This window comes from Hippoglossus stenolepis, chromosome 21, assembly GCF_022539355.2.
Source record: "Hippoglossus stenolepis isolate QCI-W04-F060 chromosome 21, HSTE1.2, whole genome shotgun sequence".
NCBI lineage: Eukaryota > Metazoa > Chordata > Actinopteri > Pleuronectiformes > Pleuronectidae > Hippoglossus > Hippoglossus stenolepis.
In genome coordinates this window covers 17,035,495-17,166,720 of record NC_061503.1, presented here as the reverse complement: position 1 = coordinate 17,166,720, position 131,226 = coordinate 17,035,495, and the positions used below count along the sequence as shown (strand labels likewise).

At 44.1% G+C, this 131,226-nt stretch overlaps 6 protein-coding genes and 1 long non-coding RNA gene across 11 annotated transcripts; 2 read left to right on the top strand and 5 right to left on the bottom strand.

Annotated features, from left to right (window-relative positions):
• Positions 1-28,134: 28,134 nt before the first annotated feature.
• si:dkey-21e13.3 (uncharacterized protein LOC100150043 homolog) lies at positions 28,135-33,023 on the bottom strand. The gene is made up of 5 exons (XM_035146581.2): positions 32,217-33,023; positions 30,449-30,556; positions 29,640-29,762; positions 29,422-29,547; positions 28,135-29,025 (listed from the first exon to the last, which is right to left on the bottom strand). The coding sequence occupies exons 1-5, from the start codon at positions 32,314-32,316 to the stop codon at positions 28,553-28,555; spliced, it is 930 nt and encodes a 309-aa protein (XP_035002472.1). The 5' UTR covers positions 32,317-33,023; the 3' UTR covers positions 28,135-28,552.
• Positions 33,024-33,322: 299 nt separating this feature from the next.
• Positions 33,323-37,274, bottom strand: si:ch73-127m5.2 (uncharacterized protein LOC561202 homolog). 2 transcript variants are annotated; one of them, XM_035146579.2, is made up of 5 exons: positions 37,134-37,274; positions 35,714-36,364; positions 35,433-35,633; positions 35,222-35,351; positions 33,323-35,133 (listed from the first exon to the last, which is right to left on the bottom strand). In XM_035146579.2, the coding sequence occupies exons 2-5, from the start codon at positions 36,105-36,107 to the stop codon at positions 34,662-34,664; spliced, it is 1,197 nt and encodes a 398-aa protein (XP_035002470.2). In that variant the 5' UTR covers positions 36,108-36,364; positions 37,134-37,274; the 3' UTR covers positions 33,323-34,661. The 2 variants fall into 2 exon arrangements, with proteins under 2 accessions (XP_035002470.2, XP_035002471.2); XM_035146580.2 differs by having other exon boundaries at positions 37,166-37,274.
• A 797-nt stretch (positions 37,275-38,071) lies between these two features.
• Positions 38,072-64,911, bottom strand: kif19 (kinesin family member 19). The gene is given in 21 exon segments (XM_035144878.2): positions 38,072-39,132; positions 39,221-39,389; positions 39,477-39,768; positions 39,770-39,863; positions 40,006-40,129; positions 40,579-40,684; positions 40,800-40,963; positions 41,298-41,422; positions 41,572-41,842; positions 41,934-42,132; positions 42,476-42,647; positions 42,735-42,891; positions 43,012-43,134; positions 43,232-43,378; positions 44,560-44,754; positions 44,866-44,991; positions 47,204-47,340; positions 47,751-47,838; positions 47,931-48,041; positions 62,658-62,738; positions 64,631-64,911. Coding segments are annotated over 21 exon segments (3,030 nt in total). The 5' UTR covers positions 64,670-64,911; the 3' UTR covers positions 38,072-39,022.
• Positions 64,912-67,263: 2,352 nt separating this feature from the next.
• LOC118100447 (collagen alpha-1(I) chain) lies at positions 67,264-69,065 on the top strand. The gene is made up of 2 exons (XM_035145582.2): positions 67,264-67,492; positions 68,469-69,065. Exons 1-2 carry the CDS (start codon positions 67,411-67,413, stop codon positions 68,663-68,665), a joined length of 279 nt encoding a protein of 92 aa, XP_035001473.2. The 5' UTR covers positions 67,264-67,410; the 3' UTR covers positions 68,666-69,065.
• Positions 69,066-69,481: 416 nt separating this feature from the next.
• Positions 69,482-117,750, bottom strand: ttyh2 (tweety family member 2). Of its 3 annotated transcripts, XM_035145579.2 has the most exons (15): positions 117,313-117,750; positions 104,984-105,156; positions 96,461-96,572; positions 89,068-89,288; positions 86,719-86,814; positions 79,586-79,658; positions 76,607-76,676; positions 76,471-76,526; positions 75,002-75,094; positions 74,782-74,874; positions 74,242-74,384; positions 73,327-73,512; positions 73,168-73,246; positions 72,131-72,157; positions 69,482-70,977 (listed from the first exon to the last, which is right to left on the bottom strand). In XM_035145579.2, the coding sequence occupies exons 1-15, from the start codon at positions 117,433-117,435 to the stop codon at positions 70,897-70,899; spliced, it is 1,626 nt and encodes a 541-aa protein (XP_035001470.2). In that variant the 5' UTR covers positions 117,436-117,750; the 3' UTR covers positions 69,482-70,896. The 3 variants fall into 3 exon arrangements, with proteins under 3 accessions (XP_035001470.2, XP_035001471.2, XP_035001472.2); XM_035145580.2 differs by lacking the exon at positions 72,131-72,157; XM_035145581.2 differs by lacking the exons at positions 72,131-72,157; positions 73,168-73,246.
• A 1,656-nt stretch (positions 117,751-119,406) lies between these two features.
• Positions 119,407-122,275, bottom strand: rpl38 (ribosomal protein L38). 2 transcript variants are annotated; one of them, XM_035145583.2, is made up of 5 exons: positions 122,206-122,275; positions 121,982-121,999; positions 121,334-121,394; positions 120,616-120,738; positions 119,407-119,476 (listed from the first exon to the last, which is right to left on the bottom strand). In XM_035145583.2, the coding sequence occupies exons 2-5, from the start codon at positions 121,982-121,984 to the stop codon at positions 119,451-119,453; spliced, it is 213 nt and encodes a 70-aa protein (XP_035001474.1). In that variant the 5' UTR covers positions 121,985-121,999; positions 122,206-122,275; the 3' UTR covers positions 119,407-119,450. The 2 variants fall into 2 exon arrangements, with proteins under 2 accessions (XP_035001474.1, XP_035001475.1); XM_035145584.2 differs by having other exon boundaries at positions 122,210-122,266.
• A 3,041-nt stretch (positions 122,276-125,316) lies between these two features.
• Positions 125,317-127,051, top strand: LOC118100450. Its single transcript, XR_004694442.2, has 2 exons — positions 125,317-126,069; positions 126,618-127,051. It is a non-coding gene; the product is annotated as an uncharacterized LOC118100450 (long non-coding RNA).
• The last annotated feature ends 4,175 nt before the right edge of the window (positions 127,052-131,226 follow it).

Sequence of the window (131,226 nt, the reverse complement as noted above, 5' to 3'; positions counted from 1 at the left end):
TTCAGGAAGCCGCAGGCCGAGCCCTCGATTCAGGAGGAAATCTAATAAGCAGAACAAAACAGATAGAGCATGTTCCTCGAAAAAATTGTATTTCCCTTCCACTTCCAAAAACAGCTAAGTTTTGCTGTAAGTCGTCACTTCTGGGTGTTTAGTTGAAAATCCTGATCGTCCTGGGCACCTGATGAATATATGTCCAAATATTCACCCTCTTTTATCTCAGTTTTTGGTCTCCACCACCTCTTGATTGCAATGTCTGCCTCTTAAGCTGCTAATTGCTCCACTAATGTTCTCCAGCTCTGTGCTATAACTGTGTCTGTACCACGTCTGTATAAATATGTGGCATTAATATAGTCCAGGCAGTGATTATGTTTCTTTTAAGGAAACAAATTAGAAGCCTTCAGTGTAATTTCTCGGAGACTGGCTGGAGGAATGTGCTTCTACGTCCTGCTCCTCATGTGGCGTTTTTTCCTCAGCGTCCTTTTGATCAGCCTGATTTTTCATCCCTTCCAAACTGTCACCGATCTCTATTAGAGCAGAGACTGCAATCCTGAGGGCGCACCAGTTTCTCAATGAGTTTTTTCGGGGGAGCAATTTCGGTGTGGCACACGCAGGTCTGGCTTGTGTGTACACAGCCTATACATCATCCGTCTGAGAAACACACAGGAGCAGCGAGGTTCTCCGCGCTAACCTCCGCCTCGTCGGAGAAATAAACCAGCTCCTCGGAAAACATCTTGATTTCTGCGTGAAGGGAAAATCTGCAGGTGATTAGCAGGTGTCACGCTGTCGACGTCCTGTGAACGACACTATGAAGCTCACGCCGGCGTCTCTCCTTCCAAGGTGACAGCTCCTGGCGTGTTTTTGGCAACGGTGACTTCAGCAAATTAACAAAACCCCACGATGAGCATCGCCAAGGAAGCAGGCCGCACACGTCATATCATCACAGAGCGTGAACAGACATCCTCCCGTCTGCCAACGAGACACATTGACACACACACACACACACACACACACACACACACACACACACACACACACACACACACACACTGCAGGCTACAGAAACCAAAACCATAGCCCTCTAATTAACCAGCCCCACCCTTCTGACCCAGTAGCCAAGAGCAGCCTTATTATCAGCCAGATCTCCGAGTCTTTTCCCGCTCCGGTAAAATGAGGTGCCGCCCTCTGCTACCCTGCAGGAGCGCTGCCAAAGGAGACGTGAAGACGGTTAGTTAGGATGTCAGTAATGAAGACTTCTCCCTTTCTCAGTCGGAGATGGTGAGAGCAGAGTTTGCAGTCTGGTCTTTTCCTTCTTCGCTCAAACGCTCGTCTTTCACCAACACTTTTATTTCTCTTCCTGCGTTCGTGTGCTTTCTTTCATTCTCTCTTTCTTTTTCAATCTGTTGATGATTGATTATAAGAGTTTGTTTGTGCAAGACCAACTTAAATTCGTTGTGTCCTCTCCAGCATGAAATAATGACTTTCCTCTCAAGGTTGGAAATATGAAAGAGGAATGACATTATTACTCGGGATACAACTTGTCTTTCTTTTTATCCTTGATACATCCTCAGGGCTCTCGGTTCGAATCCCTGCCCTTTCTTTGTGGAGTTTGCCTGTTCTCCGTGTCTCCAGGTACTCCGGCTTCCTCAGTCCAAAGACATGCACACGGGTGAGGATAATTGGCTGAGTCTGTTCCTGTCAAGCGTCTTTCCTGCCTCTCGCCCAATCTCAGCTGCGATTGAATCTAAAAATAAGTTTAATCCGTCTCCTTTAACACCTACATCTTGAATTTTGATTCCATATAGACCATAACTGCCCAGTTCACTTCCATCATCCAACCTCTACTTATCACTTTTACTCTCGTCTTTTTACTTTCTTTTGGAAACTTGCACCTGCTTCATATTACATGTGAGGAATGGATAATATTAACTTTTAAAATTGTTGGTATGTGTATATTTACTGTGTGAATTCAGCATCACGGGACGACCAATGGGTGCAGGAGAGGTCTTATCTTAATCTATATCTTATAAAAAGACTATATATTTGTTGGAAAATAAATCGTTGACTTCACTTAACACCTTTTTGTACGAGTGGACACGAGGATGATAAAGCTGCTTGCAGACCAGATCACGTAACGTAGATTAAAGTGAGTACTGTCGGGTCAGAGATAGAAAAAGAAGAGGAGGAAGAAAGAAAAGAAAAACAACACATGACGTGTCCTGACTTTAGCAAAGTCCATTTCAGTTTGTAGCCCTGAGGAAATCAATGAGGAAGCAGCAACTATTAGAAATTTGGAACAATGATTCCGACCCAGTGGCTACAGGGACACAGCAACCTTCACCAGACGCTCACACACACACACACACACACTGAGACACACACACACACACAGACACACACACATCCTCATTCATCTGTAATCGTGATAGAAATAATTTTTTAGACATCAGCCGGTGCGTAGCAGGGGAAATCTGTGTGATTGTTTTGCAGGTGAAATGAGACGATGAACCACTCAGGGTTTGGTCTCCAGTGTCTCAGGACGCTGACACACAAACCTACTGTCGATGCAAATGTCTGGAAAAATATTTCTGTCCCTCGGTTTGACATCGAATTTCCTGTTTCATAAATGCATTCGACATTGTTAAAAAAATCTTTTTGTGTTTCAACAAAGGAGTCGAAGTCCGGAGCAGGAGCGTTTCAGAGGGGGAAGGACAATTTGTCTGTGGATAGAACCGGTGCAGGGACTTGTGACCTTCCACTTATATTCCCACCCTGATGCTTTGACACATTTATTTGTCACATAAACACTGAAAGCGTCAAGAAGAAAAGATGGACGTCACTTTTAACCCAGTTTCAGCCATTTCTAATGCCTGAATATCACATGGGACGATCATGGAGGTGAGTTTCATAAGATAAGATGAAGCTGTCTTGGTTTTGTGTTGATGGCTCCCACAGAAAATGAGACCAGAAGCAGTTACAACACTTGAATAATAAAATTACCGTACATATAAATTAGTAAAACAATGCAGACACTTTTCATTTTAGGTGTTTTTCCGACTGATTTCCATTTTCTAAAACCGAAAAAAATATTTTCTTCACATACTGATCGATGCAAGCAGATAGTATTGGGGATAAGAGGCGATGAGTTTGTGGAAGGTCATGTCTAACAGAAGGATGTGTGTGTGTGTGTGTGTGTGTGTGTGTGTGTGTGTGTGTGAGAGAGAGAGAGAGAGCAGAGCTGATCAATGTGGACAAGTTTGCACTCTAGACGATAAAATGGTTACACCTTATCTGAGTCAGCACAAAGCACCTCTAACAACACTGATAATACTCCTGGGTGTGTGTGTGTGTGTGTGTGTGTGTGTGTGTGTGTGTGTGTGTGTGTGTGTGTGTGTGTGTGACTGGGGAGATAGTATCCGTGCTTCTTTTCAGGACAAGACCAATTTCACCCAAGTGAGTTTCAGACTCTGATCTCTCTCTCTCTCTCTCTCTCTCTCTCTCTCGTCTCTCTCTCTCTGTCTCACAAACACAATCATCCTCCTGATAAACCAGGTCAGTCCAGGGTCACAGTACGTTCAACCTCTAATCCAGGGAAATCTGAAAATCTGAACTGCTCTATAAACGAGACAAAAGATGGACGACATGGCACCTCCCAAAAGTGAAGCCAAATCCTCTCCATTGCCCCCTGGTGGCTGGTTGCAGTATCGGACATACTCTCTACTCGTTAAACTTCAATCACACATGCATGACACCATATACTCTTATTCTCTTTCAGGCCCACGTCTCTCTATCTTCGCCTGCACTCGCTGGTTTCGTTCCCACTCTCGATAAAAGTGTTCCCATAAATTTTTGAGAGGAGAGAACATTGCTCTTTCTGATCACTCACCCTGACTCATCAGGCGCCGAGCTGAGGACGTGGAGCGTATTGTACCTGTCGGAGAGATCAGCATCAGGCCGAGATCAAACCAGACGGATTCAGAGGTACAGAAAGAAGACAGAGGAGAGGAGAAGAAGGGAGGACAGGAAGAAAAGACAGAGATAAAAGAGGAGTGGAAAGAAGAAGAGGAGCAAAAGAGACAAGATGAAGGGAAAGGCTAATACAGAAGATGAGGGGGCACGATAGGAAAGGAAGGGAAGGGAAAGGAAGCAGAGGAAGGAAAATACAGAAAGGAAACAGGGAAAGGAAAGGTGATAAAAGGGAAGGAAAGGGAAAGGGAGGAAATAGAGAAAGGACACAGGGAAAGGAAAGCAAAGAAAGGGAAGGAAATGAGAGGAAATGAAAGGTGATGAGAGGAAAGGAAATGAAAGCAAATGAAAGCAGAGGAAAGATAAGGACAGGAATGGAAAGCAAAGGTGAGGAAAGGAAAGAAAAATGAGTAGGAGCAGGTTGAGACAGATGTTCACACTCGGTCAGTTCTGCAGCACTGACAGGTGAACGTTCACATGTCCCAGTGGAGAGCGGCTCCCTTACTCTGAATTCTTATATCTGTGTGTGTGTGTCTGCACGTAGATGTGCAGGGACTCTTCCTGCTCTGTCCAATCAGACACGCTTCATCACTTTCTTTGTGCGTTTTTCTGAATCTGTTCATGCCTGAATTAGCACGGCCACTGATCCACGTGCAGAAAGAAAACGCCAGCTCGGCCACTGGGAGCCGAGCCAGGACTTTTTCTTTAACCTGTCCGCCGTCGCCTGGCACACGTTGCCCACTCACCTGAGACAACAACACGGCGATAAGAGCGAGCGGAGAACAGTGGGAGACAAAAGGCGGGAGTGACAATGAAAAAGCTTTCAGAGGAGGTCGTAAGGGTCAAACAAGAGGACGAGAGAAAACAAGCAGAAGAAAAGAATCAGATACTTAAAATCCGACCAGACACATGTAGAAATCCAGTTTAAAACAGGACGTATGAGACTCTGCTGCTGCTCTCCTCTTGTTAAACAACACCGACTCTGCTGCTGTCGATTAATATCCAGCGTGCGGCCGCTCCTCATCAACCCGGAGTCGGGCTGTTGTTGTTTGTTTGCTGATTTATTCATGCTGATTTCATTTCTGACGACAGAGCCATGTGCCTCGCTGTGTTTAAATAAAGCCTGATGCATTGGTCTATTACAAAAACACTCACACACGCAGTGAGGGAGTAATTGCGGCGCCGCGTTTAATACTCTTTAATTCACCGCAATCACATTATGAACCTCGGGTTTGTCTGTGTCTGTGGAAGAAGCAGCTTCCTCTTTCACTTTCTTTAATTCTCCCGGGGGGGAAAAAGTCCACAGAGTGAAGAAATCTCTCCGTTAAATCTCTGTCTACAGCTGCTGAAACCTAAATTCTTAAAGGTACCGACAAAGCAGCAACAAAAATGGCTCAAATAGTTCATATCTTTCCATAGAAATGATGGTTTATTGATAGTCTAGAATTATATCAGCACTAGTATTGACCCCACTGCCATAAAACAAGTCAGGGCCTAAGAATATCTGCATTAAAAATAAAAATACACAATCATAACTGCAAAAAAAGACACTGATCCATTTGGTTTATGATCTAAATCTATAAAACTGAATAATCATTCCTCACTGATAAAGTTTAATTCTGTCGCAACAGGTGAACGTTAAAAATCTGCTTTACTTCTTATTTTTCCAAGTGGAATCGCGCTCACAGAAGAAACGCATTGATAGAATTTGTTAACGCGTGATTCTGTACGACCACAGCAGGGAGCGTGCTTCTCCGAGGGCGTACGGAACGGGAGGAGAAGGCGTAATGAATATCTCTGTGCGGCTTGTGGACTTGTCAGTGTGACTCCCAAACCTACTTAAATGGCTTCACGCTCTACATCCCTCCTCATCTCCGGTGCCCTGCAACCTCTCGAACAAAAAAAAAAAATGGGTCCATGCAACTGCCAGAAAATGAAAGTCAAAGTAAACCTGCCCATTGGAGGTTTTTTACATTGATATATCTGGACACGTCTCTCTCTCTCTCTCTGTGTGTGTGTGTGTGTGTGTGTGTGTGTGTGTGTGTGTGTGTGTGTGTGTGTGTGTGTGTGTGTGTGGTTTTGCTGGGGACAGCATGTCTAACTGGGTTTGTCCCCATTTGAATTCCACTGTAGATTCATTGAGCATAATGTAAAGTGGGTTCTGGTTGAGGTTAGTATGCCGGGGTAGTAATTGGGGTTAAGGTTAACCATCCAGGAAGAGAAGTTAATATATATATCTATACACATATATCGATATAGTTATATATTTTCGTGTGTGTGTGTCTGTGTGTGTGTGTGTAAGATCTCCTGGACTAGGGGTGATTTTGGTGGCCCTGCCATAAATCATACTATAACGTCTAAAACACTATTTTAAATGTAATTTAACTTTAGTCGAAAGGGGACTCGCGTTCAGGAGCAGCTGCAGAAGTGTGGATTTTTCATAACCTGTCTCTGTAAACAGTATTTTTTAATTTTCTTCTCGTATAAACATATAGTTTCATTAACAATGAGGATAAACGTAGAAATTCCAACATCCAAAGACTGAAAGGCTTAAAAATACTACACCTCGGATTTTTTCTAACAATTTGCCCAAGGTGTTAGAAAATTGGCCGTAAATTACAAAGAAGACTTGGAACTACAGATTTAGATCATAAACTCTTTGGGAAAATGTTCACTGACGTCATAAATCAAGTGAGAAGTAGAGTCATTTTCTCAAAGACTTCTATACAAGCTAACCCGAGGAGTTGGCCCCTGCTGGTCATTCAAGAGAATGCAGCTTTCAGACATTGGCTTCACTTTGCGGACCTGGAGTCTACATCCATTTTTATGTGTGGCACATGAAGAGTATATGGATTACACTTATATATACTCATTCGAAATAACTGTTTAAAAAAGCATATATATTCACTTATTCTGGGATAGTTTTTCTGCGCTGTGCTCACATTAACTGATCATTTATATGATGTCACACATTTTGATCTATTATTTTTGATTACCCCCAAGATCTCTTTAACGTTTTCTCTGACAAGGCCGTGAAAGTCAACAGATCTACTTTCTATAAATGGAGATAAACACATTTGCGTAATTGTCTCTAAAAATAATAAACCGTTTGAAGCTGTTTGACCTCGACACCTTCTGCTTTAAAAGAGAGCCGCCTCCTCCGCTGACTGATTGACATGAAAACACTTTCCAAATCCTTTTACCTGTGTGTGTGTGTGTGTGTGTGTGTGTGTGTGTGTGTGTGTGTGTGTGTGTGTGTGTGTGGCCCCTGAAGAGCCACATGTCAGGGCCAATCAGATTTAACAGTATCACTTGAATCGTGATCATTCAAGTCGACTTTCATTCATCTGTCTTCTAGTCCAGTGTTTTACAAGATTCAGAAGAAGAGATGCTAAATGTTTTATTGGCGATGGTCCTTCTTCTTGTTAAAGTTCCCTTCCTGTGGGCAGACCCAGACTAATAGTTCTCATCCTCCTCTGTCCTGCAGTGTACAGTGGTCTATTACATCTCTCTCTCTTTTCATTCTTTCATTTTTCTCTTTCCCTCTCCCCCCCTCCTGGGGCTCAAATGAAAAGAGCATTAATGGGAATGTGACTCGTCCATTTCTCTCTCTGTCCTCTGTTCGCCGTCGTTCCCTCACTTCGCTGCGAGGGAGAGCGAGGAGCTGGAGGAGCTGGAGGTTAACAAGGAGAAAGAGGAGGAAGTGCCTGGCCGTGTGTCGCTGAATCAACTTTCTGTGAACGCACACGTGGACGTGTACACTCACTGGAGAAATGGATTGCCCCTGCTCTGTACATCACACTCCGGGAGGAGCCTGGTGGGAAAACAGAAGATTTTTGAATTAGTGGAGCTTCTGGTTTATTTTAGAAACACAGGGAGGCTATTGATATTCTATTAAATATTGTGTCTCAGTGCAAATAATGTTCAAAACATAAAAATCCACTTTAAATGACTTCAAATATCCTGTTTCTGAAAGTTATAATTCAATTTGGGGAAAGTAACTTCGTCAGTTGTCCCCAGTGTTCGTTGGATGGGGAGTCGCACCTGCTGAACTGCCCAGAGTTGTGGTAACAGATGTAGCGGCAGCGGCAGCCAAGGATCACCAGCATTTGGCTGCGAGCAAGTTGATTTTCCACCCAGATCGTGAACATGGCGACACTTTGCTCTGTGAAAGTTCCATCCCTGTTTAATGACAGATCGGCCAGACGTGACTTCTTCACAGGAGTCTGAGTTTTATTAGTTGTTGACTAGAATTTGAATTTAACAAACCTAGGAGTCTATTGTAGACTGGATTGATCTTCTTGATTTCTTTGATTGGACTGTAAATTTGGGGCAATTTGTGCATTGCTGCACGGTCCCTATACAATTATGTTGTCTATGAATTGTGTGGAGAATGTGAGAGGTCGGGAGGGAAAGTGTGTACGTGCGTGTTATGTGTGTTTAATAGAGTTTCTATCGAGTATATGTGCCCTGGTAGTATATAGAGGAGGTGACAGACCAGTGCAGAGAATTGCCCTTGGCTGTTTTAATGAATTTAAGTTTTCATTACAGACGGAGAGTCGAGGGAACAGTTTCATGAATTTAAAGCAACATTGTGCAACTTTTTGACCTTAAATTAGCAGCTTCAGAATGAGTTTATGTGAATGTGGGGAAAGTTTCCTCCTTCGTTCCCTGAGCGTCTGTTCTGTGTAACTCTGGTGAGTGGGTTCGATCTCCTGTGAGAAGAACTGACTGAGAGTCACAGCTTCAAGTGTCAGAATCAGGTCCAGAGTTTATCTCCAGTGTTCAGCAGGAAACGAATCCATGGGAAGCAACGAACAAAAAAGGTGAAAGAAAAGTCCCCACAACAGCATCAGTGAACCCTTTTGTTTATTTTCCCGACATAAATCTTATTCGTTCACTACGTGTTTTTTTCACGCCCTCCTGCAGCGGCCCCGGGCCCCTCCAGGGCCCTCTCAGGGCCCCCCAGTTGGAGAGCCGCTGCCTTTGTCTGATTTATTTTTAGCAGAGTAATTTGTCGACATCCTCATTCCAATTTAATGCCCACAATTGATTCCATGTTTTTTCCCTTCTCCCCACCAGGTGTTGAGCTCTCTGGCGTTCGACACTCACTTTGAACCTTGTTTCCCAAAACCCATTGCAATTTGACGACTCCAAATCTATTCATAATGAAGCTTAAAACCCACAAAACAATCTACATCTTTAAAATCCCCACAACTGTTCTGCAGCGTGTTTGCCTGGCTGCTGGACTATTATCAAAATAATCATATTTTTACCTTCTTAAAACACATTTAACACATACAGTTTTGAAATGATGCATCAGAAAACACAGCCGTGCTTTCCTGACTCAAGAAGAACTCACACTCGATAGAAACTTGTGCCTTTGCAAAGTAAAAATAAGTTTAAAAAGCGGTTTAGTCTCGAGCAAACAGAGGCTGAGGCATTTGAGTGGAGAGGAAAGCAGGAGGAGTAAACCCAGGGTGTTGTTCAAAGCTCCACGGAGGGTCAGACACATTTGTAATGTGTGGATGAGCTGCCACGGAGCAGCACTGCAGGGACAGTGGCTGTGTTTGCAGGAACAGGAGTTAAGTGAGATCACAGGGCGAGCAGAGGCCTGGCAGGAGGATGTGAGAGAGGCTGAGGAGCAGGGGGGGGAGATAAGAAGCTGAGCGGCGATGAGGAGGAATACTTTTTTTTTTTATTCTAACCTCGATTGGGGAAAGGAAAGGAAGCGTTTTTTTTGTTTGTAAAATAATTTGAAATGTGTATTTACACTTTTAAGTTTGGTCCATGTCCCATCCGCTAACATGGAGGAGGCTGTTAAATAGTCCTTGTTCTTCCTCAGTCGACCTCGGTGAGAGTGTGAAAGTCCGTAAATCGCTGCCCCGACATTAACCTGCTTCATTCCCCCGCGCTCTGAAACACAAACTGACTGAGCCCAAAGTGACCCTCCACAGTCCTGAGGCACAACTGGAGGACACACACACACACACACACACACAGTCATACACAGTACACTTCCCCACAGTGGCGTCATGCAGGGCGAAGCTGTGTCAGTTCTGTTCGGCTGCTGTGAACAGAGAACAGGTGCAGCAGCTACAGACGAGCAGCGTCTCTCCCCCGACAGCGTCTCTCCCTCCACCTCAGACTCTCTCTCCTCCCCTGCTACGGTTTATATTCCCTAAACAACTGTCACGTTAAAGTCAACCAGTTAACAACAAAACACACAACGTCTGTCATGATCAGTTCTCAGTCAAACCAGTTTAGTAACGTGATGTTTGTATGAACTAGAAAGTCTCTCAGTAGAGTGAAGATCTTCGTCAAGGCCCAACAGTCCTTTAAATTCTATCAAACTGCAATTCATAGATATTCCTAAATATGTTATATATACTATTTCATGAAGATCTGTTGATTATTCTCTGGGAGTTGTTAGAGGAAGTGACAAATCTGGATCCGCACCCAAATCTTCTCTGACGCATCCTTTTCCTTAAGTTTTGAGTAAATCGGAAACAAAACAAACATACGAACCAACCGACAAACAAACGGACGGGGGTGAAAACATAACCCCTTTGACAGCGGTAGATATAGAGTGAATAATTAACTCAGTAGAATATTTTTACTTTGAACAGATGCAAATATAAAGAAAATAAGAAAGAAGGGCCAACTTGAAAAGATTTACTTGCTCTAATGTCCTGCACCTCTGTCAGGATCTCTTGGTTTGAGCTCCTCCTGTCTCTTCAAGGCCCTGCCCTGATAACTGTCGCCCTCCGCTCTCGCTTCACCTGGCGTTTGTTAGGGGGCGTGTCAGAGCAAATGGTGAGCGTTGTGACATAACGATGTAACACGTGTTATCAGGTAATAAACTGGTCGTACGTGAGGTCAAGTTAAAAGCTTGTTAACACGTGTGTGTGTGTGTGGTTGAACACAGGGGTGTGTCAGCGCTGGTGAGTGTTTACGTGCTGGCAGTTAAAAACAGGTCATCGAGGTAATACCTCACGGTTTTATCGATGTCGTCTTGTCCTCTGGGACGAGCGGCCTCGATGGGGAATGTCTCAAACTGTGGTTTTCTTCGGCTGCAAAGCTTTGTCCCGTCCCGCACACGAAATACACTGACAATCATTTTCACCGTACTTGTGCATGTGTCTATCCGGCCGCGTGCTGTGTGTGAGTGACTGTTTTGTTCTGTCGCCAGGGGAAGTCGGATGAGGTATCTGATCTTGAAGTTGACATTAATCAGTTTATAGGGTCACGTATGAAAGGACGAAGAGGAGAGGCGGGGAGATTTATTTGATTCCAGTCTGTCTGTCATTGCTCCGGTGGGACAGGCGGGTCAGTGTGTGTCCATTATGACCCCATTGTTTTTGGGTCACTCTCAGTGGCGGGACGCAAACAGAAAGTGAGACCAGAGGACGAAGGCACAGGGAGAGAGTGAAACGAGGAGAAGGTGAAAGGAAAGATAGAATAATGATGACTCAACGTCGGTCTGTCTGTGGGTCAGTGACGATCAGCTGACGTTTCTTCTTGTGCCACCAGCAAGTCAAACAGAGATGTTCACAATGGTGAACCATGCTGATCAATTAACTGTTTAATGACACTGTCAGGTAACATTTTGAATCCGTGCAATTAATTTGGCTCGAAAGCAAATAAAGCAAAACTAGTGAATCCACATTAAAATGCACTCGATCCATATTTTTTTTGTATCTATGCAGATCCAGGATTTTTCTTAACTTTCTTCCACATCGGGACATTTTCGTTGATCCCTCAGAATAACTCATGGATCCTAATGGAAAACATTCGGCACATTTAAGTAAATATTGTGTGTAAGGAGACCGTCGGGCCTTAGTGGAGGTGAACACTGTTCCAGTTTGTATGTGATACCAGAGCTGTCAGTCTTCTGCTGAGGGACGGTCTCTGAGTTTATATTAACTGCCACAACCCCCAGTTCTCCCCCTCCTCCTGACCTGATACCTGACCTCCCACCTGCAGCTCACCACAGGGCTGATGATTGACTGTGTGAGGCCTCTGAGAGGATGTGGCGGGGTGTGGGAGCCTGTGTGTGTGTGTGTGTGTGTGTGTGTGTGTGTGTGTGTGTGGGGGTATAGTTTTACTCAACAATTAAATTTTGCATAAATTTGCTGTTTAATCTCTAGGCAGCAACAGTTTTTTAAATCAGGCCTGAAAAGTTTTAACATCAAGTTGCAGCGACCTGAAATCTTATTGTGTTTTGTTTTTCTGTGGTAATTCAATGTTAATCCTTGTTGTTGTATTCACGGCAGCGCTGACAATAAATATTCAAAGCTGAATTATTAAATTTCAAGAAGAAAAACACGTTAAAACACAGTCACGATCATAGAAAATACCGAAAACAACCTGTGAGGGAGAGTCACAGAGTCTTTAAGACACTTTCACAATAATTTGTTTGGTCCGGACCTGCAGACTTTTGAGGTGTGAAACTGGTCTGGAACCTTTCACAACTCAAAAGCCGGCAGGTCCGGACCAAACAAGTTTGCTGACGAACATATTGAAGTCAAATTAAATGTTGCTGCTTGTTTTCAGGACGAGTAAACAGTCGACTCTAACTTTGTGAGCTGCCCCTGGCAAATCAGTTCACACTGCTTTAGGCAAAGGATCTAAACGCTTCTTCCACCACTGTTACATTAATTCAGCATGTTGTGCACCTCTCGGTGGAGTGAGACGACTCTCACACTCTCCTGCTGTTTGTTGTTTTTGCAGATTTCTTCACGGGAATTTTGTGCTGCAAACTGGATCTGAGCCTAAATATTGATGGAGACGATACCCACCAGTGTTCTTCATATGGCTTCTACACCACCCGAGGGCATAATGCTGCTTCATGATACTCTTTGTACATGAATATTATAAACCCGACATATGCTTAAGACTGCACACGGGGATCGGGTCTAACTTTGCCATTAATTATGGGCTGTTTTTAGGGATTTGCACCTGCCTCAGATGAGCTCTGCAGTTTTGTTTAATATCTTTAAAAATAAAAAATGTTCACCCTCATGTCATCTGGCACAATTAACTCCAGCAAATAAACTCCTGCAGTTATTCTAAAGTTCAGCTTTTCTTTCATTAGCTACTAAAAAAGTGATTCACACAGATATATTATGATTTTCATGAATCAACTGAACTGAATGTAAACCGGAGAAATAAATGATTCTAACAAACTTTAAAACTTTTTTCTCTTTTTATTGCACTGCATAAATACACAAGCATTAATATTAAGAAATGTGTTTATGCAGAATCTATGACACAAAGAACCTGCTGCGCCAGATACAAGATAATATTCAGAGTATTAATGTGAATTATCAAAACCGCTCCAACTTGTTGCATTGGCAATATTTTAATGTGGCTTTGATTTTGATTTAAAAAATGTGGCTGAGAACTAAATCAAGATCCCAAACTCTGGAGTGAAGGGATAAATGTTTGAGCCTGTGTTGATATAATGAGCAGGCAGCGGGTATGAATCATTTCCGTCATCGCAGGTATTACAGATCTGCGCCCGGGGCCGAGCGCCGTGATTGATAACTCGGCTGATTACGCTTTGCCATCGGGAGCAGGAGGAAGAGCGGGACGCGCGAGGAAGAGAGGAAGAGGATGTAATGACTCTGATGATAATTACTGAAAAACTGATAACGGAATATTTAATGAATTCGCTGATATCTTCGTCCCAGACATAACAAGACGTAGTTTAATCCCCCGTAAGAAATATTTGGCGTATAAATTAAATCTAGAGGTAACAGCTTCTCTGATGTTCATAGTTGTTAAAACACCAAACGTATATTTAAAGGTAATTATTCCAATCAGAAGGAGCCATTTCCTTGGACTCAAAGGGGACGATGAAGAGGGTCTGATCAGAGGTTCTTAGTAAGTAATTAGGAACAAACATTTTAAAAGGTTAAGAAAGTTAAAGTTAATGCATTTAAAAATGCATCTGCAAGCGAGGAGGTGATTTAAACACTTGCTTCCTGTCGTGAGGCAAATCCCAGCGTGGAGTTCAACTGAATTTGCTTTCGTACCCTAAAACTGAGCAATGGGGTGTAAAGAAAGAACAAACCAATTATAAATCTGCAGAGTCTGGATCATAACATTGACGGGATGAAGACTAGAAGCATTCAAAACGTTGTGAAAAGAGTCACATGTAAATAAAAACATACTCTATAATTGTCTGCCCCGCCTGTCCGCCCCTTTAGCAGCTTGATAGGCCTCGCGCTCCCAGATCAGACCTGACAGCGCTCGGTGGCCAACTCGCGACGTCACAGCGGCTCAGTGAAGTAAACGAAGTCTGTGAAAACGCCCCCATGGTGCTACCGGCTGAACCGGCCTCCGAGAAGCAGCGTGTTTCGTCTGTCATGTGCACGTCGGCCCCTGCGGCTGCTGTCAGCTGTCATCAGTGAACCAAGCTCGTGGAGAAACAGCTACTGTCGGTAAAGCTAAACGTGCACAGGGCAGGTTAGAGTCTGTGTGTGTGTGTGTGTGTGTACATATCCTTACAAATGTGTGTGTATCCCTGTATTTTTTGTGTTCTTTATGTGTATTTGTGTATCCATTTTAACAATGGGAGTATTAACGGGCGTGCACCTGCGTGTGTTTGTTGTTACTGCGTGTTTGTGTGTGTGTGTCGCCGTGTGAATGACTCTTTGCTTCCTGATGAGAAAGTCTGTCAGTCACCCTCCAACAGTGACAGGCTGATAATCACCTCCCAATTAGCCAGACACACACACACACACACACACACACACACACACACACACACACACACACACACACTGAGAACACACTCACTTTTTTTAGAAGGATTATTCCCCACTCTGATGTCACCCACCTGTTTGACCTTTGACCCCCCCGTCTCTTCTTAATTAGTTCTCCAGGGGTCAAAGCAGCGTGCACCCTGCAGAGGTGGAGGAGACGGAGGAGACAGCGTAAGCCTGCAGGTATAATATAACACTAATGGGTTTGCAAAACACCCACTGCAGTCCACCTCTCCAGCGCCATGAATCAATGGAGATACCGTGCGAGGGAGTGGGGGGGGATAAACGCAGTAAGCGATGGATCAGAGAGCGGATTCAAAGCACAAATAAAATACACCTCGGAGTGAGAAATAGATTTCAGTGAATATATTTGATTGGAAACAGAAAGGGGAGGTTCGACGATGGAGACGGATTATTCACAGCTCTCAGAGGAGGGAGGAGACGAGACTCCGGGGTGGAGCTGAGGAGCAGAGGGGGGGGGGGGATAAGGAGAAGTGGAGCAAAGGAGAGTGATGTGAAGTAGTACAAGTACCTCTTTACTGTACTCAAGTAGGTTTTATTTTGCTTTTACTCCAGAGATTTTAACACAAATACATTTTCAAAACAGGCTTTTTACTTTTGTTTTAATGCCTTTGAGGGGAATTCTCTTTTTGTTCCTTCCTTCCTAACATCAACATGACATGAGTCACAGTTTGCTTTGCACACTTTCACTACTTGCGTAAACAAGCTTGAATGGGTACTTTTACTTTTTAAACACAAGTACTTCTGCTTGAGTAGAGAATGTGCTTCTGCCACCTCTGCTGGACGAACAGAGAGACGGATAACTGAGGGAATAAAAGACTTCGTGGAGGGAGGTGGAGAGTTGAGGTGAGCTGTGTTTGTGGCAGACTGTGCCAGCGTCGCTCCAACCAGTCTCCCTGTTCTGGCCGGCAGATGGGTCCTGTCGTGGTGCCGCCTGAAGGATGGTGTGCCACGCCGACACACACACACACACACACACAATGGTCTCTTGCAATTCCACTTCCTCCCTTGCCAGCATGGCCGCAGCACTGACAGATTGAGAGCAAACAGGCAGGCAGGCAATAAGCTGGGACACCTGAGAGCACCCGAAGGACCCCCGCTCTCACTGGCAGGCAGAGGAGACTGCTGGCCACGCTGCGAAACATCAATTAGGGGCTCAGGGAAAAAAAAGGCTCTATTAAAAGACCAATTAAAGAACCATTACAGGATAATGAGGACGTGTTACCTGTTAGCTCTGAAGCAACAAACAGTGAATCAGCAATGTCGTCTTATCAGAGAGGTCACATGGCCAGATGAAGGTCGTGCTGACGGTGCACAGGACGTGACACGACAGAGGGTCGTAGCTCGTCGTGAAGTCCGTTAACAGACTGGAAATAAAGATGGACGATGCCAGAGTCGGTGGAGGTCCCGCCCATACGCTCGTCAACCAATTACGAGTGAGTATCAGCTGTCAATCATGATGTTTCACCCTGTTTTACATCGTCAAATAAGTAATTAAAACTAAACTTAGCAGATACACAAGCACTTCAACATACATTAAGCTAATAGGAACTAATACTTCATATCTACGGCCACATTACGTTGCTCAACTACACACTGGTGGTAGTTACAGAGGCTATAAAAAGCCCACACACAGAAAAACGTATTTGAAGTGTACTTGACTTTTTTAGTTTGCTCCATGTCCTATCTGCTAACACGGAGGAGGCACGGTTCATGACCTATACTGCGGCCAGCCACCAGGGGGCGATCGAGACGCTTTGGCTTCACTTTTGGAAGCTGAAATGTCGTCCATCTTTATGTTCAATCATTTTTTTTGCCAGGTTATAACGACAAACCCATGAGGCACAATTAAAGATGATTGTTTAAATGAAGCGTTTCCAAACGAGTCGTTCGGACATAAAACAAACGACATCACGGGGATGAAGAGGAGCAGGTTCCCGCGGAGCGGTGATGAAGTGAGCTGTCGCCGAGGTCGTTAAACATGGTGGACTTTACAAGGGCAACGCTCGTAGACTCAAGACTGAGATCGTCGCCTAATCACTTAACTATGTGGTTATTTTTATGTGACCTCTCCAGACACACTTCTGAATCTGTGTGTGTGTGTGTGGCGTGTGTGTGTGTGTGTTCAAATGACAGACAAAGACAAGTGTTGTCCTTCTGCGTGATATCTCAGCCTCCATCAGGGACAATCAATACAATCCCTCAGAATTACTGTCACAACATAATGAAACACCCTGCCATACACAGAACACACACACACACACACACACACACACACACACACACACACACACACACACACACACACACACACACACACACACACACACACACACACACAAACTTTCTATGCACCTCACTCCTCCCTGACATTTATTCTGTTTATTAAAAACATTTTGTCGAGCTGTGTGTTGTGTGTTGATTGATACAACACAGCGACTCCACGATGATGAATTAGACTAAACAGACGAAGAGTCTGGTTTCGTACAAACTGATTCTAATGTTTGTAGCAGTGACGCCGCAAACACGGTAACACAACGACTTTAATGAATACAACTAACTTTTAAATAAAGACAATTATTTAGAACAGTGTCAGCAGCAATAACCAAGATTCTAAATCCCAACGTTTCTTTTCAAATGTGACTGCAAAGAAAATAACCAAACCTGTGATATGTGAGAGCGTGAACCTACATTGAATCCTAATGACACTGGATGTTATTATTTATTTGGCTGTGAATACGAACATCACACAGAGTTTGAATCAGGGTCCACATGTTAATCATCTTAAGTGAAGTATGACGTCCTGAAGGTGAGTGTAATTTATCGAGGCTGGTTGACCTTATCAGAAAAAATTGTACCGGAACATTTTTCTACGGCTCTTCCATTAAATGTAATCATTCCTTTTGTAAAAATGATTTCATCCAATTTGTGATTCATGACGTAATGTCGCTGTGTTTACCAGATCTCACAAATTCCTCTGGTGTGTTCAGAATCATAACTGTTTAAATATTATTTTCAGAACTTGAGAAATGAGACTCAAGTTGTCTTATTGAGCTGGATTAATACTTTTAAAGAGAGAGGATACCTGAAGTACAGTGTATTCATCTGCATCGGTGTTTATTTCAACTGTGCATCAGCCAGTGTAGAAGATGGATGATCAATTACAACTGCTGCTGCTACGACATGCTCCCCTGTCCTTTAATGATTGGTCATATAATATAATATGATTGAACAGATGATTGTGCAGAAACTATTGATGTTTTCTTCCATTGAGTATCTTTCTCTTTCTCTCCTCCTCCTCCTCCTTTTTCTCTCTCTCCACTTGAGCGAGGATCCGTTCTCGTTACATGGCGGCAGATTGACTTTGGCTGGTAAATAGATGTCACGCACTGCATCCTTAGGGTCACATTTGTCTTCATAGATACCACGTTGAGACCCGGAGATAGAGATAGAGAGAGAGGGGGGTAAACAGAGTAACACGGATATGGTCAATATGAATAGATAAAGGGGACGACAGGATGGAGAGAGAGAGTGAAGGACACAGGAACAAACAGACGCAGACGTAGGACACAGACGGACGAGAGAAAATTGAGGTTTGGCTGCGTGTGCGTTGTGGGCATCTGGGATGGGAGGACGAAACGGAGGATAGGTGCGAGTCGATTGAAGTATCGTGTCGGCCCTGTGAGGACAGACAGCCATCTTTTCTGGTCTCGTCAACCGGGGAAACGCCGTCCCACCCTCCCTCCTGTGGTCGTAATCACACGAGACCGCGGTGAGACAGCTGGTCTCAATGTCAGCGGGACGGCTGGTCTGGGATCTGTGGAGGGACACAGCAAAGGAGACAGATGCTGATAACTAATGGCTGTTATTATAGATGCACCCGCCACACAGGTCATATGTATCCTGTACATCCTGTTTCCTTTTGGTCATAACCTTAATAACCCAATACAACCCTGAGGCAGTTATAGCACCCCCTACTCGTATTTAATTTGTCCATCACTATGCATGAAAATCGACTGTACTACTACCCACACCCATTCATCATCCTTCCCCCATCCCTCTTGCCGATACCGACATCCCTTCATCCTGTCTTCCCTCCTTCCCTCATCCCGACCCACATCGCTTCATCCTCTCCTCCCTCTTCCTGTCATCCCTCCCCTCATTCATTCATTCATTCGTCCTCCTTCCCTTTTACCCAGATCCCTTCATCCTCTCCTCCCTCGTTCCCTCCTCCATGGATTCTTTCATCCTTCACCCAACGTCCGTTCATTTTCTCATCACACTCTGTTGTGGCCTGGTCCTTGTGTAGTGCTCAGCTTCATTTGAGCTTCATCGTCTAACCTGGAAATAAACAGACGTCATAAGCTCTCAGTAGCGTACACACACAAACACAGTCTATAACAAACACACACAGTCTATGACACACACACACACACACACACAAACATTGTCATCTGTGGATACACAGACAGAGCAAGGTCACCCGGCGTCGCTGAATGTTTGGTCTGGAACCTGCAGCCGGCGCCAGTTCAAACAACGCATCAAACCAAACAGCTGTCGTCGGGATTCAGTGGGTTTGTAGTTATTTTTGTTCACACGCTCACTTGTTGTCAGACGAGATGCTTTTATTGGCTGCGTACAAACTGGTGCACTGACCAGTTTTTTTTGTTTTGTTGTTGCTGTTGTTTACTCGGAAGATGCTTGAAAACTGTGTCGGATGAAAGACGGAGAGAAGGAGAGTGGGAGGAGCAGCTGTGGGACGAGTGAGGATAAAAGAAACAGCGTGAAGGGTCGAGTCAGCAGAAATAAATTCAGATTCACAGACACATGTCCTGATTATTTTTTTTCATTTTCATTTTGAGTGTATTTATATTCTGTCCTTTTATATATATACACTAGACATGTACATATATCAACCTACAGGAGGACTGGGAAAGAGAAATGTGGAAAAGGCCAAAACAGAAAAGGAGGATAAACATAGACATATGGTGTGTACATACAAACACACATTTAAACATGAACACACACACACACACACACACACACACACACACACACACACACACACACACACACACACACACACACACACACACACACACATGAACAAGCCAATCCCATCCCTGTAGCTGACCATCAATCATCACTGACACATTATTAACCATGATAGCTCTGGTGGGTGTATCTATATCGAGAATGTGCCTCTGTTTGTTCACACACACACACACACACACACACACACACACACACACACACACACACACACACACACACACACACGAACACGCTTACACACACATGCTAATATGAGCATGCGTGCACACCTCCCCTCCCACTGTCGTGTTTTTCAAAGTGTCATGCGGCGATCCATCACGCTTTGAGGGGAAATACATTTATAACCCCACGTCTCCATGAGACTGCCTCGGTCCAAATGGAAGTCGCCTCCGAGCGACGCACTGCTGGCACCACTGAGGACGTTGTTTGGCGAGCGCCACCGAGCCGATGATCCCGAAATGTGAGTCTCGTGACCCACAGACAGAGGAAGCTGATGCACAGGTTGTCTACAGATTAATCAGAAATAGAGATTAAAAGTTGTATCTGCCCTTTTTGGATCTGTTGCTGGTTAAATAAACCTCGTTTTAGCTCATTTTTTTATTTCACCGTCCCTGGGTTTCGTCTCTTTGGATCACTATTTCCCACTTCAACACAAACTTGCGTATTCCAAACTGTTATCACAGAGCTCGACCTTTTCTGCCACGTCTGCACCAAACTTTCATCTCTGATCCTAAACCCTCAATGTCAGAAAAAGCCAGTCAGCGCTACAGACAAATTTCAGTCAGTTCTCATCTCGTCGTGTCTCGTTTGTCGTGACTTTTTTAAGACTCATTCATTTGCTTTTTGTATTTATTAACTTGTATTGTATTAATTGTTTTGTGTTTTGTCTTGTAGATCGGGAAAAACGAAAGCTGCTCTGACAATCACCTGCTCTCTAACCCTTTCTACCTGAAAACCATTTTGTTGTTGCCAGCGGGTCTAAACATCCGTCTTCCCTGAAGTAATTTATGTTTTTAGAAATGTTTACATCAAATGTCTTTGCTTTGGCTGTGAATCTGGCCACTGTAGTTAAAGCACCAGAGCATGTTACACCTTATTAAAGCAGAAATACACGAGGAAACTTCAAGGTCGGACCTCATCCTATTAAAATTCACCCCTGATAGCAATGCTAATGACCACATAAGAAGGGAGGCTCCTTAATCAGGAGGAATATTCTCCTCATGCTCCCCCGGTTCCAGGAGACGAGGGGCCTCTCTTCATTTGCGGCGTGACAGCTGTGTTGCAGGGGGTGTCCCTGCCGGCTGGAGATGACGGCTGCAGAGAGGCAGTGGAGTGACTGACGACTTGGAGATAGTCCGTCTGTCAGACAGAGTGATGGCTGCGAGACGCTCGCTGACAGATCAGGCGAGACGAGGGGAAATAAAAAAAGAAGAGGAGGAGGAGGAGGACGAGGAGGGAATCCTGGCAGCTCTGTCTCGCAGTCTGGGGGGAGGCTGGGACGATGCTGGAGTGGCGGCTCTGATCAGGAGGCACCTGTACTTGTTGATGGTGTTTTAAAGACGGAGGTGTGCTCCATTAAGCTCCATTAGGCTTGCATCAATGTGGTGTTGTTCGGTGATATCAAAGATCGTCTGCAGCCGCTGGTAAAAGCTTTTTTCACCATAATGTATGAATGAATTAAGACTCGAGAAGGTTTCTGAAGAGTCGCACTCAATCACTCACACTCTCCCTGGGTGATGTACAAGATATATTGATGTATGATTATTGGCTTGAACACAGACAATGTTTTGTGTCATTTGTTGCCATGACTTTTATAAGGAAATTAGTCATTAGCTGCATTAGTGGTTGACATTTGTGGTTTACAACTATTTAATAACTGCTGTAAATTGTTCCCCCACAGGAAGAGCTGTAATAACTCTGGTAATCCAGACTTCAATGCTGTTTAGAAAGTGTTAGCATGTCTATAAACTAAACTTTAAGCCAATATTGAAAAATAAAACTTAAACAAATAATCATAGATCCCAAACCACGCCTCCTCCATGTTAGTGAACGGGGCATAGACCAAACTGCACGTTAGATGCACGATGTTCTACGTCACTTTAGTTAGTTCTTATAACTCTGATGTATGTTTCTCTGAGTTTGGTTTTAATTACTTATTTAATCACTAGGAAACAGAGTGAAACGTCATGATTGACTGCACCTTCATCCAGGAGCTTAGTTTTTGTACGATGGGAGTAAGTAGAAATTTGTTGTCCATCTTTATGAACAGTCTGTTGACTAAATACAATGTATGTTTGCACGCCTCATCGGTCAGACCTGTGTATAACTGCATAATAACTGAGTTTTTACATGTATTTACATTCATTTCCTCCACGTATGATCTGTTCTGTTCACCCGAAGCTAATTGTCCAGTTTGCTTCCAGACTAAATTTGAACCTTGAACCTGCAGAAAAGTTAAATATCAGAATATTCTTCACGGTCGGAAAACGGCAGCGTCCGCCTGTGAGCTTCTCCAGGGGTCACACGTGGTTCTCACTCTCAGGTTCTGACTCCTCGGGGCCAAACAGATCCAGAACGAGGAGCAGCAATGAAACACACATTAGCATAAGCCTTTCCCTCTCACTGCCTCTGCTCTCACTCGCTCTGTCTGCCCTTCACACATCCAGTGACACGTCCTATTTCCACCACACTGAGACTAATTGGCCCTCCTCAGAACCAGCGCCTCTCTCTCTCCTGCTCGGGCTCCAGGCGGCTCAGGCGTGAGTTTGCGCAGCATTTTGTATTTGACACTGTTTAACGTCGGCGATCGTTCAGTTTGAATAGAAGCCAGAGTTTGTTTTGTGCGTGTATCGTAGCTTGAGCTCTAAACTCGTGGTGCCGGGGAAGCCTTGACATTTGTAAAACAGACAAACAGTGCTGCAGCTCGTGTGTGTGCGTCTCACTTCTAATATTTGTATTTTTCTGTTTGAGCTGTTTGTGCACACACACGTCTGTGGAAAGTATATTTTAATGGCTCCTTTGTTTCTGCACCAGTGTCGCAAACAGGAGGAAGTTATCCGTCAGAGGAGCTGAAGCGATGGCCACACTTACTCGCACTGTCATCATTATTCAGCAGGATGACAGCCGCTCATACTGTACTGCACCCCCCACAGGCTGAGGGGAAACGGGGAGCTGAGACTTTTACTGGAACAGGCACAGAAAGCAGGAGGAGAAAAAAAAACAAAAACGAAACGAGACACAAAGTTGTAAACGGAGAGAAAAGAGGAGACGAGGCTTAAAGGAAAGTTCAAGCATCATTTTGATGTTTTTTTGTCAAAGTCAGCTCTATTTTCACTCCTGTCTGTCGCTCTGCTGCTGCTGCTGTTTCTTTTTTTCTGTTTGTTCAGTGTGTGACTCATCTGTCTTTCGGTCTGGATCTGTGACTGTCTCTTTGCTTGTTGTACTCTCACTATCTTTACCACACACACAGACACACACACTCTCCTGTCAACTTATCATTGATTAAGAGGACGTCCCAGTTATAATCACCCTCTTAAAACCGTTGAATAACTGTCTAACCACTGGTTTGAACTGGGATGTTACTCGGTAGAGCTCTTTAGAACTTTTATCATCAAGATTAATTAATTTTTCTCTGAGAAATCAAGGAAAATGTTGAAAAAACGCCCGATCTCACGATGTTGAAGAACATGAAGAGCAAATCTCTGGATTGTGGAAATCAATCCTGTAGTTTTTGTGTTAAAAACAAACAAGCCAAAAAAGGGACAGGGGTGAAAACATAACCTCCTGGACAGAGATAATGCACACACATAAACATGCACATTTGCAATAGATGGGATATAGAGATGTACGACATGACAACATCACAACAGGAAGCCAGAGCGTCTCGATTGCTGAATAGTTCCTAATCGCTGCCTCCTCCATGTTGACGGATGGGACATGGACCCAACTAAAAAGTGGGGCATTTATTTTGGCCAATAATCATTATTCAGGATAGAAAATTCAAAATCTCTCCAGTATGTGATCAAACATGAAGGATTCTGATTGGTCCTCTGACCGTCTGTGCCCCGCTGTCCCCTCCCCTAATTGGCTTCCCGGTGTTTCCTCCCACAGCGATAATCTCCAATCAACCATCTGCCGTCGTCCTCCGTCCCTCCGCCGTGTTATCACTTTCCCCTGCTGGTGATGTCAGGCTGCAATATTCCCTCAAAAGACTGCAAACAAAACGCTGTGCATGAAAATAATGTCCACTATTAGTCATGCACTCTCCTTTTAGAAACCGTCTATGAGCCACAACCTCTATGAAGTTGTGCCTGCGTCTGTGTGTGTGTGTGGATAGGACCTCCTGTGATGGACGTAATAGGCCGGGACAGATGGCCTCCCATCCCACTAACCCACACACACACACACACACACACACACACACACACACACACACACACACACACACACACACACACACAGGAACGTGCCTGAAGCTCGGCCTCTGTGTTTGGTCGTAGTTGTTGTCTCCTGTTCCAGTTCCAGCCTTATTCTGTCGCTCAGAGCAGCGGGAGCGAGCTACATCTGTGCCTGTGATGTCGCGACAGAAATAGAAGTGAAGGCGCCGGCGTTTGAACCAAGCGTTCAGCTCTCTGACATCTGCGGGTAAAAATAAGCTGCCTGACACGTGGTGAACTTTCTGGTGTTGAGTTTAACATCTGCAGCGCGATACAGGTCGGTGCCGTGACCACGAGCGTGTTGGCGTTCGGATGAAATCTCAATTCACTGTTCCAACTGTTACACAAACATCGCAGTTTGTTTTCTTGCTCAAAATGACATCTTCTGATTTAAATGTTGGCATCTGAGTGACTCCATGTGTTGGAATGAAAGGACAAATTGACAGTAAAACACTTAAAAATAGAAAATGTCTCTGGTGATTATGCTCCATCGATGTGCAGCGACCTTATTGAGACATAGGCTCATATACGAGGGAGATGAGACAGGAACCCCCCCGGGTGTCTAGACACTGGTGCGGGTGGAGTAAAGGCAGCAGGTGGTTGATTGTGGAGGGTAATGGTGGTGATGCATTTGTAGGTCAGGAATAGAACATGACTGATGTGGAGTTTTTGGGGCTGGATGTTAAAATACAAAACAGGCAATGATTCCTAACATGTCATCAAACCCTTGTGAGACAAATATAATTCCCATTTCCAAACAGGCAGGATTAGAACGGCCACTGCACTGGTGATTAAACGACACAAACCACAAATATATAGAACTTGAATTTTCATGTATAGTTTAAACATCAGTCAACATTTTCTTTCTGCATTGTTTTATTCTTTTAAATAAGATTTCAGCACATATCAGTAAACTTTAAGGCCGATACGTGCAAGTCTGTTATCTGCCCTTTTTTATTGGACAACCCATGGACAGAATCGGGCTCTAGTGCAATGATATCAAATGTCAGGATAAAATATGTTTTTCATTTATATAGTTACAGTTCATAATGAAGTAAAAACTGTATCTGCTTCTTTAATCCATTCACCAGATTTCCTCCTTGATAAAATAAAGCACTCGTCGTTTGAGGCTAATTGAATGAAATGAGCTGCGTTTATATATCGGCCTCGTGTTCCCCGGCACTCGCAGACGACATGTAAAACCTATTCCTCTTGACGTTTCTTGCTCAATGGACCCGTGAGACCGAACTGCTGGAGACGCATTTCCAGGCATCAGGTCTCTTCTCCGAGGTCCAACGGCACTCGGCACAATGGAGAGGAGCTGTCTGAAGGAACTCACTTGCACTTGACAGAAGCATTGATTGGTTAAAACTAATCCAGGGCCTCTGCTGATCAGGGTTGTCATCGGCCTGTCACGAGGTTTGCGGAGGGAGAGGATCAGGGTGTGTGTGTGTGTGTGTGTGTGTGTGTGTGTGTGTGTGTGTGTGTGTGTGTGTGTGTGTGTGTGTTATCTGCTCGACAATCAAACTGCCTTTATTCCAAAGACAAGAACCAAACCCAGAGGATTCAAAGTGATTGCATCCACTGTCCGGAGGGAAAACACACACTCCTGCGTGTTGTGTGTCTGTGTGTGTGTGTGTGCAGATGTTGACGTGTGACTTTTCAGGAATATCTGTGTCACTTTGTGGTTTGTTTGTGTGTCCTTATCAAACCAGAAAGCTTGTGTGTGTGCGTGTGTGTGTGTGTGTGAGTCAACATGGTGGGTGACTGTTGTCTACCACTGAAAAATGCTACAGGCTCAGAATAACTGAGGCCACAGTGAAGAAATGACGAAAGCAGCAATTAGAATCTGAGCACCGTGAAATCGTAATGCAATTACACGCACTTGTTTCTGCAGGAAACAACAAGAGGATTAAAGTCTAAATGACTCATTTGCAAAGACAAGCAATAAAACAGTCCTCAGCCGTGTTATCTGAGTTTCAGGGCATATAATGCAAAGTTCGTCATGCATTATTAATGAGTCGGATATTAAAAGTAATATAAGTCCTCTCCCTGCATCGGGGAAGGGTGCGATTGATTTAACTCTTCACGCGTCTGCAGCATCACGTGTTCCCGCAAAGACTAAGACAACGAAAAATAACAGTTTATTTACTTGATTGTGGTGTAAGATAATGTTTATATCCTCTTACATTTGCAGCTCCAACATGTTCAATATGAAATATATTAAAAAAAAACAACATTATGAAATACATGATTCTGTGAAATGAATGTAGAAGAAAATTATTATATAAGTAGAGGTTTTCATCTGTATTTGTTTGTTTGTTTGGATGTTTTTCCACATTCACATTGATTTCTCAGAGAATGATTCATGGATCTTCATGAAAACAATTATTTAGGTTTAGAGGACTGAAATTTATGAGTGTGTGAAATATGGTGCAGATCAAAATAAAAACCAGGGCCTAGTGAACCAGATTTCCCCCAGAGGACAGTCAAGTCAGTCAGAATACGATCTCTTCTCTACCTGTAAATAATTCTAACGTCTCATCTCTGTCACATCAAATATTTAAGTGTCTCCCTGAGTAATAAAGTTTGGATTGATTAGAGGACGTGCCCCCACGTTTGGACGCCCCGGAGCCGGATGGAACCAATAAGAGAGATAATTAAAGGAAGAGGGATGCACTGGTGTCTTTGTGTTGGCATTTTCTATTTAACAGATTTACAATCAAAGGGCAGGCGTTCAATTTAACTCAGACACGACCACAAACAGCTTTCATATCAGCGGGGGGAAAGCAAACCAATTAAATCCATGTAAATATCAGAGATTTTCCACCGCTCGTCGTTATTAGACTCAGTCCATGTGTTCGGGCACGTGCAAAGTCACAAACTTCCGTTTCTTTCATTTGGACACCGTGCAATGGTTTCCACAAAGCACATACACGCCATCTAGTGGTCGCCTGTCAAGCTGCTTCCAAACTCTGAATCTGAAAGTCAGTGAGTGAGAGAAGAGTCAGTTTAGGATGAATGTGCATGTTTGTTAGTGGACGACTTGAAAGGACACATCAAAGACTCCCTCAAACTCTAAAACCACACTGTTACATTTAGGTGGAGCGAGTTTAAGCCCCGGAGCCATTAGCCTGTGTCCTCGCTGGGTTTTTTTCCGTCTGTCTGCGTTCTCACAACTTCCATAGTAACGTTTTCCCCTGGAGTCCAAAACCCATTTGAATCAAATTACAGAGCGAAGTGCGGCACACGAGCAGCCGAGCGTTTAGCAGGAGCAGGGGTTTCTGGGAGGGATCGTTTGTGGGGCTCGCAGCTCGCCGCCATTTCAGGCTCCTGTCAACGCAGCGCCTGTGGGAGGTTGGAGCGCTGGTTGAGGTTAAGAGTGGGTGACCCGACGCACTTTCACAAAGTTTCACACAACTAGTACTCAAACAAATTAGGTTACAGAGCACAGACACGGTGCTGTGATGTGATGTGTGATAGAGGAAGAGCTGCAGATAGACAAGTAACACCACATACTCGTGTGCACAAAATACGGAAAAATAGATTTAGAAAAATGTTGAAAAAATGTTGTGAATGAAAGAGAAACATAAACAACGTTACCTGATAAATGATATGTAAATGACAACTGTTCTATATACTCTGGTAGGTCGTGGTTCAAGTACTAGATATCATCCAGTACATGTTACTTGTGTGCAAACAATATTAAAAAAGTTGTGCCCCTGATACCGGACAATATAACATTGATCTAAAAGTTGATCTGCTGTTCAGACACACACACATTAAATGTTTTAATTTTTTTATTTAAAGTTGGATTCAAATAATCAAAAATGTTCAAATCGAATGAGCTATAATAAAAAAAAATCATAAAGAGCAAATAGCTGCCGAGGATATAAATTCATAATTTTTCAAACACCATTATTATGGTTTTCTTGTTTTTTTGTTTTGCTTTTTTTCCTTATGTCTGATTTAACTATTTGCACAGAAACCAAACAGAACATCATCGTCCCCTAAGAGCTCGACCAGTTAAAATGAACTGCCACCAACTGGGTTGTACTGGAAGTAGGTGCATGTTGGAAAAGCTAACTATTGTACTTACAAACTGAGCCAAGGAATAACAACAATAAGGAGGAAATACATATAAACTACGTTGTTATAAAACCAAAACAACAGGAGCACAGATAAAGAAATCCTAGTGTGCATGTGCAGGTTTATTGGCTGTAAACATTCATGGTGTGTTGGTGGATATCAAGGATCAGTGGTGAGATCAGAGAGGTTTTGTCAGTTCAGTCATCATTTCCTCCGTCAGAGAAAAGTGTGGAACATGCGAGTTTTCAGACCTTTTGTCCAAGGAACATTCCCCCCTGGGAACTTGATCATCTTGTACAGGTTTGAACAACTCTCCCAACTGGAGAGGGGGAACCAGCGAGCAGTCCGCTGGTTCCCGTGAAGGCTCCAGAAAGAGGAGGAGCAGCGCTGGAAGACCTCGATGTTGACCGCGTGTTGACCCGGCGCCCATCGAGACACTCGCACCAGGATCACAGAAGAAGCAAAGCCACACGTGTGAGGAGAGACGCCGTGGAACACCGACTCGTCCGGCCTCACGGACGCTCCCCTCTCCCAGACCATCCCGGCCTCCTCCGCCACCCCCATGCCGCTGACGCTGCACAGGGCCTGAAGGCAAACCTCCTCCAGAGGCTCCTTGTCGGGGAAACGAAGAAGGATGGCGACGAGCCGAGGCACCGCACCTTGACGCAGTAACAGCTCCTGCTGCTTCGCTGAAGGAGAAAATAATCGTTCAGAGTGTGTTAAATTAACTTGTAAATGTTTTATAAACGTTGCTATACGTGAAGTCAGTCTCAGCTGTCAATCAAAAGGTATCACGCCATTTTTATAGCGTCAAATAACCACTATCGTTGAGAAAGAAAAAACTTAACACGTACTTGTCCTATCTGCTAACATGGAGGAAGCAGGGTTTATGACCTATACTGCAGCCGACCACCAGGGGGGCAATCGCTTTGGCTTCACCTTTGGGAGCTGTCATGTCGTCCATCTTTATGTACAGTCTGTGGTTTGTTTCCAAGCCCCCTGTTGGTAGGGGCTGTAACTGCAACGTGCCTACTGCTAGCGTCGTCGTGATACGATGATATTTGTAACTGGTTTCCTTCACTTACAGCTGTCGTACGACATGCGTGAGATGGCCCTCGCGGCGTGAAGGAGCAGCTCCTGGTCTGTGCTGATCAACACCGACAGCAGAGCCGTAACCAAGCCTGCGTCGCCAAAACCTTTACGAACCACAGCTGGAGGGAAACAAAATGAAACTTACTGATTAAAACAATTTATTTAAAAGTAAGAAACTCGGTTTATGCGTGTATCTGGAGAAGTGACTTACATTCCTTGGCGAGTTCAGCCACTAGTTTTGCCGTCAGCAGAGTGAGGGGCCCTCTGGTCCTCAGAGACAGAGCCAGGATCGGCAGGATCCCGCTGACCACCACCTGCTCAGCAGCGCCTTTCTCTGGACACAAGTGGGATTACACGCAACGCGTAAGTGTACGAGAACCACGACCTGCTACGACCAACTTCATGTGACTGAAGAAGAAACTACATAAACCAAATGTTAGCAACTGTAGTTCCTGAATGTTTTGTTGCTTTAATGTTTGGAATGAACGTTTCTGGATTTAAACTTTAAGTGTTTTCCATCTTTCCTCTCGTTGATGGCTGTGACCTGTGTTTACCTCTTCTGCCTCTATCTCCCTGTTGCTCTCTCGCTGGGAGACACAAATACAGCTTAACGTCTGCCGCGGACTTACAACTGTCACACACCTGATCCCTTCACAGAAACCCCCCCACCCCCGCTCCCCTCCGCCGTGGGTTTTCTACACGTTTCATCATTCAGAAGGAGCAGCTACGATAGTGCTGCTACCACCAGGAGTGGGAGGTGCGATGTCTTAAGGTACACCGGTGTGGCATGTGGCGGCGGAGCTGTGTACGTTTTTTTTGCAATTCATACCTCATCAAATGAGCTGACTTGTTGTGACACAGAAAATAACCCTGAGAACTGCTGGTTGCAGCAGCGAGCCTGTGACAGGTTGTGATACATCTAACGTTGTCTCGCGGGTGTGCGTCCCCGCTGAGGCCTGAAGGATCCTACAGCTGATAATACATTTGTGTTAGAGTGAAAATCAGTGTAGATGAACTCACTTCCCTCCTTAATGTCGGCCAGCACCGTGTTCAGATGTGGTTTCAGTTCGTGCTCGATCAGCTCCAGACCAAGGACTCTGATGGCCCCTAATGCGTTGTTCAGGTTGTCTGAGCCGAGATGAGAGATAAAATAAACTGAGACATATTAAAGGGATCAAACCATTTACCACAAGAGAAGCCTAACAGCGTATCAACTGCCCCCTGGTGGCTGGCTACAGTATTGCTCATAACCCCCGCCTCCTGCATGTTAGTGGATGGGACATGGACCAAACTAAAAAGTCAAAGTACATGTTGATGTTTCTGATAAATTTGGTTTTACGTAGTTATTTGATGCTGTAGAAATATGGGTAAAACATCGTGATTGACAGCTGAGACTGACTCGCAAGTGGTCATGAGCATAATCTGGTATTATGCTCTTGCTCAGATATTTTGGCTTCATTTCTGGATACTGGGAGGAAGTGGAAATATGTCATCCATCTTTATTTACAGTTTATGGTATTAATGTGCACACACAAGTTGATGCTTCCACTCTGGGACAAAATTAAAAGACATTTCTTGTCTCCAGGTTTTCGTCGCTTCTGTCCAGCATCTAGTTCTTATCAAGTTTGGATGCTTTCATACACTTTCTCCATTAAAATGAAGACCTACACTACATTTTCAGTAGGACTAAATAATAACTGAGAACAGAGAATAATTAAAAGAACGTGAACTAAGATGCACTGTGTTGCTTCTTGTAGAAACATCCAGATGTGGGCTCCCTCTCTGGATTATACCTGAGCTGTTCCTGACGGGTTGTTGGTCTTTGTGGTGCAAAAGAAAACAAGATTAAAGTGCAGCCGACACGCCAGCAGCTGTGTGAGTGTGTACTTACAGCAGCGCTGCTTTGCCAACATGCTTAAGCGCTGTCAGTGACAACATGTTGATGTGCAGCAGTGCTGTGCTTACATTTCCTAATCAGGCTGATGGGAATCGTACCAGTTCTGCAGGTATTGTTTAATTAAAAGGTTAATTCTGAAATCCGTTCAATTAAATTCTGTTTAAACACCAGTGGAAATAAATCAAACATGTTCAAATTCCTGGTCACATTTTCCCTGATGCTCTGTCAACATAAAATCCTCCCGTTGCCAAACCAATTCTCTCATGAGTGGACATTGAATGAACTAACACAGAGTGACACAGAGTGAGGAGTCGTGTGACTGGTGTTTCCCCAGATGCATGAAGCATGGGGAGAAATATCTCAAAGCTTTAAGTTGGAGTCCGGACGATTTATCAGTTTGTCTTTTACAGACATTTCAGTGTCTGCATTTAAATTTCCTGATATGAAACCTTTCACTTTATAGAATAAACTATATAGAAAACAATTTACATTTATGTTTAGATTAAAAAATCATGTTAATTTTCTGAATTCAAGTTATGATAGTTTGTGGTTAAACCAGGATTTAAGTGATAATTCAAGGTCCAGTGAGGTGAACCAGAAAATGTGCAAGTTTCCAGATGATTTTTTGAATATCACAGAAATGAATTCAAAACAGCAGCTGTGTGGATGGTGGTTAAAACTATTTAAATATTAAAGAAACTAATACTTTAACACAGCAGACATTGGATAATTCCCTGCTAATTAAGGATTCATGGAAATCAGTGTGTGATGAACAAGTGACTGAGTCAAAGTCTAATTATGTGAACATGAAACAAAGTGTGTCCTGAATGAAGATGTTACGTGTCACATGATCTGATGACCATGTCACAGTCATGGCGGTGCTGAACTCACCGTTGCAGCTGACCGTGTACGGCTTCAGTCCACTGGACCTGCATGTGTCCGTCTGTGGACGAGAGCAGCTGTAGGTGAGAGGCACGTTGGAGTGTCCCATCCTGATCCACGCTGTCGTCTCTGAAAACCTTCTCAGGTCCACATCTTCACGCAAAACACATCTTCGTGCATCCTCGTTTATTCTTTCTGCTGATTTGTTCTTTGGAGATTTCTTTTCTTTTGGGGGGCATCAGCTTGAGAAAACCCACCTTCTCTGCATCTCACCTCACCCACTTTGCTTTAAGTAATATAATAAAAAATAAAATGATCTGTTTTCATTCAGCACGCCTTCCTTCCTTATTCTCCAGCTGGTTCTCAGGGTTAATACGGAGAAAATCCTCAGTAAAGCTGCTGAAGGATTTATAGCACACTCCCCCCCACCCTGTGTGTGTGTGTGTGTATGAAGTAAAGGTATTAGCACTTGGCTGACTCTGCTGAGTTCATACATAAAAAAATCTCCCACAATGCCTTTCAGCCAAAACAACACACACCGGTGGGCATCAGGTTTCTGCCCACGTGTAAACATATGATTGAAGGTTTTTGGTCTGATTGTGATTTTCTTCATGCATCTTCATCCTGATCATGAAGATGCATGAAGTTGGACTTTGTTCTCTTAAAACAACCCAGGAACAGGATTCGTTAAAAATACGTTTACGTGTTCTCACCAGAGAAAAACAAACGCTCTGATGATCTGATGCAAACTGTTTATCTATTTATCAACAGCTGCAATTTTTCTGTTTCATTGAGAAACTCTTCCTGATGTCAGATGGGATTGTTACCAGCTCTCGACACATTCATTTGATGTGATGTTCCCTGAAGTGCCCACGAGAGGGAGGTGTTACAACACAAATAGAAAACCTGTAGAGTCTTGATTAGAGAAAGAGAAAGATTGAGACCGAGCGTTAAGGATCTGTAACCTGGAAGGTTTCTCATATCAGTTTTTATTCTTAAATTGTGAAATTATACGTTTGAAATGATTCTCTCCTATTTTGTCTCAGGGATCAACAGATTCAAACCGAGCTCGATCTGTGAAATCTTTCTCTCACAATAACAGATTCACAAAGTTATGAAAATTAAATCTTCATATTTTACTCCAGTAAAAACAGACAGACATTATTTCCATCACTCTAGTACAGAACAACACTGGAAATCTAAACAATAAATAAAAGAGGGTAACAGGAGACCGGCAAAACAATAATAATAATCAAGACCAGTGGTATTATTAACTGTACTTGTGCAAGAACAATGTGTTTACATTTTACATTCCTTGGTTTGTCTGTTCGCTAAAAAAAAACCTAAGGCAGGAAAATATAATGTGACAAGATTCAGTTTATACATCGAAATACATACGAAACCTACTAAAGAAACAGAGGAGTCACTTAATGAAAGAGTTCAACATTTCAGGAAATGTGCTTAATCGCAATTTTGCCAACTGTCAGATGAGAAGATGGAGATCCACATCTGTCACATGTCACAGCAGCTGGTTAGCTTAGCTTAGCTTAGCAAAAGACGGGAAGCAGGGGCAAACAAATAGCCTAGAAACAAATAGAAACAAATCGGACTAACTAAACACTTTATATATCAAATATTGAAGAGTCAGCTTGTTACATAAAACCTGCCTGTAAAACACTAATTGCTTTTTTTATGCTTTGGTTTTTGAGATTGATTAGCAGGGTTTCCATTCAAGACACGTTGACCTAATAACGAAAGTGAAAATAATGCCAATTATTAATTAGTTTGGAAATCAAAAATCATCTGTGCAGTGCTGAGGGGCTGCTTCCAATCGAGAGTAAAACTCTGTGTCACGGCCAAGGCAACTTCTGAAGTGACGCCAGTTGTTTGAAATTTAAAGCGAACGTTATCTGCTTCCCTGTTTCCAGTCTTTCTGCTAAGTAAAGCTAACTCCCTGCTGCTGCCTCCAGCTGCATCCAGCGGACTCCAACACGTGACATTATCTGTGTCCCAGTCCAGGGACGGCATCCTTCACAGGACAGAGACAGTCTAGTCTACGGAGAATTTCAAGTCACCAGCTTGTCTCGCTCTTCCCACTGCATCGTTAGCTATTTCGAGCTCAACCACCGGCACACGATGAATCCTGGAGGAAGTTGGCCCGAGAAGGATCCACCTGTCGGATCCTTCGTTTTTTAGGAATGAAAGGACGCATTTAAAGGACGATTGGACATCTCAGTGACACTGCTGTGACGCAGCCAGTCTTCAGATGCAGCCTCTGTAGGATGCAGGCCCCTGAATTGGGACACAGTTTTTACACTGCGATGCTGAGCTCACTACAACTGTGCTCGTCTTCATGGGAGCTCAATGAACCTCAACTTGTGCCGACTGTCCCGCTGCTGTGTCTCTTTGAATGGGACTGTAATTGGTCCCTTTGACCTGTTGTGTGACCAGTGGTCAAACAGTTCCAGCTGCGTTGAGCCCAGTGGAAACCGTCTCATATCCCACAGAAACCAGTGTGAGGACGTTACCCTCCACATCGTCTGGCTTGTACTGCTCTGCTGGTGTTTCCACTGCACCGACCGCCACGGTTTCCTGTCTTGTTTTCTTCCTGGCTTTGCCTCGCCCCTTTCCTTTGGAAATGACCTTCCCTTGGTCTTTGACCCCCCCAGTCACCTTGTGAGGCGTCTCCATGTTATTTAAGTGGGTTTTACGGTGGCGCCTGCGGATACGGCGCATCGGCGGACCGGTGTCGACTGGGTCTGATGCCGCTGCACCAGACAAGATGCGGATCTGCTGTTCGATCACCATAATGATCATGTCCAGTGCGACATCCAACATCCCCAGGCCGAGGCCGTGAGTGACGTTGTCAAACGCACCACTGTTGACCGGGTCCCTGAAACATTTCCTCATATCCTCGAGGTGGTTCCTAAGAGGAAAAAAGAGCGTGTTATTAATATTTTTTATCAAGAACAGGATTGAAAGCTCAAGTTCCACTGAGAACATACAGTACGTACTTGGTTTCAATCATTTTGGACCAGTGTTGAACTGTATTGGTCTCTGGGATGAGCTGCTTCGCCATGTTACTGTAATCAATGTAGTCCTGGGAGAAATCTTTCATATCTTCACACAAAGCCCTGGTGTCGCCTGAGAAAATACACACATCAAAACACTTGTAGAATCTTGCACTGTTACTCCATGTTCTCAGATTTTAATCACACACGTTACCTTCTGTGAGTTTGGAGAACGAGGAGGATACGGAGGTAGTTGTGCTCGGAGTGAGGCCGAGAACATTAAGTGACTCAAGAAGTGTTTTCTTGCTGGCTGGGCCTCTGCTGACACGAGTGTACGCTGCCAACGAGCGCAGGGACATCTTCTCCGGGTCCTGCAGGCGCCGTTTGATTTCATTATACGAGATGAGATACTTCCCTGAAAGTAGAGAAACATGGGGAAGACGTTAGTTTGTTAAACATTCAGGAGGTAAAGTCTTCAAACAAATGGCCACTTACGAGCCTTAGATCCCTTCATGTTCGGATCCAGGAGGGAGGACACCTCTGCGAAGGGCATCTGGGTCCCAGACACTGAATTTGTGCTGGGGTTCGGTGGCGTCTCCTGATTCTGCGACACATCTTCGGTATGGACGGGGGCCGAAACCTGCATCTGAGGCGGAATGTGAGGCTGCATGTGGTGCATCTCCACGTGGTTCTGATCGAGCAGAGCCTGGCCCTGCATTTGAGGGAGGACCAGCGTGTTCTCAGATAAACCCTGGAGGTCCATGCCACCTTGTACTACGCTGCCGGCTTGTTCTGAAGGAACTTGGAAGATGCCCATTACTGGCTTCACCACCGTGAAAAGCATGTTCCCCTGGGCATCCACACCCACAACCCTGGTGGTTTGGTCCATGGCTTTGCTGACGTTTTAACCTTCGAGCTGAGAGAGGAGGCTCCAGAGGCTGTAATTATCAGATCCGGTGGCCTCAGAGGCCCATGTAGTGTTACAGCACACCTTCCTCTTTTTAAAGGGTTATGGTTAAAGCTGACCTGACGATAGAGGGAGGTAAGCTGACTGCTAACTTTCCCACATTGAAACTGTTGGGGCTTTTCACTTTCTCTGTAAAAAGATGAAATCACTCATGGCAACACCGCAGCAGAGGTTTCAGTCTGAAAGAGAAAAGTCGAGAAAAATTCATGGTTAGAGACAAAAGCTTTCAGCGATCAATAATACAAAAATTCCAAATAAAGTGCGACGATTTCATCTGTTAGTGCCAGTGTTGGGAGTTATAATAATCAGTATAGTAAAAATATTGATCATCGCCCCGTTTACGCTTAATGTGATGATGTACATGAATACGGACTGTGCGTCACTTTTTTACGCATTTCTTCTTCCCAGCAGAAACTCGTTTATCTAGCTATGTATTTTATGAACGTACTATATATTTTAAAACAACTTATTCATTCATTGTTTGTTTATTGTTATTGCTTTTTAAATCGGATGTCTTTTGTGCGATAACTTTGCCCAAAATATGTTCAGCATTTTGTACGATACTGAATTATTTCCCATGATGCCTGTGGAGAAGAAACGTCTGTGATTGGTCAAGACGACAAACTCTAAATTTAATAATAATAATTTAACCACCATATTAACTTTATGGCTTAAGTGACGTAAATATACAAACTAATAACTTTATTTAAATGACAATAAATGCTGCCTCGTCTCCACGTGTTGTTCAAAGTGTTTCATCCTCACTGAGGTTAATTAAAATCAATTAAACACTTTTCAGTTTTACAACATTTGATAATAGATGGAATCCATCATGGCCGCCGGCGGTTGAGGCTGTTGTGTCTGTGTTTCTGCAGCGGGCCTGAGACGCTGCTCGCCCCGGACACACGGCGGTTCTGGCCCGGACGGGTCCGCCTGAGAGCCGCTCACCTTGGGTGCAACTGGTGCCGGGTCCCACTCACCGGAGCCGCCGCCTGGAGCCTCCTAACAGGACACTGATCCTAGAACGGTCCGCGACGACGCCAGCGACATTTTCCCTCCGTCTCCGCTTTGGTTCCGGCGGGTTGCAAATCAGCTCTGCGTGCACTTCCGCTCCGGAGCCGTAATCCCGCCGCTCATTGGTCGATCCACGCATCAGTCACACAGCCCGCGATCGGTCATTGGACGAGAGGGGTGTCAGTCGAGTGCAGGAGGCGGTACTTCCGGCTCAGGCTTTCCCACAGACAAAAGAATACAATTTCTTCTCATTTCTGTGTTTTGAGACATTTTCACATTCAGACTTGATTAAAAATATAATAAAAAAATTTATGAAAGTGTAACAGTTCAAGAAAGTGGATATTTTAAGAACTTTTATTAGGTTGAGAAAGATTTAAAATTCTTTATAAATTCTTTCCTAATAATCCAATCATTGTTTAATAACACTAAGTGGCTCCTCAACTCTGCATCGAACGCAAAGCAATATTTACAACTTAATTTGATTGTATTTTAATGTATTTTTAAGCACCGGACATCCTGCTCTTATTGCACTAGTTTTTACTGTATTTAATTTTATTCTGTATTTATTCTGTATTTTACATCCATGCTATGTTTTTATTTGAAGGGGTTATGTGTTTTTCTTCTTTTCTTGTTATGTGTTATGCTGTGATTCCAAACAACTGAGTTGTGTGGCAATAAAGTTTTACATCTTGAATCTTAATTACATAACTATTTATAATTGAATCATTTTCAAAATTAATTTTCAAAAGCTGACATTTTACTGGGTTATCTGACTTGAACCTCTCCAACAGGTTGTCATTCACATTTTATTCTTAATAATATATCCCTGCATCGTCTGGGACCCGCTCTGAGACACAAAAAGTAAACACCAATTTCACATATTTCATTTTAATTTATTTGGGTAAAAATAAAAAAAAAAGTACAAAATAAAGCATAGAAAGTCGTCAATATGAAAACAACGTCCATGACAACAACATGAAAGAAAAGGCAATAGTTAAATAAATCATTAAAAATACAGCCAGCTAATCTGGAAAAGCATCTCGTGGTAGCGCACTTAATATCTACACAAAACAAGCAGGACACTTATCAGTCGAGTGTGGGTCATAAAGGCGAAGACCTGGGTCATGTGAGAACCCAAAGGTTGAGTTTGAATGCACGAGAAGCAAGATGAAGTGTTTTTTTTAACTCAAATATGAGTGTGTCATCAAATTTAAACAGCTTCACTACAAGAAACATTGATACTGAAACATTTCGACAGGAGGCCTCTGCTCATTAAACAGTTTTTACATTTCCATCAGTGAAATATCCCCTTTGCCTTTTTTATCTTTTGTCTAATAAACCTCGTTATTCCCTCAACACTCATTTTCATCATTACTGTGAGGTTTATCCCCATTAACATCCCTCATTAGCCAGATTTTTTTCAGTTTCTGGCCTTCGTAACGAGCACAGCACGTTACCACACAGTGTACGATCATAATGCACAGACATTAGCACAGGGTTGCGTTCGTAATGAGCCCGACAACATCCGGAAAAACGCCAATACAGCACGACAGCCAGCTACAGTGGAAACACTGGACAGAACGGAACAAGCATGTGAAGCGATCTTTGGCCCCTGTCGGTTTCAGAGCCAGTCGGCGCCATCGTTCCGAGGAGACCTGTGTGGTTAGTCTCCATCGTGCAGCCTCTTGTGCTTCACTTGGGTGCTGAGTGTTCATTTAAATGGGTCTGGAGGTTGAGTGTGGGCGCTCTGCAGTGGGAGCCCTTGCAGGAAACAGCTGGTTTGGGTGTCAGTGCTGGTGTTAAGGGGGACCGTGGTTGGAGGTTCAGTGTCTGCGGGTGCGCTGGCCCCCGGCGCCCGTGGTGGTGATGTAGAGGAGGGGCTGCCGCAGCTGGGACCCTCGCTTCAGGTTACTCATGTGGGCGGTGGACGACTCTGAAGAAACAAGAAACCGCAAAGACAAAGCTCAATAAAAAGAACAATAAACGAAATACTGTCTCCGCTGACAGTGATATGAGTTTACCTGTCTGCTGGCCGTTGTGGGGTGCCCTGACTTTGGCGAGAGGAGGGACCCCTCGGTACTGGGGGCGCAGACTGGGGGCCTGGGGCTGACCGTGGATGTGGAGGTGGGGGTCTGATGTGCTGTCCAGAGGACGAAACCTCTGAGCTGTGGTCGTCTTGGTTTGAGGAAGCTGCAGGTGCAAGGAAACAAATCATTGATGTCATTCATCGACAATGTGAGAAGAGTAATTCTCCACATACGAATGAAATTTACTCACCGCTTGACCTGTGACCTCGAAAGAGCGGGAGCGCCTCTTCTTGCGTCGAGCCTCGAAATCCACATCTCTGGGCGTCTGGTTCTTGGCGGCGACCTGGCGGTTACGCGGGCGCGTCCAGGTCACCTGCAGGCCGGGTCCCTCGCCGGTGCTGCTGGACAGGTTGTCGTCCGAGGTGGCGTGCCTGAGCTCGGGGCTGGGCTGCCTGCCGCGCCGCATTGGCAAACCCCTAGGTGGCGCCTCGCTCAGGGAGAGGCTGCTCTTCTGCTTCTTGGGGTCCAGGGGAGAGGGGGGGGGGGAGTCGCAGGGCTTCCACCTCCAGGGCTTTGGAGCGTCGACGAGCAGCTTTCACCACGATGTTCTGGACGCCCTTCAGGATCTGCTGCCGCTCTGAGGGGACACGATGGAAATTCAGGTTTACAGCTCATCAACGACTTCAGCAACAAAGAGAATCACCATAACAACCATTAACTAATGCTGAAATTATGATATTATATAGTTGAATTGCTTCAGTCATTTGTAGACATCTTACCATTTCGCGACAGGGGGATATCGGCGCCGGCCTCGCTGCTCTCGGGCGACGAGTCGAGGTGGCTGCTCACGCTGTGGCTGAGATGACTGAAGCTCAGCGAGCTCTCAGGAGCCAGAGGCTGCAGCTGCACAGGAGACGCAGGACATCACGTTAGGATCAGATATCGACTGAAAAGAATTCATTCTAGATTCTGAAGACCAGGTCCCCAGCTGGGACCAGAAATACAGGATTTCAAGAGCGAACCTTGATGACATTTGATATGGGCAATTAATATTGTACTGGGTGGTAATGGAAGATGAGGAAAGCATTGCACTTTTTCAGCTGGAAAAATGCTATATAAATAAAAATGTATTATTCTCTCTGGTTACAGGTTCAGCTCAAAACTGGTGTGAACACATGTTGGTTCTCTGGGCGGCAGCAAGTTTCCAAGAATCCTGAACAGACCCGGTTCAAGAAGCGGATTTAATTTGGTGTAAAATGGGGTTTTATGAGTCACACTCCAAAAATGGTTGTATCTCTTAGGGACTCAAATGGAACAAACCTGGGCGAACAGCCCATTAGGGACGTGCTCACCTCTCTGTTGCCCTTTCGGTTGATGTGGATGGGAGGCGGCGTCATCACAGCCGAGTTCTTCATCTGCCTGGCATGAGGGCTGCTCTTAAAAACTCTGTTATTGTCCCTGACAAGGAGGAGAAAGCAGAGAGAAGACAGCTGAGAACCTGAAGTGGACTCGTTCATCAGAAAATCTATTATGATGCTTCCTTTAACGACGTTGTATGAATTCTCTCTCTTACAGCTCAGGCTCGCGCAGAATGGGGGGCAGAGTGTGCCTCCGGATTTTGGCTTGGCCTCGTCTGTTATCGGGGAACATGTTGCGAACACTCTCCTGGTCTGAGTCCACGTCCTGCGTGTTGTCGCGACTGTGACCGGGCAGCGTGATCTTAGGTAGAGAGCCCTCCTGGAAACGAGAGCAGAGCATTTAGAAGAGTTATTCACATCACAAGGTATAAACATTTACACTATTATTTTATATCATTACCAGCATAGGCGAGCAAGCAGTGCATTGCTTTTTACCCTCTCTGTATGTGTATGTACAAAATAACTCAACAATGCACAGATGGATTTCAACCAAACTTGGTGGGAATGCTACTTGGGTGAGTATCTCAACATTATCAACTTTTGGGGCTGATCTGGAAAAGGTCAAAGGTGCTAATCATTAATATTGTTATTATGCAGCCATTACGTTACCTAACTTGATTTGTTATACTGGGGTTGCTTTGATGGTGTGTTACCTTGATGGTGTGTCTGGTGGTCACCTTGTCCAGGGCCATGGCTCTGTCCAGCTTCCTCTCCTCCAGCTCCCTCATGTAAATATCATACAGCTCCTGGAGGTGGGGGGGCACCAGCAGACTGTGGTCTGGAACACACGGGCACACGTATGATTCAGTAAATCACAAATTCATTAAATCTCAAACGAAAACTAGGCCAGAGCTGAAAATGTTTTATTTATCAAGCAATCGATCAAACAACAGATATTTAATAAAGGTTTGTCGTGGTCAGACTCACCGTCAATGAACTGTCTCTGCTGCTGAATGATATCGTCACACAGGTGTCTGTGCTGCTCGAAGCGCTGCACCACGAAGTTCTTCTGCCGGATGACGTTGTCCTTGAGCAGCGCGTGCGACTGCATCTCGGCGTTCTCGATCTCCAGCTCGTGGACCTTGCAGAGGAGGCCCAGCACCTCCCGCTGCTCCTCTGAGCTCACACGCCGCGGCAGCAGCTCCTCCAGGCGACGGGCTCGGTCCCGAAGCTCCAGGAACCTGCGCTCCATCAACGTCTGAGGGGGGAAAAAATAACAAGGAGCTAATTAGATTTCTGTATTTTGGATTTGGAAGATGATTTCTCAGAATGTTTCCGGCCAATTCTACCTTTTGCTTGTGAATCCTTTTCTGCTCTGCCATGAGTGTGACAAGATTTTCACGGGCAATCGCCACCTCCTGGGTCTCGGTGCTGTCGGGGGGAGACTCCGGGGAGTCAGAGTCCTTCTCGCTTTCATCCTTATTCACACTTTCCTTTCTCCTTTCTGCACGCCACTTCCTCCTGCGCCTGCTCCTCTCCTGCTCCCAGCTGGAAGAATAATAATGAATCTACATTTTAACAGGCAGAAATAATCACAAGTCACCTGCTTTATGATTTACAGCTCGGCCGCAATGATTTCAGTTTTTCTGCAGCTACATTTGAATGAACACAGCCTCGATAAATCCGTTTTTAAAGATTGTCTGTGGTCAGTGAATCCATTGACTTCAACGGGAAGCAGGACTGCAGTTGCTATGGTTACCAGGTGCTTAACACCCCACCCACACTCATTTAAATCTGATCAGGGGTTAAACTGTTGACCAGAGCTTGAATAAAAGATTCATGTAAAACATCAACCTTTCAATATTTAAAGAAAAACACTCAAAGCACTGACTCTGCAATGGTGAGCAGGTGTTTGGACGTGTCGATCTGGATCGACATGTTGCTGTTCTCCAGCTCCATCAGGCTCTTCCTGATCTCCATCTGCTGACGGAAGGCGTCCAGGAGCTGCTCCCTCAACTGGTCCATCTCCGCCCGACTCTGGCTGGAGTGGGCCTGGACTTCAGCTGGAAACACGACGAGAGGAGAAACCGTCATAAACAGCTTCATTTGACAGATACTCTTCATGTCCTGCAGGGGGGGGGAGTCTTTACCCTGGACGTTGCGGATATCGGCCCGGTCTGAGTTGACCTGGCGACTCGCCTGGTCTGCGATCTTCTTCTTGAGCCGCTGGATCTCGGAGCGCAGGTCTGAGATGATGTTGGTGTATTGAGCAATGTGGTACGACACATTTATCAGGTTCTTCTTAACCTGAGACACACAGAGACGAAAAACACAAAGAAAAACGCTTTAATATTTACACGGGTCTCAAATTTCACACTGAAAATGTAAATTTCTTACAGCAATACTGTTAGAAATACTTGATCTCACCCGAGTTCGAATATTTTTGGCACGGTCAGCGTACGTCAACGTGTTTCGAGACTCCTCGAACGCCACGGAGGCGGGGCTAATGTGGGCGATCATGACCGTTCGGCTGTTCCCGCCCAACGAGTCCTGTCAATCAAAGACGTCAGAAGCAGAACATTAGATGTGAACGGTAAAACACGGGATTTGGAATCTGGTCTCTTACCAACTCTCAAAAGTGTTGTACCTTTAGTAAGCGAGTCAACTTGCTGTCTCGATAGTTGACGTACTTGGTGCCATTTTTGTCGCTCAGGGCGTTGATGCAGTTGCCCAAAGCCAAGAGGGAGCGGTTGATGTGAGCGCCCTCTTTCAACCGCTGACCCCTGTTCTGAGTCTGAAGAGCACACAGACAGAGAGAGAGAGAGAGAGAGAGAGAGAGAGAGAGAGAGAGAGAGAGAGAGAGAGAGAGAGAGAGAGAGAGAGAGAAGTAAGTCATGAATGTGTGATGCTTCAGTGAAATACTTATATATTAGATATATATTACAGATTATATATGCTGCTGCCACTAGATGTCGCACAAGCACTAGGATCTTGGATCTTTGACTCACAAATATCAGTGAAAGCGACACAACCAGATGCACAACTAATAGATTTCTTCTGAGAACAGGAAGCAAACCAAATAAACAACCAGCTAGCTGCCATGCAAACTGTTGGATCTTTAAACACCTCAAACTGTTACTAGAGTAGCTGTCGTGTTGCTGCTCTCGCCCAGCAGGTGGCGCTACCCCCCCTCCTTTGGCCCATCAATGCTCGGCTGAACTAAATCAACATAAGCTTTACGACCCTGCCTGAGCTCCAGTCCTGATGAGGCAGAGAAGATGTCCCCCCGTGCCCTCGAGTGACAAACAGCTCGGTGCTGTGCTCAGTTCCTAATGGAGCTCATAATACGTGTCATCCATCAATAGTCTCCATGGTGAAGAAGTGGCTCTCACTGGTTTGCATGTTAATCTAACGGCGGCGTTGTTCACATGGACGACGAGTTATTCCTCTGACTGACAAAAGCAGAAAAGAAACACCAACAGTCAACTGAACAAATTCTTTTCAACATGACCATTTAAAAAGCGGTAAAAGTCATAAATTAGACATGAGAGAATGAGCTGATAGAGAGTTGCACCTTTCTGCCCTGCAGAGATTATCCACAAGCTTCTCAACAGACTGAGCAAATTATTTATTTGGCAATAATGAAACTGCTCATCAGCTTCAATACTCCCCTTTTTCTGAATGTTAGTTTTTATTGTTTAACCCTGAATAAGTGTCTGAAGTCTTATTATTATGTTTTCTTCTCTTGGTTGAAAATGAATTAAATGTTTTATTACAACAATCAAATTGTTTTGAAAAAGGCTCTGAACAGAAACTTGAGTTTGGCAGGAGAGTGTTTGACAAAAGTGAAGACACCCACACACCAAACAACTCCCCACGACCAATTAATCTCAATGTCAGCCATTTAAGAACTTCCTGACACACACAAACACAAACACACACACACACACACACACACACACACGACACACACACCTGTGCTGCTCGCTCGGAGCCGGCGAGGTCGATCATGAAGAGGCGTGCGAAGCGAACCTCCTGCAGGACGTCTCGGGAGCGGCTCTGCTGCTTGACGGCCACCTGCAGCACGGCGTGGGAGCGGGACGACGTCTGATTGGCGGCTGTGGGCTCCTGGGTGCGCTGCTTGTTCCCCTTCATCAGCAGTTCCATGATCTGACAATGACACAGGAGAGAGCTCAGTGGTGCGGCCGGTAGCCAGGGATGGAATCTGAATGTTTCTGGATTAAGGTAAATGTCGTGCGGGAGGGAGTCGGCCTGTCTCACCTCTTGGGCGTTGATGGTTGACACCTCAGTGATGCCGGCGACCTGGATCTCTCCCTTGGAGTCTTCTCTCAGGTCCAAGAAGCCTGAAGACGGGTTCAGCAGGTCCCGGATCATCTCGTTGTAGATCTGAAAAGACACAAATACAATCGTCAAAATAAATATCGGGACATACGTTTGCTCCGTTCCTTAAATTACAGACTTGAATCAACTGGAAAGATGTTGATGTGAATAGAAAAGGCTCCATTCAGAGCTCCAGGCCTCCAACACGCATCCAAACCATGTGCAACAACATCAAGTGCTATATTTTCATCCGCCTGTCATTTAGAAACCGCAGCTTTTTGGGTGGCAGGCTGTCCCCGAGCCTCCGTCAGTGCCTCACACTGTTATTGAAGGTGCAGTGTAAAAGCTCCTGGAGCCACATGAAAGCTCGCGGCAGGAAGTGACGTCCTGGAAAGTGGCCGACGGACGACAGCAGAGGATCCAGCCACAACCTCTGAAGAGACTTTAACGGACTCCGAGAGTTGAGTTTTTTGTTTCTGTTATTTTTTCCTTTGCCGGTTGAGTTTGAACAAGACTCTCAGTCTATGGTCATGCTACCTGCTCGGTGTGTGTGACCATAGTTGTGCTTGTCCCCTGCCCGTTGGTTTATTTATTTTTCCGCAAATGCTACTGAATGGATTTCCACGAACTTGGTGGAAGGATGAAACATGCGGCAAGAAAGAAAAACAACGAGATTTTGGCGCAATTCTAAAAAGTCTGAAATCTGTACTTTCTTTAAGACATTTTTAAAGTTTAGAAAGTCTGATATATACGAGTTTGTGCAATCTGGTGCAGCTTGATTGAATTTGAGGGGACGTTGGGTCTTGGTGGAGGAAGGAGATCTAATGAAAGAGACGATCTAGATTTGCCACGAGACAAAAACTCAGTGGAGACAACAAAGGGATCAAAGTTTATCGTAAGAGAAATATTAATGTCTGCATTAAATTTAATGGCAATCCATCCAACAGTTGTCAAGATATTTAACTAAGAACTACAAATGGGAATCTCATGTTGGTGTTAAAGGAAAAGTCACAGGATCAACCAGCGTCTCATCCGGTTTTGTGCTAATATGTCAAATATGAATATTATCAATAAACTGGACCAAATGTCAATAGACAGATTCTAGCTCTTTAATTACAGCTCCTAAATAAGCTGCTATATAAATAAAGAACATGATTATAACAGTTTTCTCTCTATGTGAGTCTTTGCATGTGTTTCAGAGAGCATGACCAGGGACCAGAGGAGCAGTGGATGTGTGCACATCGCTCAGCCGGGGCCGTAAAATGGACGCTTAACCTCTTTGTGGTGACAGTGGCAACGGGTTGCTCCGTGGAAACGGCAAACACGGACGTCACACCGCGGCCTCGTGTCGGGACTCATCCTGAACAGTTTAACACGGGTCAGAGAACATCCAGACGCAATGACTGGCGTCTTAATGGCAGAATTTCCACCCGCCCAGAGCGCCGCTAAAGAGCTGAGCGTCAATAACACTGTCAGTCACTTCACGTAATGATAGTGTTTGGCGCTGGAAATACAAAATGTAATTTCCGAATGTCTGATGCAATAACCCCCCCCCCCCAACAAGTGCTCATATTGTGGCGTGTTCGGGTGGAAGCTCTTTTCATATTTGCTCTCTGGTGATTATACAAGGTTATAATCACCACTGCTCCATCTTTATCCCTTTATTTCCTTTTCTCATTGCCTTCCCTGACAGCACGAACATTTCTGAATAAATGTGACTCATTTCCTCTTTTAATATTCACGCCACCGCGCATCTTTTTCCCAAAGCGGAGGTTGACAGCGTGACGGACAAATTGTTCACTTAGAATCCTACAAAAAAGTCCCTGAACGATGCAGTTAAACAAAAACAATGACGGAAACGTTTCCTGTGCTTTATGCTCCACGAGGTGAAAAGTGCAAATAGATCATGTGAGAGGAGAATTTTATATCGAATTAAATAAACTGTGAACTCATTGTACCCAGATACTAGTTTTCAACTTCAGTTCCAGTCAAGGAGAGACACAAATAACCTCATTATACAGGGACACTAAGTTAGTTACTGCTATCAGACTCAAATGATCCAATGGCTTTAGTGTCATTAAACACACAGTCTGAGCTGCTCGGTAACGAAGCGCGGAGCCGCGGCCGGCAGGCGCCATCATCAGCCCGCTGTCTTATCTATGGTTCACCATCGGGATTAAGTCTGAAGATGTGTTATCACTGTTGCATTAACTGGATCATTCCGTGTGTTTGTGAGAGAGAAGACGAGTCTGCAGACGAACTGTGGGACTGTTCTGACCTCCAGGTAGGACATGGAGACGCTGTACAGCATGTCGTCGCTCGTCTCCTCGATGGCACGGAACAGGTCGTTCAACGTTCGGACGTAGATGCCCGGCTCCTTGTCCGTCCCCAGCATGGTGTACGTCTTCCCACAACCTGGGAAAGAATATGGACCATAAAAACATGTCTTCACCTTAAAATCGAATGATTTACATTCTAAAACCCATCAGAAGAGCTGAGACAGATGGACGGACAGGAGGAAGACGTCATAGAGACACATGGAAATGGAGAAACGGTGCTAAAATATTCTCTGAGGATCTAGGGCTGGAAACACTGGCGGCAAAGCATGACTCATTTTCTAATTAGACCTGCGCGAAGATCAAAAACCACAACAGACTGAGACGTGTCCCAGTTTCCCCGTGAGCTGACGAGATGACTCAGAGAAGTATCACGACTGACTGGATGACACAACCTCCATTCAAGAGGAGTCATAGGTAATCGACCAAGGTTACACACCCACACACACACACACACACACACGCACACACACACACACGCATACAAACCTGTGGGTCCGTATGCGAACACAGTGGCGTTGTAGCCTGATATGAGGCCCTCGATCAGCCCTTTGGTTGTAGCTCTGTACACCTCCTCCTGCACAGGAAAAGAAAATACACTGAAACTCTACATCCAGATGAATTTCACTGAGTTTTTCCATTGTTTAGAATTTTTTCCTTTCAGCCGACCTGATTGGCCGAGTAGTCGAACCCCACGTCAAACATGTAAGTCTTCTCCCGGGAGCGGTTGGCACGCAGGATGTCGTCCGGGTCCTCCATGGGGTCCAGCAGAACCACCATCTGATGACGGGGGGAGGATGGAAGATGAGGAAAAGTGTTGATATTTATATGAAGCGTCCAGAAAATACATCGTGACTCTCAGCTCAACGTCTCCTTTCTCAAGGACGTCATTAACGTCACTACACTGCAACAGCTGGAGAAACCTTGAGGCTGCACCAACCGAGATCTGTTGTTCAATTTCAGTCTGGTGCGCACGGAGCATTGAAATCAGACAGGAAGGAAAAGACATGGGGGCAGGTTGTGTCTCACGTTGTATGTGATTGTTGCTGTTGGACGAAGCTAAAGCCTGAAACACCGTCATCAGTAAATCACAGATCTCTGAGAGAACACAGACACAGCACGACAGTAAGTGGCAGAAACGTCAATGATGATAATAATAATAATAATAATAATAATAATAGCCCATGTATTTCAGATGTGACCATGGGGAGTGTGTGCCAGGCTCCGTCCACTAGTGGAACAGGAGAGTCCTCGGAGGCCTCTCACCCCTGAAGCCCCGGCCCGGTTGATTACCACCTCAACCGGCGAGCCGCTCACTTTGAAGCCTCTCGATTGAAATTCAAAGAGGAGAGATTTCACTTTTAATAAAGTGACCGCAGCGGGTGAAGGTGGGCGGCTTTGGGAGGCTCGCGCGGGGAGCAATCAGCGAAACGAGGGGCGCGGGAGAGGGGGTGAGGAGCTGAAGAGGGCGAAAGAGGGAAAAAGGGGAGGGGGAGGAAAGCTACACCGCTATTTAAAGCAACACTATGCAGGTTTCACTGAGCAACAGCGCCCCCTGCAGCCACACGCGGTGTTTAATTCTGTTGGGCTCTGCTCTCGAGCGATGAAGTGGTTTTCATGTAGAATAAAAACAAAGCCGGAGCTCGGACTGTGTCGTCTCACTCACTGAAACTAAAACACAACTGAACGGTCGATATTACCCATGATCCTCTGCTTCCTGAACCCGAAGAGCTGCTGCTGTAACAAATCCACCAAACTCTCTTTAGAATTCTTCATATTTTCAAAGTTTTCTGCTGAATATTGGAGATAAAATCAGTTTTTAACTGATCCACAGGGCTGTGACTCTCGGTTCTTCTCACAGGAGATCGAACCCACTCACCAGAGTTACATAGACAAGGAGAACATGTGAGAATGAGAGTAGCATGTGCAGCAGCTGATTTCTTCCTCCCTCCTCTTCTTTCTCCTCATCCTCTTAACTTCCTGCTTCTCCTCTAACTTTTTCTTTCCAGCTGCAGTGACGTACGACTTCTGATCTTGTTTCACAGGAAGGATACTGTGAACAAGGGAGCACGTCTCTTAGTCTCCAAGGTCAGGACCTTAGGTCACTTGGTACGATGACCGTCAGACTCAATTAGACGAAATACAGACGGAGAGGTGTGCAGATAAGACGTTTGTTTGGTTGCAGGATGGTTGGACAAGCAGCACTTTCAGAGTGTTGACTAGAGTCCGACCGATTTATCAGTTGGCCGATAGAACTTGGCCAATATGAGACTTTCACAGATATATGTAAATCAATATACATCATGAAAAAACATTACATTTGAATTTATAATGTCTCTAATCTGGACTGGTGACGTTTTCATCATTTCAATCATCAGTGAATCACGTTTACTTAAAAATCTTTAAAGTATCTGCGGATCACTTTTCCGTCTGGTCACATGAACATGGAAACAACGCTCGCCCAGTGGAGACGGAGCATCACCTCCAGAAAGAACATCTCATCACAGAAAGTCTCTGTCCTCCAACACATTACAACATGACACTTGTTCTTTAAACCTGACCTCGTGTCATGTGGGTGTAACAAACGAATCGAAAACAATGCCTTTTCAAATCCAGCCACGTCGCAGTGCACCAGCGTGCATGGCGTGTGTGTTCCTTGAGAAAGCTAATGAGCGTGCAACAATGCTCTCACATAATTGCACGTATAGTGGGTATCAGATAGTGCGCGGCGTGCACCCATGCACAGTTTTGTGCCTGTGCGTTCTCTGGGGAAAATCATTAAAGACCAGGGGTGTTGATGACACTTCTGGTCCCATCTGTCATCTGTGTTTCTTGAGTAACAGTACCTGCCACGGCTCCACCCACGGACGTGCACACACAGCAGCTGCTGCTCAGGCACATTCTATACCGCTCATTTTCTTAAGTCTTCTGATAAGACTGTGAAGATGCTGGCTCTGGTGACAGCGCGCCCTGCAGCAGTATGAGACTAAAGATGTCTGGGCGTGTGCGTCGGGGTTTGGGCGCCAGTAACAGACTGCAGGTTGGCATGAGGGCGTCTTTCACAGCGCACTGTCCTCTGTGGTCAATTAAGAGGCTTCTGGGAAACAAAGAGGACGGGGTGAAGTACAGGTTAGTGACGTCCGGCGCTCAGAACAGGTTGAGGAGCATTTGGAAACACGGCAGTCTCATGGATACCAGCCAATCTCCCACATACCCTCCCTCTCCCTCTCTCACTCAGTCTCACACAGTCGCATGGAAACAATGGACTCACACACACATGAACACACACATGGACACGCACGTAGCAACTCAGACAGCAGCATCTCGTGTCCACTGCAACAAGCAGGTCTGTGCAAGCAGGGCGGCAAAACTGACCACAAGGACGGAGGCTGGCTCCCACACACCGAGCCTGTGTGCGAGATGAGAGACGGGGCGTTGGGTGCAGTCGATTTTCATTTAATAAAAATAACAAGCACTGGTTCCTCTCTTGAGCTGAGTTCAAGCACCAGCTCAAGGTCAAATGACAGAGACAACATTATAAAAGTAAAATGATTTTAAAAGATGGAGAAAATCTGAAAATGACGTATTTCAACCAATAATTTACACTGGTTCCAGCTATGTTCTGGTCTCCTGTGCTTATTATGACAGTAACTTGAACACAAGACACAAGACATCTGTAAATGTCAATAGGAGCCACAGACTAAATGTATAATTGGATATTTAAGCATCAGACGTCTCGTCGCTTGCCGGCACCATTACCTCTTTTGAAAAAATTGTTTGTCACTGCAGCCTCTGAAGGATGCAGCTCCTGAATTGGGACTTAGCTACTTCTGGTTTGGATTGGTGCTGGACAAATTACCAAACTCTGAGTGGCGTCTCAGTGCGTCATCACCTTAATCCCAATTTGCTGACATTTTCGAGACCAAACGATTGATCGAGAAAATAATCAGCAAATAAATGCGTCATGAAAATAACCGTTAGGTGCAGATGTCCTTCTGGGTATCTATTAAGATTCTGTGTTATGTCACAGTGTGACTCATCACACGCTGCCAGTGATTTCTACTGGGTGAGGCTGGATGATTTATTTCCACGTGGACAGAACAAGCAGAAGCATCGATTCCTCCTTCCAGTATCTGCTGCGAATTATAAATCCACAGCTGCACGGCAACCGCTCTGCAAACACACCTGGCACAGTTCAGAAAACACACGGGGGCTGATAAGATTAATAGAAACGGCTCCGGTGCTGCTGTTAATGAACAAAGTGGAGGACGGGCTGTGACTTTGACACTGAGAATCCATTACGGGACAAAGGCTGTGACTCTGATGTGAAGGCAAAAGGTTCAAGCATTCATCAGAGATCTATTTGTCTGCTTTGACGACGGATCTGCTCTCGTGGTCTGACCCTCTGTTGTTAAAGGCCCGAAGACACACAATCATTCCAGTCTGCAAACATTTGACAGCGGAGGAGAAAGGAGAATAGATTCCACTGTGAACATCAAAGGTGCTGGTTGAATTGATCTCATCTTTCATCTCTTTTATAAGCTTTTTTTATTCCATTTCATTGAAGAATATAAATTCACAACAACAGAAGACATGTACTCTTGATGTAGATTCAAATCTAAAGGACTGCGAAAACAAGAAGAACAGGAGATAGAAATGAAATCAAAACAGAAATAAGATTTAAAAAAAGAAAGATTGCTATAATCCTCACGTTATTCCTCTTTAGAGAGATTATTACTGTTGATATTCAGGGTAATTGTGGTTATCCTGCAATTGTGAATATGAAATGTCCCAAACAAGATGGACAATAGTCATTATTGACCGAATGTAATACAGATTACTCCAAAAGGAATTTGAATCCACGCAGATTCAACATCTATGTTACAATAATTACACTCGTTCTCTATAGTTGTTTTCAGACATGTGCTGAACTCTAGATATTCTCCTGAAGATTCCAGAGGGGCTGTACGTGAAAACGCAAATGTCAGTAGCTCCAAATCTGGAGGATGAAGACGTCAACTTGGGAAGACGAGAAGATTCCAGAGCTTTTTATTGGCAACAAATCAACAAATTCAACAAATTTCGAGAAAAACAAGTTGGTTAAATATCTATTGTGTAAACTTTCAGGCCAGTTCAATAACATATGATGAGGTGGGTGATGTCGAGGTCAGATTATCCCCCCCGGGAGTAGAAATTGGCTCCTTTGAACCAATCACCTCTTTGTGTCGGCTGCTGACTGATCCATGGCCGAAGAAGACAAGTGGGCCAGAAGCCCGAGAGAACCACATGAAGTCAAAAGACCAGCAATTTCCTGCTCGACAGCCTTTGTAAACGTGGTGTCGCTTTTAGCAGCTTTAATCAGGCTGTTCAACAATGGACATCACTTTTCATTGCAGGGCTTGACTCAATTTAAGGGGGGGTGGCTGACAAAACAAACAGCCAGAGCGTGAATTTACACACGGTGGCTATGAAGGAAAAAAAGAGGCTCCTGAAATATTAATTTCCTTACAAGGATCAGCCAAAGTCAAAACAGCAGCTTGCTTATGCGGTGACATGAAACCAATTAGCGGGATGGAGTTATCTAAACGCCATAGAGAGCGGACGGGTACGAGCGGCGCGCTGCTGCCCAGTGCCCCCCCCCCCTGGATGATGGGTTTCTCTAATCAAGAGGCCCTGCTGCCGCTCTGGTCGCTAACGCCGTTACTTGCTTGGCCGTCCTGCTGATCATCGCGCTGCCAAGTCCCACCGCAGATCCATAATTCAAAGCCTGGATGTGGTGCGGTTTCACAAGTCCTGCCTGCCCTGGTTGGTTGTCCATGACTCGCTACGCTATCACGTGCCAAGTGGCAGACGCTGCCAAGACGGCCAACGAAAGTCAGTGACATCAAAACCTTTTTATGTCCAAATAATCGCTAAAGAATCACTAGTTAAATGACAAAAGAGCGATCTCATAAATGACCTTCAGCGCACTGAGCGCCTCTCGTACTACAATGACACAGATAATCTCAGTGATGATCAGGCTTCTACCTGGAAACTGGACGATATCGAGTGTGTGTTGAGAAACATTCAGGATCTCTTGTCTGCAGCTAAATGCAGCAGCTACTAATAAGTACAAATACAGTTTAAAACCTGCAGTGAGGAGAGAGGAGAATCTAAGAGAAGAGACAACAGGAGGATGAAATGTACGGTGCCACTGAGAGGTCAACACACTGCAACAAACACACAAATACACTCATGCAATTTGACGAAACATGAGCGGCAAACACTCCCAACACAACACAATTAATTAGTCACAACACAACTAAATACTCACAACACAACCAATTACTCACGGCACAACGTTGTGAGTCTTTTCTTTTATATTTTTTCTTTTCTTTATTTGCATGTTTTCTTGAATTGTAGTGTGTTGAGCTCTCGGGGCCACGGACAATAGACACGTCCATTTTAAACAAAAACACACAGACTGGGTTTGAACCCCCATGTCCGACCACCTGTCCACACTGATGTCACGTTTTATTGCCTGCACTTGTGTCCTGTCTTTATTGCTCTGCTTTCAAAGGTCGTGAGATTACATCCTCTCTTCTCCAGCCCGTCGGGTTGACCACGCACGTACAGGGGAGACTAAAGGAAGAGCTTTTGTTTTAGTGTCATGCGTCAGATCCTCACTGTGACCCTCATTGAATCATATCGAACCTGACTCACACACAATCCTGTAGATTGTTGTATTCACACACAAAAAACATAATTTTGGTGTCGAGCAGCCGTGCTGTGGATGTTTAGTGCTCTCTCTCTCTCCCTGTGTGTACGTTTCACCAGATCCCCTTCCCTTATCTTCAGGCTGCACAATGACATCAGAATCCATCAACCATGACATCTGTGTGCTGCATCAAGAAAACCCTGCAGCGGACAAAGGATCAAGATCACCGAAAGAAAGCAATCAGGTCCAGGCAGTGACCTTTGCGGGGCCACCTTTCAAGCTGCTCTTTCAGAGACGCAACCAAAGCTTTGGAAAGTCCAGCGGGCACAATTGCGGCTGGTTATCTGATAGAAAACCTCGGAGCTGCCCTCGCCGCACAATGCTACTGTATATCCCGTTTCAGGGGCTCTTGACGATCGGAGGCGTGCGCTGGCTCGCAGTGTACCTGATACAGGGAGCTTGATGGCAAAGTCTGCTCTTGCATTTGAGGTCACGTAAGACAAACGAACGCCGGATCAGTGCAGTCAGACGAAGGTCCGACCCAGACACTTACATGTACACACACACACACACTTTGGGATTGGATTCCTGCCACCTTACGCAACAAGACGTCTTGAAACATCACGAGCTGGATGAGAGGAATTGCTTTTCTTTCTTTCCGCCACCTGTCCGTGTTTTTCCCTCGTCAATTCTGTGTCGAGGCCGCGCGGCGCAGCTGTATTGTTGGATGTCACGGGCACAGATGGTTACAAAGGATATGGAGGAACAACACAGCAATTTGTCATCCATGAGAGCGATTCACTGAACCTCCGCATATCAACAAAGTGTGAAGTGTGGGGAGGGTGCACGGTGACCTGGGGGGTCACCCGTAACATAAAGTAATCAAATATATTCAGCATCCTTATTTTATGTGCAAAACTCGTAAAATACCTTCGTTTTTTTTCTTTCTTTGTATCGATAGCTCTTAGTTCTTTTTTAGATATACTGCAAACTAACTGAAGAGGATGGAAACACAACCTCTTTACCAGTAAAGCTGCTTATCCACTCAACACAACATCAAACAACAGACACCCGAGGGTCCAATTACTGGCGTGCAGCATTCAAGTTAAAGTAGAGCCAGCCAACGCGACAGAACCCGACCCGAACCCAATTTCTGTCCGAGCTCGGCCTGACTTGTCGGGTCCCGTGGAGTCGGGCAGCCACACTCTAGTGCATGGCTGCTTATAGAAGTGACGGGGGGCTGCCTTTCTCAGGGGCCCTCTTCCAGCTTGGGGCCCCAGGCAATTACCTGCCTTGCTGGCATTCTAACTAAGAATTCTTACATTTTAGATCATTCACATTATTACACAACTCTCCTCAGGCTGATTAAGCAGATTAAAAAAGACATTTTGTGGATTGCACCCAGTGGAAAGGTCTTTTCAGCAGGAGAGAGCATGAAGCTGTGCAAGGATCCACTCCACACCGTGTCGGGTTAGCTCTACGCCCATGTTCACATGTAATGACATCAGTAATAGCAGACTGGTGCTCGACAGCTCGCTATTTCAGTCCCTTTTGCAATCCGTTGACATGACAGAGCGAGAGATGACGTCTGTGCGAAACACAAAAGCAGCCATTAGTCTTTTCAAGTAGCTTCTTTCCAAGTCGCCAGCAGCCGCTGCACACCATGAACTTTTGGAAATAAAGTGCGCTGTTCGCTTTTCCTGAAGATTAAAGACAGATCTGTTGTCCTCGAGAAAAAAGACGGAAAAAACACCTAAAGAACGGCTGGAGCGAGTTCCCGCAGCCTTTCAGACGCTACAGCGCATTACGCAGAAAGCTGAATTGTTATGTGGATGAAGAACTGTCCTGCTAAAAGGGTTGTGAGAGGTGTGCGTATTAAAGGTGTTGAAACAGGAAGAGTTCTGACAACAAAACAAACACGTCTAAAGGATTCTTGTATTGATGGGAGGTGATAATTATGGCGGGAGTGGCAGAGTGAAGGGTGGAGCCACCTACACCTGTGACCTGCACCCATTGGAAAGTAGTGGCTGTCAGTCACCACGCCCCAATGCATACGGTGCTTTATAGTCTATTTAACTCTCTTATAAATCAAGTGAGAAACCGAGTCCTTTTCTTATAACCTTTATAGAAACTATAACTAGTGGAGTCGCCCTCTGCTGGTCATCCGAGAGAACACAGGTTTCAGGGACTCCCGCTTTGGCTTCACTTTCCGGAGTCATGTCAGCAGCACTCAGGATTCTTTTTTCTTTTTAAATAATATATTCTCAGTTTTAACATTTCCAGTTGAAGCGCTCAAAAACAAAATCCACAACAAATGAAGTCCTGACACAGTCCAGTTTTTCACAGGCTCCTCAGCTCCGCTCTGGTGGATGAGGCAGTTTCCCGCTCAGGTAACATCATTGTTCCCAAAGACAGCGTCAGGCCTGAGCCTCACCACACAAACAACACCATGTTATGACAGTGGAGCGTTTCACTGAAACCCCCCCTCAGAGACTTGCTCCCTGTAGCTCCTTAAATCCCGAGACATGCAGGACATGATTTCTCTGTAAACACCCGATGGCCGGCTGCAGATGTGTCTGTCCTCAGTGACACCTCTTCTCTTCATCCTCATATTCTCCTCTTTCTGTCCACCTGTTGCTGTTTCCACGCCTCTGACCCTTTCAACAACTCCTTTATTCGTTCTTTTCCACTTTTCCGTTCAGTTTAATTCGTTAGTGTCTTCATGAGATTTCAAGGGGACACTTAATCGTGTGAACTTTGCCGTGACAATCAGTTTGTGTTACAATCGACGAATCCCTGCTCGTCTCTCTGGCTCAATAAAGGCGGCGTATTGATGCCCCTGCGGCTGACCTGCACTTCCTGCTTGTGTAAGAGGTATTAGGTGGCGGCGGAGGAAGCAGGGGAACATCGTGCTGCTGATTCTGTTACACAAAACTGAGCAGCACCAAAATGAATCCGCTGAAATGGAAACGAGGTTGTGCTTTCATAATCTAGAACGCAATGAGCCAATGAGGTTGCAGCAAAAGCCCGTTGGGTAGTTCCGTGCTTGTCATCGTCCCCTCGTGGCCCAGAGAATGACTCAGCAGCTCACACCTGCCACACGGTTCTTCATTATATAACAACCGCATTGTATAATAATCATAATAACAACAATAAGGAGCTCATTTTGATTCCTCGGGAGTGAACGTGTTTACTCGAGCACTTCAGCAGGACCAGCCGCGGGGCCCCTCCAGCGCCTCCTTCAGCGGCTGCTCGTGGTGAAGCGACACGCCCTGCGCCTCTCATCGTAATCAGGAGTGGAGGAGCAGGGGAGGGCGCCGAGAGGGATCAAACACACACTACACACACACACACACAGACACGCACCCATGAGAGGGAGTGCAAGGGATCAGTGGAGTCAGAGAGCGGCCGAGAAGGAGAAGTGGAGTAAGAGTAAAGCGAAGGAAAGCGAAGATTATCCACTTTCCGAGGTCAGAGGGTTTGTTTGAGCTGACATATTAACCCAGACAGGAGATAAAGCCGGACTAACTTCTGTGCACGACCCGAAATAAACTCTCCCGTGCTTCCAATTCATTTCTCCTCCTCTCCACCACTGATGCTACTTTAGGTCCACGTCTCCCTCCCGGCTCCGCCTCTGTGTGAAGAGGTTAAACCGTCGCTGCTAAAAAGGACACGGCTATTTGTAGTTGCTCTCCTGTCCAAACATGAAGCTATTCAAACACGCTGTGTCGTAAAAACAAGACAAAATGTGCCCTTTTTCACGTTTCCACAGATTTTTAACGAGGCTATTATGGAGATGGACTGTTCTGAAGAGAACGGTCCACAAGCAGAGGGTGAGGGAACATGAAGGCAGCATGGGAGCTGACTATTTTTATATTGAGATGCTCAAATTTGAGGGTTTCTGATGCATGTTACTACTGCATGATTTCAGAAGTAGAAACGCAGGACGCCATCAGAACACCTTGGATTTGGGCCGATACCAGATATCAATGTGATACCAGTGCTTTATTAATAACCTGTGTGGCCCACTGAGACTGGAATGACTTTCGAGGGGTTCGCAGACACTAGATTTATCGCAAACTATGACCATAGATTTCTAGCAGGCAAATAGACCAACCACAGCCAATCACAGCGGACCAGACATAGTAGTCGTGTGTGTTGTGTAACCTGAACTTGGCATAGCGAGCGTGAAATATCTCCAAACGCCTACATCTTTGTTTCAAGCCCCCGTCCGTGCTACATGTATGTCAGCTCTCCTTCTAGTGGCATATACGTGACTACCGACCCACTGCTGATGCACGACACATAAACATAGACATGGACATAGACAATCCTATTGTTGAAACCTAATCCTGCTGTCTGGCTCAGTATCAAACTGATATCAGTGCTGCATCAGTCCTCCAGTTTGGTTGAGCACTTGAACTTTGCACAAAATCTCCTCTGCCTCATTCACACTCTCCAAAATCCTGACGTCTCCTCTCACTTGTGTGTTCGCCAACGTTCGATAACATCACAGTTTAGATGCCGTTCAGAGTGAAAAGCCTTTCTCATTCACTGCGGTTTGTTTTGCAGGGGCAGGGGGGGGGGAGGGGGGGCTGACTTTGCAGAATCAGGCCGAATGTCCTTTCACTCACAGACCCATGTGGAGGTCGGAGGAAACTCTACACTGCACTTCAGGTGAGGAGCTTTGTCCGCTGCAGAGCCAGAAAAATGTGCCGATTCACGGACACAGTGTAATCAAGTCGACTTGTGCTTGGAACGGGCTGAATGCTGCTGCTTGTGTTTGAAGGACTTGATCTTTACAAAGGAACCAGGAGGAGAAGTTGTTTGCCTGCTGGCTGACATTCTCTCCCTCTGTGATCAGAATGAAACCACCTGCACCTCAGGTTTTTCTTTCTATCAGGTAAACATATGAATGAAGGCCGGGCTGGAAAAACCTCTCATCTGTGAAAAAGTGCTTTTACGGCCTGTGTTCTCTGAAAAGATCAATAGTTAGTGCACTATGTATTTACTGCTTCTGCACTCTCAGTCCAATCCAGATTGCGTTGACGAGCGAGATGAGTGAAATGTCCCTGAATGCATCTATTCACCACGGCTGTGAAAAGATAAACACGATGTGGTTGTGGGCTTCTTCCACTCATGGTTTTTTCTTAATTCTCCTGCGCGGAGGAGCGGAGCGCGGGGGAACAGGGATACAGGCGAAAAAAACAAAAAAACACAAACAAAACAATGGCCCTGATCTTGTGGAGGTGTATCCATGGAGACGAGGCCTCACTGTAAAGCATTCCCCACTGTGTGCTGCTGACAGACCAGCGCTGCCGAAGACCAGCTTAACAAGTTGGAGGGGCTGAGGCTGAACGCTGTAAACACTCACTTCCACAAACAAGATACGGACAAGTGTATGAACACGGTGACTAATATGACCACGCTGTACAAGACAGCTGCAGGACATCCTGTCTAATGTATGTTCTAATCTCCAGCCACATGTTTGAGCTTTTAGAGCCACAACTAAATAAAGTGAAATGAGTAGAGAGGGGAAATCGTCCCGTCCACGAGGCGGAGCGACCATCTTTATCCCCCTCTCCGGGTCTTTTACTCCAGCGTTGATCACATGAGAACAACTTGTTCGTCATCAACAACACGTCAACAACATTTGTTCTTAATTCTAACAGAGGGACAAGATGAGCTTTGCTATATTTTCATTTTGCATGATTTTTTTTTGAGTTGGTTCCAGTCTGTTCCTAATGGTTTGTGCATCATTACACAAACACTGAGTCAATTAGTCTCTAATACATCATTTAAATGTCTTGTCCAAGGACATGCTGGCCCAAAACATAATAGGGGAGTAATTATTATTTTTTTCTTTATTGATTTTCACGTTGGCCGCTTTTTCAAACAAGCACTGAAGTCTGGACATTTTCCAAAAAGATTTCCAGAGGGACTTTATGATTTCGTGACCACAAATACAAATGCTCCTGAAATGTACTGTAGAAAAGCCCGAGTATCGTGAACACAGTTTTGGGATAAACTACGTTAGAAATTAGCTTTAATATCACGGATGTTAAACCCTGAGCCATTTAATATCCCATTCATACAGTATCCACCGCAGTTCACCTCTGACCTGTGTACTACTCACTCTGGTGATAAGGAAAGCTCATTGGGTGCAAACAAGCAACAGGTGGTCCATGAAAGGCGGTGGCTGGAGCCCCCAAGGGGGAGCAGGTGGCAAAAGGCTTAACCTGAGCTAAAACCCGCCCAATGAGCTCACTGGCTTATCCATTCAGCTCCCAGTCGTCTGCTTTCTGCCTGGGCAGCCAGATCTGAGTGCTCCCACCCTGTCGGCCAAGCGCTCTGCTAATCTGTCTGAGCACGTTACCTGGCGTCCATATGCTCGTAAAGGAAACAAAGCAATCAGGACATAATGTGTGTGTTTGTGTGTGTTGGCAAAGGGACGGGTGTGTTTAAATGTTTTTTTAAATGAATTTATCAGCATGTATTTGTATGAGGCGTGTCGGGGGAGGGGGTAATAGGTCTAACAGCCTCATCAATGCCGAGCAGGATAATCCCCTCCCCTCTGTTGTTATTGTTGTTGACCTGTCCCCTCCACCCATGCCAGGGCAGTCCAGGTAAACCCAACAGGTAAACAACAGATTCCCAGAAAGCCCAGCGTCTCAATAACAAGTGTGTGTGTGTGTGTGTGTGTGTGTGTGTGTGTGTGTAAACGCCGCTAATCCCCTGCTGCCAACGTATCTCAATGAACTTAACGTGACCCGGCAACAGCCATGCAACATATCTGACCATTTCCAACTCCTCCACACACACACACACACACACACACACACACACACACACACACACACACACACACACACACACACACACACACACACACACACACACACACACACACACACACACACACACACACACACACCATAACGTGTGATATTCAGAGGGTGGGACCAACAAAGACAATAACAACGCCCTGTGTGGTTGTGCTGGTGTCAGCACATGTATCTGCCTCCCTCGCCTGCCGCGATGCCCTAATCCCCCCCGAGTCCAAGCCCATTTTAATGATGTCATGGCAGACAGAAGTGCTGATGTTGTCCTCGAGACTCTGTGTAATTGAATTACTTCTGAGAAGACAGACAAACAAGTCGGAACGCGGCGCCGCGGATTATCGGTTTCTAGTAAAAGCCTCTGGCAGCACGAGCTGAAAATAATGTTTCTGTTATCGTGACATATTTTCTCTTACATATTTTTCATTTATCCTTTTCTTTTGTCGTTACTTTCAATGACGTATCTTTCTAACTGCTGTTCTTCAGTTTAGATATTCCATTACCTGTATATCATAATTATCTGTCTTTGATTTTAAATGTCATCGGCTTCTTGTCTTTGATGTTTCGTTGTCTTGTTTTTATTTGTCCTCTTTGTAACGGCTGTTGTGAAAGATGCTGTATGATTAAAGTTATTGTGAATATGCCAGAATTATTCTGCGGAGAACTATTACACAACAAGTAATTTAGCTCTGATGTGATTGACTTGTGTTTTTTTGCTGAAGGGTTAGAGAGTTGAAACAATTCGGATTCTTCTAGTTGTGAGTCAGTGCTTGTTCATTATTATTCTATTCAAATATGATTCATTATGTGTTGTTTTTGTTGTCTCCTGTTGTGTAGTTTCAAATTTGTTCTGTTTTTTAATGTGTGTTTCTGAGGTGAGCCCCAGGAGGACCAGCCGTCCTAATAAATAAATAAATAACCTGGCTTCAGCAGCTTCCCAGCCGTGACGCTCATTATCATTTCCACCACCTTCATCATCTTAACACGCTCACTGGTGGCATCGCTAAATGGTCCCCGATGTCCCTCGAGGGACCGGGTCCAAACGCAAGGGCTGCTGGTAAATATGGTCCTCGTGGAGAGACTGTGGAAACCGTACGTCCTCATACCGGAGGTCATGTGGTAACGACCTCAGTAAACACTGAGTTAACGTTATCGGGTGTGATCTTATTATTAGATCGCCAATGTCGTCTAAACGCCGTTAATGTTTGTCTGTCGCAAAGAATGAAGACGTGCAACACAATTCAGAGCAGCACAGCGTTGACGTGTTCCATCAACCAACTTATACAATAAAATCTGTACAAGGAAACAGAAGAATGTTCACCTGCAAAGTAAAAGTTTCAGGTTGTGAAGTGCAATCTAGATTCTGAAATGTTCCCGTCGTGGGTTATTCTAATGTGAAATACAATTATCACAATGGATCCTTTCAACGGAATTTACTTGTAAAAGAAAATCAGAAAGTGAAGAGAAAGAGAAAAGATGCTTTCTACCAAATATATAAACACACACACACACACACACACACACACACACACACACACACACACACACACACACACACACACACACACACACACACACACACACACACACAAAATGTATGTTTTCTTTCACTACCTACGAATGACCTTGAAAGTCCAGTAATCCTTGGGCTCCAGTTCATATCATGAGCTTTACTAACAAGTTGTTCTTTGAAAGAGAAAAAGCTCCCGGCTGCACTGAGGTCCCTGCAGAGACTTTACCTGATCGGCCTCGTGACTCTGAGGGGCAGAGACAACAGGCCACACACACACACTGCCCCCCCCATGCACAGAGGTGAACAGGACAGTGACACACACACACACAGAGCGACGACCGTCTCACCTGGTCGTCCACTCTGTGGGCCACGATCGTAGCCGCCTCCTCCTGCTCTGCATCGTTGAGGGGTCGGATCCTCAGGGCAACCTGCGGCACACAGAGAGAGAACTCAGTCGTCTTTGAGTTTAATGGACTCACAGATATTCAGTTGAGGGAAATGACAACAATGATGGCGACAAATGAGACTGACAGCACTGAATGACTTCTTCTTTACCTCATGTGTCTGCAGGCGATGCAGTTGGATGTGGGAGTTTAAATTGAATAGATATGTAAATGTAGTGAAATCCTGGTGAGCTCTTCGGGGGGTCATTTTCTAAGACTTGGCAAAGCTCCTCTGGGGCCACGGAAGTAATATTCTTCTGGTTTCACACCTGATTTTAAAGATGTGTGGTGCTCAGCAGAGGAAAGTGGTTGATTTGTGAGCTGAACGCCTTCAACAAGTGTTAGAAAATGATCCCTGAAGAGCTCATCAGGACTCACTTGAGATGTGAGGCTACAAAATGTCCTGTGCTAAAAAAAAAAAAGAGGGGATGTAGAATTTAAAGATTTGAAAATGTAAAAAGACAGACAGGGACACTGTAAATAAAATACACTACATGGAGGTGTAGGATTCAGGAATAACAAAGCTTTACCTATAGAAGACACTCAGAGTCTGGATATGATGACCTCTGCATCATTGATTTTAGCATTTTTTTAAAGGGAATCTCTCAATAGCCAACAACCTGATGAAATGCTAATATCTGAGAGAAGTAAGAAGCTAATCATTATCACATTATTACACTTAATTAGAGCCTATCTGCAATATTTCTTACATAAGCCTTTAATGGGAGTAAAATGGGATAAATAACAATCACAGCAGGATCCAGAAGCCGGCCGGGATATTTAAACTCAACTCTATTGTGGAATTTCACTGCAGTTATATATTAAATATGTCGAATGTCTGGTTCTCTCTGGGTCGTTTGTAGTGATAATACAAATCCAGCTCAGTTCCAGCGCAGCAGCAGCGCTGGAATAACGAGGTCTTGTGTGAGTCAGCGTGAGCAGAAAGCTTATTACATGCTGGAAGAGAGAGAGAGAGAGAGAGAGAGAGAGAGAGAGAGAGAGAGAGAGAGAGAGAGAGAGGAGAGAGGGAGAGAGGGAGAGGGGGGGGGGCAAGCAACTGAAACAGCAACTTCAATAATTCAGATGAGCACAGTGCAGCGAGTGAAGGGCTGAGCTGCAAGAAACTATTATTTCTACTGTCAGTTAATCTGTACAGGATTATCTGGATTAATACACGCATGGTTATTCTATTGTCTATAAATGTTTGGTGGATAAAACATCAGTGATAAATGATCATGTCCTAAAGCATCAGGTGACGTCTGTAAATGTACAAAACGTGAAAAAAATAGTCAGTTGAATACAGTAAATACGGATTTCCAATAACTGTCCAAACTACATATGATAACTGTCCCAAATTTTTTAATATAAATCTACCTTTCTGATGTCTGTAAAAGAGTGATGTTGTTAAACTGGTCTAAATAAGTTCAATTACTCCTCATGTATGAAAACAGATTGGACAGAAATAGAAACACTTGTTTTCCAGTGCAACACTTTTAACTATGGACGAAGTCTGGGTGATATTTTATTTGTTTGCTTTATTATTATTATTGATCAATGACATCTTATTATTTCTGTTAAGTTTAAAGACTCTTATTGATGTGCAGATAACGAGAAACAAAACATTATATAAATCTAAGGTGGATCATTTATGATGTCGATGACAATTACTGATATTGTTTTGTCGCCCTTGGACATAAACATGTAATTTCCTAATCATTGAAAACTGAAAATCAAAGGTAGAATAACAGTGACCTGTCCCTAATAAACTGAGTTGTATCTATTATCGATCACTGATAACAGCTCGTTTGATGAAACTCTTATAATCACAGATAATAAAAGTTACAGCTCAGGATCTGGTTTAAAGTAACGGGACTCACAGTGAGTTGCTGCTCCTTGGTCTCCCCCGTGTCCTTCATGGTCCTTCAGTGCAGGACAGTGGGCGTCAGATGGGACCCTGAAGCATCCTGCTCCTCTTCCTCCTCTTCCTCCTCTTTCTCCTGCAGCTCCCTGCGGCTGCACTGGCCGCCTCTCAGCGTCTGTGTGCGGGGGAACAACCAGGAGCTGCCGCCCGGAGCGAAGCAGCTTCACGATGTCCGCTTCACCGTGCGCGCACACGCACCAACACGCACCAACACGCACCGACACGCACCGACGCTTCAGACTAACAGGCAGACTAACAGACAGAGTAACAGACAGACAGGTACCACAGGTCACAGCAGCAGCAGCAGCTCACCTGCTACACTCACTGCCCCGTCTGTCGCTGCTCTGCGCGCACGCACGTGCATGTTTGTGCGTGCGTGCGCGAGCGTGCGTGTGTGTTGTCCCTGGAGACCCGGCAGCTACACACCAGCTACTGTAAACAACACCACTTCCGCTTATAGCGTTTGTTTCCTTTTTCTTTTTAGTTGCTCCTAGAAAGATTTACAAAGAGGTTCATGCAACAAATACTGTTTCTATCCATCTATCTATCTATTTATCTATTTATCTATTTATCAATCTATCCATCCGTCTGTCTATCTATCTAATATATATTACTAAATATATTATATTCACCTTGTTCATTATTTTTATATTTATTATTTAATATTTTACCTCCTGATTTGTTCGTCACTAAACTAAACTAAAGTCCCTCCAGGTTTAATGCAGCTTCTACTGTAGCACTATACTGACCTCTGCTGGTAAGAGTGAGTAACTACCTCACTGGAGAGCAAACAGTCTATGGTTTTGTGCCAACTACAAATGTATTAAATGTACCCACATCATTGACGTCGATGAGAGTAAAACATGACGTTGCGTTAACACCCAACAACAAAATGAACGCACACCAGGAAGTACTCAAACAAACAGGTTTATTGAACTCACAGTCGGGCCCCTGAGTCTGGGGCCACTTGTGCTTTACAACAAGTGCTTTGGTTTTGTATATAGTTATACATCCTCAATGTAATTCAACAAAGCATTAGCATTATATCAACATATTGAACTTTTGTTATATTGCTATTTATGAATATTACACTGCAGTAATTATTGATATTATTTTATTTCCCAGTTCTCTTATCGGCCCTTTTTTAAATCATCAAATAGCGAAGATGCTGGACAGTTTTATTGCGAAGAAGATGCACATTATTCCGATATCAGTGTACATTACATATCAGTATCATCTTCTTGTTACATAAGCCTCCCTCAGACCGAGGGTGAGGAGAAACATGTGTAGCGTCGCTGAGGTGATGATTGACAGCTGTGTCCGTGTTTGTCAGGTGTTTGAGCAGACGTGCTGCTTTCATTAGATGAGCAACAGGTGCTGAAAAAAACCAGAAATACCTGCTTAGTGCAAACAAAATCACTAACCACACAGTTTCTTCCCCTGGAGACTATTCATTTTCTCAGCAGCCGAGCTACTAACTAACATAAAGAAGATAAAGTTTGTGCTGAGTGTGCACACGTGGAGGAGACAAACGTCTACAGGGAATTCTGTGGTTGTTTTATTGATTTAATCTAATCTGAATGAGTTTAGTTAAGTTTCTTTTGGGGGGTGTTGTGCATCTTTTTAATGATGAATTCATGATAATTTGGCAAAAGATAATTCTCATTGCTAGTATGATGCTTTCATGCAACCTCTCTTGCAACTGAGTTTCTTCGTTTTGAACATTTCCTGCATTTTTCTTTCATGGTGTTAATGCTTCTTTGTTGAATTGTAATACTTTCTCCATTTTTGAGAAAATTGTACGACAATCATTGACTTTATTACCACTTTTTAAAGATATTTAAAGTGTCTATGGGGTGTTCACGCCCGGATCAGCAGTCAAACATGCTTCATCTGCTTGTGATGCACGTTTCTTAAATGTCTAATGTTCGAATCCTCCATTGATTCCAACTAGTGAAGACGGGGAAGCGTCATTGGGTTTGAATGTCAGGAGGAGACTCGTCAGAGGTTAACTCAGAGTTCGAATCAGGCCATTCTGTAGTTGTAGAAGCTGCAACGTGTCCACAGTGTAACCAGAATGCTTTGTGGATCTGCCGGGTTTCCTCCCTCCCTCCCTCCCTGTCTCTAACATCATGGGACGGCCATGCCTCTTTTGGAAAGGTGGATCTTTGCACAGGTTGACGTACAATGTTTTTTAAAATCTCTGTTCTGTGTACTTTTGGATTACTGTTGATTTATGAAGGATTGACAGAAATGATGAATTATATCGGCACATTTTATTCATTAGAAAGATGAAAGTTGGTAGAAGAAGGGTTCAAATGGAAAAACATACAATATATGAATGACTTGGGAAATGTTCACAATTCATATTGACCTCTGGTTGGTAGATTTTATTTGGATGCAATGGTTGTGTGACATGATGAATCTGCAGCTGGTTGCAGATGCTTGACAAACGTGAACTTGTTTGACATGGTTTCTTAAGACGGCCCCTCTCTCTGATGAAGGAGGGACTCTGCCCCTTGAACATGTAGAAGTGATCTGCTGCGCTCGGGACCTCCCCAAAACTCTGTGGCATATAAAAGCCAAGCTAAGTCATTTGTTTAAGCAGTCGGGAGTTTCTGCTAGGGTCTGGATTGGAGTTACGCAAAGACCGGACCCTACCGTACATGAGTGGTGTCTGAGGAAAAAAAGGATTCCCCCCTTGTCTCAAAGAAACTACATGCCTAATATTTAGACATGTTCAGCTTTGTGGATATTCGGTTAGCTCTGTTGCTGAGCGCAGCAGTGCTTTTGGCGAGAGGTGAAGGCGAGGATGATAGTAAGTATCACTTTCACACTTTGATTTGACTTGTTTTGGGACTTGTGGCCCCCTCGAGATGTGGATAAACGTGACAGTGGAGACTTTTTCTGGCTTTAAAAGGCTTTAAAAGTTTTTGTAAAAAAAAAAGCTTTGGGAGGTTACCATACACAATCAAACGACATTTTTCCTGTTTGCATTAAACTGGAAAAAAAAGCAGCAGTGGAAAAATCGCTAAAGTCTGACGTCGACAGTGAAAAAAGGTCTAGACATCAATTAATCACCAAGCAGGAGAAGAAGGGTGCGGAAGACACAGTTCTGTGGGCCAACAGCGCAGCTCTGTGGCAACTACTGGAACTGTGGATCCACCGGTGCTCGCTCCTCTAAGGCCTCAAACTCCCCAACCACCAGATTGAAATGTGATTGTGCCCAGAGTTATTTTCCACAGGAGCAAATCCTTCACTGCAGTCGAGCAGATGTTGGATAATGACTTGTGGTTCCTTTTGCTCCATGAAGTTCTGTATTCTGACATGACGCAGGCCCAATGTTACTTAAAAAACAATCCCTGATGTTAAACTTCCATAGAAGCTCGGTTTAAATCCTTCAATAAACGTGTTCCAGATGAAATCTTAGTGTGGCCTGGATGACAGTGATCAAGGGACAGAAAGGTCAAAGGTTGCTGTTAGTAAAAATAGACATTGGCCAAAGGGTGCGAGCTTCATGCCAGAGGTCAGGTCTTTACATCAGCGTTCATTACAAGTACAATATTGAAAAAAGTGACACTGATAAATCAACACTTTGCTGAATTTTAGGTTTTGTGTGTCACATTGGATCCAAGCAGCTCTAGTTTTATGAGTTTTAAGTTGTCTTGTCTGGTGCAGGGACACATCTGGCTCCCATGGAACTTCAAACCCAGTTGATCACTCTGTTTTTGGGGGGGGGGGATATTTACTCTGACTGTTACCAAACTCACCGCGGTTCTCTCCTTTCCTTTCAGTCTCACACGGCAGCTGCACATTTGATGGACAGTTGTACATTGACAAGAGTGAATGGAAACCAGAGCTCTGCAAGACCTGCTTCTGCGAAAGTGGATTAGTCGCGTGCTACCAGGTGATCTGCGTGGTCACACCCGACTGCGCCTACCCAAACGGAGAGTGCTGCCCTGTCTGCCCTGCTGATGGTACACCGCCTTGATCCCACCTTGTCTCTGACAATCTGAGGCTCCTGGGCCATGAATGGATTGAGGCCCTAAGCCTGCCTGCTTGCCAATAACAAAGCTTTACCTATAGAAGACACTTAGAGTCTGGATATGATGACCTCTGCATCATTGATTTTAGCATTTTTTAAAGGGAATCTCTCAATAGCCAACATTTGTGGAGATGCACGAGCCCTCGATTCACAACCTGATAAATGCTAATATCTGAGAAAAAGTAAGAAGCTAATCATTATCACTTAATTAGAGCCTATCTGCAATATTTCTTATATAAGCTTTTAATGGGTGCAACATGGGATAAATAACAATCACAGCAGGATCCAGAAGCTCAACTCTATTGTGGAATTTCACTGCAGTTATATATTAAATATGTCGAATGTCTGGTTCTCTCTGGGTCGTTTGTAGTAATAATACAAATCCAGCTCAGTTCCAGCGCAGCAGCAGCGCTGGAATAACGAGGTCTTGTTTCACGCAAAAGAACACATGCAAGTGTCTTCTTAATTTGTTGGGTCTCATAGAGTTTTCAGACCTAAAATACACACTGGTCACTAAACTAAAATAAAGTCCCTGCAGTTTCAATGCAGCTTCTACTGTAGCACTATACTGACATCTGCTGGTAAGAATCAGAAACTACCTCACTGGAGAACAAACAGTCTATGGTTTTGTCCCAACTACAAATTTATTAGATACAAAATTATGACACCATTTTTTTTATATGTACCCACATCATTGACGTCGATGAGTAAAACATGACGTTGCGTTAACACCCAACAACAAAATGAACGCACACCAGGAAGTACTCAAAAAAACAGGTTTATTGAACTCGCAGTCGGGCCCCCGAGTCTGGGGGCCCCACACAGACTGCAGCACCACTCAGTGCCTGTACAGTGAAACATGCTGAATGACACAAATCAAGACTAATGCTTTAAATCCCTACTGTTAGTCGTCCCAACCACGTACTGAGGAAAAAGAAATTACCTGAATATTCTCATTAATGACAGTTAGTGCAGCACGGCGTCCCAGATTACAGCAGAAATGACAACTTCATCGAGTTAGTCCGAAAAGACGAGATGGATGAATGGCCCTTTAGAAAAAAATAAAACATCTATGTGACGCTGCCACACAAAACTAGAAAAAATATTGAAAAAAATTGGCACGTTTGTTTAAAAACAAAATCAAATCAGAGTAAAAGACAACAGTCTGTTATTGGACAATTGCTTTTATTTACAGAGGTCGTGGTCTCAAGGTCGTCTCGTGTCCAGAGAAACATAAAGCTTCACGCGTGTGTGTGTGTGAACGTAAATAAATTACGACGGTTCCTCCTCCGGTGTGTTGTCGGTGCTTCACATGTTGTCAAGCATGAAGCGCAACATGTAGAAAATACAGCGGCGTGTGTTAATATTTTCCTTCTTCACAGACCTGAACGTTGTCAGAAGTGAAACAAACCTTCTCTTCAAAGGTGTGAAGGGACTTATTCCGTAAAGAGCAGATAAATCAAACTGGGACATTTTTCCATAATCAATTTCACTATTGATTCCCAAATGTTTCTATGTGTTTAATCTGTGTTTAAGTTTGAATATTTGTAAAGGTTATCGTTTGTCTGCGTTTGTTTGTGCGACTCTGAACGATATTACACAAAAAGTACTGAATGGATTTCAAACAAACTTGGTGGAAGGATGCAGAATGTGTGAGGGAGGAACTTATTAAATTTTTATTGAAACATTTTTCCAAAGAACGGTTTTCGCAGGGAATCATTTGTGGATGTGGGTGAAAAAAAAAAACAGGCACATTAAGGGAACTGATATCTACGAGTGTGTGGAATAAAGGTGCAGCTTGACTCGACTGTCGGGCCTTGGCGGAGGTTTAATCAGCTGCATATTGAACTCACCTCCCCCCCCGTGCCTGACAACAAGGCTGATCTACACAGTTCATATTTCAGAACGTGTCAGGAGCACAAACAGATCAAGAGCAGGTAAAGTTCGACTTGGGGCAGAAAAACTGAGATGAGTCATTTTTTACGAGCGTACGACACACGGAAGAACAGCACAGATATGTTTCTGATGTTGTCCTGAGACGGACGACACGTTACGCTGTTCTTTGTGATGCTTGGATGCACGACACACTCCTGTCCTGTCGAGTGTGTGTGTCTATGTGTGTCTGTGTGTGTGTGTGTGTGAGATGGCGTCTTCCTCCAGGGGGCAGTTTAAGAAGTCTATGCTTGGAAGTCGTTTCCAAAGTGTCTAATCTGCTCCTCGGTCATGGACAGGTAGGTGGCCCTCATACTCGGGGAGTACTGTGGAAGACACACACAGAGACACAGCACAGGGGAGACGTTAGAGGTCGACGCTGTGATTTCACTGCTGATCATCAGCTAAAAATACAGACAATGTCATGAGGGGCTTAAAGGAAAAGTGCAGTGAGAATCTGCCTCTTGACAACATGTAGTAACTCTCTGAAGGACTGAGAAGGTTTATGTAGTTGGTTTGGATTCACAGGAGTTAAACTGGATTGTAATTGAGATCCAGGATTAAGAAAACTCTACTGATACTAACTTCTCCTGCAGAATAAAAGACTTCACCAAACTTTAACATACAGATCATTGGCAGTATAATGTATAATTTTACTTTGGCAAAAATCTTTTACATCTGCTTGTATTTAGGTATTTAACTTACTTTACTTTAACTAATAAAAGATCCAGGATATTTTTTGCTAGATGGCGTTTCTCAGGGAATATTTCATGGATCATAATAAAAACAATTTGACATATTTATGAGTTAGACTGATATTTATGAGTATGTTCAATTCGGTGCAAATACAAATGTGAATCTAGCAGATTTAAAAACACTTTTCAGCCACTGTACAAAAGAAATAGTGCAACAATCCTACAACTATCACTAATGAGTCGCTGCGATCATGTGGATTCAAGAGGATAAAACAGCTTTCATGCATATTTGTTATTTATTTGAGTGCAGCTCTAGTTGTAACTGCTGCTGATCCAAGCTAATTACAGTTGTAAAGACTGTAAACTAAATTAAAGACCAAGTTTAGTGGAGTTTTCCTTTAATTGAAACCTGTTGAACTAACTCATCGATAACAAATACATCTATATCACTACTGGATGCATGGTGCTAACGCCTCGTGGCAGCACAAGCTACAGGACTGAATGGTTGGAGCAGGACTGCATGCACAGTAGGGGGCGACTGTGAGGAAATCACAGGGATACAACTACAGTACCACCCTGTGAAGACCAGGGGCAGACGTCCCACACTAACTCAGAGAGACACCGTCTGGGATGAGGACAACAGGTTGTGAGTTTGAAGCCATGCCAAACAGGAAGAACCGCACAGGAACCAAACAAAGTGATGAGAGGTGGAGGAGAGGTGATCGATGCAACAGAGGAGAAGAGGAGGGGGAGTCAATCCTGAGGAAGAGTTGAAAAGACTTACTCTGTTTCTATACGGCTGAGAGTATATCTCCAAAAGTTGATTAAATAAAAAAGAGGAAATACAGAAATGAAAGATACACACGAACATAAACAAACAAATAAACACAGACGACACACACACACACACACACAAAAATATATAAAAGAAGCTGTTAGCCGAAGACGACTGCATGGTGCTGCACAGTCACAGTCATGAGGGAGAATTGAATTGTACATCACAATCAAGAAAGAGACGTCATAAGGCAAAGAACATCACATTTTCAAATGTAGTCCAGTTACAAATAAAGGCTGATGGCGACTGAGAATGACGACTGACAGAAAAGCAAGAATCGATCATGTGATATAATGTTTCTTTCTTCTTCATCTACAAAAAAATAAGATTCTGAGGCAAAACAAAACATGAAAAGTGGAAAGTAGATTAAATAGAATAAAATAAAATTGAATATTGTGCTTCTATAAAGTATTTGGTGCTTTTTTTTCCTTTTAGAAAAACTGAAGAACGATCGGTTAAATGTGTCTCTGCTGTTTCCTTTAATTGAAACACAGCTCATGATTGAATACCTGCAGAATCCATTCCACTGCAGCTCTATACTGTAAATGAGGCTGTTTAAAAGTTAATAAATGTGTGTTTGTTTTGATCTCTGACATCTGACAGGACACAAGGGGCCCAGCAGGGGGCACATTTATTCCAGGATGAAGTAAACCTTCATGGGTTTTAAGGCTCGTGTCGCCTCCGCCTGGGGATTTGGCCTGAGAGCAGCTAAACGACGGTCGCCTCATGATTAAATATTAACTGCATTACTTCTCCTCTCGTTGCTCTGGAGTCAGACTTCTGGGAGGTCCGGCAGAAAAAGGCACAGTTGCACGGTGGAGTCATTAAATCGTTAGTAAACATGGCTGTGGCATTAACGTGGAGTTTAGAGGAGCATGTTCCCTGAGTCGATACTTAAAATGATGAATGAAATTATAGGCAGTTGGTTTTGAAAACAACTTCCTGTGACATCATAGCGAGGACTTGGCCTCTGGGACCCAACGCACCGAAGGGGGCGGAGATCCGCGTCCTATCAGCGGCGCGTTCTCGTAGCGAGGATTTCCCCCGAACAGAGCCGCCTGGTTCCTGGGGGAAAGCGAAACAAGTGACTCAGAAGCTGAAGGAGCTTCGTCGTTACGCTCCACACGTTACGTCCGTTCACTCACATGTACTCGGACATGGGGGCGGTGGACACGGCGGGGGCGGGCGGGTGCAGGCTGCTCTGGCTGCCCATGCTGCTGGTGTAGCTGCAGAAGCTGTGCATGTTGGGGAGGTTGGGGTTCTGGGCGACGATCCTCCTCGCCCGGGGGTTGAACGGGTCCTCCTCGTCAATGTCGTCGTAGTCTTGTTCCCTACGGAGAAACATCGGGAGACAGTTGGTTTGAGGTGGCTGGCTTCTGTAAAGGTCATAAACCCTGCCTCCTCCATGTTAGTGGACCGTACACAACAGTGATGTATGTCCACGTTCAGTTTGTATTTCTTTGATGCCATAAATCAGGATGAAACGTGTTGATTGACAGCTGAGACTGACTCGTGATTGGTCGATCACATGTATATAATTAGTAAATCTCCATAATTCTGCTTAGAAATTGTAGAAGATCCTGAATTTCCCTTTGAATTATCACGTTTTTTTAAAGTTTCCTTTGCTATTATAGTAATCAAATGATACTTGTATTACATTTCAAAAGCAAAGTCTCTGCAAGTCATTTTTCATTGTATAAAAATAGGTCAAAACAAAGCGGACAGAATGAGAGGAAATGAATCTAGCAGTATATCTGCTTTTGATATATAAATATTAAGTTGTATTGGACGGTTTACAACATTCAACATAAGCGTACTTTGCTTTGAATGGACGAGCACTGATGTTTCAAGGATACAGTTCAGATTAACGTTATTTATAGTCCATGACCTTGCAAAGGAGAATTTGCATTTTGGGCCAAACATCTGGTCTCTTGTACAATTGTAAAAAAAAAAAAAAGAACTATTCACGCACATGCATGAGTTGGCTCACGCAGCACAGCGGAGGCAGGACGAGGAAATGAGGGCGCTCAGGCAGGAAGGCGAGCGGAGAACGAACTGACCTGCTGGCTATTTGTCTCCACGCCCTGGGAATGGCACACAGCATGACAGTGAAGGCGCAGGCTGCAAGGATGGAGAAGAGGCAGAGGTAGAGCACGCCCTCCACGCCGTCGTAGCACACCCCCATCATCGCATCCAGGTAGTCCTGAAGAGGGCGAAGCAGAACGTGAACGCCGCGCGAATGGCAACAGCACCCTTTGCTCTAACGGCCCTTGTTTGAATTCGCCGCAGACAAAATGAGTCAGAGATGAAAAAGCACTTAGAGTGTCGTTGTGCGCCGCCTCCAGGAAGCCGCGTACTTTCATTCATATCATGCACATTACTCATGTGAACTCAACTGCATACACAAGTAACAGTGCACGAGTCAGACGGAGCAGGAAACTCACAAACAGTAAGAGGAAAACAAAGATTCTCTCTGTTGTGTTGTGTCGTGCTCGGCTCTGATCCTTGCCCCACTTTCACTTTCATGCAGAAACCCTGCCTGGCTACTTGCTCTCCTGGTGACCTAGTTGTGCGGCCGTGGCTGGAGACAGTGTACGAACCTTGTTGAGCCCCCTGCAGTCCAGCAGGGCGGTCAGCTGGTGCAGGCTGGCCTCAGAGGAGTTCAGCAAATTCTGGATGCCCAGCAGGTCTCCCTGCGGGGACGACCGACGATATCAAAACACGTTTAAGAACATCATTCTCATCCTGCTTTTAAAATAAATAGACTCCCTTATACTGAGCAGGAGCTGTAAATTAATATATATGTGGGGGGGGGGGTACCTCAGCTGTAGGGAACAGAGGAACAGCAAACTGCAGCAGACTCTGGATCTGGATCTGCATGGTGGTCAGGGACCTCTGGAAGATGGTCAGGGGCTGAAAAACGAGAAGGTGAAGATCAGGCGAATTAAGAGAAAGAAATTATTCCTACAATTAAGTGTTTTCGGGCCGTGAGCAGATATAAATTCAACATTTATGTAGTTTGAGTCAGTAGGTTTACGTTCTCACCACCAGGGGGCAAAGTAAGCCTCCACATTCACCACAATAATACAGAATCATCACATCCCAACCTGAAATCAGCACCTTCTGCCTTGTGCCTTCTTTTTTTTTTAAATTAACATTCAAGCAGGACCATAAAGGGATGAAGAGACTTCACAGTTGCACAACCTAACGAGGAGCTGGATCTGTGGCTCGGAGTTAAACTGAAACAGGATACGGTCAATTACCTCAACTATCCACAAATGTAATTGGTTTCCTCTGATTTGAATATTTCTTCCAGATCTGTAGGTCTGAACATCGTCAAACTGATGTCTGCTGCAACATCTAATAGCCGGAGCAGATGTGAGCCAAACAGAATAAAAAAAAAACTGGATGGAGAAGGACAGTAAGAAGAGGGAGATGACGACAATAAGAGCAGAAAAAGAGCTGAAGCGGGACTCACGTCTGGAGCCGTTCGGTATCATTTTGGCAGGTTTTGGCCGCAGAAACGAAGGAACACAGGCGCAGAGGAAGAGAGGACGAGTATTTTTAACTTCTACGAGGGTTTTCGAGGTGAGTTTAGGATATAAACAGACAGACCGCACCGACCGGAGAGTACGAGCTTGACAAAGATGAGACGTGAGCAGCACCGACATGAACTCACCCTCCAGCTCCGGTTCAGGGAATTCCAGGTCAAAGGATGTCGAGATATTTAAGTTCAAACGGCTTTAAAACTGAGCAGCATTAAATCTTTAACGTTAACTTTACTCTCAACTGCCTCAAAAGAACTTTATAATAATACATCGTTAGCAGCTGCTTTAAATTTAATTAGACTTTTAAACAAATACCATTTTAAACACCTCTGCAGCTGCTGGGAATAAAACTCATTACATTCTGAATAACGACCAAAATGTGTGCGTGGCATCAAATTTTATGTTTGTGTTGAGGTTTATTCTCAATTTAATAATAACCTTCACGATGAGATTATGTTTTTGTCTGCGTTTGTTTGGGGATTGGGAACAAAAACGTTAAAAAGCTTAAGATGAAACTTGGGTTTTTAGTTTGCTCTGTAAAAGAAACTTTGTTTTGTTTCATCCCTGCAAACAAATGCAGACAAAAACACAAGATACAAATCTTCACCACAAACAACACTTCACCCTCATTTTAATCATAACATAAAAATGCCTTTTGACCTGTAAATCTAAATTATGAACGCTTATAAGGTTTTGTAGGTGAAAAGTTGATCGTAAAGTTTGACTCGTGTCATTTCTCACCTGCTGGAAAGGGTTGGAGAGCGTCTGGTTGCAGTAAAGATAGTAATGAACAATATCTGTGGAGAAAAATACCAATTTTATTCTTCGCATTTACAACATTCACTGATGCAACATAACTCGTATGATTCACACTCACCAGCAGTGATGATGCTCTTCGTCTGGCTCATGACGTACTTGTCGGGGGACACACAGAAATCACTCGTGCCCTGAAAAAGTAAAAACCAGGAGCCGCGTGAGAGCAGAGAATAAACGGTTCTCTCGAAATGAAAAATCTAAAAACTCAGAGACTCAGTGAATAAGAGTGTCGAACAGTGAGTGGTGCGCCCGACATTAATATTTCATTAACACCTCCGACGAAGCTGAATAACAATGGCGACAATCAAGTCCATCGCTTTCTGACACAAAAAGGAGAAATAAAGAGGACAGGCTGCTCTTATCATCCAGTTCTGTCCCTCACCACCACTTTTACTCCACTGCACAAGAAAGTGTGCAGCCTGAATGCTGAATGTCCCCGGGGCCCAGGACAAACACACTGCATGTAGCTGAGCCTTCTCCGGGGGGGTAACGCTAATGAGCCCCACACTGAGATGAGAAAAGATGAAAAAATAACGCCAGCCCGAGTTTCTCAGTTTGTTAGAAACGAGGAAAAACCCAAGGAGCTTAAATAGAAGAGGTTTGTCCAAGTTATTGCAGAGAAAAGATTCTCTGCGATCGGACAGTTCGGAGTTCCCGACTGTCGGTAATTACGAGATCTGTGAGGAAGGGGGCGCTATCGTGCATTTATTTACTGATGCACATATTTAGGTTGAGGATTCTCATCTACGGATCAGCGTCATGTTAAAATATCTTTCAACAAACGAACTTAGCACATTATAACGTGTGTAATGTTTCACGCGATAACCCGAGGTCAGCTGGCCCACTCTGAAATGTGGGCCTGGCTTCGTAAGGGGGCGTGGCCAGATGTGGGTCATTGTGATGTCATGTGGTATTACAACTACTGACGAGGTGTTTCGGGAGCTTCAGTGTTTTCTGTGGGGAGAACTTTTACACTTTTACATTCACAAAAAACGCAATATTACAGAGAGAAACACTGAAAAAGCATAATTTCTCCTTTAAAGCCAGTTGGTGACTACGGAATAAAGCGTCTGACAAAACCATGACTACATGAAATTAAAGTTTTGTGGATGACTGGTGTTCATGAGACGTCATCAGGAGCTCAAACATCATGTGAGAGACACGTTAAACGCATTTATTAAGTGAACGTGTTATATATGGATCCGTCAGCCGAACACTCAACCTGTTATGTTTGGTCACTTGTGACATTTGTTTTTGACGTTCATGTTCCCCAGAGACTGAATTCCCTTTTGACTTTCCACCCACTTCCCCCACCTGCGCACACCATCTGTGACGGAGCAGCAGCCCGACTGTGAATCATCCGTCATTTACTGAGAAGTCCATCATTTCCTGTGTGTCCTGGATTTGTGTATCGGGATTTCAACAGCCGCAGACACCGGAGAGTGTAAAGACGACAGTAACGAGACGAGGACACTGACTAATGTGGAACTGATCGCGCCTCCTGCTGCTCATTATCCCCAACTTTAATTCACACGTGTTAACAATCCTCTGCACCCCCCCGAGTCAAAACACGACTTCCTGCGAAACACAGCACAGACGCCTGAAGCAAGTGAGTCAAAACACCAGCGCTTATCCTTCTCCTTGAAATGTTTCTTCTTATTTTCGCACATCACATCGATTATTTCCCTTCAGGTCATTCGAACTTTTTAGTGGCTTCTTTGTTTTTTTGGGACCACAACAGTAAAAGTATTCACCTATTCAGTATGATAAGCTTTAAAAAGCCTCTCGTCATAATCCCTGACTTTGATTCGAGTTATCCAGGCCTGAGTAGCGGTGCTGACGAGGTGCCTGTTCTTTTGTTCGGTTTATTTTTGGAGGTGTGCCGTTTGATGGCAGAGATCAGAAGTGCAAGAGGGTGACGTGCGAAAGACAAACTGAGATGAGGAGAAGTTGAGGTGAGACAGTGAGCAGGTTGTGTTTTTTAAGATGACACTGCGAGAGGAAAGTAAAGCTCAGTTAAAAAACACCATGAATCCTAAAGAGGTTAGTGAGACGCCCGATTTGCAGATGTGCAACAGTTTTAAAATGAAAAGGCTTAAAAAGGGCTGTGGGGAAAAACTGGAGCCAATCCCAGCTGAGGTTGGGCAAGAGGAGGGGTACGCCCTCTACAGGTCGTCCTGGCCCATCACAGGGTCAACACACTATTGTTTAAATTTTAAAACTGATCTCTATACTGTTCACACGAGTGTTTTAGCTCCGTCCAGACTAATACAACTGGTTTCTGGTTCACTGGTTTCTTGTTTGAGCAGGATTTGATCGCAGGTTCCCGTTTGGAGCAAAGGAGGCTTAAATGTAAATGAATCGGCTTTTTAATGTATCTGCATTCATAGCTTTTAATAGAGACGAGCCAAAATGTTGTGTGGAAACATTTTACGGCAAATTGTCAGAAGCCTGAATTGTCTGTCGTCCCCTGAGGCTAATTCATCACCAAAGGAGACGAACAACCATAAACACCTACAGTTAATCTGGAGTGTCCCATTAGCACCAATCTGCATGTGTATGGCCTGTGGGAGGAAGCCGCAGTACTTAGAAAAATCCCACGCAGACACAGTAGAGCATGAAAACTCCACAAAGACTGAAGAACTGACTAAACCTGGATTCGAACCAGAAAAGCGTCAAACCGCTGCTCCACCGTCTTATGTAAATGTTTTCATTTTTAGAAAAAAAGGTGCATTTGTTCCTGAGATGATACAGAACGAGGAGAAACCTATAACTAACGTCATGTTCAGACAGTTTCTCCTCGTGCTCTGACACCCGGCAGATATGTTTTTTACACGACACTGCATGCAGTGTATAATCATCACTTCTCACACAACCCCTCACACAGAGAAAGACATTTTTCAAGTGCAGCGTGCGTGTAGTAAAAGCAATTTATCATCACTGTCAGGGCGTGATAGGAATGGAGTGCCCGGCCGGTTTGTGCCGGTTTATATTGGGTCACGCCGGCAGCGGGGGGGGGCGCGGAGGTGAAGCAGCTCACCACAGCAGTGGCCAGGTCAGCTCCCAGAGACGCCCAGCTCAGGACCAGCGTCAGCACGCCGAACACCATCATCCTGCAGGAGCACAGACACACAGCAGCGTTTAGGATAATCACCACATCCACAGAAACTCGCTCGTTTAATCTTTTATCCAAACGAAGAAAAGCTTGGAATCAATCCAAGTGAAACACAGCGATTAATGATTTACATCGCTTGTCCCAATTTGCAGCAGCAAGGAACTTCCAATAATTTGTATTGACTATAGCAGGGACACTGAAACAAGCTGTAAACACCGACTCATCATCACCTAAACGTTTAGTAAACTGTACTTATACGGAGCAACATTAGTATTAATTTGACGCTGTGTTTGTTTCCATGAGTTATAAAGTATATTATTCTCATATTCCTTGTATTTTGCATTTTGAGAATGAAGTTGACATGTGAGCTGCCGGTGTCCCGTCTCTCCAAGCTTGGTTTGGTTTCTCCTCTTGAACAGAAAGTTTTCTGCTCTCTTCTAAGTCTGTAAACTGATTAACACGCTATAAATCCATCCGTAGGTGTGAATGTGAGGCAAAGGCAAGTGTATTTTGTAAAGCACAATGTGTGAGTGGTTGTTTGTCTTTGTACGTCCGCCCTGTGATAGGCTGACGAGCTTTCCTGGACGTGCTCGGCCTCTCGCCCAATGTCTCTCAGAAGAAAATGGCACAAATGGATCTGCACAAGGTGTTTTGTCATAAGCACTGATGTTAGCAGATGGAAATAGTCTCAAAAGTTTTTAAATTCAAAGTTTATTCTTGATATTTAAACTTTATTGTGAACGTTTCCTCTTTATTCTCGAAACGCCCAAAAGGAAAAAACTCTTCCGTCTTCCCTTCTGTACTTTGTACTGATGAAACTAAGAGTGACCCATCCCCCCAAAATGTTTGAACAGGAGGAAAAACTGCAAGTTGAAGCCAATTTAACTTAGTCCTGAGGAAAAAGTACCACATTGCAGGATGAAAACTCTACAACATACACAGTTAATGTACTTCTCAGCCCCCCTACAGAGGGAATACAGTGACGCAGATGGAATCATTTTCACGATGGCCTCTGCTGCAGAAAGGAAACAGCCCCGAGCCTCAAGGGGCAGGAGCGGTGATCTCACTGGCCTGTCATCAGCGAGTCGGAGGTTATGTTTATTTCTGTGGGAGTCGACTCTGCAGCCTCAACACGCAGCAGCTGCAGCAGCGTCACGAGCCGAGGAACAAGCAGCCGAGCGGATCCTCTCCGCTGGCCCACATTCGATTACAGCCCCCTGGGCGGACGGCGGTTCCTGCCCCCGCGAGGTTACAGAGATGTTCTATTCCCCACCCTGATGATCTCACGGCGTCAGAAAGCGACGTCAGACACGTGCGACTCCAAGCGGAGAGACGGGAGGATTTGTATTTTTTGCGCCCGTGCCCGTCTGTGAGGATTCAGTAAGACAGACGATCACGACCCATTAAAAGATGAACCCTGGTTCTATCGCAGATCAACTCTCATTGGGTCGAATAATCTCCAGAAAATCCAATAAGCTCCTGTTGATTTCACCACCACAGCACTTTAGGTTTCCCCCCTTTGCAGCGGGCCACCAGTGTTTTAATAGAATTTGTGTTTGCATGTCCAGGTTTAGTCGCGGCCCGTTCGTCTTGACAAACGTCCTCCAGCTCAGCGGCTAATCCAATTCACAGAAGATACAGAGCGAGCTGCGGACGCTTCGGTCCTTCTTCCTTTATCTTTATTCCATTTCTCACTTTCTATATTCCCATTAAACCTCGCTCCCACATATTTTCTCTGCCTCCCTCTTTATCAGCAGTCGCTCGTCTCCCTCCTGCTCCCTGATACAAAGCCCTGACTGAGCCACTGAGCAGGGAGATATCTGCATAACGTTACGAGGCTATGTGCTTTTGGATCTTTCGGTATCTCTCTCAGGTTCTGTGTCATATTTTAACACGTGTTATGAACCATTATATTTGTATGTCAGTACATATATCAGTGGTAGAAGTTCCCAAACTTAACTGTGGTGCAGGGTTGTGAAAGGTCTGAATGCAAATGCATGACGTGAAGATAAAAGCCGTTTGAAGAGAAGTCTGTTATCGGACTTTTCTCAAAATTTAGTTTTTTCTTGGGGAATATTGAACACTTTCATCTAATCCTGCTTCTAAAATGACAGTACTTCATAAAGAACTATCACAACCCCAGACTGTGTATAAAGACGGTCGACGCGTTTCCACTTCCTCCCAATATCCAATAAAAAGCCAAAGTATCCTGGAACACGAACGATGCTAACTACACCAAACACACTCGCAAAAATCAGTCCCCAAACAGGTCGGATTATTTTCATCCTAATCCATGATTATATCCTGAGAAATCTACGAAAACGCCCGATCTCATTTTGGTCCATGTCCAATCCACTATCATGGAGGAGGCAAGGATTATGACCTATACAGTAGCCAGCCACCAGGAGGCGACACTTTTGGGGAGCTGTCATGTCGTCCATGTTTATTTACAGTCTATAGTCACAACACCAAGGTCATTATGTGCGATACAAGAGGAAACTGTTTTTTTAAAGGGTAAATAAATTAAATAAAGGTGGTTGAGGCTATTCTGACCTGTGTGTGTCTGTGTGTTGTTGCACGTTGTGTAACACTGGACTGTCTGAGCTCCTTTAAACACACTATGACACAACGTGCCCGGGGCAAACGAGGGCGATGCCCTCTGAGCGGCCCCTCGGTGCCAGCAGGTCACGCTCAAACCAAAGCAGGACTTTACTCCGTTTTGTGCTCCGCTGAGCAGGAGAGGATCCACAGAGCTTCAGCAGCAAGTCGAGTGTAAACCTGACGCAGAGCACATATAAATACAGAGAAGGAGTCACAGGGGCCAGTGAGCAGGGGAGCAGGGGAGCAGGGGAGCAGGGCCTCGCCGAGCTCAAGTCAAACTGATTCACGTCAAAATGGGACGTAGATCTTCTCCTCAACTGAAAATATAAAACCTGCAAACTTCTATTCCCATCTTCCTCTCACGTTCTAATTTTGTCTCCTGGTCGTCACTTGGACTGAACCTCATTATATTGTGTTGATGCGTCTCCAGCAGTTGAGAACAACTTTCTCACAGATTATGAATTTTATGGAACAGAATTATCAAGACGGCACTTTGCTGATTTAATTAGTTTTTCAGGTCCCCGGCTCGCTGCCGTCTCGCTGCCGTCTCAGCTACTGGTTTGTAAAGTGCCCATATATCTACTATACGTGTCCCAGATGTATCTGCACTAATACGACCTCTGATTTCACTCCACAGTCTTTATGTGATATCATCAGACCTTGGTAGGAAGCTGCAGTTTGAATAAATCATCAAATCTGCTTCTCATCTTGAGTCGTTTCTAATCAATAACCGTCTGAGACCTGCAGCAGCTGAACTGTGGCTTCATCAATAAATTCATTCAATCAATTATCACTCCTGCAAACAATTAAATATTAATAACTGCTGAGTGTCGTCCCCGCTGCGTTTCTGGATACTTTTACTGTGTTTTGGGGACTTTTTCTTCTTTAGCATTTTGAGTGGAAATGTTAAGAATAAAGTGAAAAAGAGAATAAGAATAAAGTTGAACTAAATCAGAGGAAGAGCGCTGGTGCAAAGATATATCAAACGTTTCAATTTTAAGATTAAAGTCACTGAATATATCAAACTACTAGCCTTTGATATATTCTTCAAAGTTTGACACAAAACTTAAAAACATTAATAAGAATAAAATAGATAAAATATTAATAAAAAAGGTTTTCTGGTAAAAGTTACTTTTTGAGTTACTTCTCAAGTTTAGTATAGATAAAGGATTAAAAAAGATGTTCTTAAAAGTTTTTACTTGAAATTTAAAACGTTTTTTAACAAAGACAACAAAAAGATGAATATAAAAAAAGGTTAATCGTGTTGGAAGAAATTAAATTAGTCGTCAGTGAACGTTTGGCAGATGTTAATTAAAATCGTTTCCTCGTTACATCGATAAAAAAAACGAACCTCGGGCTCTGTTACGTTTCACTGCCGCATGTGAAGTTGCACACGAGCGTAATTTCAAAGCGACACCGTTTCCTCTGTTGGATTCTGTCTAGACCAGCAGTCGTCCTGACTTTTATCTGAATCCCCGTATTCATCAGGTTTCAAGCTGAAGGAGTTTTCCTGCACAACCATCACATTTCATTCATTTAGAGAGAGAGAGGAGATATGTGATGAGCAAGCGGGAGTCTAGCTGCTGAACTCAGCTCCGGCTTAAAGACACTTGGTTCAAGGTGACCTGAACAGTTTCATTGGTTTTACACAAAGCTTCTCGTTCCACTTTCCTCCAGGCGGCAAAGATTTATCTTCTTCCTCGTTTATGCAACAATCTGGTGAAGCTGTTTTCAGACACGAACTTTGTCTTTCACGAACTCCGGCAAATGTCCAGAACATTTCGGCGAGGGAGGGGCGGAGCCTGGGTAGAGCAGCAGGAAGCAGGATATGACGAATAATGTCTGCCTCAGAATTCTAGTGTTTTTGTTTATCACCAAAAACTCTTGAAAATCGTCTTTTCAATTCTACGTCTTTGTTTGCATCTTCTTCGTGTGTAGCTCCTCTTTTTCACCAACACCATCACTCGCTCGCGGTGAATTCTCCGGACACTTTCCTGCTGTTTTCTCACGCGGCCTCACTCCGAACTCGGAGCTTGCAGGAAAAACAGATTGTGACATTTGCGTCCTCACATACCGCCCCTCCGGATAATTTCCGGAGAATGTCCGGAGTTGTGTTTCCCGTCTGAGAGCAGCACGATTTGCCTTGTTCTTCTCGCTGTAGGTCAGAACAGCTCTAATGATTTGTCATCCGGGGAAATGATTTTCCACTCTACTTTACTCCCGTCGGCTCGCAGCCCTGCCGACTGTAAACCGAAGCCCAGAAAGGTCTGAAATACGTCATGTTTACATCTTGACATTTTACGCTTCAGTTCACTCCATAGTTTATGTACTTTCAGATCTTGTTTTCTGACATTTCTCCTTCTACTGCAACAACGTAGAGGGAAATGTGTTCAAAGGATGAAAAAAAATGCAACTTTTTCCTTCGAGAAACAGAAAAGTAACCGCGGCTGACAGAAAGGTCGGCGGGTATCTGTCTCTCTCCCACGTGGACGTACCTCGATGTCTGAGCTGTTACTGAGCGTGTCACGCTAACACCGGAGCCTGCCGGCAACAAGCACCAGAAAGAAGAGCCGGTATCGGCCCGGAGAGTGTAATCTGCTCCCTCGTGCCTCCAACCACCTCCACTCTACTGGAAGAGAGCATCTCTGGGGAGTTACACTCTTTGACACTGACTCATATCTTGTGTGTGCAGAAGGGGATGATGTGGGGGGGGGGTTGGTTTGTGGCTAGTAGGGCGAGTTTAGCACGGCTCACACCCTGAAGTGACTGATTGAGAGAGACAGAGTGACGCTCGGCTGCATGAATGGAGGCCTGGGTGGATTTCATGCCCCATGGACCCGGCATTACAGCAGAAAGGAGAGAAATCACATTCCACCAGAGACGCTGGTGAACTATGGACAATCTAAAGACATTAGATGAAAGAGGAGGTGTATGAATATACATTGTACGTACAGTTGACTGCACATACACACATACAGTACATACAGTCACAATGTAAACATTCTGTTTATGTTGTAAATAGCATTTCTTTCCTTCTTATTTCTACCGTCTCCTTTGCTGCTGTGACACAGAAAATGTCTGTCTTATCTTATCTTATGTTATGTGATCGTATCTTATCTTATTTCTTCTTGTATGTTATGCTATATTATGTAATATAATCTTATCTCGTCATAATTCCTTCATTTTCCCCAAATTTTGTTTCGATTTAGATTCTTTTCCTCCGTTTGGCTGTTTTAAATCTCACCGCATATGCTTTTATTCATGATTTATTTAGCTTGTTTTCTTGGCACATATAAGAGGTAAAATCGATGAAATATGAATTGGAAGAAAAAAGGCCTAAAAATACAAAGCTGAATAATTAAACACTAGTCCACCATTCGTCCACCGTACCTACACGGGGACTGGGTTTGAAACTGGCAGGAACCTGTGCTGCAGATATAAAGTCTCCATATCGAATGTAGTTCCTGTGTGAAGCCATTTAAAAGCAGGTCAAGTGTTACGCTGGAATAAGGATTTTCAGGGAGTTATAGTGATAACATCAAATGGCTCCGCTCTCCCACATCTCCTCCGCTCTCCCGTCCGATATGTAGAGCAGAGCCAGAGAGACGGTGACTCTGAGCGAACTCAACCCAACCACTGGCAACGCTCAGAGGCGAGTGGTGAAATGTAACAGGGCCAGTGGGGCAGTGGGATCCGGTACTGAGCGGCTCACAGGCGGTTTCCAGTGGGAGGGGGGGAGGAACTGCTGCCTCATGCTCGCTCCATCACACTGAGTCATCTCATAAAAAACTGATATAACAAACTGGAGGAGAGAATAAAGTGAAAAACCATCATGGTCTCCTTTAAATAAAAATAATCCTCATCAGGACAACAGGGTGAGAGGCTGTTAAACTGACAGTGGTGGTACAGACTCTGGTTTTAGCCATGAGAACATACAATGATTGTGCATGGTCAATTTGTTGGTGAACATCTGGAGAAATAATGGAAATCTGACCACTAATGTATAAACAAATACAAAGTGCTATTTCCTGATTTTTGTAGTTTTGCAGCTGCAGCTTGTTTTCCAGGTATTTCACACTATTTGACAACACGTTTTTGTCATAATCGATGAAATCAGTGGATGAGTCGCCCCAGCCCGAACCTTCTCTGCTTGGCTCCTGAATTCTGCAGTATTTTGTACGAGCGGCTACAGAGACAATCGAAAGGTCGGACATAGAGATTTCTCAATTATTAAAAGAAGGATTGCTCCCAGTTAGCTCTGATTTACTAATCTGAAAAATCCACCGCTTTTCTCCTCGGCCCTGCCTCCTCTCTCCAATCCTTCCCTGTTGTGCAGGAGGATAACACTAAAAAAATACAGTCAAATGGAACAGATTGCTTCCCATCATTCCAAAGTAAAAAAAAAGCAGCTTGTGTCTTTGTAAATAGCTCCGTGTTACCGGGCACATTAGACTCACGTGGTGAGCAGCCAGCGAGACTGCTTGGCCAGGCCCAGACAGGCCAGCAGGCAGATGACCAGGTCCAGGATGAGCAGCAGCAGGTAGGTGAGCCATCTGCAGAGAGACGGAGAACATTTAGAGACTGCTGATCACCGTGTGTCCTGCAGCGGAGCCTGGGCAGTTTGGGTTAAAGGGACATTCTGGTTAATGCAATCTGGAACAACCTTAACTGAGGAATGTTAGAAACTGCACACGTGAGATTCACAGTGTCACAAACTCACAACCGTGAAGCTCGTTTTAACTCTCACACAAAACAAGAAGGACTCGGACACCAAAAGGCGAGTGTCCCACTTACTCTCACCTCAGGCACATGGAATAGCTGCCATTTGAAGTGTGTGTGTGTGTGTGTGTGTGTGTGTGTGTGTGTGTGTGTGTGTGTGTGTGTCGTCAGTTTGTGACTGGACACACTGAACCCGTCCAGGTGATTATTAATGAATGAACTTAAATCCATACGCCCTGAATGTTTTATACCGTGAAGACAAAAATCACTTTTTTACCCCGAGCGAAAAACCTACAATATATATATATATCGAGTTAAAGTCACTTAATTTCCCTCTTTTCCTCTCATCCAACGATCATCTATTCATTTCACTCTGTGTTCATCACCCTCTCTTCTCTCCCGTCACTTTATGGTCTTGTTATCGTTTTAATTATAATTGATATTTCCCATCAGTCTGTCCCAATCACTGTACAGAATCCATCTCCTCCATCTCTCGTGCTCTCCTCTATCGCTCCCTTCTTCCTCCTCCTCATCCACTCTCTTGAATCTCATCCCTCTCTCCCTCTCTCCCTCTCTTTCTCCCTCGCCACCACCTCCATGCCACTTCTTCCTCATTTCATCTTCCTGGCAGTCGGGTACAGTACAACATGCACACGGAGGCTCCTCTGGGTGACACAGTCGCCGTGTTATCTTAATCTAATTAAAGTGAGTACAGCAGAGGGAGGCCCGGGGGGAACGGGTTGGTTACATGAATGTATAATAGAAAAACACTTTTCTCACAGAAATCATGTCGGACAGCTGAGGGCCACTCAGCCGGCTCCGGCTGTAAAAGGTTGATTATGACAGCCTGACAAAAAAAACACTGCCTCACTCAGATGTCCCTGTCATCTTCACATCAGCTTCATGTAAAAGAGTAAGAGGAGGAAGATGTTTGCCAACCACATGCTGAAGAAGAAGAAGAAGAAGAAGAAGCTCATAGGATTGTGTTCAGTCTTCCCCTCAGTTGTAAATCTCAATGCTCTACGTTGTAATGACTCCGTAAAGCAACACAACGATCCCTGTGTGCGAGTTTGAAAAGTAAACAAAGTGTTTCTGGATGAGGACACGGAGACAGACGGACAGCAGCGACACAACAACAACATTTAGTCGCTGATAAGCTCAATCAAACACACGCGGGCATGAGGCAGTGATAATTAGTCCATTAACAGTTTACGCTGTCTGGCTGTCTGCTCTCGCTCTGCTGCTCTATCAGTGCGACGCTGTGTGTGGAGCTGAGGTATCGGACCGTCGCGTTACAGATCAATTCAAACACACCAGCCTGTCTGTTCCTGCAGATTCAACAGAAACGACCGGTGAGGCGACGCCAGGACTTCGTCTGTTTCTGCTCCGAGATGAAGATTAACGATAATGTGACAAGGTCCTGGACGGAAGACAACTGCACTTCATCAGCACGGTCTACGGACGGGAAGTGTTTAGAACACAGACTGCGAATAAAGATGGACGACGGGACGGTGCCTCAAAAGTGAAGCCAAAGCGTCTTGATCGCCCCCTGGTGGCTGACTGAAATGATCAGCCCGGACTAGAAAATCTATATAGATCTGAATATAGATTTTGATTATGAGCCATAATATTTTAACCATCCGAGGGTAGACTTACCACAAGCATTAAAAAGATTGTGAGAAGATGTTATTTGCTACTGTAGAAGCCACAAATAAATTATTTACAGTGTCAAGGAGAAGAACTACACTACCCATAATCCCCAGGTGTAATAGCCACGTCTCTGATTGGTGGAGCTCGCTGTGACTATAGGAATGTTTACCATAACCGGGAAAATCATGTCGACCAGCAGTTACTTCACTCTTAAAATAATTATGTACACATTCTTGTATCTTGGCCTTTTCTTCAATTTCTTGCAGCTGGTCGACCTGGTTCGAGGGTTAAAGCTGTTTTTATATTATATTTTGTTCTCTTTCTTTTAAAATGTAGATCCCAGAACATCTGGAGCGTCATGGCGTTGTGAGTACAAACACAGCCCGTGGCCACCCTGTGCCGTGCAAGCCGGCAACACGCACTTCCCCGCTCCTCACCTGTAGTACTCCACGTTGGCCGTTTGATCAGCGATGGATGCCAGGTCCACTTTAGCCTCCTCCCAGTCAGGCAGGCCCAGCAGCTGTTTGATCACGTTGTCAGCCATCTGCTGCATGAACTGCAGGGTCTGCACAAAGTCACCGCGTGTGGCGAAGATCTCGTCCAGCCGGGCGAGGTGCTGGTGTAGGCCGCTCCTCATGCTGCCCATGGTGCCGGTAACCTGCAGGGGACCAGAGGAGGGGAGGGGGTGAGATGAAAGATGCAACGATGCTGCAGGTGGGAGAGGAAAACCGAGCTAGAAACTGAAAGTGACATTGCAAGTCAAGATTAAAATATCTATGTTGCCTGATGAAACACACACTATCAGGAACATCTCACAGTTCATGTCGGAAAACAGCTTTAAATTAAAAGTCATTGATTCAAAATGATGAATGTGAGCACTGATGAACCCTCCACCTCTCTGCTAAAACTAGATCTTTTCCTCATGCTTGTCTTTGTGCTGAGCTCGGAGCAGAATCCCTTCGAGAGCCTTTGGTCAATTCATATTTTTTTCCCAAAACAAAGTGACCAAAGGTGAGGATTAGCCTAAAAATGAGGTTGTTCTGCTCCGAGTTACTGACGGTGTAGGCGAGCGGGACGAGTGAGCGTGGGCGTCGGTGAAAAGGTCCGTTGAGAGAAAAACAACTCAGCTTGGAAAACAACCAAAACTGCAGAAGCCCGAGGTGAAGTTTTCTGGCTCAGGGAGGAGTTGTGTATTCCACCTCCTGTTATTTGTCAGACTGATTTTCCAAAGTGATGCCTCGTTAATGAGAGCGATTGTTTGTCGACCTGTTTGAACCGTGAAATCATATTGCTAATCAATTCCACAAGGGGACACGTGATACTCTGAGCACAAATAAACTCATTCAGACTGACTCATTTATTTTGATGGATCTGATTTTTACCTCGTCGGCCAAACACTACACGACCACTTTATACAGTATACGTGGGGGGTGGGGTGGGGGAACACCTCTCCTGTACAGGCACTAACCGTTTTCTCTGGTTTAATTGCTTTGCTTAAAGGCCGAAAGTGTTTACAGGAACAGACATCCTGCTATTTGATAATTAAAAAGGGTAATAAATGCTCTCATTCAGCTCTGGGTACTTGGCATTCACCAGAGAGACAACTCATATTGTTGCCGTGTTTATCAGGGACCGGCTTTGCTGGAGCCGAGACGTGGAGAGGTTGTGTGGAAGCAATTAGTTGGGTTTGCATTCAAAGTGCAGCACAAGGCCTGTATGGAAAAAACGGAGGAGAAAACAGCTTTAAATAAGAGAGGAATGAAAAGAGGAAAGAAAAGAGGAAAGACCTCCGTGACTCACTGAGATTTGTGCGCTACACGGAAAACAAAGTTTCCTCAGATCATTCAGTGTTGAACTAAATCTGAGAAGACAGATTCTCTTTCAACGAGCGAAAGACATCAGATATTTTCATTATTTTATTATTGTGGGACAAGAAATCGGTAAAGGCGACAACTCCCATGATCCCACGCTGCTTCACGACGTCATCAAACTAGGTGAGAGACCCCTAGTGGCCGAGGTTACATATTGTACATTTAAGATAAACTAAAAAATATAAACATATTCTCTGTGTAATTAATTGTGTTTTTTCATATTCCATATATTATTATTATCATCTTTAAAGCCACTCTGTGTAGAATTTGAATTTTTTTGCTCTGGCTCCCCCTGTGGCCGTGTCACAGAATGCACTGGAATGATTACAGATGGCTCCAAAACAGATTTTTTGTCAAATTTTTCCATCTGAAAAAACACAAAGCATCTTCTAATCAAATAAAAGTGTGACACATAATGACTTTAATTCTTTAAATGGGAAGACAGAACCACGCTGAGTCAGCCGCAGAGAGACACAGGACACATGCCTGTGGTTCCCTGTGGTTTGTTATCTCGCCGCTCATCGACACTGCGTTTTCCTCCGGAGACTGAGGAGATGAAATCGCAGATGAGAAATGAAGCCTCGTATCTGATCCTCGACTCGTGTGTGAGGGGGGGACAGCCGATCCAGATAATCTGTCTTTCCTCTCTATCTGATCCTTAAGTGATCCGCACCGATCTAGAAGATATGATTCCCGGTCGTCTCTGTCTTTATCTCCGTCTGGTGTTTTGAGGACATTTGAGAAGCCTCACATCTTTTTATGAAGAAACAATGTGCGGAGAGGAGTCTAAATTATAATTTCTGCACGCTGGAGGGTAAAAAACTAACATAAAGAAGATACATAAGAAGCAATATGTCCCCAAATATCAAATGTAGTTTGTAACCGAAAGAAAATTACATAAAGGTTCTTGTTTACATGAGTAACTATATGACAAATATGACTTAATCCTAATCCATAGTCAAAGAGTCCATATCTCAGGATCGAGAAAGGAAGTAGAAGACTTAGTTGAAGTGCCAACATGTGGGTCATGTCCCCAACTCGACAATACATCCTCTCACACTCGACTCGATAGAAATCCCACTTCCCTTCACCAGAAGTGGATCTCTATCTTTAAGCCTGCCGGGCTCGAGACGTGGCCTCGGAGGGAAGCGATGCCTCGGCGATGATTCAGTTGAGCGTCAAACACAGAGCGGCTGTAAAGGGACATTTTTAATTAAATCTAAGACACAAACCTCGCAGAAACTGTCAGGCTCTTAATTGAACCGGTAAATAGCTTGTTTTCATCTTGTTTTGTTTTGAAAGTTGTGAATCACACCCGACAGGCCGGTGTCTGATGAGGAGGGATTTCATGAATTTTTGCTCTGGCCGAGGAGGTTATGTTTTCGCTCCGGCCCGTTTCATTTCGATAAGCTTCAGATCCCCAACTTGAAATCTGTTAATTCCACGTCACTCTCACAACAAGGCTCTGCCATTGACTTCTTCTTCGTCCATGGACTAATTTGTTCTCACTTCAGCTGCTGTGCAAACGGCCTCGAGTCACTTCCTCTATATTCTGCACTTGACCCATTATCACTTCAATAAAAGGCCGATGAGCGTATTTGTAGAAGTCAAACAAAGGTTGCGATTCCTCTTTTCTCGCTGCGACTCATTGTCTCTGCGTGGAAGTGGAGAGACTGCCTTCAATTAAAATTGAATGTGGGAGCTAGAGCGTGAAATGGAACATGGGTCTGAAGTGCCTCTGCAGCTCGGTCACCTCAAAGATCAGAGCATCTTCAGTGCTGGGTGGAACATCGCTTTAATAATACATCCTTTCCTATCTACGTTTTCCCCTCTCAGATATTTGATGACCCTGGCGCTCTAGGACGTTTCCCTGCAGAAGGACTGACATTTATGGGTTTAGCCATTAAATCAGGGCTTCTGGAAAAAGCAATGGCCAACACAATAAAAAATTGTTGTCGGAATGAAGGAAGTGGGATTACACGGCTATTAGCTACAAATACAGTGAGACACAACCAGATGAGAGCAGTTCCACAAATCTGTCATTGCTTGTGGTTTTGTTTTTCAGAGCGCAATAGATCACAGGTGTGTGTGTGTGTGTGGGGGGGGTTAGGCAGTTGCTAGTTTGGCTGCAGAGACGACCTTTGGCCCAGCGTCAAGCACTTTCGTTTCCCCTAACTTTACATGGCAGCTCATCCAGCTTCTCAAGAATAGGGAAGTCAGCAAATGTGTCCATTAGTCATATCTCGCACCCAGCAGCACATTTATTTCAAAGCACAAACTGGATGTCAAAGAGATTTTTTTACATTTGGACCCAGGGACAGCAGCTGTTTGAAGGAGGGACCAGAATTTAAGATTATGTTTTTCCAGCAAATTATGAAAATGATAGGATCGTGGTCCCACAACAGATATTTCATCATCTATCTAATAATTCCAGAGATCTCTGTCTGTCCGTCTGATTTTGCAATGAAGCCCTTTTCCCACAGGCATCTTTCTGAAGGCTCTTACGTTATTGTGTCTCCCAAAGGAGCTGCAGCCCCATTTCAGCCTTTTTTGTACATGCAACCTCATTCTTTTGTCATCTACCCAAATAGCCCTGGAACTGGAACCTCAACCCACTTGAGTAAGAGCTTCATCTTGAGAACGAGCTCCTCTTTTTAAAAACACAATACTTGCATTAAGCTTCAAAAACAGCATTGACCCAGTCGGTCATCGTGAGCTTCTTGTGTTTTCTGTTGCCGCTGGAGAAAGTTTAGCACGAAAAACAACCTGAAACTAGATGGAAAATATCAGGAGTCTTTTCATTTTCAGTAAAACACAACTAACAAAGTGATTTCAACTGCAAATCTGAGTCCTATACCCAGACCATTCCGCAATCGCTCCTATCACAAAGTAAATGAGTGATTGTCGTACTCTATTTTATACTCTTGTGAACAATACCACCAGGCCCCAAAAATACTTGAACTCCTCTGAGGACTTCAGTTTCCCAGAAATATTATTTCTGGAGCTAAAACAGGGTCAGACTGTGAAAGAGAACATGGCCCAGTCCTTCGAAATCTCAACTCTCGCCAAGGCCATCTGAATTCCACCGTCTGCGTGGAGTTTGAATATTCTCTCTATGTGATTCCCCTCCCCCCTCTTCATGAAGAGAGCTAATAAGAGCTTATTATACTGTGTCATTACAACAAGCTCATTATGAGAATGGTGTGGAAATATGCATGTCAGTAATTATGCAGTCGGCCGACGTCCAATCCGCATTTGAGCTCTGGCCAAAGGCTCATTGACTGACCCCGGCATCGACCCGGTGACTGCCGGCTGCCAAGTCCTCTCACAACATCCATCCCCAAACAATAAAGTTATTATTAGTGTGGTTAAACACTTCGAATTTCCCATCAGTCCCATTGCAGCATAGATAAAGCTTTCAGTCTGGCTGGAGTCCACATTTTACTGGTTAATGTTTACTTGGTGTTTGAATGTATGCTCAGTTTTGCAAACCCGCCCCTGTAAAGCTCCACATCGGACCTGATGCCTGCAATTATCTCCAAATCCGGACCTTCATGGGACTTGTTACCATATGTCCCACGACCCAACACATCACTCATGATGCAACACACGTGCTACACAAACAGCTTGTGGCTATCGAACGCTAATACTGGTAGCTAATACCTGTAGCTAATACTTTTGATGTACTAGCTAGTTAGATGTCGGCAGAAGTGAATAGGTCACAGGTGGAGTCGTAGTCTTTCAAAATAAAACAAATCCTTTTGCCTGAATTAATATAATCTAATTTGGATGTTCAAAATAATGCACATCAATAAAATGTTAGATTTCTCCAGAAAAAGACCCGACTTCACGAATGTATGTGTTCGTAAACACGTCATAAGCATATATTACAGACTGTAACCAATCGGTCTGAACAGCAGCCGAGAAACAAAACGCTTCTTCTGATAATGAATCTAACTTCCGTCCTTTTCCTGTCTCTCACACACACCGAGTCTTTAGAAGCTAACCGGTTTCTAAACTCTCATGGAGCCCGGCTAAAAGGCATCTGTGTGGGCCAGAGGGCAGCGAAGCAGTCATTGTCAATGATTTCAATGCCAATTCCAATCCCGACTCTGCCAATCAGACGGGCGAGCATTGCTGCGTGTTCCTCCCCATCAGAGGGCTTTGTCTCCTGGTCTCATGGTTGATTAGGTGGGGGGAGACTGGGAACCGTGTGTGGCACACTGGGCTCTTTGTCCTACTCCGAGAACTCGACTCCTCAGCAGTCTATAGCCGCTTGCGATGAACTCACTCATGCGCACACACGCACTCACATGCATTAAGATGCTAAAATAAAGGCCACCATGTCCAATTAAGTCCTTGTGTGGGTTCACACGTCCCAGAGGAACGCACCAACAAGCCTTCACACGAGATACATGCTAATGATTTCTCTCCGCTCTCTACTATGACATTGAGGAATTAATGAGGCTAAGAGCTGAACATCAATTCAAACATTCTAGAAATGAGAGAGTCTATACCCCCCCCCCCGCTGTATTAAGTCGGTACAAGTTTAACATGTGGTTGTATTGATGATATGGGGAACATGATAAAAGCGTGTTCATGGTCCATGTCAATGCACATCACGTGAGAACTAATCCCCGCTGACGCTCGACTGATCTCGCAACATCAGTGGTCGTGGGGTTCTTACATGTTTCCACTTTAAATCATTTATAAAGTGAAACATTCAAAGCTTCAGAGATGTGTTAAAATCTGAGGTCATTTTTTCCTCCATCATCACTGCAACACATCCTAAAATACCACATCATTTAACTGTAGTGTGTGTGGACACGTTTATCAGCGAGGCCACACAGAGTGGCTCACATGCCACGACATTAATGTGCATTAACACAGATGGAGACTTAATCCCTGCTCTTTAACAGCGAGTCACCGAGGATCTGATTCCACTGCTGGTCTCACACCACGAACACGACAACACACAGCTAATCTTCAGCAACCTTATATCCATCAACCATATAGTATATACTGTATTTTTATAGTGTTGGTCATGAATAATAACTTTATTCATTTGGTCGGGTGCAGCTTAGAGAAACACCAGGTGACGACCGGAGATATTTTCAAGTTTCCAGTCAGACTCCATGAGTGTCAGGTCAACTCAAATCCATCTATGTGAGTGTCAAGTCAATACACATCTCTAAAAGGCTCTAATTAAGTCCATGCAAGTTTCAAGTTAAGTCTCAGGACAATCAAGTCTCGAGTCCCTCAACACAAGCCTCATGTCACTCAACACTCAAGTCAAAAAGGTTTCAAGTCGCTCTACACAAGTCTCAAGTGAATCCATACAAGTCTCAAGTCACTCCATAAATCAATTCACACAAGTATCAAGGCAAGACTAGAGTAGAGAGTTTGGCTCTCGAACTAGAAAAAGAACGACGCCTTGTCGTTTAGTGTGAAATCTGCGACGGTGGTGAGATTGGGCGTCTGTGTGATGAGCGTCTCTTAGATGGGAAGTGAGGCCCGATAAAAATAGAAAAACGAATCATGCACACGAGCTGAGCCAAAGCGAGCACAAGAAGAAAGACACAGGACGACTCTCTGTTTCTGCCAAGTCCAGGGTGGCTGAGGGAGAGAGAGGGAGAGAGAGAAGAGAGATAGAGAGCTGTCTGTCTGGAACCAGAGAGTTTTTGTGTAGAGAGGCTGTCAATTTGTGTGTAGCGGTAAAAAGCTATAAAAAGACCATACAATTTTTTTTAAGGGAAACTAAACTGTGTCCTCTGGGCTTGTCTCCTCTTTTGTGTGAGCGAGCGTCTCTATAATATTTCTGAAGCCTTCTCTTCACAGCAGTTTGTTTACAGCTGAATGGATCCGTCATCTGCAGTCTCGGTGTAAAGCACCGAGCTGAATTGAACGTGTCTTACTTCGTACAGGAACACGTGAGGAGTGTGTGTGTGTCTTTGCTTACGAGACTGTCCACGCCGCCCAGCGTGTGATTGGCGTTGTACAAGGAGTAGGTCAACTGGTACACTCCGTCGTTGGTCTCACTGTTGCCGTAGAAACCCACACCCACTGCGACGCTGTGGAGAGAGAAAGACGGGACAGGTGAGGCTTTGAGGCAGTGACGGGAAACAACGACAACACTGCTGGACTTGAAAATCGTGCGAGTCAAAAGGTGAGGTCCTGAAGTTGAGGATAAATTCGTCAGCTTCAAAAACTGAATATCCCAGAAAGGCTTACTTATAAGATATAATGTTCAAGAGGCCAAAAACCTGAGTGGTCTTCACCTTTGACCTTGGATCAATTAATTCTACTTAGTTCATCCAAAGCATAGAAATGAATCAACACCAAACTACAGATTTTCTGTCAATTCTAAAACATCGTGAAAGATGGAAACAACCGATTACAAATGTGGCAAAACAGAAAACAGCATATACACAACATCTGGACATTGGGGAAGCCTCTCTGAGTCCAACTCAAAGACTGTGGCCCCCTCTTACTTTCTCTCCAATGCGATAAAAGAAGTTCATAAAGATAAGTAACTGTGTTCTGCAGTAAACTCCTGTTTGATGGACGTGTTTATGCAAACCTCAAAACAGACAGGTTTACTACAGCAGGGAAAACAAACACTGTATCTACGCAGCGCCGCAGCTGCTCGAAAAAAACCTCTTTGAATTTCTGTGTTTGCTTATGTAAACAACACTCTTTCAACCAGAATTTCATACAATACAGGGATTTTGGAATATGCATAATTTCGGAATTGTTTTTATAGATTCAGTCATCCAAGGATTTGGTTTGTTCAGCACAAACAAAATAACCTCCAACACAAACACAAAATCTTAAGTAGTCTCTCTGAGCTGCGGGTTTTTCCCCCCACAGTGCCGTCAGACTGAGCCGCCATACGAACGGATTTTAAAGCATCTTCCTCTGATGTGGAGACATAATGTCTCACAGCCTCTGCGAACACGTGGCACATTAGCAAGTGGAGCTGGTGTAAAGAACTGAAGGTCACAGTTCACACTGGTAATCCAGTGCAGTGAAATGCCAGGGTATCACAGAAGCAGCCCGTCTCACATAAGATAAAAAAAACCATCTGCTAATTTCTGCAGGACAGTTTAACCCTTTTATTAAATAAAACATCAATCTGCAGGGAAGTTAATTGCTGAATGACACAGCTTTTGTTCGCAAAAAAAAAAATCACAGTGTAACTAAATTTATCATAAGATGAGACACATTCTTTAAATCGTCAGACTCAGGAGATGACAAAGCTTGAAACCTCCGCTGACGTCTCTGCTGGAGGAAACGCTTTAAACCCTTGAATTACATCAGCAGCCCTGCAGAGAAATCCTGAGTTTACTGAGTGTTTGATGTTCGGAGGTGTTGATTCAGTGTTACACGGGGTGACACGTTTACCACGGCACCAGTGTAAAGTGTTGAGCCACCGTGTCTCTGCTCTGCGGGTCTCAGTGATCCTGAAGCCTCTGAACTCAGTTGGAGGGTCGAACCTTCTCCCAAAAATATTCTGTCCAACACGTCGCGGCAAAAATCTCCGTTTGATGTTCAACTGACTCAGCAGAAAAAACGTTATTTTCTTTTATTGCATCATTATCCCACTGATTTATTAAATACAAAAGGTTTTTCCCTTTAATATATCACCTATAGGGTTATTGGTATTGAATTATGCATGAGTTTGAAAGGTGTTTCTAATATTTCTCTTTTCAATAAAACATGCGGTTGAACAGCATGAATCAATACGTCGGACTCACAATGATTAAATACAAGCTTTATTATTGCAGAGCTGTCGTATAGAATTACGTTGGTTGTAGCTAGCGCCGACATTAGCATCCCCCAGTTTTACCTCAGTCCATTATCTGATAATCAATGGAGCTTAACTGGGACTCATTTCACTCCCCGGTGTCGAGCAGACACGATGTATGGCTTCTTGGCTTTATTCGTTTTATTATGAGTCAATATTTTATGACCACATTAATTCTACAGGGTTTTATCACCGCGGTTTCCTTGAGACCTGGAGTGACTTCTAACGGTGATGGTAATTATGTCGGGGGGGTAAAGGCAGAAGCCGGGTGACGGGTTGAAAGTTGGTGTGGATCTCAACCACATGATGACGTTTAGGAAGAAACTTCCCAAACCTAAGCAAGTAGGTAATGCGCTCTGATGGGTGGTATCCAAGTTATCAATATTAACTATTTATCTATCAATCTACCTCGACATTCACAGCTTCTTATTTGCTAGTTCTCGCAGACCAACATGGTTTTCAGGTGACTCAATATGATAATATGATTTGATAAGCCACTCTATGATTTTAATGTTTCCCACAGAAACGACCAAAGTGCCTCCTGGAGTAAGGAGGTCAGGTTTGGGAATCACTAAATTAACCAACTGCCAAAGTGTTCTCCAGATAAAGGCCACGCTGGGGCAGGTCAGGCCAGTACCAAAGGGAAGGTAATCAGGAGTCAGCCTAATTGAGACGGTCTCTTTAACCTTGTGGCTCCCCCACCCCCCCGAATCCTCCCTGATGCTCCGGATAAGCATTAAGCAGAAAATAGAGACTATAAAAACCGCGGTCAATGATGCTTCCTGCAGCGTTCGCCTGGGATCTGGCAGAGCGAGCTGTGCAGCAGTGTGGCAAGTCGATGCTGGGTGCACTGGGGCAGAACAGCAGGGTTTTTTTTTTCATGATTAGTACAAAAAGGTTTGAGTCTCATTAACTGAAGCCCTGCAGGTAAACCTCCCACTCGGCGGGGGCTACAGCATTACCCTAGAAAAAGGAGAAAGAGACACGTGAAAGACGGAGAATGCATAAATAAAATCATCCGTGTGGAGAGAGACGGGGAGTGACGGCTGTAGACGGAGCCAAAGAGACGGACTGACAGTGAAATAAGCAAAAGCAGCGTTTGTTGTATTTGGGAGGACAGCAAGACGGACAGTTTACAACAAATAATTTGACACAAGCGCCGAGAGCAGGACGACGGGCGAATCACAGCGAGACGGAAGAAAACAGAGAACAAATACGAGAAGGTTAGCTCTGCTTCATGTGGCCACGTTGAGCAACAATCCAGTGATGATGACGCACATGCTGCTACTCCCTTCTTCCTCTTTCCTCTGATACAAAGAATCACCTACAAAAGCAAACATACCACAGGAGTTGCTCCTCTCTTTTTATCTCGGATCACACATCCGTCAACGCCACAGAAGCATTGTACGAAGAAAAAAAGTCGCCGGGAGAAACATCGCCTTCTTTGAACCTAGCAAATATTTTTGAAAAGTTCGGATTTAATTAATGTGAGGACGGAGAGGCACGAGCGAATCCCTCGTTTTCCTACCCCCGCCTCTCCTCCATCAGTCGTCCCAGTTAGCGCTGCTCCTTGAAATATCTCATTCAGAGAGGATATCGTGGATTTCAGCAGCCAAGCATGGAGCCAAATTCCTAACTGTCATGTTGATAAATGACAAAAGAGGATGAAAGACAGTGAAGGGACTTTGGAAAAAGGAGCCTTCAGCCTGCAGCAGGAAAAAAGGCCTTTGGCTACTTTAAATAGACTCAGACATGTTCGACTGTTTGAGCTTTGGCTCCAGAATGGCAGCAAATACTCGGCTGATGTGACAAACACTGACAGACGAATTTAGATTTTACCCTGCCCTCCTCGAGTTACAGCAAGGGTCACCCCCAAGAAATCCTCTTAATATGCAGCGGCTCATCTGAATGTGTCACGCATGAATCTCTGACTTTGAGAGGGAGAAGTTTTTCTAAAATATCTATTTTAATGCCCAAGGAGCAGTAAAAAAAACATTTTTTGACCGATTGCGAGTCAGCCTCAGCCGTCAATCGTGACATTTAGCATCAAATAACTAATTAAAATCAAAGTGTCAGAGTTGAAAATGAACAGTGTGATACGAACTACCTAAAACGACTAACCGTCTTTGAGAAAAAACATTTTGACATGTACTTTGACTTTTTTTGTTTGGTCCATGTCCCCTCTGCTAACATGGAGGAGACAGGTTTTGGGGTCTATACTGAAGCCAGCCACCAGGGGGCGATCAAGATGCTTTGGCTTCACTTTTGAGCAGCTGTCATGTCAACCCAGCCTCCTCCATGTTAGCATACAGGACATGGACCAAATTAAAGGGTCAAATTGCACTTTAAATTCATTTCCATACATACATTTAGGTGAAACTGATCAGCACCATACAGTCACAGCACAAGATACACTCGTAAACTTAGTTGCTTTGTCCCTGTGCAGATGTCTTCCACACGAGTAGCCTGATCTGCTGTGGTAACAGTGTAATTACACAGTCGCAGTGCTACACCATGGGCAGGGCTGCGACCACGGCTGAGTGACATCTGCTCCGGCTCCACCAGCGTTAATTAGGATGGACATAACGGCGAATCGGCTCCCGCCACTGTCACACATAATTACAGTGGAGCGCGGCGGGACTTTAAACAGAAAACACAGGGACGAGGGGAGGACGGACAGAACGAGAGGGGACCCAGGGAGTAGAAGTGAGGGGGGCGAAGAGACGGCGACAAGAGGGGAAGAATCTGGACTGATGAGATTAAAATGAAGTCAGTTTTTCTCTTCCTCTGGTGTATCCAGTGGATTGGCACAATCAAAGTTGGGAATCGGACGAAGGAGAGTTGATTTCCCGCAGGAAATCCTGTCTCGTTCAAACCTTAAGTCTTCAAATCTATAGAGATGTGCGGCTCTTTAAAAATCGGCTTCGGCACAGAACAAGTCACTTTACTGGGATGGATACGGAGACAAAAGTTCATGTGACATATTTAAAAGTCCCGAAAGTACTTTTACTATTATCTAACATGCTGTGACAGAGGTTTCCACTTAAATCCTGAGCTGGACAGATCATATCTATCAGTCTGGGGACGATCAGGCAGATGGATATGATTTTTCTTTGAGAAGCGTCGGGGCCTGTCGGAAAATCGCCTCTATCACTACATCTCCCACAGGCTGTGACAAAGGCTTTATTCCTTTCTTACGTGGACACAGTACTTACAAGGATATGAAGACCTTCCCTGTCATTTATCCACAGCTACAGTTATTCTTTCTAAGGTACAGTGCTACAAAAGAAAGTGCACTTCCCCAGGACATTGGTGGGAAAGGAGCTTAACTTCATATGTGCAGTTCTTAGTTTTTTATTCCAATATGTTTAAAATGAAAATGTCGATAACAACAATCAGAAAAGGAGTTAACAGTTTACCCCCTTAACAATATGTGTGAGTGAATATGTTTCTAATCAAGATTGAAAAGAAATTATAAAAGAATATTTGGCAAAAAAGAAAATCCAAATAATTGTGTGTTTCCATCCACTGCTCTTGTGCAAGTAGGAATTATGTGCATTGTAATTAACGGCTGGGGGCAACATGTTAAACATTGTAATTAACATTATAGAAATATGTGTGTGATAATTATATGAGGGGTAAAGTAATCCACATATTTGCAAAGGATCTTAAGTGTGAGACTAGTTGGTTTTATGAATAATGATGCGGTTTTAAATACAAACAAACACCAAAAACCACACAATCAATTGATAAAAGCCTCATGCAGCCGCCAGCATCTCAGGCTGTGGTCTGAAAACACAACCTGACCTGGTGAATCCGCTGCATCACAGAACAGACCTCACATCTCCCCGTGGGGCCTGACCTCCCTGGGTTTTCTGTTCTAATTTTAATTCCGCCCCATTCATGTTTAATGTGAGGAGCGCTGCCTCTGCACAGTTTTAAGAAAACTGAACATGAATGATTAAATATGACGTAATGAAGACTGGCTGAGTTCGGTGGGAAACAGAGGCCAGTTGGCTTCCTTTGGCAAAAAGGGGAAACACTGGATGTGAGAGAACCAGGCTAAGTGTTCTGTGATTGGTGCTTTAGTGCAAACAGTGATTTAAAGATAATTTGACGTACAGAATCTTGTTCTAATCATCATTTTAAATGTTTAACGCTTTTAAAACGTCCATATTTTGAGGCATTTTGTGAAAATTACTTTGTCATTAAACTGAATTTAGTAGATTCGGGCAGAGAAAAAAAGAATATAAGACAGAATAAAAGTTATCTACTATGCATTATTAGTATAATTAAAACCTCCAGAGGTAAAGAACACAGGCTTTACACTTTGTCTATACTACTACAGATATTTTACCCTCCGTTAAAATAGGAAAAGTTTGAATGGGTCCTACAAGCCTGCAGCGCTGAGCATCCAGGAATCGAACACTACACGACAATAAGAAGATGCCCAACAATGCTTTAAGACTAATTCAATATCCCTCACTGGTTGATAAACACGACTGTCACATGGCCGAGAGACGTAACCACTCCCCCCCCTCCACCAAATTCAATTATCTCCTTCATGAATAGAGCAGATTTCTGAGACTGATTCAATGTGTTGTGTCTGGTGATGTAAGCGCTGACTGTGTTGCATCAGATGTGTTTTAGTAACTTCATTAGACTGTAAGTGAACCTTTAATGGAGTTAACTTTCTACTTATTCAAGAGAGTCGTCTTTCATTTTGAGAGAAACGGTGGGACGTTGCCTGAATGTGATCATCACCGCCTCAATGCAGGCATCCATCCATCTCATCCATCCATCCATCCATCCTCCATCCATCCATCCATCCATCCATCCATCCATCCATTAATTCATCCTGGTTCAGTGGCTCGTTTACCAGCATTCTTCAAAATTAATTGCGATAACTGGAGATCAACAAACATTTGGCTGCTCATAATGTCTCTGACGCTGTAAGAAGTAAGAGGGCTGTGACGATTTCATTGGTCAACGTCCCACCTGGTATTCTATTGGCTGGGTTGAATCTTGACTGGGGGTCATTTCACAAATATCCAAGAGCGAGAGCAGAAATCGGAGAGTTTTCCACAAACGCACACAAGCTTCCTGAGGAGAAGGACTCAAACTGACGACCGGGGACGTTTGTGCAGGAGCGTATTGAAATCTGAGCGTGAAATAAGAAAGTAATTCTCTCGAAATTAAAAGAGTAAAGATACAAAGGATGCTCCCGAATCTTCGCCCCGGTAGATGTGAGGTTTGTCAGCAGCAGCGGAGTATTTGGAAAATGAAAAGTTGGCTCTGAGTGAAAAATAAACTGGATTGTCTGTGTAGCAGCTAAAGGCTACAACAGCGATATCATTCATCTTTATTGGAGCTAAACATAACGTCACTTCACATAAGGAAAGTTTTCAGTTCAGCGTGGACTTAATGAGATCCAGCAGCCTCCAGCCAAAATAAATCACTTTGACGCTGAGTAGAATCTGAGGGGAAACACTGGGTCCAGACCTTTTTTTTTTTATGTAAAAGGAAACGATTCTCTTCCTCCAAAATAGTCTCATTTTTAATAATTTAAGTGATATAATTAAAAAAAAAGAATTTTTTTTGTGCACAAGACATGGCAGCGAAGCTTGAAATTCATTATGGATTCTGTTTTCGGTCTTGTAAGACAAGGTCTGCGCTAATGGGAGCAATACAAGTTTTAATTTTACTCTCCATTAGTAACCTGTAACCGGTTTTCATTTATTACGATGAGAGGCATCATCCATCCAGAAATATAAACAGGAGGTTATATCGACACAGAAATAAATAGGCTACGCTTGATAAACTTTATATCCAAGGCTCAGGGAGTTTTTATTTACACACATGCAGAATCCCATTATTATTCCTGAGCTGTACTTAGTGTCGAGACGAGTTTTATATTCCTACCAACACTTAAGCATGTGTATAATTACTTTACTCTCATCACGTTTCTTTATAATTCCCATAATATCTTTAACAAGCCCCACAGTTTATGTCTTATTTGTTTTCTTTGCATTTGTTTAAATTTCGGATTCATTTATTAGATTTTGGTGATAAAAGGTCAAAGGTCAAGATAACGGTGACCTCAGAAACCCTTTTTTTTTATTTTACTTGTAAGAGAATTCTTTCAAATTTGGCACAAATGTTTAATTAAGGCTCAAAGATGAACTGATTAGATTTTAGAGGTCAAAGGTCACGTGACCTCATGTGAAAAACAGATGTCCATGTACTGAACCTGCACAGGTTGGTGGAGACACATCAATGATGGATCAAAAGGAAGGAAATGAAAAGGAAAGTATATTGGCTGTGCTATTATGAACCCAAGTAAATGCAGGAACTGGAAATAGAAGCTTTGGGGCATTTCAAAAGAGAAGTGGACCGACAGGCGTGTCGACCAGGGAGAGTGACCCCACACACCTCGAGAATACAAATGGGAAAACAAAGACAGGCAGACGCACACTACAGAGAAGAGTCTGCACAGTGAGTTATGGATTCGTGTGGGAAATCCGGATGTGCAGCGTCAGACAGATTCGGTGCAACATCTTACAGCTCTGACCAGCAGACATCTTTAGAGAGAGCGAGTGTGTGTGTGTGTGTGTGTGTGTGTGTGTGTGTGTGTGTCAATCAACAGTTGGTCATGACAGCTCGTCCGTGTCTTACCATGTGATGAGGCCGGCTGCCACAGCCGACCAGGTGACGCAGCAGGAGTTGGTCTTCTTGCTCTCCTCCTCCTCATCTTTGCGGCAGCAGCACAAACAGCTCAAGTAGATGGCGAGGCAGAGGAGGTTGACGCCGAGTCCTGCGGCCACCACGCACGCCAGAAATATGAGGGACTGGAAGGGGAGACATGACACAGCTGAGTCAGAAACAACAAGGCCTCGTACCTGGAACTACCTCTGAGTGACGCTTCCCAGCTTTTAAAAGCAACAGAAAACTAAATGTAAAAAAAGATCAATATAACTCCTGTATTCAAAAGTAACTTCAGACGTATTATTCTGACAACAGACATTAAACTCATCATAGTATGAGAAGCAGAGACGTTGCTAATGACAACTGCGATGGTTATTCGATGGGTATTCAAGTAAATTGAAGTAATTAACATGTGAACACAGTCAAACATTAAGCATCTGAAGAGCCACTTATTTTTTCTGAGGAGGTGGTGGCAACCAAAAGTGGAGCTAAAAGGAGAGTGAACATTCAGGTGTTTGTTGTACTGAATTAGTAATTTGACCATTTGATCCGTTTCAAAAATGATTCCTTTCTTTTCATGCACAAAAAAAATGTCTTTCTTCTTTTAGCATCACGATGTGAGGATGCTGTTCTGTGACGATAAAAATAAAAACAAGTGAATATAGCTTCACCGGCCCCCAAGAAAGAAACAAGCTGCATTCTGGGAGCCTGTTATGTTTCTGCCTCCAGCTGGAGAGCCGACACCTCCTCACACGTCCCTGCGCCTACATCTCTCCCTCTCGTTCCTCCTTTAGCCCCCATCCCACCTTCTGCGAGAGATGGAGTGTGGCGACGAAAATAGCAACAAGAGTGTCCTAACAGCCTGAAATGAATTCTGCGGCCATCTGTGAGCAGATGGGTTTATTCAAGCTCGGCTCCTTTTTGCCCCTCCTCCTACTCCCCCCCCCCTTGCTCTTCCTTTTTAGTTTGTCTGAAATCTTTCTGGTGCTGAGCCATCTGTTCCCATGCTGTGATGTCATGTGTCCTGCAAGTCAGGCAGCGGGATTAAATACAGAAATGGAAGAATTTGCAGGATTATGTCGACGAGCGCTATAAAAGAGGCAGGTAAATTGCAAAAGATTGAAAAATCCCCGGAGCAGCTGTTGGCAACATCTGAAACGGTCCTCATCCTGTCAACTCTGCTAATAAAAGATAAAAATTACAACTGCATGAAATGATAAAGCCGTGTTCACTCATTTCACATCATGAATCTTCGTTTTTTTTTTTCATTTGCTCCCTTCCAGTTAAATCAATATTTCTCTCGCTCCTCTCCCTATGGCTCCATCTGTCGGGGTGCAGGGCCTCGTATTGTCCCATTTCACAGCCACATGCTGCACATCTGCTCACCACAGAAGAAGATGCAGAAGTACTCAGGATTTCCCATGTACCCTTAAGGGTCCCATAGAGTAAGTGTGGAAATTATTGGAAATTTGGCGCCGCAGTTAAAGAGACTGGACTGTAAATGTGTTAATGGGTGAGTTCGGACCAATGAAAGTCAGCGTGCACCGATGGTGAGATGGAAAGACAGAGATCGGTTGAGAGAAGCCTGTAAATGACAAGGAGATGTGGGGGTGCAGGTGGATCATGTGATCGTCGGGGTTTTGGTCGGTGTCTGGGCCAAGCCGCTCCTATCGTCATGGTAACGTGCAGGTTAGTATCGGTGCCCTTGCGACAGGCGGGGAGGACGAGTGAAAGGGCGACTTATCACAGTCTATTGGAATTAAACAGCATGTGACAGGCCTGCTTGAATTGCCATGCCTCTGTCTTGTGATTCCTCTGCAGCCTGGCGATGCAGGAAAAAGGAGGGAGTGTGGCAGAAAGAGGAGAAACAGGGAGGATATGATATAAAAGCGTTTGAAGAACTCGGCTGGAGCTCCTCGTGGATGGTGTTTGTGACTCAAACCGATGTATGATTATCTGCAAGCGTTGGTTTGTTTGTTTGTTAGCAGGATTAAGCTCAAACTAAAACCCTCATCTCTCAGTGTTAAAGAAATTGAAATGAATTCCTGGATCCACCCTCTTTATCAAATCCACTCCGAAAGTTCACGCGTTCTTTCTCGACTCATCTTCTATCCTTCCACCGAGTTTCAATAAGTTTCCCTCCGTGGTTTTTGCATAATCCTGCAGACAAACAGCAACGAAAAACAGCCTCCTTGCCAGAGGTAAAAACCCTACGTGGGTAAGCAACTCAAAAACACAAACTTTTTGGAGACACATTAATTCCGTGGTTTGGTTTCCACTTCCCTTTCCGTCTTTTCACTCTCAGACTCTCTACTGTCCTTTGCCTGTCAGGTGCAAAGACATAATGGCTTCTAAATTATGTAGCATCCATTCAGTGGAGGGAGGCGCACACCGACAGTACGCTCACAAAGGCACGTACCGCAACCCCATCCTGGAACCATCACTTCCCCAAGAGCTCCAACCTTCCATTTGGTTTAAAAACACCAGTTATCTTTGTGTGCACACATTCCCTCTTTGGTAAAAAAATCAAATCATCCGCTCCGACCACTTAACTGCTGCCTGCATTAGGTGTGAGTAGTTTCCAATAAGAGCAAACTGGATGTGTTCACACCCTGTGCCTTGAACTCAAGAGGCCAATTGCAGGCTCCTCCTTGTTTTGCTTCCTCTCAATTGTCCCTGTAGACGGGGGTGGGGGTGGGGGGTGGTGGTGGTGGTGGTGGTGGTGAGCACGAGGCTGGAGGCGATGACACAGGAAAGAAAGGAAGGAGGATCCAGCTGAGCGGAAAGGCAAACCCCCCCCCCCCGAGAGGGAGAGAAAAAGAAAGATACACAGAGACGGTGATGGAGGGAATGTTGTTGGCAAGAAAGAGTTAAGAAACAGGTAAACAGTTTAAGAAGAGCGGCGGTGGCGGTGATGCCAAATGACTGGAAGACAAAGACACTTTGCCCGAGTCTTTGTCCGTAAGGGGAAGACAAAGACGGAGCTTCCTCACCCACGTGGCCACCTCAGATATTACTCAGTGCACGGCCCAGTTTCCCACTGTCGACGCCTTCGCCCTGAGGCGGCAGCGTTGCATAATGTTACGCTTTTTCCCAAAATAGCGAGCAAACCTAGGAATCTCAATCTTTAATGGGAAAAGCCGAAGACAAGCGTGTGACAGGACGAATCAGCCACGAGCTCGGCGAATTTAAATTTAAAGGATGACACACAAATGAACTCAGCAGAGTCGAAGGGAGAGGGGGGGATTTTTTACGGATAATATCATGAGGCCCCTGTAGGAACTAAACTTAATGCAAAGCTGCCAACGTACAATCAATCTGATTCAATTATAACTGCAAGTAATGACTTTTATCACTATTGACTAGTCGATATATTTTTCCTATTAACAAGTGATTCAATTCAGCTGCAAAATCCAGCAGTTGTCTACCTGGTAATCTGAAATGGTTTTTAGCCTGGAATCAAAACTGTGTCAACCAACAGTTTAACATTTCTATAACCGCACAGTGTAATAAGCCCATCTGTAAAAAAAGACCTAATTCAAAAAATGTTCAATTCCAGACAACAAAATGTCTCAAAAGTCTCAAGTGGTTGCATGAAAATATCATTTAGAGCCGGGCCACTGTGCTGAAGTACACTGTGTGCCTGTGTGCGCCTAATAACGATAATCTGGTAAATAACTGTGAGGTTTTAAAAAAAAGAAAGAAAAATGCTTTGGAAATAAACAAAAGAAGATGCAATACACACAAACACACACAACACGCGCACACACGCGCGCACACACACACACTCACAGCCAGACACCTATTAGACAAAGGGAGAAGCATAATGAGGTAGTAATAGCCTGGAGCAGATATGACCCTGAGGGGACTGTGTTAGTCATTTACACCCCCCTCCCCAAGTCCCATCAGAGGTATGATGAAAGCTGATGGGAGGATGACGGCACAGATGTGGACAGTCTGATAAATGGCCATTGAGGCTGTAATGGCCTATTACGAAGCCTCGTGGAAAACAGGACAAAAACACAGGAGCGATTTCGAGATAACTGGCCACAGCAGAGCAGCTGCATCACTTCTTAATATTAGATGATGTGAAAAAGCACCAGAAAAAATAAACCTCTGAATGCTCTCAAGACTACAAGGATGGGAAAAGAAATCAATAAGCAAGGAGGAGGATCTGTGCCGCCCCAGAGCGAGTTCGGTGCTTCTCCGCAGAGCAAGACAAACTGTGGGAGGAGCAGTTCAGGCAGAGGTGTAGTAGTGATATTTGTTTTAAAGTCAGAGTGAACCTAAGACACATTTAGTTGTGGTTCATTTCATTTTGAATGTTATGCAACCGCTGTTCCTACGGTGGAAAGTAAAAATTCAAGTGTAACTCAAACATTAGAGCGACATTATGAATGGTTCCATCATGTTGAGAATCTTGCAAGGAAGCACCTGAGCAGCATTAGACATCGCCATGGAAACAGGTGAATAAATGCAGGCAATTTGTATTTTCAACGAATTCTTTTACTGCATTTGCTTAAATAAAGCCAGAATAAATAAAGTCACTGAGGAGCGTCTGAGGAAAAAGCTGCAGGTCTAAGGACTTTTGAAACAGTGTGTGTACTTCGAGTTTTTAGTTTGGTCCATCTCTCATCGACTAACATGGAGGAGGCTGGAGTTATGGCCTATACTCCAGCAAGCCACCAGGGGGCGATCCAGATAACTTTACTTTTGAGTAGCTGTCATATCGTCCATCTAGTCGATGGGCTACTAGGCTATGGAAACGTACCTACGCCAACTTTCATTTGCAACACAAACTTAGTTTATAGACTGGCTTTGAAAAGTTTCTTTTCAATTCCATCACAAATAATCGAAACCATAAAAGAGTGATGAATGAAATTAGGTTTTTCCACTTACTTTGTCTGGACTAGTTGACGTTAGCGAGGTCAAAGTTAATATGACAACTTTGACTATTCCATTTGTTTTTAACGTGTCTCTTACATGACATTCAGCGAAGATCTGATGTTCATGTGCTTAAAAATACATGTATATGACTTCAGATTATATTACTGGAGCTTAAAATATTCTATTCCCCTCACATTGGGATATTAGCAGTGTCCCTGCAGTGCACTCTGGCAGCACTGCATCTATGGGGGTAGGATGTAAAGGTCCGTGTTCAAACCTTCACAGTCCAGCAGCTTCAACTTCGTTTCATCAGGACTCGGAAACACTGATTTCCTGCAGAAATATTTTATTTCCCCAGAAACTGTGACCTGCATATCTCCCACTTGATGAGCACTCCACTGTTAAAACAGGGGCACTTTACTGGAGCAGCAAGGAAAGAGGTGGCAAACAGGAGGAGATGGAAGATGTGATGTACGTCAAGACAGATGCAAATTCACAGCAGCCTAAGTGGTGCATGGTTCGTACCTTGAGCTGAGTGCCCATTAAAAATCCATTTTTAATACACAAGTTGTCACCATAATTAATATATAGAGACGGAAAGCACCTCCATCTGTTACAGTGCATCTGCTAAGTAGGACTAAATCACACAACAGTTGAGGTGCACATGTTAGCGAGTGGTGCTAAATACACGCTAAGAGATAGGAAGTGGCTTCCGTGAGCGCGGCCGCTCCACAGCAGGTGGCAGACAGCTGTGCGTAGGTGGAGAAGGTCTCCAGGCTCATGTGCATCCATCTACAATGTGTGTGTGTGTGTGTGTGCACGCAGACGGAATGGACAGTGACATTCCTTTGACATAAGGGATAAACGGGTGTCAGATCAGTTAGAGGAAGAAGAAGGAAATTCCACCTTAAAGGTCAAAGCCTAGCGAGCAGCAGGAGCCTCTTCTTGCTGCTGGAAATCATCAGTATTCGTCTTTCACTGATTATTAATAAATGTCATTCTACAGAACCACACAGTCAGGGGGGGGGGACTCACAGGAAACTGTTTTTTTTTAAAGTCTCGTCAAAATCAACGAAGTAAAGGCCGAGATGTCCTGTTAAGTTTGTCAAGCACCAACAGTACTTGATCCTACAGAAAACAACAATGACACAATCGAGCAACACCAATTGTTGACAGGGAAAGTGACAAAGTACCAAAGCATATTCAAAACACCTGATCCCAAAGGTTCCTGTCCTTTAGCCGTAAAGTAGCAGCCTAACGTAATTTAGACCCTGGTTCCTGCAAAGGATCCTGGTAACTGGGAAATGGATTAAACAACAGAAGACATAATAAAAACCACTCAGTGACAACACAGGTTCCCTCTGGAAATCCTATTGTCATGATTCTCAAATACATCAGTTTAAATAATGAATACGTTGGGCCTATGAGGGTTGAATGAGAGCTGCCGAGCTCCATGAGCAATGTGGGCGATGAAGGCATGAGCATAAGGAAATCCACCCCCTCATCGAGGATCAATGGAGCAGTGCGAGTCCCACTGCTGCTGCCTGGTCCCCTCAGGTGAAAGCCCCGGGGACCAGAGGTCGTCCAGCCGAGTGCTCACAGCTGGGACACCATTACCTCCCAGTAAAGCGACCCCAAGGGATTTGAAGAGACAGGATGTAAAGGATTCCTTATTAAATCTGCTATGCTGCTCTGCCTCGTTGCCCCTCAAACTTCTTCATGAACAAACCGAAGGTCTCTGGGCTTTGTGAAGGTAAAGCCCCGCTGCTCATTTCCTGTGGTTTACGCTTTTTTTCCCAAAGAGAAATGTTTGGCTTATTCCTGTAGTTCTGCACAGCCCTCGTAAATCTCTCACCAGCATCTGCTTCTCCGTGCAGGCCGTGCTTACGGGACATCTTTGGAGTGCAGCGAAGCTTGTTATCTCCCCGTTTCCATGACACCCGCCCTGAACCCCCGAAGCCCGAACCCCTTCCCTCGGGGGAGTCAGGGGTCATGATTTTGATGGTACACCCTCACAACAAAGGAAACCCAACACCAACCCCCAGCTTCCACGGAGGAGCAGACTTTCATTGTGGTTTTTTCCGCTGGAGGGGAATGTGTCTGCATGAATCCACTTGTCCCAGTTCATGCCGATCCGGCACACTTGGTTGACGGCATTTGATCTCCCCGGGTAAAGCTTCTTATTGCGCCGGTGATCACCAAACGAATGTGATGCAACCAAGAAACAGTAGAGGAACACCAAACAATCACAGCTCCCCCTGGCACGAGGGAGAGTCGTCACTGCTGTCACTTCCCGTTTGAATATTGTTAGATCAGCGTGGTATGGACGTGCTGCCTTATTAGCACCAGCCTCGCTGATACCATCCAGCCAATCAGATGCTGCTAATTCCTGGCTTCCAGCACTATGGAGACAGATTGGGGTTAACGACCTTCTTTGGAGCCCGAGGGGGCCACTGCGATCGCATCTTTCGTGCAAATGCAAAACACAAACGAGGAAGAAAAAAAAAAAAAACGTCATCAATGCGACAGAGATGAAGTGAATCGCTGTTTTCACAGTAAGATCAAACAATCATTCACAAAAACAGGGAGGTTGACGTGGGACGAGGAGCACAGGGATGAAAAGAGGTTTTTCCTGAAGAGCACAAGTAAGACTTGGTAAATGACAGTGGCTGAGAGAGCTGAGCAGAAACTGTGTTTTTCTGTCGTAGGCTTTTATAATTTCATGCAAAAACAGTTGATGCATTTAGTTGTAAAATCAGCTGTAATTTGCTCGATGCAGCGTTGAGTTCAAATGGGCTGAAGCAAAAATGCAATCAAACCCTGGAGTACCATGTAATCAGAAATATTCACAAATGTAAAAGTATAATGAGGAAATAACAACAACAGTTCTGCACAATGGATGAATATTTTATCCCCCCATGACTTCACATGGATTCTCTCAAATCTTCCACACGAGTGGCTGTGACTCGAATATAGATCCATTTAAAATCGGTAAAGGGACGTTTGACGTGAACAAACGAAGAACAAACGAAGAGCGGAAGGTGAAGGAAAAGGCTGATGAACATAACAGAGAAAATAAAACGAAGACAACTTAAAAAGAAACAGAGCGGTCTGGAGGGGGAGACTGTCTGGATGCGCTCGGCTGGAACATTGTTCCCTGAGAATCTCTGTGAGAAAAGCCAGTGAAGCAGAAAGGTTCAGTGTACAAAGTGTGTGTGTGTGTGTGTGTGTGTGTGTGTGTGTGTGTGTGTGTGTGTGTGTGTGTGTGTGTGTGTGTGTGTGTGTGTGTGTGTGTGTCCCTGTAATTGAACAGTAGAACCATGGCTTGTTCGTTTATGTCGTATCGTTTTAGGCCACGGTACGAGCAAGATAAAAGCTTTTAGAAGAAACTTGTGAGCTGAGCTAGACATAAAAGAGACCAGTGGCGAGATGGGAAAAGAGGAAGTCGTGCAGTCACGGCCCAACATTGCTGCTTTCGTACAAAAACTACGTTCTAGCCTTTAATCGATCCATGATTTAATGATAGTACTTGTGTCTATGTTGCAGCTCTGTGTGTTTGGATAGTATCAGGGTGTCAGGGAACGAGGAGCAGCGGCCCACGTGGTGACGGACGCATCAGACGGCAGCTGCTACACACTTGTTTGGGTGACAAAGCAGGAAATGGAAAAAGGGAAGTCAGATGGACCACGACCTGCTGACCTACACATGATGTCTGGCTCAACACAAACACACCCACACACAAAGTCACACACACACACACACACACACACAACAAATATAAAAACAAGGCCCTTGTCCGACGTATTTTTCCAGAGAACTGAGGAGATCAGCAGATAATCTGGTGTGTGTGTGTGTGTGTGTGTGTGTGTGTGTGTGTGTGTGTGTGTGTGTGTGTGTGCATCCCCTAAGAAACCATCAACATGTTGGTCTTTTTATCTGAGTCCAACAACTTCCAGAACTTTTCCAAACAGACAATTCAACAACTTTGCCCATGAAAACTTGAGAATTTCCCCAAAGTCCGACAGGAAGAGCAACTTGTTTATTGATAGAGAACAGAAACTAGAGACAGAAAAAACTCTGGTCAGGTGATTCAGCTAACAGGCTCCACTGACAACAGCAGTGTCCGACAGAGGGTGAGAAAAACACACACACACGAGGACACACACAAAGCACAGTGAAAGATCCTGACCCTACATTCCATCACATTCAATGGCCCACAGCCAGCAGAGGAATTCACCAGGATTGCCCACACTGCAGCCGGCCAATTACAATTCCACTGTCGAGGCATGTGGCCTGGACTGTAGGTTTTTGATTGTGCTGCTCAATTCGCTCCACAGCAGCACAAACACTCAACATTCACTCAGTCATTTCTCCGTGGACGTTGAATTGTTGAAAATATTATTTGGAATCCAGTTCATCGTCCCTGAGAAGAACTAAAGAGCTGGAGAATACCCTTAAGAGTAATTTGCTTGCATGATTAAAATATTCTAAAACTGCATTTGGAGTCTGGTGAGGGTGCACGTGAGAACGCAAATGTCACCGTCAGTTGCTCATTTTTTGGACCTTTTCTTAGGGGACTGGCAGGAAAAGATCCAGAAATTGTCCGGAGCAACTGACTCAGTCATTTGAGTTCTCACATACAGCCCCTACAGACGATTTCCTGTCCTGAGAACACAACAGGAAAGATTCACATCCAGCGAGTGGCCGTGTCGATGACGGATGTGAACATGGAACGGATGTGAAACTGGAATAATGCCGACTTGGACTGAAGACGAGATTCTAGAGCTTTTGGCGATAAGGGCGGACGCAGGTGTTGATGCGATGTTAACGATAACAGGTCACGTCCTGCCTCCGTCATGCTCTACCCAGGTGACACCCCCTCGCTGGAATGTTTCCTACATTTTTCTGTTGTTGTGAACGAGTCTACGAATGTGGAAGACAAACTCCTGAAATGTCTGATCCCAACATTCTGCACAGTTTGCCCCAGTTTGTGACTGAAATCCACTTTGTAGTACATGACCACTGACCACATTAAACTGGTTACATTACCCTGAATGATTCACAATTTAACAACGATGCAAGTACATACATCCAGGGGGAAATACTCCCCACTTCTATGTCCCTAGATTGCAGATGCATTACATTATAATTGCCACTAATGCAGTCGAAACAAGAGGTGGTGATCAGAATTAAGCTCGACAGCTCACGACGGACGGACGTGTAACGGGCCAAATAGCCTCGCCTCTGCCTGAGATTGTGTCATTAGCTTTCGTGCTTCACAGAAAATTGTTCCGCAAAGTGGGAGCATTACGAGCTACGGTGTATCTGGTGGGAAGAAATAGAGCTGGAGCGAAGTTTCGATGAGGACGAGTTAGAGGAGAAAACAAGGAACAGAAACCAGGGAGAACAAGAGGGGTTGATGGTGGAGCTGACGGGGGGGTTTCCCCACCTCTGACCGGCTGCCTGTGCCTGACAGTCCTCTCAGGAGGAGCCGCTGCTCTCCTGCTGAGACTCCCAACCCTCCCCTCCCTCACCCCACGGCCCCCGAGTCCGTCTTCACAAAGACACTGACAATGGATGGAAACTGGCTGCAGGAGAGGAAGGAAAAAACTCGCTACGTGAAGGCAGTTCGGTCGTGCTGCCATCTGATTTCTGGCAGAGCAGAGATTTATCACGGAGACTACTGCCGGTGCGGAGATGGCAGCTGAAAGTGACGGTTGGTATCGCAGCTAATTGTTGAAGGGTTTTGATGCGACTGTCACAGACGATTTCACCGAAAAGGAAAACTCTCTAATATGGAGACACACTTTAGCTAAAGCTGTACGAACTCCGACCGAACATCCGCCGTTGATTTGTGATCTGCCGTTGTGAAGCCTCAAGTTTGGCATTTTGTCCTGCGCCATCTCGTTTTCTTGAAACCAGAAGTAACCACATTTGTTTCAATAGAAACAGTCTCCTTTTTGCAACCAGTGGAGTCGCCCTCTGCTGGTCATTCAAGAGAAGACTTGTTTCAGACGATTGCAGTTGGCTTCACTTTCCAAGCCCGGAGTGTGCGTCCATTTTTAAAATATCGTCTATGGGTTCAACACACAGATAAAAACAGAGCGTTTCTTTTTTGTTAGCATCGTGAAATCAAACCTAACCCTAACTAACCTAACCCTTTGACAATAGCCAGACTGATGCAGTGAGGCGGTGAGGAGCAAAAGTTTGAGTTTCGCTTTATGCTGCCTTTCACTTCCTGACTTATCGTCTTATCAAAGTAGTTGCAGTTGCTTTTTCAACCCCAGCTTCTCCCTGTTTGCCATATTTTTGTCCAGTCGAGACAAAGCGTGGTCACAAAGTCATATCAGAGAACATATCCCACCATGGCCGTATCCGTCATCTCCTCAAGGCGTTATTAGTCTAAACTGAACTGGTTTCTCAGGAAATGTCTCCTTTTGCTTTCACCTTCAAAGAGAAAACACATGTTCTTGAAACGGTGACACAGCAGCTCTGTTATTTTACAAATTAAACCCTTCTACGTCGTTACGAAGTCCGTCCCTGACTCACTTGGACTCGTGATGGGTTCCCTGACCTCACACTGGAGACTCTGCTGAGGATGATTAACGGTAATGCCGCCCGCTCTCACCATGACGTAGCTACACTCCACTGCACTGACAGGCGCTAATCTGTAACCTTGAAAAATTAAACAGTGTCACAATAAAACATTCATGGTGTTTGACAAGAAGGTCATTAGTCAACCAGCAGCTGATCCCTGTCCACTTTTAGAAGCTGGGTGAAACAGTGTGATGGGTCGGATGGAAGCACTCTGACTCCCATGGGTGAAGCAAGTCCGCGTCCTGATCTGCCTCTGCAGACACAACTCATTAGTCCCACCTCAGAAACAAATGGGTAATGTTACAAGAGACCAGTTTGAAGGTAGGATTTACAAGATGTTCTGACTCCACGAGTAAAGAGAACAGCAAAACTAAAACTAAGTGTCTTTCATATTTTCTTCAAAGAAAAACCACACGACTCAATGATGCCACTTCCCACCAATAACAAACATTTTGGGCTTTCCCTGTCTCGCCCATCTTTTTGAAATGAAGCATTCTGGGTCCATTCAATACACAAACGTACACGTATGATAAAAGTTTTATACATTTGGACTTTGTCGGCTGATCTATGGAAGTGGATGCTCCTCGTGAAACCTGGAGGACACTGACACACACTACTTGTTGTAGAATAAAGGAAAATATAAGTTGAATTAGAAGACACAACAAAGTGTAAAACACCCTACATTGATATTAGTGACTCCTTGATTCACACATAAAGCCATTAACTTCACTTTAAACTAGAGCAGCCCTGTTTGGATACTGTGCCCCCCCCCTGTGTTTGGTGTCTGGGCTCCCGTCTCATCCTCCTGCACTGACCTGCTGGTAGTTCTCCTCCTCGGGCTGGAAGCTGTTGTCAATGGGCTGAAACCTCAGGTTGATGTGGGGGAAATTGTGCAGCCAGTAGGTCCACCAGGGCGCAGTGTAATCCACCCGAGACATCCCGGCCCCGAGGAACCACAAAACTTTGAATTAGCCTCCGTCCGGTGGAGCTGAGGATCCTAATCCAGCCTCATCTCATACAAAGGCTGCGGTGGAAGCGTGCGTGCTGGTTTCAGTGGGGAAACACGCACACTCCAGAAAACGCATGAGCCCCAAACAACGCACGAGAAGTCCCCCGCAGAGACAGACAAGGTGCAGAGAGGAGAAGATCCCGCAAAGAAAAGAGGAAAATCAGGGGGAATAATCACAGTGCGTCCATGTGTCCGTGTGCGTCCGCAGCTTCTGATCCGAGCGCACAACACAGCCAGCAGCGGGGGCGCGCACTGGTTACAAAAAAATAAAAAGGGGGGACATGAGGGGGGGCACGGGAGCGCGCAGACAGGGCACGCTGAATTAGTTTTAATTCTGTCTGAGAATAAGAGTGATAATTAAATACCCACAATCCTTCAGCTCTTTCATCATTATCACGTTGTTTCATTATTAAAGTGTCATTTTTATTCTTCCCTCAGTGGACGTTAGCCACCGTGCTGCCATCTGGTGGTCAGCCTTTGTTAGTTCGATTGCTTTTCCATTGTTTTTATTATTATAACCTTTTCTTATTAACCAGGTATTTGTTTGTTCCATTTCTGTAGTTTAAACATTGTCTTGCATTAAACTGTTTAAAGTTGTTATTGAACTTCATGTATGTTCTGTTTTATTGTCTGTGAAGTGCTGCATAAGTAAAAAAAAGTTTATCATAATTACAAATAACTTTAATCAACCCCATCAACAGAATGAAGACACTTAACGCTGGTTGCCCATTGATGTTTAAGCTTTCGGGGCAAGAGTTGACATCAGTAATACTTGTATGTGTAAATGTTCAGTGGAATTGATTGCACATAAACCACTGAATTGCAAATTATGTGTCAAACATATTTTGATTTTAGAAAATTGTTCCTTCCTCGAGCAGTGTGTACTTCAAAAAAGGTTAGAAAATAAAGGTTTCTTTGAGACTGGCAGGACAAGGGCATTTCAGGGGCCTGTCAGATTTCAGCTGGGCTCAGTGCACAGCTCGTCTGTACAAAGCTGCATTTAGGCATTAAATCAATAATTCATTCATGTTGTAATTGCCAGTTAAAAAGGGTTTAACACGGTGTATTAAACCCCTTTAATAATTCAACAGATTCAATAAACAGATGTTCTGGTTTGGACAATAATGAGCAAATGTAAATCTAAGGTTTTAACTTGATTAAACGTTGACATGGATTTTCTGTTCTAGAGAACATTCACAGATCATTGTAATTAACTGGTCGCTGCATTAAAGCCACTAACGGGTGAAGTGAATAACATCGACTGACTCATTAAAACAGCTTCCATCAAAGAAGTGGGCTGAAGTCAGGCAGCAGTGAACTGTCTCTTATTGATGTTAATGTGCTGGAAGAAGGAACAATGTTGAAGTGGAGGAGCTGAGCCACTTTGACAGGTCAAATCAGGATGGTCGAGGTGTCACATGGTGCTCCTAGTAGAAGGCAGCAGGATGCATTGTGGGAGGAATGCTATCAGAAAGTAGCTGTTCTGCTGGGAAACCTCAAGTCCTGTCAGTAAGATACACCCCCGACTAAAGCTGAAATTTGTTCAGGAACAGTTTGGGGAACACAAGGAGTTCAAGGTGTTCTCTAAATCCCCAGATCTCATTCATGCCTCGAAGGGTCAGAGCCATTTAAGTGGCAGAAGGGTGAGACACAAGAGGAGGTGGTTTTAATGTTGAGGCTGATCAGTGTGTACATGTACTGTGATATTTATACCAGTGTAGGTTAAAAAAATGTGAGTCTATCTACAAAGTAAGAGTTATCAAGTTTTCATGGCAATACTGACATCTTGTGGAAAGATTTCAAAACACCACATACCTTTTTAAACCAACCTGCGATCACACAATTCAGTTTTAACCCATCTTGTTTTTATTGTGAAAATACAGAAGACAAAACAATTGACTTAGTTTTTTCTGTTTTTATTACAATTATTTGTACATCACGGATTTACTTCAGCTCCTTGACAGCCAGACCTGGAATGACAAAGACAACTGGTTAGACATTGACTTGTGACCATTGGACAGAAACACACGTGAGAAGCCAATAAACTGAACATCCGACAAACTCTGTATTTCAATAAACCTGTGAACATCACTGCCACTAACGCCATTTCTGAAGTTTTGTACATGAAGCTTAATGTTTTGGTAAATTGATGGCAACATATTGTTTGGCAAACCAACGACAAGTGCATAACTTAATTGAACACAACCCCCAGCCCATAATACAACATAATCACTGCAGTCAATGAAGACTAATTACAAATGCATCGGATTGGAGGATTTCCAAGGAAGACAGATGCCTCTGAATGTTTTATCAATGGGTTTTTCACAGACCAGAACCACTTCATTGTCAGTTATAAGTCAATTATAGGTTTGATGTAGTTTTAGTGCTTGAACCATTTATATTTAAACGTGGATGTTAACAGCTCCACGACGGCCAACAGTTAAAAACCAGCCACGGGCTTGATGGACCCATTCTCAACTACTCCTTTATTATTTTAAACTACTATAAAACTTAATTATTTGAGATGCACTCTGCATTTCTAAGGCACAACGCACATGTTGAATTATTTCCTTCATTGTAAAACATCAGCTGAGCCTTTACTGATAACTTTAAAACACATTAATGACAGTTTGTTTTTCTACCTCAACAGTCAGACACATTTCTGTGCTTGTGGCGTGCATTAAAATTAGAGACGCCATGATTTGGACATTTTCCCATCAGGACACAAACAACACTCTGCGCATTGCAGATTACATTGGACGTTTTACAAGAAAAAGATGCGTCGGCTCAGTGTCTGTGAAGCGATTACTTTGAGCTACAGGCAGCAAAATCTCAATAATCTCACTGGCAGGAGTTGGTTTTATTTGATGAATGTGGCGGCCGCCAAATGGCTTTTATGTCTATTAATAAATGGAATAGACGGACGCCGGTGGGCAGGTTATGTAATCGGTGAGAGTCTGAACACCGTGCAACAAAGAGCCAAAGCAAATCTAATGTGCATCCTCTAACACATTCTGGGGCAAAAGGATAAAGACAACCTAAATTACATCCTACAACACTTTCTCCTCACTGCTGTGATGTGTTTAACAAAGTGTTTTTCCACACTGACCTGGGGGCAGGGACTGTTTGAGCTTCTCGGCCTTCTCCTTGTCTGTGATGACCAGCGTGTACAGGTACCTGCTGCAGCGCACCTTGAACTTAACATTGTCCTTGTTCTTCTTGATCTTTACGGCTGCAGACAGAGAAAGGGAGTCAGAGTTTAATCACTTAGCAGCTAACATGCTGTGCTTAGACCCTCAATTACAGTTTCCTGATACATAAAACCTGGCGATACGAAAAGGTTATTTTCCTAAAAGATAAGACTACATATAAACCCAAGGAAAGGAGAAATCTTCAATTATTTGTTGAATCAACTTTACTCCTGTGTTCAAATTTTACATTTCAGTCTGTTCAGCTTAGAAAATCCTCACTGAAATAAATGTGGAGCTGTACAAATTAATACAGACTACTTTCACATTCACCAGTGGATCTACAGACAGTTGTATCTGCCAATATCGTGGTGATTGATTACTTTACAGCATCTCAACTTTAATTACACTATACATTACAGGATCTGTGACTTCAAATATCAGAAAAACGAGTTGAAACACTTCCCAGGACAAATAAGGATCTGAATCAGTCAATGTATTGCTTGAGTTCATTTATACTTCATTGTATCTCCTAATCTTTAAGGACGGTCACACATGCCACGCTAACTGTCATGCAGTGGTACCAGTCAGATGCAGGTTATCATCTGCATGTGCACTCGGCTTCAGGGGTGAACTTACACTTGGCATCCTTCCTCCTGGCCGTCAGAAGGAAATCCTTGATTTCTTCTATCTTGCGAGGCTGCAAATCAAGAACACAAACCAGACTGAGACAAGGAGTCGCTGGTTGAATCCCAAACACACACACACTGAGCAGAACAGGGGATGTCAGTGGACCGGTGGAACTGGGGTTTCTGTGTTAAAGAGCCGAAACCCAGCACTAGGTCCATCCTTGATCTTGCAAGCTTGTGAAATGCATCACCGGCACCGTCAGCCCGGGATGTTTGGACGTCTTGCTAACGGGCTAAAAAAACACGTTAAACCCCCGGACACCAGGAGCGACTGAACACCGGGTAACGATGCGGAGAAGCGACACGTAACATTATTTACTGTTAACTCAGCAGCAGGTACTTCCGGCGCCTCATTTAAAAGAATAAAAGAACATCACTACGGGGTCAGGAGCACAGCGAGGCCGGGTGCAGTTCACCATTAGCATCGAGCTAATGCTAACACACCGAGGCTAGTCGCTTTTTTTAAGCATGTTTACCGATTCCCACATCACAACAAACGGACATTAAACATTACGACGTTGGCTTATTTACAATATAACACATTAAATAACAAGTTTACGTTAAAACTGAGGGATTTTAAGAGAGAGTGGATCCTTACCATGCTGCCGGTGGAGGGCTGCGGAGGAAGAGGAAGACGGAGTCAGATTATCGGTTAAAACATCGGGTTGCAAAATGACGGAAGGTTAATATTTATATCGTCGTGCAGCTCGTGACGAGGATTATTACACGTTAGCGGGAAGATGTAGGTGAAGGTATGTGTGAAACAAGATGGAGGAAGATGTGAAGTGTTTGGTTTGTTTGTGTGAGGAACGTGGAACTCACTCACTCTGCCGGAGACGGGATGAAGAGGGGTTGGACTTCCGGTTCGAAGAGTACTTATACCCGGCTACGGCAGCGACTGAGGGTCAAAGCTGGCGAGGGAGGAAAGCGAAGCACCCGGTGGAGGGACTTGGGGATCAACTGGGAGATAGTAATGCATTTGTATGATAATTATATAAAGTGACAAAATTGCAAATTTGTTTTTTGTTTCAAAACCAAAATCAAATGTAGTGAGAATCAATAAAACATTCCGTTTTTAATCCGTGTATCATTAGTTAATTTGATTAAAAAATGGAAAGATGACTTGTAACTTGTGTTTGTTTACGAATGTGATACAAAACATAACCTCAAGTAAATAAAAAGTTTAGTAAACTCAGTTTTGTAAAAGTTTAACTCAAAGCAGTAGTTTCATCTACAGCATTATTATTATTATTACTATTATTATTAGAAGTAGTAGAAGTAGTAGTAGTAATAATAATAATAATTATAATTGCTCAGATTAATGTTTCATTAGTTGTGTATCTTCAGGGATTTTAAATGAACTTTGTAAATAGTTGTACAATAAATATAGAGGACATGATCATAAGAGATCATAATTGTATATATGGCCCAGAGACATCAGTAGAATTACAATTGAAGACAACAGGAAGAAAACAATTACATTACAGTTTACACCGAATGTAAAGTTTGCAATAAAGTGAGTAATATATATTAGGAGAAAGAGGATGGATACACATGGAGTAACATTTAGTGGACAGGTTTTTCAATTAAAGTTCACACTGTGTGGACAATGAAACTTCTAGAGCGACAACCTCCAAAACCTTGATCTCAGCCAGAAAAATAAGGGTTGAATTGAAACTAAACGTTTTCTAAAATGTTCTATTAAAATGCTTTTCAATGGATTATGTTCACACAGCAGGTTGTGTCAATGCTGCAGGTTTATCTAACAGCCCAAGGTCAAGACTGCCTCAGGGGGCGGCGGTGTTCCTGTCGATAGAGGAAGAAAGATAAGCTGCCAAATCTATTCAATGCAATTTTAAGAATCGTCTGATTGTTGAAATACTTTAATTCAAGCCATAATTGTGTTCGTTCTATCGGTGAATTCCTTCTAATCCATTTTACTTTACTTTTATTCTTTTCCCCTTTCTTTCTCCTGGTGAATACAGAGAGGCTGAAAACCCCAGAGGTGATTTTTTTCGAGTGAGCAGACATCAGGCGTCTTATCCGATTCAGGGCCGAGCATCGAGCTGAGGGAGACCTGAACAAAAACAAAGAAAAAGATTAGCATTTTGATTTGATTGTTGCTTTGGAAAATTTAAGAAATTGCATTCAAGCCACAATTTGTTTTCCTGCAAAACTTGCTGTGTTTGTGCTTTTGTGGAATTTACTCTGGCAGGTGTTTTCTTCACTTCCAGACTAACTGCAAATTATGGCTGTTCATTCCCCCCCCCCCACCAAAAAAAAAATAAAAAAGGAAGAAAGATTTGCCGGAGACCTTCTGCGACTGCACACATTACCACCACACCTGCTGACTTATGAGTTCAATTATCTTTCACCGTCAGGACAGATAAATCCAAACGGTGCCAAAATAATAAGCCTTTAAGTATATAAATGGTTCACGCCGGAGAAAGTGTCATCTATTATCCAAACAACCTGACAAAAATAATTCCATATATTTTCCACAGCGGCACAGAAACAACTGGTGGGTCTGTTGTGCTGCCAAAGTTTCCGTTAGCTTAATGCAGTCTCTTTCCATGGAGATCCACTTTGGCATGACATTAATTCATAAATAGAGGAAACATCATATCAGTAATTTCTAATTAACCTCCTATCTACCCGTCTGCCCGTGGCCACAGGCCATCTCCCCCTAGATACTCAATCAGCGCTTCTACGACCGAGCACGTCCCTCTCTGCGTTTTAAAATTTCAGCAGCCTCCTGTCAGTCACGGCAAAAGACAGATTGTGGTGTGTTCAAATAAAGGTTTCAGGATTTCAGATGACAGATAGAATCCCCTGCAACACAAGCACAGGACGTATATGTTTTTATATCATCGTTCCTGTTGTTTTTTGTGTGTGTTTGTTTGCAGCCACAAATCATTTTTCTCTCCAGAACAACAGCTAGAATGATCAGTTTATCTCAGTGTGGCTTTTGTGGTTTTTTCGCTGACCACAAGATCTGTTTCTCCAGCTGGCGTTCAGTCACACTGCCCGTTCAGCCGCCGCTCGCACAGCTCGCCGCTGCTGAGTTATGTCCTTCGCCCGTGCGTGTGGGAGGAAACGTACAGGGAACTCATAGCCTCTGTGAAAGGTCGCCGCTGGGTCCTCACTCCATTTGAACAGGTTATAAACGACGTCCTTGATCACTGTTAACAGGATGTGAGAGAACGAAGCTGCTGAGTTTCACAGGGTCGGAATGAAATCTGGTTTAGACACAGATGTGAGGAGCTTATCTTATACTTTATACAATCTAAAATCAATACAGTGGATATTTTGTTACTTAAATGTGTTTTGTTAACATTGGTTTTATTTCTAACAGAATAAAACTGAGCAACGATCAACATTTAGTTTCTTCTTTCATATAAATACTTCTCTTTTTTCATTAAACTCCATTTTATATATATATATATATAAGAAACAATATTAAAATATCAATATCAAAAAACATCACTGTTATTATAATTTATAATAAAAATAGAAATACAGCCTTTCCTCTGCCAACCGCTGCAGTTTCCCTCCTTCCAGGTGTTCCTGACAGATTGCAGTCATGATGGCATGACATCACTGTGACCTTTGACCCCCAAAATCAGATCAGTTAAACTTTGAGTCCAAGTGAAAGCTTTCAACATTTTAGGAAATTCCTTTAAGGTTGAGAAATCATGTTCCAGAGGCCGGAGACATGTTTTGTTAGGTCACTGTGACCTTTGACCTTCGACCAATCAAATCTTATCATTTCAGAGTACAACTGAACTTTTGAGCAAATTCTTCTCTCCGGCGTGGAGGCACGATAAGAAACATTGCTTTCAATTTCCTCTGTGCTAAAGGAAGAACAAATATACTCACGAATCACTTTATTAGGAACACCTGTAGACCTGCTTGCTCATGCAATCAGCTCAACATGTTGCAGCGATGCAGAGCCTCATGCAGCTGCGGCTCAGGAGCCTCAGAGCATCAGGACGGTTAAAAGACGGACTGATGTGTGTGTTTCTGAAGCTGCTGCTCTCCTGGGATTCTCCCACACAGACGTCTGCAGGGGGGAAAAACAACAATTCAGAGAGCCGCAGCTCTGCAGGTGGAAAAACCGCTGGTTGATGAGGGAGGTCAGAGGAGAAGGGTCAGAACTGGTTCGAGCTCAGAGAGAGAGGCACAGTTACTCAGCAGGAAATAAGCACAAGACTTTTCCAGCCAACAACAAAAAAAACTGAGGCTGCAGTGGGAACAGGCTCATCATCACCAACCAGCCTGGGGTGATAAATCCTCTTTCTGCTCAGGCTGCAGACAGTCGGGTCAGAAAGTGGCAGCAACAGCGTGAATCCCTGAACCCAACCTGCCTCCTGTCAGTGGTCCGAGCTGCTGCTGGTGCTGCTGCTGGTGCTGCTGGTGGGAGGGTAATGTGTGTGGCTACATTTTTAGGGGCCGACAATGCAAATCAATCATTGTTTATACGACACAGCTTGTCTGAGTATTGCTGTTGACCACGTGCATCTCTTTATAGCCACAGTCGATCATCTTTTAATGTCTAATTCTACCGTGATAATGGACAATGTCACACAGGTCGTCTCAAACAGCTGTGAACATCCGTGTTGAGAGCAGAGGAACTACACCGACAGTACAAGTGTTCTGGATATAAAGAGCTGAGTACAGTTACAGGTAAATACATGGACAGCATGTTATTCTGTAGTTGTATTATAACATATCAGGATATATATGATTAGTGATGGTAAATTAGCTGTAAAAGGTCAGTTTCTGTATTGTAACAATTCAAAATTGTGTTAATAAGAAATTATGATAAACCATTAAATCAGGATTAATCTGCTAAAACAACATTAAGGGATTTTGAGCTGCACAGGCTCCAAAACAGAACATCAAGTGTTAAGGGAATTTATTTATCTCCATAGGTTTCACTTTGAATTCTTAATTCTATCAATTCATGTGTAGAGTGTATTTATTATATGTATCATCTATTTTCATTTGTTGCCCACACTACGAGCGTGTGTGTGTGTGTGTGTGCGCAGAGGGAGGATCAGCTCAGCCTCGTAGATTATAACAAATGACCATGCTTGGTTTAACTAAAGCTCTTTTCCACCAGGATGATCTTTATTCCATTTGCTTGCACAGCAACAAACAGGATCCTCGGTGCCAAGCTGCTTGTAATAACCCCGTCTGATTCCAAATGTACATCTATATATGTTTTACAGTTGCACTTCTGGATTCTGTGCGGTAGAGGGCAGTGAGTAATTGTTGCTGTGGATGTGAGGAGTGTCTCATCCTCAGCGACGACGATGGGAGACGCTGTGGATCCAGGAATAGACTCCACCGTTCTCCACACAGCGGTTTTCTCTGTTTACTCCTTTAGTGACATGTGAAAAGACAAATATTTGATTGTATAAGATGTCGTGCAAGTGGAATTAACCATTAGACCCTAAAAAGTCTGTTTTTGCTATAAACACATTGCAACTTATCAGTATGAATAAGATTTGTTCCTCCAAGATGTAAAGAACGTCTCTAAACATCCCATCACTCTTTCAAGATTTGGACTGAGACTTTTCCTTTTCACTCTTTTTAAAACCTAGTATCTACTCTCTAAAAAGAGATGGATTCAATAAACCTCGGGCAACTATTAATTTATTTACACAGCAGCGTTTGTTTGTTTGTGAATTCCTTCTGCACTGAAAACTATTGGACACACCTACAATCAGAAATTCTTCCCCTGAAACTCAAATCCCCCTTTTTTTTTGTGTGAGGTTGGTAAATGGAATAAAAATGTGAACCCTCAGGCGAAGGGCTGATTGCAGTTTATAACTATGCTGGATCATTAAAAAGGCGAAGTGGGGGTGAGGGGACGAAAGAGGAACCATCTTAAAGCTCAGATGCTTTTTAACACAGACATTGTAGGTGATACTCTTCATTTCCACCCGGGCAGCTTCTGTCGTTCATCACAATTTGATCTGTGGCCGAGACCCAACAAAATATCACCTGAACTAGTTTACTGAAGCGTCCTCATTGGATTTATTCCGCTCGTGAAGGTTTTTAATGCACGTCGAGCATGATCGCACTGTAAAGTAGAGCAGCGGCGGTCGGCCAGGTTGTGTTATTTTACTTTATTTCTTCATGTTCAGGATTAACTGTGTTCAGAAAGTTATTACTCACCCAGGGAAACAACCTGCGGGGATAATGTGGGGTGAAATACGGAGGCTTAGAAGTTAATGTGAAATTAAATCTGTGCCATTGAAGTTGTGTTGGAGTGCGTCCGTCATTAGAAATGCAAGAGGAGAGTCTACTTCAGAATCCTTTCTCCCGGACTGCTGCGCTAATCTCCACGATTATCGATCCGATCGATTTGTCAAGTATTGATCCCTCGAGCGGCCGCCTTATCAGAGGCAAACCCAAAGTACATCTGCAGATGAGGGGAGATTATTAGAGAGTCTGAAGCTTTACCCAGACAGAATCTCAATGCCAGCGGGACTTGTCAGAGCGGCCGACACTGTTGAGAAAAGTTTCTGTGAAGTTCTCAGTCGTCTTGTCCGCAGATCTGACGCCTCGCTGCAAATTGCTCCTGTGAGTAATCAATACGGCTTTTTGTCACAGTGCACCGTCGTTTTAATGCCGTTTCCAGACATGAACATTTGACATTTTATTGTGGCGCTGGCCGAAGAAAGTCCGGAGGCTCTCACTCAGACGTTTGTTTTCTCACGGCCTTTCCAGAGAATGTCAGGAGGTTCTCAGGAGTTGAGAGCAGGTCTAAAAGCAGCTTTAGAGCTAAACTAAAAAGAGAGAGAGGAGAACAGACGGGAGGAGGCACATCAGTGTGCTCCGCAGGTCGGAGTTGGCAGTGGTTGAGTTTTGCAGATTTAAATGCTGCGCTGAAGGCTCATGCAGAGGTCACAGAGGTCAGGGCCAGTCTTAAAGATGGCCCTGAGCAGGGTGTTAAAAATCAATTCAGTTTCACAAGAATTCATAGATGTGTCACTTATTCCATCCAGTCCGTGCAGTCATCAGTCACACCTGTTCGCCCTGAGGCCTTTTCCACTGGTCTCCGTCGTGCCGGGCCTCGGGGCCGACAAACCAGACCTCAGAGACTCAGCGGCGGAGGATGAATGTTACATCGAAGGTGGATAGAAGTGCAAAATGTGAAGGATAATAACTTTTTCTGAATCTAAGCAAGGTCAAAATGGTGGAGGAGGAGAGAAGACGAGACTGAAGTGATGTTTTATGAACCGATATCGGGGTTGAAAACCTCTCAGCCTTCGACCCCCAAAAATAATTGTACCAGAGACTTGGGACCACAACTCTCTTCCCGAATATTCACAACGGAAACACGACGACAATAGAAGTGAGCAACAATTGATGTTGACAAAATTGGCTGGTACAGGTGCTTGGAGCGCATCTGTACCGTAACACACCAAATAGACAAGCATTGCATTTTAAACAGCGACTGTCTCGTCTGGGTTTTCACAAACGACAGCTCACTGGAAAGCAATAAGTAAATCTTTTGTAGTTGTGTTGTAGCTTTTGCATTCATGTTTTCTGTTAATTCCCTTGTGAGAGACGTCTCAGCCGCCGTATATATGACCGTCCTTCTTTGTATCGTGAATCCCACGTGGTGACGACCCCTTGTTTGGGAACCACTGCCTGAAAACTTACATATTTGATCATCATCATCTCAAGCCAAAATATCCTTATAGAAAAAATATCCGTGTCCTTATAGACATAGGAACAAACAAACCGACTCTCCGTTTCTGGTGGAGGAGGTTTGGACGTAAAAATAAATAAATATACAACCAATAATAAAAAATGCAGTATTTCAGAGTATTTGGGGTAAACAAGGTGAATCACAGCTGGAGGCCGTTTTTCTACTCTGGACACAGAATTTGAGAAGAAAGTCTTTTCTGTTTTACGAAGACGAGTGAAGAGAATGAAATAGAATGAAATAGTTTTTAGAGAATTAATGGAAACAACCAGAAGAATAACAAGAGAAGTGAAGCTGACTTTTTAACTCTCCACATTCTTCTCCGTCTTCAGATTCTACATTTTCAAGAATTTTTTTGGACTTTTTTTCGTTCTGAGTTTATTTGACCGCTTTTGATGATTTCACCATCGCTTCAATTTTTTTAAACTTTCGATTGTTAAAAAACCCCGTCGAGCTTCAGAGAAACAACCAGACATATCGGAATTATAAATGTTGCATTTAATGTCTTAACTACTTTTCTACCATGAAAACCATGAACATATTGTATTGCAGATTTACTGATCGTTTGCATTTAGATGCTTTGATGCAGCTTTTATCCAGTAAAACGAGCTGAACAGTTGAATTGTGGAAAATCTATTTGAGCTGATGAAGTGTTGCGTGTCAATACTGACAAAACGTCAAGCATTCATTTCTTTACTCACATTGCTACGCTGCCGCGCACCAGCTTTAAACCAGGCTGATTTTAAGGCAGCTTAGTTTTATCTGCTAAAACAAATCTCTTGGTTCTCTGTGGTTGTAAGAAAATTACACTCTCAGTTAAAGCAGCCGCTCAGCATGTACAACAGCTGTTTTCATTTAAAGAATCATTAAATAGAAGTGAGACGGGTGAGCTTTTACCCACTGAACCATCTTCTTCCTTTTGATTCCAATGCAGAAAGAATAGAAAGGCAGATCTTTGCAAATTAAAGTGGCAGCTTTTCACTGGGTCTGTTTCGCTCTGACTCAGATCCGACTGCGCAGCAGGGTCCAGCAAATCATGGAGGAGCAGATCTTTCCTCTGGACCACGGCTGAGACCTGCCCGTCTGCCACTCACTGTCTGAGCAACCATCAACTTCCACTTGCTTCCCTGCAGCCGGCACACGCGCAAACACACACCTGCCGTCACTGCTGTGCCGGGATGTCTATTGTCCCACGTGCCCTCGGTCGGATCGCCTTCCCCTGCACCGCTCTGCTCCCGCGGTGTCAGTCCTGGCTGACAGCAGGTCGGCATTAACCAGCTAACATGTTCTGGACTCTGCTCAGCGTGGGGAGAGCTGTTGGCTGTTTGCTGTGCTGCTGCTCCACTGTGAACACAGGAGCAGCTTGAGCAGCTGGTGTGTGAACTGGTGCTTATGTCAAGAACTCCGCTTGGTTACACACATCTGGATTTAAAGCAAAAACTATACACTACTTTTTAAAATAAACTTAAAATAGCAGCAATGTTTCCTCTTTCATTCCCACTCCTTACCCTGAACTGTCTGATTTTGTTCTGTGTAACTTTGGTGAGTGGGTACGATAGAGTGTCGCAGTAAAGCTGAACTGTAGATCAGTTTAAAAAAACATAGAAGTCATTAAAAACCAGAGTTTATCTCCATTATTCAGCCAGAAACTTTTAGAATATGAAGAATTCTACACAGAGTTTGGTGGTTTGGTTCCAGCGGCAGCTCCTAAAACCAAGGTTATCAGCAACCGATTCACCTCAACTAAACTTTCTCTCTATATTTTTGTTTCCATGTATTTAAACAAGTTCTGCTGTTTACTTATATTTACCTCCCATATCAGGTTTGTGAGCAACATCAGAAAACATTGTAAAACCCTTTTCACAGGCTGATTATTTCTCTTTGAGACAAATGAGTGTAAAATCAATCAGTTTTGTCATTATCACTAAGATGTAAGCTATTTTTATATTTCATACTACTTCAACTACATGTAATCCATTGCTGATATTAACTATTTTAATATCAAGTGTGTGCATGTCGTAAAAACCCACGTCCAAATTGGTTGCTATGGCTACACTATTCAAATGACCCTATGCATCACATACTGTTGACGTCACGAGTCAAAACTCAGCGCCGCC

What these genes read in the sequence shown, in the direction of transcription:
- si:ch73-127m5.2 (XM_035146579.2), bottom strand. Translation starts at nt 36,107, where the DNA reads ATGGACCAAACCACCAGGGTTGTGGGTGTGGATGCCCAGGGGAACATG. An exon ending in CATGAAGGGATCTAAGGCTC is followed by an intron (nt 35,634 to 35,713) that starts GTAAGTGGCCAT and finishes CTCTACTTTCAG; the next exon opens with GGAAGTATCTCATCTCGTAT. An exon ending in TCCAAAATGATTGAAACCAA is followed by an intron (nt 35,134 to 35,221) that starts GTACGTACTGTA and finishes TTTTCCTCTTAG; the next exon opens with GAACCACCTCGAGGATATGA.
- rpl38 (XM_035145583.2), bottom strand. An exon ending in CAGGAGGAAGGATGCCAAGT is followed by an intron (nt 120,739 to 121,333) that starts GTAAGTTCACCC and finishes CTCTGTCTGCAG; the next exon opens with CCGTAAAGATCAAGAAGAAC. An exon ending in CAAACAGTCCCTGCCCCCAG is followed by an intron (nt 119,477 to 120,615) that starts GTCAGTGTGGAA and finishes TTGTCATTCCAG; the next exon opens with GTCTGGCTGTCAAGGAGCTG.
- ttyh2 (XM_035145579.2), bottom strand. Translation starts at nt 117,435, where the DNA reads ATGTCTCGGGTGGATTACACTGCGCCCTGGTGGACCTACTGGCTGCAC. An exon ending in TGGGCGGCGTGGACAGTCTC is followed by an intron (nt 89,289 to 96,460) that starts GTAAGCAAAGAC and finishes GGTCCCCTGCAG; the next exon opens with GTTACCGGCACCATGGGCAG. An exon ending in CTGACCTGGCCACTGCTGTG is followed by an intron (nt 76,677 to 79,585) that starts GTGAGCTGCTTC and finishes TTACTTTTTCAG; the next exon opens with GGCACGAGTGATTTCTGTGT.
- si:dkey-21e13.3 (XM_035146581.2), bottom strand. Translation starts at nt 32,316, where the DNA reads ATGGGACACTCCAACGTGCCTCTCACCTACAGCTGCTCTCGTCCACAG. An exon ending in GTACACGGTCAGCTGCAACG is followed by an intron (nt 30,557 to 32,216) that starts GTGAGTTCAGCA and finishes ATCTCGGCTCAG; the next exon opens with ACAACCTGAACAACGCATTA. An exon ending in GGCTGAACTCGCCAAGGAAT is followed by an intron (nt 29,548 to 29,639) that starts GTAAGTCACTTC and finishes GTTTCCCTCCAG; the next exon opens with CTGTGGTTCGTAAAGGTTTT.
- LOC118100447 (XM_035145582.2), top strand. Translation starts at nt 67,411, where the DNA reads ATGTTCAGCTTTGTGGATATTCGGTTAGCTCTGTTGCTGAGCGCAGCA. An exon ending in AGGTGAAGGCGAGGATGATA is followed by an intron (nt 67,493 to 68,468) that starts GTAAGTATCACT and finishes CTTTCCTTTCAG; the next exon opens with TCTCACACGGCAGCTGCACA.